At 39.6% G+C, this 144,179-nt stretch overlaps 1 protein-coding gene across 1 annotated transcript; it reads right to left on the reverse strand.

Moving 5' to 3' along the window:
* Positions 1 to 16,151: 16,151 nt before the first annotated feature.
* On the reverse strand, positions 16,152 to 111,128 carry LOC128638427 (myo-inositol 2-dehydrogenase). The gene is made up of 10 exons (XM_053690372.1): positions 111,047 to 111,128; positions 108,557 to 109,251; positions 70,820 to 71,419; positions 57,436 to 57,506; positions 37,836 to 37,944; positions 37,557 to 37,687; positions 31,087 to 31,194; positions 28,836 to 28,954; positions 25,176 to 25,332; positions 16,152 to 18,943 (listed from the first exon to the last, which is right to left on the reverse strand). Exons 2-10 carry the CDS (start codon positions 108,799 to 108,801, stop codon positions 18,795 to 18,797), a joined length of 1,689 nt encoding a protein of 562 aa, XP_053546347.1. The 5' UTR covers positions 108,802 to 109,251; positions 111,047 to 111,128; the 3' UTR covers positions 16,152 to 18,794.
* Between the last annotated feature and the right edge of the window lie 33,051 nt (positions 111,129 to 144,179).

Genomic DNA, 144,179 nt, shown 5'->3' on the forward strand with positions numbered 1-144,179 from the left:
ATTACTTGTAAATTGAGTTGAAAGGTATTTCCAAGTTTGCTAGTTTAATTGCTAGTGTGTTAAACATGTCTGACTCAGAGGAATATCTCTGTGCTATATGTGCTAAAGCCAAGGTGGAGCCCAATAGGAATTTATGTACTAATTGCATTGATGCTACTTTAAATAAAAGTCAATCTGTACAAATTTAACATCATTCACCAGACAACGAGGGGAAAGTTATGCCGACTAACTTGCCTCACGTGTCAGTACCTGCATCTCCCGCTCGGGAGGTGCGTGATATTGTAACGGCGAGTACTTCAGGGCGGCCATTACAAATCACCCTACAGGACATGGCTAATATTATGACTGAAGTTTTGTCTAAATTACCAGAACTTAGAGGTAAGCGAGATCACTCTGGGGTGAGAACAGAGTGCGCTGATAATAATAGGGCCATGTCAGATACTGCGTCACAACTTGCAGAACATGAGGACGGAGAGCTTCATTATGCAGGTGACGGTTCTGATCCAAATAGAGTGGATTCAGATATTTCAAATTTTAAGTTTAAACTAGAAAACCTCCGTGTACTGCTAGGGGAGGTATTAGCGGCTCTGAATGATTGTAACACCGTTGCAATCCCAGAGAAATTATGTAGGCTGGATAGATACTATGCGGTACCGGCGAGTACCGACGTATTTCCTATACCTAAGAGGCTTACAGAAATAATTACTAAGGAGTGGGATAGGCCCGGTGTACCCTTTCCCCCCCCCTCCTGTATTTAGAAAAATATTTCCAATAGACGCCACCACACGGGACTTATGGCAGACGGTCCCTAAGGTGGAGGGAGCGGTTTCTACTCTGGCTAAGCGTACCACTATCCCGGTGGAGGATAGCTGCGCCTTTTCAGATCCAATGGATAAAAAATTAGAGGGTTACCTTAAGAAAATGTTTGTTCAACAAGGTTTTATATTGCAACCCCTTGCATGTATTGCGTCTGTCACGGCTGCGGCCGCATTTTGGTCCGAGTCTCTGGAAGAGACTCTCGACTCAATAACTATAGATGAGATTTCAAATAAGCTTAAAACCATTAAGCTAGCTAATTCATTTATTTCAGATGCCGTAGTACATTTAACTAAACTTACGGCTAAGAATTCCGGATTCGCCATTCAGGCACGCAGAGCACTGTGGCTAAAATCCTGGTCAGCTGATGTTACTTCTAAATCTAAATTACTTAACATACCTTTCAAAGGGCAGACCTTATTCGGGCCCGGTTTGAAAGAAATTATCGCTGACATTACAGGAGGTAAAGGCCATGCCTTGCCTCAAGACAAAGCCAAACCTAGGGCTAGACAGTCTAATTTTCGTGCCTTTCGTAACTTCAAGGCAGGAGCAGCATCAACTTCCTCTGCACCAAAACAGGAAGGAGCTGTTGCTCGCTACAGACAAGGCTGGAAACCTAACCAGACCTGGAACAAGGGCAAGCAGGCCAGAAAACCTGCTGCTGCCCCTAAGACAGCATGAAGTGAGGGCCCCCAATCCGGAAACGGATCTAGTAGGGGGCAGACTTTCTCTCTTCGCCCAGGCTTGGGCAAGAGATGTCCAGGATCCCTGGGCGTTAGAGATCATATCTCAGGGATATCTTCTGGACTTCAACACTTCTCCTCCAAAAGAGAGATTTCATCTTTCAAGGTTGTCAACAAACCAGATAAAGAAAGAGGCGTTTCTACGCTGTGTACAAGATCTGTTACTAATGGGAGTGATCCACCCGGTTCCGCGGTCGGAACACGGACAGGGGTTTTACTCAAATCTGTTTGTGGTTCCCAAGAAAGAAGGAACCTTCAGACCAATCTTGGACTTAAAGATCCTAAACAAATTCCTAAGAGTTCCATCGTTCAAAATGGAAACTATTCGGACAATCCTACCCATGATCCAAGAGGGTCAGTACATGACCACAGTGGATTTAAAGGACGCTTACCTTCACATACCGATTCACAAAGATCATTACCGGTATCTAAGGTTTGCCTTCCTAGACAGGCATTACCAGTTTGTAGCTCTTCCATTCGGATTGGCTACGGCTCCAAGAATCTTCACAAAGGTTCTGGGCGCTCTTCTGGCGGTACTAAGACCGAGAGGAATTTCGGTAGCTCCGTACCTAGACGACATTCTGATACAAGCTTCAAGCTTTCAAACTGCCAAGTCTCATACAGAGTTAGTACTGGCATTTCTAAGGTCGCATGGGTGGAAGGTGAACGAAAAGAAGAGTTCTCTCTTTCCACTCACAAGAGTTCCCTTCTTGGGGACTCTTATAGATTCTGTAGAAATGAAGATCTACCTGACAGAAGACAGGTTAACAAAGCTTCAAAATGCTTGCCGTGTCCTTCATTCCATTCAACACCCGTCAGTGGCTCAATGCATGGAGGTAATCGGCTTAATGGTAGCGGACATAGTACCCTTTGCACGCCTACATCTCAGACCGCTGCAATTGTGCATGCTAAGTCAGTGGAATGGGGATTACTCAGATTTGTCCCCTACTCTGAATCTGGATCAAGAGACAAGAAATTCTCTTCTATGGTGGCTTTCTCGGCCACATCTGTCCAGGGGGATGCCATTCAGCAGGCCAGATTGGACAATTGTAACAACAGACGCCAGCCTACTAGGTTGGGGCGCTGTCTGGAATTCCCTGAAGGCTCAGGGATCATGGACTCAGGAGGAGAGTCTACTTCCAATAAACATTCTGGAATTGAGAGCAGTTCTCAATGCCCTTCTGGCTTGGCCCCAGTTAACAACTCGGGGGTTCATCAGGTTTCAGTCGGACAACATCACGACTGTAGCTTACATCAACCATCAAGGAGGGACAAGAAGCTCCCTAGCGATGATGGAAGTATCAAAGATAATTCGCTGGGCAGAGTCTCACTCTTGCCACCTGTCAGCAATCCACATCCCGGGAGTGGAGAACTGGGAGGCGGATTTCCTAAGTCGTCAGACTTTTCATCCGGGGGAGTGGGAACTTCATCCGGAGGTCTTTGCCCAAATACTTCGACGTTGGGGCAAACCAGAGATAGATCTCATGGCGTCTCGACAGAACGCCAAGCTTCCGTGTTACGGGTCCAGATCCAGGGATCCGGGAGTGGTCCTGGTAGATGCTTTGACAGCACCGTGGACCTTCGGGAGGGCTTATGTGTTTCCACCCTTCCCGATGCTTCCTCGATTGATTGCCAGGATCAAACAGGAGAGAGCATCGGTGATTCTAATAGCGCCTGCGTGGCCACGCAGGACCTGGTATGCAGATCTAGTGGACATGTCATCCTGTCCACCTTGGTCTCTGCCTCTGAGACAGGACCTTCTGATCCAGGGTCCTTTCAAACATCAAAATCTAATTTCTCTGAAGCTGACTGCTTGGAAATTGAACGCTTGATTTTATCAAAACGTGGATTTTCTGAGTCAGTAATTGATACCTTAATACAGGCTAGGAAGCCTGTTACCAGAAAGATTTACCATAAAATATGGCGTAAATACTTACATTGGTGCGAATCCAAGAGTTACTCATGGAGTAAGGTTAGGATTCCTAGGATATTGTCTTTTCTACAAGAAGGTTTAGAAAAGGGTTTATCCGCTAGTTCCTTAAAGGGACAGATTTCAGCTCTGTCCATTCTTTTACACAAACGTCTGTCAGAAGTTCCAGACGTTCAGGTTTTTTGTCAGGCTTTGGCCAGGATTAAGCCTGTGTTTAAAACTGTTGCTCCACCATGGAGTTTAAACTTAGTTCTTAACGTTTTACAGGGTGTTCCGTTTGAACCCCTTCATTCCATTGATATCAAATTGTTATCTTGGAAAGTTCTGTTTTTAATGGCTATTTCATCGGCTCGAAGAGTCTCTGAGTTATCGGCCTTACACTGTGATTCTCCTTATCTGATTTTTCATTCAGACAAGGTAGTCCGGCGTACTAAACCTGGGTTCTTACCTAAGGTGGTCACTAACAGGAATATCAATCAAGAGATTGTTGTTCCATCATTGTGTCCTAATCCTTCTTCAAAGAAGGAACGACTTCTACACAATCTAGATGTAGTCCGTGCCCTGAAATTTTATTTACAGGCAACTAAAGATTTTCGACAAACTTCTTCCCTGTTTGTCGTTTATTCTGGACAGAGGAGAGGTCAAAAAGCTTCTGCTACCTCTCTCTCCTTTTGGCTTCGTAGTATAATACGTTTAGCTTATGAGACTGCTGGACAGCAGCCTCCTGAAAGAATTACAGCTCATTCTACTAGAGCTGTGGCTTCCACTTGGGCCTTTAAGAATGAGGCCTCTGTTGAACAGATTTGCAAGGCTGCAACTTGGTCTTCGCTTCATACTTTTTCCAAATTTTACAAATTTGACACTTTTGCTTCTTCGGAGGCTGTTTTTGGGAGAAAGGTTCTTCAGGCAGTGGTTCCTTCCGTATAAAGATCCTGCCTGTCCCTCCCGTCATCCGTGTACTTTAGCTTTGGTATTGGTATCCCACAAGTAATGATGACCCGTGGACTGACCACACTAAACAGGAGAAAACAGAATTTATGCTTACCTGATAAATTCCTTTCTCCTGTAGTGTGGTCAGTCCACGGCCCGCCCTGTTTTTTATGGCAGGTCTAAATTTTTAAATTATACTCCAGTCACCACTGCACCCTTTAGCTTCTCCTTTCTCGTTGGTTCTCGGTCGAATGACTGGGTGTGACGTAGAGGGGAGGAGCTATATAGCAGCTCTGCTTGGGTGATCCTCTTGCACTTCCTGTTGGGGAGGAGTTAATATCCCAGAAGTAATGATGACCCGTGGACTGACCACACTACAGGAGAAAGGAATTTATCAGGTAAGCATAAATTATGTTTTTCTGAAGTTTTAAAATCGGTAAAAGCTAAAAAGCAAGACTCTCTACCTTCCAAGTCAGTTTGGTGCCTGATGACATAGGATAAACCTCTATTCCAGCTTCTGAACAGCCAGCACATCATTTTTTTGTTTGTTTACTTAAAAAAATCTCCTTTCAGCCACTATTACGGGAGATATTGCTTACCTGTTGCAAAACTGTAAAATCAGAGACATTCATTTGGTCAGAGACATCAAAACTGGAGAATTTCAAGGCAAATGTTTTGTGGTTATACAAGATCATTGATCTCTAAGAGGCATAAACTGTTGATGGTATCTCACTCCAGGATAGGAAGATTTGCAACAGTAAGATTAAATTAGACACATATGTTGAAGTCACTATTTACACCTCTGCAGTTTCTGTGTACTCCTGGCTATTCCTCTCTTAATAAAATGTCAAGCCTTGCAGCGCCAGGGTTTATTATTATACTTTATTTATGAAGCGCCAACATATTCCGCAGCGCTGTCCATGGATACAATTCATTTAAATAAAACAATGATCTAAAACTTGTAAGAGACAACATTTACAAACACATACAGGAGGAATTGAGGGCCCTATTCCCATGGGAACTTACAATCTAGAAGGGTAGGAGGTTGAGAAACAGGAGGCGAGGACTGCAAGAATGAGAAAGGTGTTAATGCAGAGTTAGATGAGGGAAATGTTAGGTAAGTGAAATTAATTTATTATTGAGTTGGGTGGTAGGCATCCCTGAACAGAAAAGTCTTCGGAGAGCATTTAAAGGAAGAAAGATTAGGGCAAAGCCTGACAGCATGAGAGAGAGTGTAGTCTAGCATGAGAGGAGGCGATAGTCGCGGATGCAAGGAGCAGGTCATTGTTGGATCTTAGTGGGCGGGCTGGAGTATACTTGTTTATTAGAGAGGATAGGTAGAGGGGAGCGGCGTGGGTGAGAGCTTTGTATGTAAGGGTGAGAATTTTGAATTTAATTCTGCTGTGAATTGGGAGCCAATGAAGGGACTCGCAGAGAGGTGCAGCAGATACAGAGCGACGGGTAAGGTGGATCAGCCTGGCAGAGGCATTTAGGATGGATTGAAGGGGGGAGAGGCGGAAAGAGGAAGGCCAGCATGTAGGTTATTGCAGTAGTCAAGTCGGGAAATAACAAGGGAGTGGATTATTTGCTTTGTGGTGTTAGCACTCAGTGCAAATCTTGGAAATATTGTGTAGATGGTTGCAGCAGGATGTAGAAAGTGATTGGATATGTGGGATGAAGGATAGATTTGAGTCAAGTGTAACTACGAGGCAGCAGACTTGGGGCGATGGGGAAATAGTGATGCCATCAACAGGGATAGAGAAGTCAGAAGTCGGCGTAGAGCTTGGGGGGGATAAGAATGAGCTCAGTTTTGGACATGTTAATCTTTAGGTGATAGGCCATCCAGGAAGAAATACCAGATAAGCAGTCGCTGACATGAGAAAGGATAGAGGGAGAGAGCAGGGGTGGAGAGGTAGATCTGGGTGTCATCAGCATAGAGGTGATATTTGAAGCCATAACTGTTGATAATTTTACCCAGCGAAGAAGTATAAAAATGGAGACAATTAGAGAACCCAGAACAGATTATTGAAGTACTCCAACAGACAGAGGCATTGGAGAGGAGGAGTTGCCGGTAAATGACACAGAAAAAGACTTGTGAGAAAGATAGGAGTGAATCCAGGAAAGAGCAGTGTCACAAAGGCCAAAAGAGCTAAGGGTCTGTAGGAGGAGGGGGTGGACAACTGTGTCGAAGGCAGCTGAGAGGTCAAGTAAGATGAGTATAGAGTAGTGGCCAATATTTTTAGCAGAGAGATCGTTAGCAATCTTGGTAAGGGCAGTCTCAGTTGAGTGTTTTGGGCGGAATCCAGATTGCAGGGGATCAAGCAAAAAGTTGGTGGACAGGAAGTGGTTTAGGCGATTGTAAACTAGTTTTTCAAGCAGTTTTGATGTTAGTGGAAGCAGTGATATGGGGCAGTAGCTTTCAGGAGAATTAGGGTCGAGGGAGGGTTGAGTATGGGAGTGACTTTTGTGTGTTTGAAAGAAGATGGGAATGAGCCAGTAGAGAGAGATAGATTGAAGATGTGAGTAAGAGCAGGAGTCAGGGTGGAAGACAGGGAGGATATTAAATAGGAAGAGATAGGGTCAAGCGGGCAGGTAGTGAGGCATGAAGAAGATAGTAAGGAAGAAACTTCATTCTCAGTGGCTGGATGGAAGATGCATAGGGTGTCAGAGGGAGTAACTGGGCCTGTTGTTGGAATATTGCAGGTTGGTGTTGGGATGCTGCTTCGGATAGTACGTGTTTTGTTTAAAAATGAGTGCCAAGTCTATTTTCAGTTATCAGCCTCTGCTGTGACCTGCCATCGCTCAGCCTCTGTTGTGATTTGCCATCGCTCAGCTTCTGCTATTCACCATTGCTCAGCCTCTGCTGTAACCTGCCAACGCTCAGCCTCTGCTGTGACCTGCCAATGCTCAGCCTCTGCTGTGAACTGCCAACGCTCAGCCTCTGCTGTGACCTGCCAATGCTCAGCCTCTGCTGTGACCTGCCAACGCTCAGCCTCTGATGTGACCTGCCAACGCTCAGCCTCTGCTGTGACCTGCCAATGCTCAGCCTCTGCTGTGACCTGTGTTCCAGCAACACTTCTACCTGCTCTTGTAAGTATTATGCCTTTGATACCTGTTCCTATATTTGTAATCAGTCATTATGCCTAAAAGTAAGAAAGCTACACTAGCCCCATTCAAAAGACAAGAGCCTGTAAACAAATATGCCTCTGCAAATGAGCTTCACTCTCCAGACCCGACACCAAACGTGACAAACAATCAGTACAAGATCCAGCATACCAGACTTGAAAAACCATGTAATAGTGGATATTGGTTCCCAGTGAAAGAAACTTTTTTGGGCCTTTCCATATATAACAATCAGTTAATTAATAATAACAATAATGGAACAACTATACCACAACAGGGTTGCAGTTTATTATGTATTGTCTTATTAAATCTTATTATACTTGTTTTCTGGATGAGTGAATCCCTATTTTCCATATACCTAAATTAATTTCAGACTCAGTCAATAAACCAATAGTATGTAAGAATGAGGTGAATTTAAATGAGAAATAATGATTTTGAACCAACACAAGATATTAAAAACATCCTTTAATAAAAAAGCTGCCTTTGGTATATTTTTGTTTTTACAACTATTGCCATATGAATGAAAACAAACAGAAAAATACAAAATAGAGAAAGAAACCATAAAGATAAACAAAACATTCACATGAAGCAAACAGTACCATTAATTAAAAGTGAATATGTTCAGATCACCAAGTAACCAAAGCGTTAGGATTTACCATCACTTATGATAAACTGGACTTTCATTGATCACGTAGTAAAAAAAATAAATTTATGCTTACCAGATAAATTCTTTTCTTTCCTGGCATGGAGAGTTCACAAATCCATTCAACTCCTGGCCACCATGTGGAGGCAAAGAACACCCCAGCAAAGCTTCAAGTAACCTCCCCCTTCCCACAATCCCCAGTCATTCAGCCGAGGAAAGAAGGAAAGAGAAGAGGACCCAAAGGGTATAGAGGTGCCTGAAGTTTAGAAAAACAAAACAAAAGCCGTCATAAAGAATAAGAGCGGGTCGTGGACTCTCCATGCCAGGAAAGAAAAGAATTTATTAGGTAAGCAGAAATTTTGTTTTCTTTCCAATGGCATGGAGAGTCCACAAATCCATTCAATTACTAGTGGGAACCAATACCCAAGCTAGAGGACACAAAACGGAAGGGAGGGAGAAAACAAGACAGGTGGAACTAAACCGCTTGAAGAACATTCCTCCCAAAGAAAGCCTCAGCTGAGTTAAAAAAGATAAAGTCTGCAAAATGTGAAAAAGTATGCAACGAGGACCGAGTGGCCGCCTTGCAGATCGGAGCCATAGAACAATAATTTTTAATGGCCCAGAAGAAGAAACAGCTCTAGTGGAAACAGGCAACAGACATCAAGGAAAAGCTGAGAAAACTGAGAGACCAGTATAATTGTGAGCACCACACAAGTAAAATATTAACATCTCAGTTCACCACACATTGTTAGTATGATTAAACAACATACAGGCCCCCAAAAAAGGATAATTAAATTACCCAGATCGCAAGACGCGAGGTACAGGACACATAAATACTTATGTAGAAAAACAGTCTCGCAAGGAATCAGGCAAAGTGCGGCAAAAAAAACATAAAATGGTGCTGCCTAGAATAACATAACTGCCTACACATACCCAAATGTGCTCTTACACTGCAGACTATGGGGACACCTTAAAATATGCGCATAGTTCTTTAGTCCCCTTGATCGCGCTTAAAATAACAATGAACGATTCCAGAGAACTGTGTAGAGGCACATAAAGGAGCCTCTGTTCTAATCTATAAAGGGCAATTAGAGCAACCACCACACAGCCCGCTCCAGGGCACATAAAGAGCCTAACCCCAAGAGGAGCTAAATTTAGCAGGGACCCCACAAATAATACCCTCCACTAAAAAAAGGGTGATAATCTGAGGCTAAGGTTCAAAAATACATGCCGTAAGCAGGATCCCACACTGCTCTAAGTTCTAAGATATCCTGTTTTAGGATATATAATCCCTTAAGAGGGAAATCAGGCGCCATTTGGGTCAATAACTGCTGAACTCCTGCACAGTATATATTAGAAAACCCAACATGTTCTCAATGCCCTGATCCGCTGCCTAAAATTATATCCCCAATTTAAAGGGATATTAACATTTTCCCATGACTCCACAAAAGAGGATTTTAACCCCCAAATGCCACAGCCTTCTCACCTAGAAGGAAAAGAGCACTTACCTGTGGAGCTCAGCTGCAGGGCAGGAACAGCTTCTCAGATATGACAGACTCAGCTGACCTCTGCCAGGGACCTGTAGAAAAAGAAAAACAGAGTAACCAACCCTTGTTTTCTATATAGGGGTAGCATCAATGTTAGAAGGTAAGCAAAGACTACCTCGCCGTCTTCCAACTGCTAAAAGCCACCATTACTCTTACTAAAGAGAATTACATGGACACAGCATAGCCCAAATCCTTGCTTGCAGGGAAAAGTAACATAGTAGATAAGGTTGAAAAAAGACTGAAGTCCATCGAGTTCAACCTATACAAATCTAAAATACTTTCAAAAAGCTCCAGTTAAGCTTAAATAACCCCATTAAAATGTGACCCATTTAATACTAGCAATCATATCCATGAATTTTGTTTATATACAGAAATTTATCCAGACTATTTTTAAATGTATCTATGGTATTGGCATTCACTACCTCCTTTGGTAATGAGTTCCACAATTTTATTGCTCTTACAGTGAAAAAACGTTTCCGTTGCATGAGATTAAATCTCCTTTCCTCCAACCTTAAATTATGACCTCTTGTCAGAAACAATTTTCTTGGAATAAACAGAGCTTCTGCCATCTCTGTATATGGGCCTTGAATATATTTATATAAAGTAATCATGTCACCTCTCAAGCACCTTTTTTCTAAAGAAAACAGACCCAGTTTGGCTAGCCTCTCCTCATAGGTTAATTTCTCCAATCCCCTTATTAGCTTTGTGGCCCTTCTCTGAACTTTTTCTAGTTCTGCAATATCTTTTTTAGCAATCGGTCCCCAGAACTGCACTCCAAACTCAAGGTAAGGTCTTACCAGGGCTTTATATAATGACAGAATTATGCTTTCCTCCCTTGAATCAATGCCTCTTTTAATACATGCTAGTATCTTATTAGCCTTTGAAGCCGCTGCCCTGCATTGTGCACCCATCTTTAGCTTGTTATCTATTACTACTCCCAAATCCCTTTCCTCCTGTGTTTGGCTAAGTCTTGTCCCATTTAAAAAATACGTAGCCTGCTTATTTTTACTTCCAAAATGTAGAACCTTGCATTTTTCCGTATTAAATCTCATTTTCCATTCACTTGCCCATAGTTCTAATTTTAGCAAATCCCTTTGTAAAGAGAGTTTGTCCTGCTCTGACCTAATGACCTTACTTAACTTAGTATCATCTGCAAAAATAGAGATGTCGCTATTTAATCCTTGCTCCAAGTCATTTATAAAAATATTAAAAAGAACAGGGCCCAGTACAGGAAAAGAATGACTGGGGATTGTGGGAAGGGGGAGAATACTTGAAGCTTTGCTGGGTGTACTTTGCCTCCACCTGGTGGCCAGGAGTTGAATTCCCACTAGTAATTGAATGGATTTGTGGACTCTCCATGCCATTGGAAAGAAAAGGGTGCTAAACTCACCCTCTCTGTGTTGTGGTTCCTTGCTAAAGTCAGCGCTTCCGGCCGTTCTAAAACAATAGCCGGACTAGCATGCAGAACACAGTCAGATGGCTAGCACAGCTATTGGTTTAGAGGTGGAAATGTCACTTCCTTAAAAGAAGAGCGCTGTGCCGTGGGCGACTGGAGGCTCTGACTTTAGTGAGGAGCTGCAACACAGAAAGGGTGAGTTTAGCACCCTTTTTTTTTTTACCAAGTGATCAATGAAAGTCCAGTTTATTTTCAGTGATGGTAAATCTTAATATTTTTAAACGCTCAGATTTACCATCACTTTTAACACCACTTATATTGCACAAGGAAAAATACAGCATAGAATGTCCTAATTATCAGATTATCAGCAGTGGCTTTATATCTGCTAAATAGTGCTGTGCATTGGGCATTTGTTGATCCAAATAACTACCAAATCTGGTAGCATAGCATTTGGTCCTTTGCACTATTACACAAATATATCTGGCTGTTTAGATCAACTGATACTGAATACACATTCCTACTAAATATTGTAAATATTGCTTCCCCTGGGGAGGACATCTAAGACGCAATGGTACAAAAGTACTATTCCTGCCAATACTGTAACATGTGCTCATATGTTAATAAATATGCAGATAACAGCTTTACACAAATAAAACAAAAGTGGTGAATTTAGTTTTTGTGCTGCCCTAGGAACTAGTAAATCTGCACCCCCAGCAATATTATTGGACAACTGTCAGGGATACACGAGGGGGTTATGCACCTCCACTAGACAACAATGGATCATTACTTTGTAATACATTTAAGAAATAAAAACATTTTGAGAGCCTAGTAGTGCAAATGCATCGTGCCTCAGAGCACACTTACAGGCCAGATAGACAGCATATCTCAACAACACAGGTGAAATAATCTGACGATCACTAATCATGGTTATTAAACTGCTCTCCCCCAAAGTAATCCTAAACAACTGGCATGTTAGTATGCCCCTGAGGACTGGAATTAAAAAATCCTGCATCAAGCTATACAATACCCCAAAATCTGCAGTTTCCCTAAATTTTACCGCCCTAGGCACATACCTATTTGATCTAGGACAAAATAGGCCACTTTTTGTAAGCTTTAATATTTTTTTTTATAGTATGTTTTTATCTCTGTGCTGTATAATGTGATTTCCAAAGGAAGTGTGTTACTGTTCTTAAACCAACACAATCTTTAGGCATAATTTTGCTATGCGTAGAATCTATAATTATATACAAGAACACACCACACTCATTCTTATCTCATAAACATATATTCAAAACTGTATCCAGTGTTTGTGCTGTAATTCACTCACTTACCATAAAAAAACTTTATTTAACTGAGGAAGACAAAAAGAGTGACTCACCCCCTTGGGAAAAGAAGTCTCACTGGTTGTTTACAGTTTCTCTGCAGTGGGGTGTGGCTACTGAGGAAAGATTGAGGTAAAATATCTTCTATTTTTACCTAGAGATGTTTGTGTAATATATTCTAGTCAGCTTTCTACAGATGTGCTGCATTCATTTCCAATGATTTACTGTTTGGATAACATATCGCTTTAATTAACTGTTGCTTATGTCCCAAATATAACGATGAATATATCTACTGAATAGCGGTACCTATAGTGTGTACAGAATAATTTTTTATCTTATAATAATTTGCAATTGACAAATTTTATACGGAAAGTCATGTATTTGATACTTCTATTCTGTGTATGCACATGGAATAGTATTTATGGTTAGAATTATCCACTTAAAAGTATAACAAATGGAAAAAATTGCTGATGTTTCACATACAACTTGTATTACAAGTACTTATTGTGATTGGTTAGAACTCACAAAGTAAGCTTTGAATTGGGAATGAAAGGCACATCAATAGTTTAATGGTTTAAAGGGACAGTAAAGATAAAATTAAACACTTATTATCCAGATAGAGCATGCAACTTTGAACAACTTTCCAATTTACTTTTATTATCAAATTTGTTCTGTTCTCGTTATCCTTTGTTAAAGCACAAACTTGGTAGGCTGATAGGAGCTTAGGAGCGTGCACGTGTCTTTAGCAGTCTATGGCAGCAGTATTTGCAATATTGTATAACAATGCAATAAATAAATGTTGCAAACACTGCTGTGAGATGGCTATAGACACAAGCACGCTGCTCAGCTTACCTAGGATTACTTTTTAACAAAGGATACCAAGAGAACTAAGCAAATTTGATAATAGAAGTAAATAGGAAAGTTGTTTAAAATGACAGGCGCTTCCCAGTCACTTTGACTTTACTGTCCTTAAAGGGACACTGAACTCAAATTTTTTCATTCGTGATTTAGATAGAGCATGCAAATTTAAGCAACGTTCTAATTTAGTCCTATTATTAATTTTTCTTCGTTCTCTTGCTTTCTTTATTTGAAAAAGAAGGCATCTAAGCTATTTTCTTGGTTCAGAACCATGAAAAGCACTTGTTTATTGGTGGGTGAATTTATCCACCAATCGGCAAGAAAACACAGTGTGTTCACCAAAAATGGGCCTGCATATAAACTTACATTCTTGCTTTTCAAATAAAGATACCAAGAGAATGAAGAACATTTGCTAATAGGAGTCAATTAGAAAGTAGCTTAAAATCACAAAAGAAAAAAATTTGGTTCAGTGTCCCTTTAAGTAACTCCATCGTTAAATGACAAAAGGCACTTTAGGATTCAAAGCATAAACATGAGAATTTAAAATAATCCAGTTTTACAACAAACATTTCACTTGTCTGTAATCTTGTACAATTCTTTGTTGTCTTTTATAGAGCATTGTGGTCTTTTCGCCAGACTTTGTGCTATGTCTAAGGGGCATTGCCACTGTAATTTGTTTGCTGAGAAATCCACTGGCTGCCTGGAGCGAGCCTTCTCTTAATAAATAATCTTTAAAAAAAAAAAATTAGTAGGCAGGCATAGCTACAAGGGACATACTGATGCTTGAGAAAGTTACCAATTTGTTCATAAATGTATTATACTGTGAAATAATGTGACATAAAAGGAGATCAGAAAGCAAACCAGCTTCGAGGTACAGTAAACACTTTTAGATTGCAGTAATAAATGCTTAATTGTGCATATTAAAACAACTATGCACTATATTTTCATTATTAATTTTGCCCCATTTTCTTATAATTCTTCATTTTTCCAGTTCTGTAAAACTGAAAGTGCACACGACGGGCTTCACAAGACTAACACATCTGTCTCTAATTAGCAGTTTATCTGATCATTTCCGCTGAAGCCAAATAAAGCAGATTTTGTTTATCACATTGACAGTGGCAAACTCCAGTTGTCTCCAAACTCAATTCTGGATTGGCTCTTCCAAATAAAGAAAGTGGTGAGCGGAGTTTGAAGACAGCAAACAAGGTGTTAATATTTTCTAATAACATTCAGACTCTGCTGATATGCTAAAAATCTTGTGATTAAAATGTGTTTCGTCTATTTAAAGAGACATCATTTAAAAAAAAATTAAAACAAAAAAAATTGAGGGGTTAAGTAGGTAAGAGGATAATGCGGTGTCGTATTGGCAGCTTAGAGGTTAAGTATGATAGGAGGATAATGTGGTGGGGTATTGGCGGTGTAGGGGTTAAGTAGGTTAGGGGGATGATGCGGTTCAGGGGTTAATAGTTATGTTTATTATTTTTTGTGATCTATTTAAAAGGGATAGGTTACTTTACATCACCAACGTCGGTGCAGATGCTGCTTGGAATATTTTGCCAGCATCGCGATGCTGACTTTAAACAATGACATCAGCCGCTTAGAATATTTGTCAGCTTTTTCGACATTGCGTTGGATCCCTTTTGAATATATATCACAGCACTTTCGATCATCAGGAACTAAGTATTGGGCTTTGGTTTACAGACAGATAATAAGATAAAGGAAGCATGTGTGTGTACACAAAGTTATAAACTAAAGAGATCTGATTTTAACTGCAAGCTCAACCCATTTTAATAGGTTGTAGTATCAAAGCATAAAACCAGCTATTTCAAATACATAAATAAACCTGATAATGCAATTTCTCATACATTTTTTACTCTGCAGCTAGTATAACAGTAATCTTAGGCGAGCTCAGGAGCGTGCACGTCTTTAGCCATCTGGCAACAGCATTTGCAACAGTATTTATAGAAATGTTATACATAGTTGCAAAAACTGCTAATATTAAAGGAATCGTCTAGTCAAGATTATACTTTCATGATTCAGATAAAGCAGCAATTTTAAGAAACTTTCTAGTTTTCTTCTATTTTAATTTTTTCTTAGTTCTCTTGCTATCTTTATTTGAATGTAAGCATAGGAGGCGGCCTGTTTTTGGTTCAGCACCTGGGTAGTGCTTGCTGATTGGTGGCTACATTTTGAAACCAATCAGAAAGCACTACCCATGTTCTGAACCAAAAATGGGCCGGCTCCTACGCTTACATTCCTGCTTTTTCAAATAAAGATTCCAAGAGAACCAAGATAAAATTGATAATAGGACTAAATTAGAAAGTTGCTTAAAATTGCCTGCTGAATCATGAAAGTTTAATTTTGACTAGACTATCCCTATAATGCTATAAACACTCCATGGCAGCAGTGTTTGGAACCATGTATAACATTGTTATGCATTTGATTGCAAATATTGCTGCCTAGTGGCTAAATACGCGCACGCCCACATTGGATTACTCTTTAATAGAGGATAACAAGAGAACTAAGCAAAATTGACGACATAAATAAATTGGAAAGTGGTTGAAAATGTCATGCTCTATCCAGTCCATTCACTTTACTGTCCCTTTAAGTGTATATTAAAATAACTCACAGTCAATATTTCACATCAGTGACACATTAGCTTGATTCATGTAAAAAATGTCAAAACCTTTAACTTACAAGTCACAAGGGGTATATTTGTAATGGGAGATAAGTATAGTCAAAATGGAATTCTAGTGACGTTGGTATATTTCGAAACTGGTGACATTATTGGAATAATCAGCCTATTAGATAAATATGTGACTCAGATTTATTACAGTGCTGTATAATTTATAAATGTCTATTTATTGTAGTACAAGTGTACTTAAATGATATTCTTCCTGATAATAATGGGCTAGATTACAAGTGGAGCGCTAATTTATCGTGCGTGCAATTAGTAACCAGCCATTTCAAGTGGCTAGTTATTGCTACCACAAATTTGTGGTAGCAATTAGCGCTCAGAAAATTAACCAGAGATCAAATCTTTGGTTAATTTTCTAAATGTGCCCCAAATGCCCCCAAAAGAAAAGGTTCTTTTTAGTTTATGAGAAAAAAAAAATGACTGCACTAGGCAGATTTTAGGAGTTAAAAATGGCAGGTGTGGGTTGTTAAAAACAGCACTGAAAAGTGCCATTACATTGCGGTTTATGGGAACTATGTGTTCCCTGTAAATATATATGAATATGCTTATATACATATATATTTATTCATATGTTAATATGTGTATATACACATAGATATACATGTATAAAATCATATACATATATATTTAAAATCGCTGCCCATCACTGCATGACCTACGCCCTTCGCTGCACTAGTTCTCATGCCGTGTCTGACTGCATGAGAACAAGGCAAACATTGGAGCCTATGGAAGGGCGCTCTCGTGAGCGCAATGCTTCTGTGCAATGTTCGCATTGCACCTCACTTGTAATACCAGCACACATTTGCGTGCGCTGGTATTACTCAGTTTAGCGCAAATATCGCTTTTTACGTAAGCAATATTTTGCGCTCAACTTGTAATCTGGCCCAACATATTTAAAACTAACAGAGATGCAGAAATGTATGAGCAATCACCTTGCATTTTTTCAGAACTGCACAAATCTAAATTTAAAGCAAAACTTTCAAAAAGTTCAAAATAAAGCCATTCTGACCCTAAGCAAACAAAAAAAATATTTTAAGACACAATGTTTTTTTGGTCTTTAAAATGCATAGAATAAAACATAAAGCTTATATGTACAAATATAGACATTTAAACTGTAGTACCAAATAAAATTAATCCATTCTGTAAAAATTCATTAAATTAGACATATAGGGGTCTATTTATGTAGGTGCGGACAGACCTGATCCGTTATAGTGAATCATGTCTGCCGCACATCGATAAATGCATGCTGTCGGCATTTATCATTGCACCAACAGTTCTTGTGAAGTGCTGGTGCAATACCGCCCCCTGCAGATTTGCGGCCGCTAGCAGGGGGTGTCAATCAACCCAATCGTATTCGATCAGGCTGATTGCTGTCCGCCACCTCAGAGGTGGCAGACGAGTTAAGGAGCCGCGATCTTAGGACCGCTGCTTCTTAATTTCTGCTTCAGTGAGAACTAAAGCGGAGAGGGTCGGAAGCAGCATCCGCTGCTTCATAATTAGACCCCATGTTGTTAATCAGGCAACATAAATTAATCTATATGCCTGTAGTATGCACGTTTTATCCTGCAGAAAGATGCCACTACGTTTTTAAAGGGATATTCCAACGCAAACACTAAATGTTCTAATTTATTGAAGCTTGTAAATAAATGTCTGCATTACTGACCCTACATTTGTGTTTAACCATTTTTGTAGGATTTAAGCACATAAGTAAAACGCTCTACTGGAGCTAAAAGCATTGCAGCTTTTGAGAAGAATACGGCAGTTGATTGGAAGTCACGCAACTGCAGCTTCTGATTGGCTCAACAGCCATGTTCTTCTTGGGAGGTCCAATGTTTGTAGCTACCAAACTGTACTTTATCTTGTTTTTTTTTTAACCCTTTAAAGACACAGTTATGTAGGGTAAGTAATACATAAATAAAATGCCCCTATTAAATTAGATCATGTACCTTTTGCCTTGAAATGTCCCTTTAACATCACTGTATTTCTGACACATCTCTCTGATGTACACTGGCTACCTTACATTGTATGTGCCAAAGCCTTAGATTCTTGTATATGACTCATGTACTTTTCTAGTTAAGGAAAGATTTTCCTTTCTTCATTATTGAGCAAATCTGCTGAACTGACATCTGTCAATTGATCTCCCCCCGATCTCTGTGAAAGAAATTTATGCCAAAAAGGGACGGTTGTACTTTATATTGTAAATCAGAGATGAAGTGGCAATTGGATCCCTTTTTTTTTTCTTTTCCTGAGCTGTGTCTTCAGGCAAAATGATGTATACTGATAGATCCTGTCCGGAGTTAAACATACAGGTAAACAGGGCCTTCCTGATTTATGGCTGAATATTACAATATACTGTACAAGCAGTGACGTGTAGTCCAGCATATAAACCAATAAATATCCATTTCTGGATAAACCAAAAAGATTTACTAATATTAGTAACAACAGCCAATCTGAAAGGCAAAACTTGAAGAAAAATAAATTAGAGATTAAAAAGAAAAGGACGAATGATGAGCAATCTGTTTATCCTTGAGGATGATCCAAGTTGGTTTTGGTCCTTGTGCTTTCACTCAGTCACAAATAATTCTTCATGTCCCCATCAAAAGAAAAAAATACTTGTAAGGTTGCTCATTAAGTGAAAAAAACAGGAAGAATGAGGCAAGTGCCAAACAGTTTTTGGAAGCCAGTAAAGGGAAGATCTGCAAAATGACAGCACAAAATAATAATAATAAAAAAACTCTGCAAAGGTAAAATAATTTCCTACAGAGCGTCTCTGTGATCTTTCTAGAGATCATATGATTTCAGTCTTGATAATAGAGGCCCCCAGTGCCTCATTGCGCAAGTCTACAGCTGACCCGCTTTGCCACGACTGATCAGCTGCCGCTGCTACCTGGACGGCACAAACATACTGCTCTTTAGTGACGGAGGGCTGCTCTTTTCCTACAAGACAAACAGAATATTAGTATTCTTTTTTTTTTCCCACACAGGTCTACAAATAAAGAGACATCACAACCACAATCTCTGCAGTGCTCTGTATGATGAACTAACAGACCGTATTTTAGCTGCCAAAAAAGTGAAAATGTAAATCTTGTTTTTACACTTTTAAACGGACATGAAACCCAATTTTTGTCTCTCATGGTTCAGGTATGAGCTGTTGAGCTGTTTTGGAGTTTATAGATGCTGCTCAGATGTAAACCCTACTTTAGGTCAAGTTTCAGTTTGAAACCCAAACATATATATTGTTTTGTTTATTTATTTCTCATACCATTATTTCATGTGTATATCATGACGTGAGAAATCTACAAGAAGTGTGAAAAAGTGCATATTTTTATTATAATTTTAATAAAAAGGTTGTAAACAATATTGTGAGTGTTTTTTTTTGTATTCTTAGGGACATAATACTCATATGCTAAATCACTTGAAACTGATGCAGTATAACTGCAAAAAGCTGGCAAGAAAATATCACCTGAGCATCTCTATGTAAAAAAATATATTTTACCTCACAATTTCCTCAGCTCAACAGAGTAAGTTCTGTGTAAAAAGTTATACTCAGCTGTTGCTCAGCTGCAGGTAAAAAAAAAATAAAGAAATGAACAGCAGCCAATCAGCATCAGCAGTGATGAGGTCATGAAATCTTTTACTGTAATCTCATGAGATTTCATAGTAAACTTCCTTAAACTGAATAAGGAAATTACTGAGTGTGCATGAGGCTCGCTCCCTTGCCTGTCCTGGGACAGGCATACTGATTTGCTGCTTAAAGTCCTTTACAATGGGGTTTGAATACTTAGGACATTTTTAAGTAAATGTCTTTCTTTTTTACATAGAGATGTTCAGGTGTTATTTTCTAGCCAGCTTTTTACAGCTATGCTGCATCACTTTCAAGTTTCAACATTTGTTTATCATGTCCCTTTAACTCTACAGTCAAAAGAATGGTTTATCCTCATATAAATAAGGGACTTTTAAATATTAAAATAACTTTGATCTGCTTTATTTTAAAGGGACATAAAACCTCAAATTTTTCTTTTCATGATTCAGACAGAGCATACAATTTTAAATAACTTTCCCATTTACTTCTATTATAAAACGTTTGTCGTTTTCTTGTTATCCTTTGTTGAAAAGCAGGAATGTAAGTGTCTGCTGTACTATATAGCAGAAGTTTTGAAAAAATGTTGTACATTATCAAGACCACTAGATGGCAGCACTATTTCCTGTCATGTAGAGCTCCAGGCGTGTGCACGCTACCTATCCAGATATCTCTTCAACAAAGAATAACAAAAGAATGAAGCAAATTTGATAATAGAAGTAAATTGGAAAGTTTTTAAAAATTGTATTCTCTATCTGAATTATGAAAGAAAAATGTTGGGTTTCAAGTCCCTTTAAAGAGGAGCTTCTGGACTTTAAAATAAAGGGTTTTTATGTCTTTTTGATGACGTTATAAGGGCCTAGAGACCTTCTCATTAAAAATAAAGCTTAAACTTTATACAACCAAGAAAGAGCAGGTGGTGAGTTTGGGTTTCTAGGACTTAAAGGGACATGAAACCAGCATTTTTTCTTTCATGAATTAGAAAGAGCATGCAATTTTAAACAACTTTCTAATTTACTTCTATTAGCCAATTTGCTTTATTGTCTTGATATCCTTTGCTGAAAAGCATATCTAGATAGGCTCAATTGCTGCCAATTGGTGGCTGCACATAGATGCCTCATGTGATTGGCTGACCCGTGTGCATTGCTATTTCTTCAACAAAGGATATCTAAATAATGAAGCAAATTAGCTAATAGACGTAAATTGGAATGTTTAAAATTGTATTCTCTACCTGAATCAAGAAAGAAAAATGTTGGGTTTAGTGTCCCTTTAAGGGAGCTGAGATTGAGGGGTTTGTACATTTACCCCCCATCCATCTCCTTGTAGTAGCGCGAAAACTCTGGGGGGTTTTCTGGTATTTGGTGACATCACCACCCCCGTGTAGCTTGGCCACCTTATATCTAGCAAGTAAATCCCCTGGAATGATGACACACTTAAGAGATTAATAAAAAAAATAATTTTTTTTTTAAAAATGTCCTTAAATTATTTGTTCTCATCGTATTCTTTGTTGAAGATTCTGTTTGAAATGCATGTTTTTGGTCTGAAAAGCAATGCGTTTTTATGATAATTTCTTCTTTCTGAGGGTGACCTCACTGTCCATCTGACGGCAACGTACCCAGCTATCGTCTAGGAAATTATAAAGTCTCTTTAGTTATTTATTGCTTTAAAAAGACAAACGGTCTTGGGGGGGTCTCACCTTTTTTCATTAACTTAGAAATTGTATTTTTACATTATATAAGTAGGTTCATTTTACACAGATTCTTTGTGCAACTATATCTTCTGGAACGTAACCTAGGTGTGACCTCAAGACTATCTGTATATACCATGTAACATATCAGTCAATAGGTTTATTTTGTTGTCACTGCGCTCTAAACTTACTATACGTGAAGGAATCCTCAAGCAACCTACATAGAAAAATACTTTTGAAAATAGTTATACTTTCCACTAGTAAAAAGTGGAAAATATCAACAGTGGCACTATTCTTGTAACTTAAAGGGACATGAAACCCAAATTTTTTCTTTCATGATTCAGATACAGAATACAATTTGAAACATCTTTCCAAATGACTTCTATTATTTAATTTGCTTCATTCTTTTGTTATCCTTTGCTGAAAGGTTTATCTAGGTAAGTTTAGGAGCAGCAGAGAATCTAGGTTCTAGCTGCTGATTGGTGGCTGCATATATATACCGATTGTCATTGGTTCCCCCATGTATTCAGCCAGAAACCAAGAAAAAATGATAATAGGAGTAAATTAGAAAGTTGCTTAAACTTGCATGCTCTATCTGAATCATGAAAGAAAAAAATTGGGTTTCATATCCCTTTAACCCCTTAATGACAACTGACGTACCAGGTACGTCATGCATTAACAAGCAGTTAATGACAATGGACGTACCTGGTACATCAGTTGTCTAAGAGAGTGCTGGAAGCGATCGCAATCGCTTCCAGCAGCTCTCAGGGTATTGCAGTGATGCCTCAATATGGAGGCATCCTGCAATACCTTTTTAGAAGACTCTGTGGCCCTCTCTGCACCGGTAGCGATGGTGCCGGTTCGTTGGTGGGTGGGAGCGTAACAGGGAGGCGGGTGGGCGGCCCATCGCTACCCGGCATCTGGTTCCTAGAAGTGCAATGTGCACGCCGGGTGCCGGGAGTATGCGGGGGGCGCGCGTGCGCGCGCATTATCTGGCCACTGACACCAATGAGGAGGGAAGAGGGGGGGGGGGGAAAGATTTTTTAAAAAAAATAATATAAAAGGATCTGGGAGGGGGAGGGGGATAGGGGTATTGTGGGGGGATGCTACACTACAGAAAACATAAAAAAAAGCAAAAGAGCAAAAAGTACTTTTGTTTTTGGGGCAAATTGGGTACTGGCAGACAGCTGCCAGTACCCAAGATGGCCACAATTAGATAGGGGGAGGGTTAGAGAGCTGGGGGGGGGGATCATGGAGGTTGGGGCTAAGGCAGGAGTCCATCACAGCTAAAATATTTTATTTTTTTTATAAAAAAAAAAAAAAAACTCCTTTTATTTAGTACTGGCAGACTTTCTGCCAGATATCAGGGTTCCAATGTAACTATCGCTAATTTTGAAAAAAAGTGGTTTGGAAATAGCGAAGTGCTACTTGTATTTATTGCCCCATAACTTGCAAAAAAAGCAAAGAACTTGTAAACATTGGGTATTTCTAAACTCAGGACAAAATTTAGAAACTATTTAGCATGGGTGTTTTTTGGTGATTGTAGATGTGTAACAGATTTTGGGGGTCAAAGTTAGAAAAAGTGTGTTTTTTTCCATTTTTTCCTCATATTTTATTATTTTTTTTGTAGTAAATTATAAGACATGATGAAAATAATGGTAGAAAGTCCATTTAGTGGTGAGAAAAACGGTATATAATATGTGTGGGTACAGTAAATGAGTAAGAGGAAAATTACAGCTAAACACAAACACCGCAGAAATGTAAAAATAGCCATTGTCATTAAGGGTAAGAAAATTGAAAAATGGTCCGGTCATTAAGGGGTTAATGTATAGTATCCGGCTGTATTATACCAGTATAATTAATTTATTAGACAAAGATTAAATTCATATACAGAAAACAAACCAATAAAACTAATACAAATTAGGAATAGACAATGTTCATACGCCTTATAAAGTAAAATAAAAGTTCATGTCCCTTTGGTGATACAAAACAGTTCCAATCCAGAGAGCTGCAAGACGAGGTATCTTCAAACTCAAGAAAGGCAGTATTAGCTGAAACACGTTGCTCGTGTGTCCACTCCCGGCTTCCGTAGTGTATCATACTGAGAGGAACACGGGAGTTAACTTTAAGGGAGTTGGAAGACGTTCATGTGCCGGTTGGGTGATTACAGTGACAGCTGGAGGACTACATAGACTGGGTCATGTGTAAAGAAAGGATAATACCGGTGTAGGTAAGAATATATACCTTACTGGTTTATCCACTTGCATACTGGTGACAAGGATACCTCGTCTTGCAGCTCTCTAGATTGGAACTGTTTTGTATCACCAAAGGGAGATGAACTTTTATTTTACTTTATAAAAACATATGAACTTTGTATTGCATGTGTCTATTACTAATTTGTATTAGTTTTATTGGAGTGTTTTTTTGTATATGAATTTAATCCTCGTCTAATAAATTAATTACACTGGCATAATACATCCGGATACTATACATTAAAGGGACATGAAACACAACATTTTCTTTCATTATTCAGATAGAGAATACAATTTAAAGTGAATGTCAAGTCAGTAACGCCACATAATTCCTATTTTTTATTTTATATAAAACAGTTTATTTTCGCCCAATTCTACCTTTTAATATGCTTGTTCGTAGCTCCGATCGTCCGCCCGCCATATTTGCACTTTGATTGACATATTTTTAAACCTTCATTATCCACTTAACTTTCCCCCCAGGGGGTTCAACCCTTTTTTTACAACGTCACACACGTCTAATGCACATGCGCTCAAGCCGATTTCGCTTATTCAGTTTTTATGCGCGTTCACTCGCCGCGCATGCTCTGTAGCCCCAGAATCGGAAACAGATAAATATACATTAGAAATATAGGTAGAGTTATTCTCAATGATCGCAATTACAATAATTGCCAACTATCAAAAGTCTGCTGCTGCGAACGCTGAAAGTATTCTATGAATACTATGTTGTGAGTAAACCGTGTCGGAATTTTGCACATACGCAGATCCAACGATCAACGGGCGCGCGCTTCAGAGATACGTATAGAGCGGGTGGGACCGCTCTATACGTCACTATGCTCCAAAATAGAAAGTTGCGGCTGGGAGGAGTCCTAGTGAAAACGGACTTCAGAAAGGTAATAAAAAAATTATATAAACTATAAATTAAACAAAAAAACTTGAGGATTATACTAATTCATCGTTTATCTATCAGTATTCGCATTACAGGCTGCTAAAATTGACATTCACTTTAAATAACTTTCCAATTTACTTCTATTATTTAATTTGCTTCCTTCTCTTGTTATCCTTTGCTGAAAGGTTTATCTAGGCATGCTCAAAGAAGCAGAGAACCTAGGTTCTAGCTGTTGATTGGTGGCTGCATATATATCGATCGTGATTGGCTCACCCATGTGTTCAGTTAGAAACCAAGAGTGCATTGCTGCTCCTTCAACAAATGATACCAAGAGAATGAAACAAATTAGATAATAGGAGTAAATTAGAAAGTTGTTTAAAATTGTATTCTCTAACTGAATCATGAACGAACATTTTTGGGTTTCATGTCCTTTTAAGCTACAAGAATAAAGCCATTGTTGATAGTGTTCAGTAGTGGAAAAGTATAACTATCAAAAATATATCAGTCAATACAGCGCTTTACAACAGTGGTGCACGGAATAGGATTGCCAATTCTTAACAGTAAATCAGACTAAGGACCGTGTTATGGCATGAAATGTCCTATTGTGTTTTAAGGTCCCGTTTTATTCAAGAAACTTGGAAGCTGATATATTCTTTTTATTTACATATATATACCATGTGGGTCTCTCTCTCTTCTTTCACAATTATGTAAAGGGAATTTATTTATTTTTTAAACTTTTTTTTTTTTTAAATAAAATTACCAACCTTTGATTGTTCGAAGAAAATGACGAAAAAGTTCTATATATGCATTCCGGTACCTTTCCTCATGTGTTTGTGAATATAATGGCAATGATGTACCATTCTCTACAATACCCAGACAGTTCTGATTATCAATACGTAACGAGCCTTGAGAACCATGTACCTGAAGAATTTAAAGGGAAAGCAGTTTTATTTTTATGCAAAATGCACATTTATTTAAAAAATAAAATAAAAAACGCACACACACACACACACACACACACACACAGAGGTTATGCTACTAGAACTGTAGAACATCAAAAAGATTACTATTAAAATGCAATAATATTAACCCCTTTGCTACCGGGAATTTCAGAGCAAAACTTGCTAAAAGTACTGGAGAATTGTTAGCATATTTTTTAAAAAATTAAAGGGACACTGAGCCCAATTTTTTTCTTTCATGATTCAGATAGAGGATGTAATTTTAAGCAACTTTCTAATTTACTTCCACTATCAATTTTTCTTCGTTCTCTTGCCATCTTTATTTGAAAAGGAAGGCATCTATGCTAATGAGCCAGCAAATTGTTGGTTCAGAACCATGGACAGCACTTGTTTATTGGTGTTGTCCAATCAGCAAGGACAACCCAGGCTGATCACCAAAAATTGGCCGGCATCTAAACTTACATTCTTGCTTTTCAAATAAACATACCAGGAGAATGAAGAAAATTTGACAATAGGAGTAAATTAAAAAGTTGCTTAAAATTGCATGCTCTATCTGAATCACGAAAGAAAAAAATTTGGATTCAGTGTCCCTTTAAATAGAGCCTTTGTTTTTTTTAATTTACCTATGAAAACTATATATATTTTTAAAGTAAACAACCAAAGGTATTGATCTTCATATTGGTATATTTCATGCCACTATTTGGCTTCCAAATATTGTTACTTTTTTAAAAAGTTTGGGTTTCACACAGAAATTATTTACACACAACTCCTGCAGTCATAAGAAAATTGGTTGTAAAAGCTTTTCTGGGGTCCCCTTTGTTCAGAAACAGCAGACATGCATGGATTTGCAATTAGTAGGTTGCCAATTGCAGCTGCTTCTGACATTTCTGGCAGTGAAGGGGTTAATCAATTAGCTTGCAAAGTTAATTTTTGCTGTAGTGTAAAGATTACCCTCCTATGTGACACCTCCCACACTCTGATCCCTCCCAAACACCTCTCTCTTCCCCCCACACCGGTCAACACCATCTTAAGTACCGGCAGACAGTCTACCAGTATGCATATATTTCCGTAGTGTAGGGGTCCCTCCTCACCATCTCACTTCCCTGATTCCCCCGCAACAGCTCTCTTACCCCCCCCCCACTAAATCTGCTATCCGCCATATTTGCTACAATTTTTTAACTTTTTTTTTTCTTTAATTTTTTTCTTTTATAGTTATATTTTTTTTTATGTAGTGTAGCGGCCACCCTCCAAGATCCATTTTTCTGTAGCATAGGGTCCTCCCTTCCCCCCTATTTTGTGCCATAGTTTAGGGCTCCTCCCTCCCTCTTGCCAACCTCGTAGTGTAGGGAACTCTGCTCCTCCCCCCCCCCCTCCTCTGCTGGGCACGATGAGTGCTCCCTTAACATATGAAGCCAGATGCATTCTGCCCCCAGCTGCAGTCTTCACTGACTAAGCTAACAGCGACCACAGCATGCGCCTCTGTGTTTGACGTAGATACTACAACAACATAGTACACTGAGCAAACTACTGTGTAATGTAGTACTTATGTCCAAATGGTGCCAGGGGTTAAAGAGACATGTTAGTACAATAATAAAATGCTCTAATTTGTTACAGCATTTTATTATTTGGTAGCTGTGTATAACCGCCACAAAGGGGTCAAATACATAGTTAAAGACATAATGCATTGCTACTACTTAGAGGGACACAGTCTTTGATTAGGAGTACCCTGCCCTTGATGAAGTGATAACAGTATCCCAAAACCTAGTTTCATGTCACTTAGGAGAAGACAAATTGTCTTCTGTACCAATAAACTAATTTTATAGAAAGTGTTTTCTAGTTACCAAAGTGTTATGTCGTGCACAGTACAAAGATTATTTTCGATGGCATCAGACTGCAAAACCATTGACAGGTGACTGTGTGTAAAGCCACTGAGACAAGCAAAACAGGGCTTTTCTGCGTTTTCTGCTACTACACAGTAATTCCCCGCTGTGCAGTTAATGTTAACAATACAGGTTAACGTACAGATAAAACAAAGAATGTGAGCGTCCCCTACAAGTGGATGCAAACTATTGCAAGTCAGAGAGAGTGTAAATTGCTGATTAACCCAAACTATCATAAATAAAAAGAGCTGTAGAACTTCAAATAGAGCGAAAAAGTTGTTTTGCTTTACACATCTATGTTAAAACACAGAAAAACATAAATTATGCTTACCTGATCATTTTATTTCCATTGAGGGGAGGAGAGTCCACGGCTTCATTCATTACTTGTGGGAAACAAGAACCTGGCCACCAGGAGGAGGCAAAGACATCTCAGCCAAAGGCTTAAATACCTCCCCCACTCATTCTGCAGAGGGAACAAGGAACAGTAGGAGAAATATCAGGGTATAAATGGTGCCAGAAGAACAAAAACTAAATTTAGGTCCACCCACTGGAGCAACGGGCGGGAGCCGTGGACTCTCCTCCCCTCGATGGAAATAAAATGATCAGGTAAGCATAATTTATGTTTTCCATCTAAAGGGGAGGAGAGTCCACATCTTCATTCATTACTTGTGGGAACAAATACCAAAGCTCTTGAGGACACTGAATGAAAAAACGGGAGGGCAAAAAAAAAAAAAAAAGGCAGACCCTGATCTGAGAGCACCACAGCCTGTAAAGCCTTTCTCCCAAAAACTGCTTCCGCCAAAGCAAAAACGTCAAATTTGTAAAACCTTAGGTAAGGTATGTAAGGAGGACCAGGTAGCCGCCTTACAAATCTGCTCCATAGAGGCCCCTCCTGGTGGTTGATCTAAGCCACCGAGGTAATGTTGTCTGTCTAGAATCTGATGAAGCTGAAAGACTCCAGTAGAGGCCATGCCTTCAGAGCATTGTAGATCGCTCGAAGTTCCAGAATATTGATCGGGAGGAGAGACTCGGGATGGTTTCGCAGAAAGACTCTCCCTGCATCTCCGGACTCTAACATTCACCCATACTCTCACTGAGAGGCTGACAGGATTACTTAAAACTCCAGTCCCATTTCGAAGAGTACTACCCTCCATAAGAGACTTCCCCGAATTTTCCGACACTTCTCTGCCAACCTCCTGTGACAAAAGGAAAAGAATGACTGGGGGAAGAGGGAAGTGGGGGAGGTATTTAAGCCTTTGGCTGAGGTGTCTTTGCCTCCTCCTGGTGGCCAGGTTCTTATTTCCTACAAGTAATGAATGAAGCCGTGGACTCTCCTCCCCTTTAGATGGAAATTACAAACCTCAACCTTGGAGGGCATCATTTTCAACTCCTCCCTACAGATGCACCTTATGTTAATCCCATTTGGTAATCCCAGTAAACAATTTCACATCTCATGTTTTTAGCGCCAACCCCTCCCCTTAGTAATCTTACCGCCCCCCTAGGGGTCAGTACTAGCCACTTTGGGAACCACATGTAAGTGTTTCAGAAAAGTAGATAATAAGGTTGTTATTCTTATAAAGAATACCTCTAGTCTTTGATCACAGCTTTTTGTACAGTGCTGGCTGATATCTAAATTCACAATTGCTCCACTCGGAAACTTCATACTTATGTTAACAGCATCTGCGTCTTTCATGGCACTCATATCTACACAACCAGAGAAATACACGAAGTAAAAAAACAAAAAAACACAACAACAACAACAAAAATATAAAATGTAATATTCTTATCTGGTATATAACACATTTTACATCAGTGATGGACAACTTCTTAATACATAGAGGCAAGAAATCAATATTTTAGAATGTTTTAAAGGAACATGAAAACCTAAATTTTTTCTTTCATGATTTAGAAAGAGCAGACAATTTTAAACAACTTTCTAATTTACTTCTATTATCTAATTTGCTTCATTCTCTTGATATCATTGGCTAAAAATCATATCTAGATAGGCTTAGTAGCTGCTGATTGGTGGTTGCACATAGATGCCTTGTGTGATTGGCTCACCCATGTGTATTGCTATTTCTTCAAAAAAGGATATCTAAAGAATAAAGCAAATTAGATAATAGAAGTAATGTGGAATGTTGTTTAAAATGGCATGCTCTTTCTGAATCATGAAATTTGGGGTTTAATGTCCCTTTAAGGGCCGAATATAAACTCATGGCTATTAAACACACAAATAATAATTGTATATATAATAAATAAGTGTTCAGTGACAGAGGGCAGTTTTGATTAAGGCTGCAGAGTACCCAATAGGCACAGGCAAAAATGTCAGCATTTGTTGTTCATTATTGATTATAGAAACAAAATGATAAATATGTTTGCAGACGGCTATTTTTGGCCCCGGATTTATTAGCGTAAAAGTGCAATTCCAAAAATTTGTATGTTAAACTTTTACACTAATAAATCTAGCTCCGAAAATAGCAAAATGCTGCATCCCATGGAAATATTCTGCATGTTTCTATATCGAAATAACAAATGCTAAATATTTGCCCGTGCCTAGTACCACTATCTGCTGTTTTCCCTTCCAGAGAGCTGTTTGAATTGTCGTTGTCTTGTTTTCCAACCCACAAGAAGTCCCCAAAGAACAAATTTTTAGTTTTGCCTTTCCTGGGGCCACAAAATCTATGGCGCATATTCTTAGTTTTGCCTTTTCTGGGGGCCACAAAATCTATGGCGCATATTCTTAGTTTTGCCGTGTCCCAGGGGGTGCAGAAGCTAATGCAGAGGGCCGCATATGTTATTATATTTTCAGTATTATTATTATAGCTGTAAATAGTTAAGTGTTTGCTGCCATATATAACAATGTGAATATATTCCCTATGTTTATTCTAAACAAATGTTATATTCATTATTCGGTTTAGTCTGTATGAAGATGTTATTTTTATTTAACATTTAAGATGATATTAGAATTACTTATTTAAGAAAAAAAATTTTATTAGTTGTTTAATGTACTGAAATATTTGTTAACTTATAAACTGCTGAGACATATTTTAGTATATTACAAAAAATATTACAAATTCTGAATAATCGTAGGTAATGCATAAAAATGTTTTTATTTATTAAACCCCAGTTACGATTGTGACTTATTTAAAGGGGTACTGATCACTAAATAAATGCTGGAAATAATGAAGTATATAGATATATTTTTAAAATTACATTAATATTTTTTAAGTATTGAGGAGGAAAAAAGTGTGACATTTTAGTGTCTACAAAGCTATTTGCACCACCATATTGTTACCTGGTTTCTGATCTCTGCTGAGGCCAGTTAGAGACCATTTAAAGTGAATTGCAGAATGTTAGAGTGTGAGAAACTAACAAACCTGTTGTTATAGTTAAAGGGACATTATACACTCGTTTTTTCTTTGCATAAATGCTTTGTAGCTGATCTATTTATATAGCCCATAAAGTAGTTGTTTTTTTTTTTTTAAAAAAAGGTATAGTTTTGCTTATTTTTAAATAACATTGCTCTGATTTTTAGACTCCTAACCAAGCCCCAAAGTTTTAGGAGAATACCAACATATACCTAGTCCAGCTTGTTTCTGTTTGTGTAAAGGGTCTTTTCATATGCAAAAGAAGGGGGAGGGGGAGTGTCTAATATTTCCCACTTGCAGGGGGTGTTTCAGTAACCTTTTAAACAGTGCTAAACTGGAGGCTTCTAAGTAAGTTTTTAAACAATTTTATACTGGATTTTTATATCCGTATCTGTGCATATTATTCTTTATAGTAGTGTCTATTACATGCAGTTATATAAAATTGGTGTATACTGTCCCTTTAAGTACCTTGACAGAAGGCATGTCCCAGGGAGAATATTGTATCTGGGGCACTCTCTCCTAATAACCAGCTGACAACGTCGATATCAAAAACAGCTGAGCCGTAGAAAATTCCACCTGCGTAACAAACGTGTGATTATTTTTGTGTTTCTAGTATACAAATCAAGAGAGTAAAAATGACCATATGTAAAAGACAGACGAAAGGAGAATTTTCAAAATCTGAATACATTTTGAAGCATTCCAGACTTGAGTAACAAACTAGAAAAACATAAAGGCGAAAATACTGCAGTTAAACAGGACATAAAGCTTGATAATAATGTAATTTTGTAACTAAAGTGAATCTGTTAAGTTTGGCATATTATCTGGGCCTAGACAACATGAAGAATAAACAGTTATTAGCTACAAAAGGTATAATAATGCCAGGAAAAATCAGTCTTTCATACTTTCAAAATCAATATAACGAGCACCATAAAAAACATAATTTATGCTTACCAGATAAATTCCTTTCCTTCCGGATAGGGAGAGTCCACGGCTTAATTCCTTACTGTTGGGAAATACAACACCTGGCCACCCCAGCCAAATGCTTAAATATCCCTCCCACTTCCTCATTACCACAGTCATTCTTCCGAGGGAACAAGAAAAAGTAGAAGAAACATTAGGGTATAAATGGTGCCAGAAGAATAAAATAAATAATAAGGGACCGCCCATAAACAAGAAAAAAACGTGCGGGGGCCGTGCACTCTCCCTATACGGAAGGAAAGAAATTGATCTGGTAAGCATAAATAATGTTTTCCTTCCTAAGATAGGTAGAGTCTACGGCTTCATTCCATACTGTTGGGAAAACTATACTCAAGCTCCAGAGGACACTGAATGAATAACAGGAGGGAACAAAAAGGAAGAGGCGGACCCTATTCTGAGGGCACCACAGCCTGCAAAACTTTTCTCCCGAAAGCTGCTATGTAATGAGGACCAGGTAGCCGCCTTACAAATCTGATCCATAGAGGTCTCGTTCTTAAAGGCCCAAGAGGAAGCCACTGCTCTAGTGGAATGAGCCGTTATCAGGAGGACGATGTCCCGCTATCTCATAAGCTAAGCGGATGACACTCCTTAACCAAAAAGATAGAGAAGTCGAAGTAGCCTTCTGCCTCTTACGCTTCCCCGAATACACAACTAAGAGGAAGATTGTCTAAACTCCTTAGTAGCCTGAAGATAGAACTTCAAGGCATGAACCACATCCAAATTGTGAAGTAAGCGTTCCTTCAATGAAGAAGGATTATGACACAAGTAAGGAACCATAATCTCCTGATTGATGTTGCGATCTGACACAACCTTAGGAAGAAAGCCTAATTTAGTACGTAAAATTGCCTTATCTGCATGAAAAATCTGATAAGGGGGCTCACATTGCAAAACAGAGACCTCAGAAACTCTGCACGCAGAGGCAATAGCCAATAAAAAGAGAACCTTCCAAGATAACAATTTAATGTAAACGGAATGCAGAGGCTCAAAAGGAACCTGTTGCAAAACTCGAAGAACAAGATTTAGGCTCCAAGGAGGAGCCCCAGATCTAAACACAGGTCTGATGCTAATCAGAACCTTAACAAAGGACTGTACGTCTGGAAGCTCAGCCAGTCTCTTGTGCAATAAAACCAACAGGGCCGAAATCTGTCCCCTCAGGGCACTAGCAGAAAGGCCCTTATCCAGCCCATCCTGGAGAAAAGATAAGATCCTGGCAACCTTAACTCTGTTCACCCATGGAGTTAGGAAAACAGCACACCTTTGTCTTTCTTTTTCAATGGGGCATGAAATAAAGGACTTGCCAGGTCCCAAACAATCCAAGAACAAAGTATATTCCAGCCTCCAAATTTCTTTAAAATAACCTTTATTTCCACATAGGGTCCTCAGCAACAAACAAAAAACGTTTCAAGCCTCAACAGGCTCTTAGTCATGTACATGACTAAGAGCCTGTTGAGGCTTGAAATGTTGTATGTTTGTTGCTGAGGACCCTATGTGGAAATAAAGGTTCTTTTAAAGAAATTTGGAGGCTGGAATATACTTTAACCTTAACTCTATGCCAGGAAAACCCACGCTCTTCACACCAGAATAAGTAGGTCCTCCACACCTTGTGGTAGATACGATGAGTAACTGGTTTACGAGCTTGAATAAGAGTATCAATGACACTCTCAGAGAAACCTCTCGTTCAATCTCCACACAGTCAGCCTCAGAGAATCTAGATTTTAATGAACAATCGTACCATGTATCAGCAGGTCTCTGCGACAAGGTAACTTCCACGGAGGAGATGAGGACATCCCTACTAGATCCGCGAACCAGGTCCTTCGCGGCCACGAAGGAGCAATCAGGATTACTGATACCCGCTTCTGCTTGATGCGGGCCACCACTCGAGAAAGAAGTGGTAATGGAAGACAACGATATATGAGTTTGAACCTCCAGAGCACTGCTAGTGCATCTATTAGATCCGCTTGGGGATCCCTCGACCCGTACCTGGGTAGCTTAGTATTGAGACGGGACGCCATGAGAACTATCTCCGGTGTCCCCCACTTGCTGCATATCTCTGCAAACACCACGGGATGGAGAGACCATTCCCCTGGATGGAAGGATTGCCTGCTGAGAAAATCCGCCTCCCAGTTGTCCACATCCAGAATGTGAGATACTTCCTTCATCGCCAAGAAACTTCTCGTTCCCCCCTGGTTGATGTAAGCCACCAAGGTTATATTGTCTGATTGGAATCTGATAAACTGGGACGATCCCAGAAGTGGCCAAGCCTTTAAGGCCTTGAAGATTGCCCGTAGTTCCAAAATATTGATCAGGAGGGAGGACTCCTCCTGAGTCCACACCCCCTGTGCTTTCCTGGCACCCCAAACCGCTCCCTATCCAGATCGGCTTGCGTCTGTAGTCACAAACTCCCAGAATGGTCTTAAGAAGCATGTTCCTCGGGACAGATGATCTGGACACAGCCACCATGAGAGCGATTCTCTTGACCGGCTGTCTAATACAATCTGTTGAGACAGATCTGAGTGATCGCCGTTCCACTGCCTCAGCATGCACAGTTGTAAAGGTCTGAGACGGAACCTGGCAAAAGGAATGATGTCCATACAGGCCACCATGAGACCAATCACCTCCATACACTGAGCCACAGAGGGACTCAAGGAGGTCCGGAGGGCAAGATATGCCAAAGTTAGCTTGCAACGTCTCTGGTCTGTTAGAAATATCCTCATGGATATGGAGTCTATTATAGTACCCAGGAATTCCACCCTGGTACTTGGGATAAGAGAACTCTTTTCCAAGTTTATCTTCCATCCATGTGATCGAAGAAGACTGAGAAGGGACTCACAGAATTCTTCCACAAGACGAAAAGGATGGTGCTTGCACCAGAATATCGTCCAAGTATGGGGCTACTGCAATACCCTGAGTTCTGGCAACGGCTAGAAGAGCCCCCAGGAACCTTCGTAAAGATTCTTGGAGCAGTAGCTAGGCCAAACGGAAGGGCAATGAACTGGAAGTGCTGGTCCAGGAATGTAAACCTCAGGAACTGAAAGTGTTCTCTGTGGATTGGAACATGAAGGTAAGCGTCCTTCAGATCTATAGTGGTCATAAACTAGCCTTCCTGAATTAAAGGAAGGATGGACCTTATCGTCTCCATCTTGAAGGAAGGGACACTGAGAAATTTGTTTAAGCACTTTAGGTCAGAGTTGGGCAGAAAGTTCCCTCCTTCTTTGGGACCACGAACAGGTTTGAATAAAACCCCAAAACTCTTTCTTCAATAGGCACCGAGACAACAACTCCTAAGGAGGATAGATCCCGAAAACGCACCATAGAAAGGCATCCCGCTTTTCTGGCCTGGTAGACAGATTTGAGAGAAGGAATCTGCCCCTTGGTGGATGAGATTTGATGCCTATCTTGTATCCCTGAGATACAACCTCCAGGATGTCCTTGAACCAGGCGTCTGAAAAAAGAGAAAATCTGTCCCTTACATGAACCGATCCCTGATCAGGGGCCGCCCCTTCATGCCTATTTTTTTTTGAGCGGGCTTCTTATTCTGCTTGGATTTATTCCAGGACTGAGCTGGCTTCCAAGTACTCTTGGGTTGCTCGGGCTTGGAGGAGGATTGTTTGTTTGGATTTGTCAGAACAAAAGGAATGAAAATTAGAAGATTGTCGTCCCTTAGACTTGTTCTTCTTATCTTGCGGTAGGAAGGCACCCTTGCCTCCGGTAACCGTAGAAATAATGGAGTCCTGGCCTGGACCAAATAAAATCTTTCCCTTGAAGGGAAGAGAAAGGATTCTGGACTTAGAAGTCATATCCCGCAGACCAAGAATTCAACCAGAGCGCCCGCCGGGCTAGGACTGCAAAGCCAGAGGCCTTTGCATTTAGGTAAATAATTTGCATGTTCGCATCACAGATAAAAGAATGAGCAATTCTCAGAGCTTTAATTCTGTCTTGAATATCCTCGAAGGGAGACTCCACCTCAATGAGTTTTGAGAAAGAGTCGCACCAGTGGGTAGCTGCTCTGGCAACCACGGCAACTGCAGCCGCCGGTTGAAACAAAAATCCTGTATGTTGAAACATCTTTCTCAGAAAGGTTTCCATTTTCTTATCCATCGGCTCTCTGAACAAAGAACTATCCTCAAGATGTATAGTAGTACATTTGGCAAGCGTAGAGATAGCACCATCTACCTTAAAAATGGAGCCCCCAAATCCAGTTGAGAGAACCAATTCTTTCCCATTCATTCGTAATAATGTTCGCCATCTTTACTGGCACAGGAAAAGTCAAAGGAACTTTCCTGTCTTCGTAAACTCTATCTAATTTAGGTATCATAGGTTCTTCAGGCAGCGCGGCCTTTGGAACTTCTAAAAATGCAAGTGCTCAATTTTAAATCTAAAGAAAGGTTCCTCCGCAGCAGGAGGCTTAGACGCTAAGGACTCCGACCCAGAAAGTTCCCCCTCTGAAGCTACAGAGGTTAACTCATCTTCAGATAACTGGGACATAATAGCTAAATCCGATAAATATTTAGATGACTTCGGGTCAAGAGAGCTCTGTTTAATCTATCTCTTGCATTTGTTAGAGCTAGGTAATGCACTGAGGGGCGCAGACACAGCCGTTTGTAACTGCGCAACAAAGTTCGCAGGAAGAAGGCCCCCTCCGGATGGAGGAGTTGATGTGCTACAGGGGAACTGCATGTGGAGTGGATAATGTATCAAGGGTAGTAATCTCACTGGATGCCGAGTCCTGAGAGGTAGAGGGCTCAAAGGGACTAAGAGCCTTAGCAGGCTTGTTTCCCTACTTAGACTTTATAACGGTCTTAAGGCATGTTGAACATAATTGAGTGGGCGGGAAAACCACTGCCTCCTCACAATATAAACAGGTATGATTTAGTACTGAAGAAGTACCTTCTAACATGTCAGAGTCCTTCATAGCTCAGGTTATACCCACAGAAGGACACAAATAAAAACGTTTTTGATTATAGAAAACCGCACCTTTATACTCCCAATGACTGGGGCACTCACCACCTCCTAGACACAGACAGTTAACAGAGGAAACGCTCTCCTCAGGTTCAAGTCTCAGCCGGAATGGAGGAAATGAACATAGACCTGTTATTACAAGTACAGCAAGTAATAGGAGCTGTGCAACACTTTCAAAAACGAAAGTGAAACTTAAGAGTGAAATCTGTTTGTTCAAGCCAAAAACACACAGTCTAATCAGCCCAGGAAAAAAAATCACACAAAGCAGCATGTAAATAAATAATACATTGGTCCCAACAGTTCAATAAACGCCCTTCAGAGGATATTAACCCTGGATCCTATCAAGGTATAAAGGAGCCACACTGTGACCTTGTTATAGCATTTGATGTGTAAAAATTTAAACAATATTACCTCCAGGATCCATGCTGTGGAACAGAACACAGCCTCTCAAGTATAACAGTCTAATAGCAGCACTCCTGACATGGACTTGGCAGGCAGTAAAACTCATCAACACTGATTGCTTAGGAGCTGTTAGCAGTAGTCTGGATAGTTTCGCAGAAAATCTTTCCCTGCATCTCCAGACTCTAACTTTCATCAATACTCTCACTGAGAGGTTGACATGACTACTTAAAACTCCAGTCCTATCTCAAAGGGCAGATACCCTTTTTTCAGGACTCTTTGAATATAACACTTCTCTGCCACCTCCTAATGCTACGAAAGGCAAAGAATGACTGAGGTAATGAGGAAGTGGGAGGGATATTTAAGCCTTTGGCTTGGGTGTCTTTGCCTCCTCCTGGTGGCCAGGTGTTGTATTTTCCAACAGTAAGGAATTAAGCCGTGGACTCTCCCTATCATAGGAAGGAAATAAGGACCTTAAAATTAACCATATTTATGCAAAACACACTTTTAACCCATTTAAATTGTAATCTTTCATGAAAAAAATGTTTAGAGTTGTATGTCCCTTTAATTAGGGAAGTCTTGCAGGTCTCATAATTTCCTACCTGACATTTTTAAACCTTTGAGAGAAGGTGAAGGATACATGCGATTGACTGTAGATATTCTCTGTATTCTCCCCAGTGTACGGCTCTCGCGGACCTTCTTATATAGAAACTGCAACGCTGGATCAAAACGTCTAAGTGAACATGCCAATAATTCCTAGGTTAAAAGAAATGCTCACTAATTTGCCCAACACAAACAGTTACTAAGGATGAATTTTTAATCACATATGGTAAATAAAAAGACGTCATTACACAATACCGGATTACCAATTCCAAACTTACTTGTAGAAGCCACAGACCAGTGGTTTTCCATATCGATCAGCTTCATCAAAACATGCTTCAGCCGATTGTTGGTCCAGACTTAAAAGCTTCTCAGACAACACTGCTTTACCTGAAGAAAGAAAATGCAGAGTGATAATAATCATCTTTCCAAATCACTTTTTTATGATTAGTGGATCCACAAGATATCCTAAAATATTTCCCTTTGTGGATAGGGGAAGCAATGGGGTGTTCGAGTTATTGAGCGATGGGAGGTACAAAAATGAACAAGCTTGAGATGATATAAACATATGGTGTTTGGGGACAAGTGCCATTGCATAGATGAGGTCTGTGAAAATTCCCAAAGTTACTTCCATAAATTAAATGAACAAAAACAGAATTTATGTTTACCTGATAAATTTCTTTCTCCAACGGTGTGTCCGGTCCACGGCGTCATCCTTACTTGTGGGATATTCTCTTCCCCAACAGGAAATGGCAAAGAGCCCAGCAAAGCTGGTCACATGATCCCTCCTAGGCTCCGCCTACCCCAGTCATTCGACCGACGTTAAGGAGGAATAATAGCATAGGAGAAACCATATGGTACCGTGGTGACTGTAGTTAAAGAAAATAAATTATCAGACCTGATTAAAAAACCAGGGCGGGCCGTGGACCGGACACACCGTTGGAGAAAGAAATTTATCAGGTAAACATAAATTCTGTTTTCTCCAACATAGGTGTGTCCGGTCCACGGCGTCATCCTTACTTGTGGGAACCAATACCAAAGCTTTAGGACACGGATGAAGGGAGGGAGCAAATCAGGTCACCTAAATGGAAGGCACCACGGCTTGCAAAACCTTTCTCCCAAAAATAGCCTCAGAAGAAGCAAAAGTATCAAACTTGTAAAATTTGGTAAAAGTGTGCAGTGAAGACCAAGTCGCTGCCCTACATATCTGATCAACAGAAGCCTCGTTCTTGAAGGCCCATGTGGAAGCCACAGCCCTAGTGGAATGAGCCGTGATTCTTTCGGGAGGCTGCCGTCCGGCAGTCTCGTAAGCCAATCTGATGATGCTTTTAATCCAAAAAGAGAGAGAGGTAGAAGTTGCTTTTTGACCTCTCCTTTTACCTGAATAAACAACAAACAGGGAAGATGTTTGTCTAAAATCCTTTGTAGCATCTAAATAGAATTTTAGAGCGCGAACAACATCCAAATTGTGCAACAAGCGTTCCTTCTTTGAAACTGGTTTCGGACACAGAGAAGGTACGATAATCTCCTGGTTAATGTTTTTGTTAGAAACAACTTTTGGAAGAAAACCAGGTTTAGTACGTAAAACCACCTTATCTGCATGGAACACCAGATAAGGAGGAGAACACTGCAGAGCAGATAATTCTGAAACTCTTCTAGCAGAAGAAATTGCAACTAAAAACAAAACTTTCCAAGATAATAACTTAATATCAACGGAATGTAAGGGTTCAAACGGAACCCCCTGAAGAACTGAAAGAACTAGATTGAGACTCCAAGGAGGAGTCAAAGGTTTGTAAACAGGCTTGATTCTAACCAGAGCCTGAACAAAGGCTTGAACATCTGGCACAGCTGCCAGTTTTTTGTGAAGTAACACCGACAAGGCAGAAATCTGTCCCTTCAGGGAACTTGCCGATAATCCTTTTTCCAATCCTTCTTGAAGGAAGGATAGAATCCTAGGAATCTTAACCTTGTCCCAAGGAAATCCTTTAGATTCACACCAACAGATATATTTTTTCCAAATTTTGTGGTAAATCTTTCTAGTTACAGGCTTTCTGGCCTGAACAAGAGTATCGATAACAGAATCTGAGAAACCTCGCTTCGATAAAATCAAGCGTTCAATCTCCAAGCAGTCAGCTGGAGTGAAACCAGATTCGGATGTTCGAACGGACCCTGAACAAGAAGGTCTCGTCTCAAAGGTAGCTTCCAAGGTGGAGCCGATGACATATTCACCAGATCTGCATACCAAGTCCTGCGTGGCCACGCAGGAGCTATCAAGATCACCGACGCCCTCTCCTGATTGATCCTGGCTACCAGCCTGGGGATGAGAGGAAACGGCGGGAACACATAAGCTAGTTTGAAGGTCCAAGGTGCTACTAGTGCATCCACTAGAGCCGCCTTGGGATCCCTGGATCTGGACCCGTAGCAAGGAACTTTGAAGTTCTGACGAGAGGCCATCAGATCCATGTCTGGAATGCCCCAAAGTTGAGTGACTTGGGCAAAGATTTCCGGATGGAGTTCCCACTCCCCCGGATGCAATGTCTGACGACTCAGAAAATCCGCTTCCCAATTTTCCACTCCCGGGATGTGGATAGCAGACAGGTGGCAGGAGTGAGACTCCGCCCATAGAATAATCTTGGTCACTTCTTCCATCGCTAGGGAACTCCTTGTTCCCCCCTGATGGTTGATGTACGCAACAGTCGTCATGTTGTCTGATTGAAACCGTATGAACTTGGTCCCCGCTAGCTGAGGCCAAGCCTTGAGAGCATTGAATATCGCTCTCAGTTCCAGAATATTTATCGGTAGAAGAGATTCTTCCCGAGACCAAAGACCCTGAGCTTTCAGGGATCCCCAGACCGCGCCCCAGCCCATCAGACTGGCGTCGGTCGTGACAATGACCCACTCTGGTCTGTGGAATGTCATCCCTCGTGACAGGTTGTCCAGGGACAGCCACCAACGGAGTGAGTCTCTGGTCCTCTGATTTACTTGTATCTTTGGAGACAAGTCTGTATAGTCCCCATTCCACTGACTGAGCATGCACAGTTGTAATGGTCTTAGATGAATGCGCGCAAAAGGAACTATGTCCATTGTCGCTACCATCAACCCGATCACTTCCATGCACTGAGCTACGGAAGGAAGAGGAACGGAATGAAGTATTCGACAAGAGTCCAGAAGCTTTGTCTTTCTGGCCTCTGTTAGAAAAATCCTCATTTCTGAGGAGTCTATAATTGTTCCCAAGAAGGGAACCCTTGTTGACGGGGATAGAGAACTCTTTTCCACGTTCACTTTCCAGCCGTGCGATCTGAGAAAGGCCAGGACGATGTCCGTGTGAGCCTTTGCTCGAGGGAGGGACGACGCTTGAATCAGAATGTCGTCCAGGTAAGGTACAACTGCAATGCCCCTTGGTCTTAGCACAGCTAGAAGGGACCCTAGTACCTTTGTGAAAATCCTTGGAGCAGTGGCTAATCCGAAAGGAAGCGCCACGAACTGGTAATGTTTGTCCAGGAATGCAAACCTTAGGAACCGATGATGTTCCTTGTGGATAGGAATATGTAGATACGCATCCTTTAAATCCACCGTGGTCATGAATTGACCTTCCTGGATGGAAGGAAGGATAGTTCGAATGGTTTCCATCTTGAAAGATGGGACCTTGAGAAATTTGTTTAAGATCTTGAGATCTAGGATTGGTCTGAACGTTCCCTCTTTTTTGGGAACTATGAACAGATTGGAGTAGAACCCCATCCCTTGTTCTCTCAATGGAACAGGATGAATCACTCCCATTTTTAACAGGTCTTCTACACAATGTAAGAACGCCTGTCTTTTTATGTGGTCTGAAGACAACTGAGACCTGTGGAACCTTCCCCTTGGGGGAAGTCCCTTGAATTCCAGAAGATAACCCTGGGAGACTATTTCTAGCGCCCAAGGATCCAGAACATCTCTTGCCCAAGCCTGAGCGAAGAGAGAGAGTCTGCCCCCCACCAGATCCGGTCCCGGATCGGGGGCCGATATTTCATGCTGTCTTGGTAGCAGTGGCAGGTTTCTTTGCCTGCTTTCCCTTGTTCCAGCCTTGCATTGGTCTCCAAGCTGGCTTGGCCTGAGAAGTATTACCCTCTTGCTTAGAGGACGTAGCACCTTGGGCTGGTCCGTTTTTACGAAAGGGACGAAAATTAGGTCTATTTTTTGCCTTGAAAGGCCGATCCTGAGGAAGGGCATGGCCCTTACCCCCAGTGATATCAGAGATAATCTCTTTCAAGTCAGGACCAAACAGCGTTTTCCCCTTGAAAGGAATGTTTAGTAGCTTGTTCTTGGAAGACGCATCAGCCGACCAAGATTTCAACCAAAGCGCTCTGCGCGCCACAATAGCAAACCCAGAATTCTTAGCCGCTAACTTAGCCAATTGCAAAGAGGCGTCTAGAGTGAAAGAATTAGCCAATTTGAGAGCATTGACTCTGTCCATAATCTCCTCATAAGGAGGAGAGTCACTATCGAGCACCATAATCAGTTCATCAAACCAGAAATATGCGGCTGTAGTGACAGGGACAATGCATGAAATGGGTTGTAGAAGGTAACCCTGCTGAACAAACATCTTTTTAAGCAAACCTTCTAATTTTTTATCCATAGGATCTTTGAAAGCACAACTATCCTCTATGGGAATAGTGGTGCGTTTGTTTAAAGTAGAAACCGCTCCCTCGACCTTGGGGACTGACTGCCATAAGTCCTTTCTGGGGTCGACCATAGGAAACAATTTTTTAAATATGGGGGGAGGGACGAAAGGAATACCGGGCCTTTCCCATTCTTTATTAACAATGTCCGCCACCCGCTTGGGTATGGGAAAAGCTTCTGGGAGCCCCGGCACCTCTAGGAACTTGTCCATTTTACATAGTTTCTCTGGGATGACCAAATTTTCACAATCATCCAGAGTGGATAATACCTCCTTAAGCAAAATGCGGAGATGTTCCAATTTAAATTTAAAAGTAATCACATCAGATTCAGCCTGCTGAGAAATGTTCCCTAAATCAGTAATTTCTCCCTCAGACAAAACCTCCCTGGCTCCCTCAGATTGGGTTAGGGGCCCTTCAGAGATATTAATATCAGCGTCGTCATGCTCTTCAGTAACTAAAACAGAGCATCCACGCTTACGCTGACAAGGGTTCATTTTGGCTAAAATGTTTTTGACAGAATTATCCATTACAGCCGTTAATTGTTGCATAGTAAGGAGTATTGGCGCGCTAGATGTACTAGGGGCCTCCTGAGTGGGCAAGACTCGTGTAGACGAAGGAGGGAATGATGCAGTACCATGCTTACTCCCCTCACTTGAGGAATCATCTTGGGCATCATTGTCATTATCACATAAATCACATTTATTTAAATGAATAGGAATTCTGGCTTCCCCACATTCAGAACACAGTCTATCTGGTAGTTCAGACATGTTAAACAGGCATAAACTTGATAAGAAAGTACAAAAAACGTTTTGAAATAAAACCGTTACTGTCACTTTAAATTTTAAACTGAACACACTTTATTACTGCAATTGCGAAAAAACATGAAGGAATTGTTCAAAATTCACCAAACTTTCACCACAGTGTCTTAAAGCCTTGAAAATATTGCACACCAATTTTGGAAGCTTTAACCCTTAAAATAACGGAACCGGAGCCGTTTTAAGCTTTAACCCCTTTACAGTCCCTGGTATCTGCTTTGCTGAGACCCAACCAAACCCAAGGGGAATACGATACCAAATGATGCCTTCAGAAGTCTTTTATCAGTATCAGAGCTCCTCTCACATGCGACTGCATGCCATGCCTCTCAAAAACAAGTGCGCAACACCGGCGCGAAAATGAGACTCTGCCTATGCTTTGGGAAAGCCCCTAAAGAATAAGGTGTCTAAAACAGTGCCTGCCGATATAATTATATCAAAATACCCAGAATAAATGATTCCTCAAGGCTAAATAAGTGTTAATATCAATCGATTTAGCCCAAAAAATGTCTACAGTCTAAATAAGCCCTTGTGAAGCCCTTATTTACAATCGTAATAAACATGGCTTACCGGATCCCATAGGGAAAATGACAGCTTCCAGCATTACATCGTCTTGTTAGAATGTGTCATACCTCAAGCAGCAAAGGACTGCAAACTGTTCCCCCAACTGAAGTTAATGCTCTCAACAGTCCTGTGTGGAACAGCCATGGATTTTAGTTACGGTTGCTAAAATCATTTTCCTCATACAAACAGAATTCTTCATCTCTTTTCTGTTTCTGAGTAAATAGTACGTACCAGCACTATTTGAAAATAACAAACTCTTGATTGAATAATGAAAAACTACAGTTAAACACTAAAAAACTCTAAGCCATCTCCGTGGAGATGTTGCCTGTACAACGGCAAAGAGAATGACTGGGGTAGGCGGAGCCTAGGAGGGATCATGTGACCAGCTTTGCTGGGCTCTTTGCCATTTCCTGTTGGGGAAGAGAATATCCCACAAGTAAGGATGACGCCGTGGACCGGACACACCTATGTTGGAGAAAAAAACCTCAAAATTAAAAAGCAGAAATTTCAGTTTTGAAAAAACAAAATTTATGCTTACCTGATAAATTCCTTTCTCCTGTAGTGTGGTCAGTCCACGGGTCATCATTACTTCTGGGATATTAACTCCTCCCCAACAGGAAGTGCAAGAGGATTCACCCAGCAGAGCTGCTATATAGCTCCTCCCCTCTACGTCACCTCCAGTCATTCGACCAAGGACCAACGAGAAAGGAGAAGCCAAAGGGTGTAGTGGTGACTGGAGTATAATTCAAAAATTTTTTTACCTGCCATTTTTTTACCTGCCGTGGACTGACCACACTACAGGAGAAAGGAATTTATCAGGTAAGCATAAATTTTGTTTTCTCCTGTTAAGTGTGGTCAGTCCACGGGTCATCATTACTTCTGGGATACCAATACCAAAGCTAAAGTACACAGATGACGGGAGGGACAGGCAGGCTCTTTATACGGAAGGAACCACTGCCTGAAGAACCTTTCTCCCAAAAACAGCCTCCGAAGAAGCAAAAGTGTCAAATTTGTAAAATTTGGAAAAAGTATGAAGAGAAGACCAAGTTGCAGCCTTGCAAATCTGTTCAACAGAAGCCTCATTCTTAAAGGCCCAAGTGGAAGCCACAGCTCTAGTAGAATGTGCTGTAATTCTTTCAGGAGGCTGCTGTCCAGCAGTCTCATAGGCTAACCAAATTATGCTACGAAGCCAAAAAGAGAGAGAGGTAGCCGAAGCTTTTTGACCTCTCCTCTGACCAGAATAAACGACAAACAGGGAAGACGTTTGTCGAAAATCCTTAGTTGCCTGTAGATAAAATTTCAGGGCACGGACTACATCTAGATTGTGTAGCAGACGTTCCTTCTTCGAAGAAGGATTAGGACACAAAGATGGAACCACAATCTCTTGATTGATATTCCTGTTAGTGACCACCTTAGGTAGGAACCCAGGTTTAGTACGCAGAACTACCTTGTCTGAATGAAAAATCAGATAAGGAGAATCACAATGTAAGGCGGATAACTCAGAGACTCTTCGAGCCGAGGAAATCGCCATTAAAAATAGAACTTTCCAAGATAACAGCTTGATATCAATGGAATGAAGGGGTTCAAACGGAACACCCTGTAAAACATTAAGAACTAAGTTCAAACTCCATGGTGGAGCAACAGTTTTAAACACAGGCTTGATCCTAGCTAAAGCCTGACAAAAAGCTTGAACGTCCGGAACTTCTGACAGACGTTTGTGTAAAAGAATGGACAGAGCTGAAATCTGTCCCTTTAAGGAACTAGCGGATAAACCCTTTTCTAAACCTTCTTGTAGAAAAGACAATATCCTCGGAATCCTAACCTTACTCCATGAGCAACTCTTGGATTCGCACCAATATAAGTATTTGCGCCATATCTTATGATAAATCTTTCTGGTAACAGGTTTCCTAGCCTGTATTAAGGTATCAATTACTGACTCCGAAAATCCACGCTTTGATAGAATCAAGCGTTCAATCTCCAAGCAGTCAGCTTCAGAGAAATTAGATTTTGATGTTTGAAAGGACCCTGAACTAGAAGGTCCTGTCTCGGAGGTAGAGACCAAGGTGGACAGGATGACATGTCCACTAGATCTGCATACCAAGTCCTGCGTGGCCATGCAGGCGCTATTAGAATCACTGATGCTCTCTCCTGTTTGATTCTGGCAATCAATCGAGGAAGCATCGGGAAGGGTGGAAACACATAAGCCATCCCGAAGGTCCAAGGTGCTGTCAAAGCATCTATCAGAACCGCTCCCGGATCCCTGGATCTGGACCCGTAACGAGGAAGCTTGGCATTCTGTCGAGACGCCATGAGATCTATCTCTGGTTTGCCCCAACGTCGAAGTATTTGGGCAAAGACCTCCGGATGAAGTTCCCACTCCCCCGGATGAAAAGTCTGACGACTTAAGAAATCTGCCTCCCAGTTCTCCACTCCCGGGATGTGGATTGCTGACAGGTGGCAAGAGTGAGACTCTGCCCAGCGAATTATCTTTGATACTTTCATCATTGCTAGGGAGCTTCTTGTCCCTCCCTGATGGTTGATGTAAGCTACAGTCGTGATGTTGTCCGACTGAAACCTGATGAACCCCCCGAGTTGTTAACTGGGGCCAAGCCAGAAGGGCATTGAGAACTGCTCTCAATTCCAGAATGTTTATTGGTAGGAGACTCTCCTCCTGATTCCATAGTCCCTGAGCCTTCAGAGAATTCCAGACAGCGCCCCAACCTAGTAGGCTGGCGTCTGTTGTTACAATTGTCCAGTCCGGCCTGCTGAATGGCATCCCCCTGGACAGATGTGGCCGAGAAAGCCACCATAGAAGAGAATTTCTGGTCTCTTTTTTTTTTTTTTTTTTTTTTTTTTAAATTTCTTTTTATTGAGGTTCACCATGTGATAGAGTATAATCAAACCAATAATGTGACCTTTGTGGGTATGAACAGAAAAAAAGATAATACCTCACAATATAGATATTTACATAACATGGCATATAACATACGTATATTAAATTTCTCCCACATCAAGATCAAATAAAATAAAAAGGAGAAATAACACTAAACATTTGTTCTTAACCTCAGTTTTCCAAACTACGAGCAATCCTTCCGAAAAAGAAAGAAAAATGTCTGATTGATTTACAATTAGTTTCTACTAAATTAAGGATCTAAGTACCTCGGCTTCAAAAGATACCAAAAAGGAAAAAACGAAGAAAAAACATTAACAGGAAAACGTAGCACAAAGCGCAAAAGTGGGGGAGAGAGGGAGCGGGCGAAGGGGGGAAAACAGAGAGAAAGGAGCGAAGCGGCGAAGATAGAGAAAAAAAAAAAAAAAAAAAAAGCTTTACCCTGTATCAAGTAGCCCTTTCTGTTAGCCATAGCCTGGGTAATGCACCGGATATAATCAGATTTAAGAATGGCACTGCATTTTGGAAAGGTTTCAAAAAGTGACCCTGCTGCTCTGCTGTCCATGAACTGATCAGGCTTCCCCATTTATTAAAGTAATTTTTAAATTGTCTTTCTGAATCATGCTTAAGGTTCTGCCTTTCTACCAACATCTGGGTTTTGATAGCATTAGTGACTTCCCTAATACAGGGAGTTTCTCTCTGTCTCCATTTTTTGAAAAGTAGACTGCGTGCCACCAGAATAACTAAATTCACCAGCTGCCTGTCCCCTATATTGGCCGTCTTTTTTAAAAAAAATACATGCTCTGCCTGTAACTCAATTTTATTCTGTAGATAGCAGTTCAACCAATACTGGGCCTTTGCCCAGTATTGCCTAACTTTTGGACAGCTCCAAATACAATGTAACAAATCTGCCCCTGCCCTTTTGCATTTGAAACAATTCCCTGCCCTTGATTGCGTCCACTTGGCCATTCTAGCTGGGGTCAAGTAAAAGTTATTTATGATTTTGCACTGTGACTCTCTCCAGCTAATACATGAGGTTGCCTCTGCCGCAAATTTAATGCTTTCTGATATGTCCTCACTTTGTAACCTATCAAAGTATTTATTGAATTTTTCCTTGGCTAGGTTAATATGTTCCAGTCCCTTGATTGTCAGAATTTTTTGATACCACCAGGAAATTGAACGTTTCCCTGCTTGGTACAACTTTAGGCCCGGGGCTATTTGAAGCAATCCCCATTCCGTTGCCACTTCTCTATCCGTACTTTCAATATAATGACGTATCTGCAAATATGCATAAAAGTTATTGGTTGGAAGGTGATATTGTTCTACCAGGCTCTGAAAGGTACAGATCAAGCCATCCCTATCATTTTTTAGTTGCGCAAAATAGCTCAGACCCTTCTCCCTCCAGTCAGAAAACACTTTGTAGTTAAGGCCTGGTGGGAAATCCACACACCCAATAATCGGTAGATATGGAGACACCCGGAATTCCTGTCCCACTAAGGAGCAGTATAACTGCCACCCTTTAATAATATTAGTGAATGTTAACAATCCCTCTATATTCTGGGGCAGTTTCCTATAAGGACAGTGTAATATGGCTTGAGGGCTGAAGGGCCTGATCAGCTCTGCGTCTAACGTATAGTATGTTACGTATTCTGCTTTGGTAAGCCAGTCTAATCCGAATTTGGCCAGAGCTATTAGATTATAATGTTTGATATTTGGAATGGAAAACCCTGCAAATGATTTAGAGTTGCTCATTTTATCTATCGAAATTCTTGGTCTCTTTTTCCCCCAGATAAAAGAAGAACAGGCTTTGTTATATCTGATTATGTCTTTCCTCGTGATAAGGAGGGGTAAATTTTGCAGCAGGAATAGGACTTTAGGAAATATGATTGTCTTAATTATCATACATCTGGCCGAGATTGACAGAAAAAACAGATTCCATTTATTAAGATCAGCCTGAATATTATCAAAAAATTCCTTGAAATTTAATTGATACCATTCCCTCGGATCCCTGGCAATCTTGATACCTAGATAGTTGATAGCCTTCACTTCTCTAAAAATATGATTAGAACTCTGCCTAGTTTTGTTGACCCATAGTAGCTCAGATTTTTTAGGATTGATCTTGTAACCCGAGAAAGTGCTATACTCTGTGATGATTTTAAGGACACTTGGAATCGAATTTACGGTATCTTGCAGACACAAGAGTATATCATCAGCATATAGAGATATGAGTAAATTCTCCCTACCAATCTTAACTGGTTGAATTGATTGCCGGATATATACTGCCAGGGGTTCTAGAGCAAGATCAAACAAAAGTGGGGATAATGGGCAGCCCTGTCGGGTTCCTTTCTCTAAAGTAATATGTTGTGTTACTTCACCGTTCACTAAAAGCTGTGACCTGGGTTCCTTATAGACCATTCTCACCAGATCGACCAATCGGCCAGAGAAACCGAAATTTTCCAAAGAGGTTATGAGGTGATTCCATTCAATGGAGTCAAAAGCTTTTTCAGCATCGATGGTGATTAATGCAAAGTCTTTTTTCATGATGTTATTGTACTCACTTCTGTGCCGTTGGCCGATCTGGTGAAAGTGGTCTACTACTGTCAGGACTCTTCTCATATTCCGGACTGAATTCCTGTTCGGGATGAAACCTACCTGATCTGTGTGTATCAGTTTACCTATGACTCTCTTTAATCTGTCAGCGATAATTGACATCAAGATTTTATAGTCCTGATTTAACAGGGAGATAGGACGGTAAGCTGATAACTGATCTGGCTTTTTTCCCTTCTTATGTATCAAGGTAACAATTGAATCCGAGAAGTAAGGGGATTTTAAGGCTTGTGTTAAAAAATACTCATTATATAGGTTTTTTAATGTAATGCCAAATGTACCTGATAGAATTTTGTAAAATTCGATCGGTAGGCCATCAGGGCCTGCTGCTTTTCCAGATTTTATCCTATGTATTACCTTCACTATTTCTGCTTCTGTTATAGCAGCATTAATACCGTCTAAATCCACTGCTGATAGTTTAGGCAGTTTATTTTTTTCCCAAAATTGTTTCTTTGCCGTTTCATCTATTCCACCACTGGTATAAATACTCTGAAAATACTTATAAAATGTTTCCCTGATCTCTGCCGGTTGGGTTATTACCTTGTTGCCCTCTTTTATTGCTGCTATAATGTTTTTCTTTTGTCGAAACTTTACTATTTTAACCAGATGCTTGGCAGAAAGCCCATGAAATCCTTGATACTTGGACCTTGCCTTAAGGTCCTCCCCTGCCCATTTCTCTCTAAAAAAGTCCTCCCTTTCATTCTTAGAGGAGATATAATTGCTCCATGTGGCTTGATTCGGGGATTGGAGGAATCTATTATATGTGTTTCTAAGCTGATTCGCCAATTGTAACTCTCTTGCTCTCAACTTTCGCGTTAACTTAACCATGTATCCCTTAATTTCTCCACGCATAACTGCTTTTCCTGCTTCCCAGAAAGTTTCCGTTTTGTTGATGTATTCATTATTTAAATCACAATACTCTAACCATTTTGCTTTTAACCAGTTAATAAACTGTATATTTTGACTCATATAGGCTGGGAAATGAAACGAGTTCCCGGGTCTTCTCATTCTCTTATCTGGCCAAACCCTCAGACTTATGATAGCGTGGTCAGATAGCAGAATATCTGCTATTTGGGTTTCGGCTTCAAGCCTGGCTACTTGCTGGCTTATCAAAAATAAGTCAATGCGGGAGAAGCTTCTATGCGTCTTTGATTCACATGTATATACCCGTTCATCCGGGTGTTGCAACCGCCAGATGTCATTTAATTTTAATGACTTGATATAATTCCTAAAGAATTTGGCCTCTCTATTGTTTGCTTGACCGCCTCTGACTCTGGACCTATCCATCTCAGGATATAACGTAAGATTCATATCACCCGCTATAACCAAGTTCTGCTCTACGTGTGGTATGAGTTTCTGTTGGACTTTTTGCCAGAAACTTTTCTCGAGTTTATTTGGGGCATATATGTTGCAAAAAGTCCAGCTGACATCCTCTATCTGCATCTGGAGGACTATATACCTGCCCTGCTGATCACACTCTTGTTTTAAGATTTTATAGTTAACCTTTTTATTTATAATAATGGCCACTCCGCGCTTCCGCTTATTGCAGGAAGTCGCAACAATTTCTGCCACCCAGTTCACTTTCAATTTTTCTATTTCGTGATCTTTTAGATGCAGTTCCTGCAGGAAAATGATGTCAGCCTTCTCTCCTTTCAGCATTCTCAGAACATTTTTCCGTTTAGTGGGGGAAGTTATTCCCCCCACATTCCATGACACTAGTTTTAAAGGTTCTGACATTTTAATCTTTTAACCAGGCATCTAAAGCTTGAGAGAAGAAAGAAGAGGGAAAAAAGAGAGAGAAAAAAAAAAAAAAAAAAAAAAAAAAAAGGCGTGCAAAGGGTACTATGTCCATTGCCGCTACCATTAAGCCGATCACCTCCATGCATTGAGCTACTGACGGGTGTTGAATGGAATGAAAGACACGGCATGCATTTTGAAGCTTTGTTAACCTGTCTTCTGTCAGGTAAATCTTCATTTCTACAGAATCTATCAGAGTCCCCAAGAAGGGAACTCTTGTGAGTGGAAAAAGAGAACTCTTCTTTTCGTTCACCTTCCATCCATGCGACCTTAGAAATGCCAGTACTAACTCTGTATGAGACTTGGCAGTTTGAAAGCTTGAAGCTTGTATCAGAATGTCGTCTAGGTACGGAGCTACCGAAATTCCTTGCGGTCTTAGTACCGCCAGAAGAGCACCCAGAACCTTTGTGAAGATTCTTGGAGCCGTAGCCAATCCGAATGGAAGAGCTACAAACTGGTAATGCCTGTCTAGAAAGGCAAACCTTAGATACCGGTAATGATCTTTGTGAATCGGTATGTGAAGGTAAGCATCCTTTAAATCCACTGTGGTCATGTACTGACCCTTTTGGATCATGGGTAAAATTGTCCGAATAGTTTCCATTTTGAACGATGGAACTCTTAGGAATTTGTTTAGGATCTTTAAATCCAAGATTGGCCTGAAAGTTCCCTCTTTTTTGGGAACCACAAACAGATTTGAGTAAAACCCTTGTCCTTGTTCCGACCGCGGAACCGGATGGATCACTCCCATTAATAAAAGATCTTGTACGCAGCGTAGAAACGCCTCTTTCTTTATTTGGTTTGTTGACAACCTTGACAGATGAAAACTCCCTCTTGGGGGAGAGGATTTGAAGTCCAGAAGGTATCCCTGAGATATGATCTCTAACGCCCGGGGATCCTGGACATCTCTTGCCCAAGCCTGGGTGAAGAGAGAAAGTCTGCCCCCCACTAGATCCGTTCCCGGATCGGGGGCCCTCGATTCATGCTGTCTTAGGGGCAGCAGCAGGTTTCCTGGCCTGCTTGCCCTTGTTCCAGGACTGGTTAGGTCTCCAGCCTTGTCTGTAGCGAGCAACAGCTCCTTCCTGTTTTGGTGCAGAGGAAGTTGATGCTGCTCCTGCTTTGAAATTACGAAAGGAACGAAAATTAGACTGTCTAGCCTTAGGTTTGGCTCTGTCTTGAGGCAGGGCATGGCCTTTACCCCCTGTAATGTCAGCGATAATTTCTTTCAACCCGGGCCCGAATAAGGTCTGCCCTTTGAAAGGAATATTAAGCAATTTAGATTTAGAAGTAACATCAGCTGACCAGGATTTTAGCCACAGTGCTCTGCGCGCCTGAATGGCGAATCCGGAATTTTTAGCCGTAAGTTTAGTTAAATGTACTACGGCATCCGAAATAAATGAGTTAGCTAACTTAAGGGCTTTAAGCTTGTGTGTAATCTCATCTAATGGAGCTGATTCAAGTGTCTATTCCAGAGACTCAAACCAAAATGCTGCTGCAGCCGTGACAGGCGCAATGCATGCAAGAGGTTGCAATATAAAACCTTGTTGAACAAACATTTTCTTAAGGTAACCCTCTAACTTTTTATCCATTGGATCTGAAAAGGCACAGCTATCCTCCACCGGGATAGTGGTACGCTTAGCTAAAGTAGAAACTGCTCCCTCCACCTTAGGGACCGTTTGCCATAAGTCCCGTGTGGTGGCGTCTATTGGAAACATCTTTCTAAATATTGGAGGGGGTGAGAACGGCACACCGGGTCTATCCCACTCCTTAGTAACAATTTCAGTAAGTCTCTTAGGTATAGGAAAAACGTCAGTACTCGACGGTACCGCAAAATATTTATCCAACCTACACAATTTCTCTGGTATTGCAACTGTGTTACAATCATTCAGAGCCGCTAACACCTCCCCTAGTAATACACGGAGGTTTTCCAGCTTAAATTTAAAATTTGAAATATCTGAATCCAGTCTGTTTGGATCAGAACCGTCACCCGCAGAATGAAGCTCTCCATCCTCATGTTCTGCAAATTGTGACGCAGTATCTGACATGGCCCTAATATTATCAGCGCACTCTGTTCTCACCCCAGAGTGATCACGCTTACCTCTTAGTTCTGGTAATTTAGCCAAAACTTCAGTCATAACAGTAGCCATATCCTGTAATGTGTTTGTAATGGCCGCCCAGATGTACTCGGCGCTACAATATCACGCACCTCCCGAGCGGGAGATGCAGGTACTGACACGTGAGGCGAGTTAGTCGGCATAACTCTCCCCTCGTTGTTTGGTGAAATATGTTCAATTTGTACAGATTGACTTTTATTTAAAGTAACATCAATGCAGTTAGTACATAAATTTCTATTGGGCTCCACTTTGGCTTTAGCACATATAGCACAGATATCTTCCTCTGAATCAGACATGTTTAACACACTAGCAAATAAACTAGCAACTTGGAAATACTTTTCAAGTAATTTACTATAATATGCAAAACGTACTGTGCCTATAAGAAGCACAGAAAAAGTTATGACAGTTGAAAATTGATAAACTGAACAGTTATAGCATCAAATCTTTGTAAAAAAAAAAACACACTTTTAGCAAAGGATTGCTCCCATTAGCAAAGGATAATTAACCCTGATAGCAGAAAAAAAAAAAAAAAATACAGAAATAAACGTTTTTTATCACAGTCAACTACAATCTCACAGCTCTGCTGTGAGTGATTACCTCCCTCAAAACAAGTTTTGAAGACCCCTGAGTTCTGTAGAGATGAACCGGATCATGCAGGGAAGACAATAAACTTCTGACTGAATTTTTTGATGCGTAGCAAAAGCGCCAAAAAAGGCCCCTCCCCCTCATACACAACAGTGAGAGAGATCAGTAAACTGTCATAAATTAAATAAAAACGACTGCCAAGTGGAAAAATAGTGCCCAAAACATTTTTTCACCCAGTACCTCAGAAAATTAAACGATTTTACATGCCAGCAAAAACGTTTAACATAAATAAATTAAGTGTTATTAAAAAGCCTGTTGCTAGTCCCTGCAAATTAGGCTAAAGTCTTATGCATACAGTATAATTCCAGTGAAGTGCCATTCCCCAGAATACTGAAGTGTAAAATATACATACATGACAGCCTGATACCAGTTGCTGCTACTGCATTTAAGGCTGAGTTTACATTATATCGGTATGGCAGAATTTCTCATCAATTCCATTGTCAGAAAATAATAAGCTGCTACATACCTCATGCAGATTAATCTGCCCGCTGTCCCCTGATCTGAAGTTTACCTCTCCTCAGATGGCCGAAAAACAGCAATATGATCTTAACTACTCCGGCTAAAATCATAGAAAAAAACTCAGGTAGATTCTTCTTCAAATTCTACCAGAGAAGGAATAACACACTCCGGTGCTATTATAAAATAACAAACTTTTGATTGAAGGTATAAAACTAAGAATAATCACCACAGTCCTCTCACACATCCTATCTATTCGTTGGGTGCAAGAGAATGACTGGAGGTGACGTAGAGGGGAGGAGCTATATAGCAGCTCTGCTGGGTGAATCCTCTTGCACTTCCTGTTGGGGAGGAGTTAATATCCCAGAAGTAATGATGACCCGTGGACTGACCACACTTAACAGGAGAAACAAGCATTTTTCCAGTACACATATTAACAAAAATGCTTCTAGTAAAATGTATTGTTTTCGTTATAGCTGTTACTGTACACAAAAGTGTCTCGTACACCTACATTAAAGGGATACAAAACCCAATTTTTTCCCCTAATTCAGATAGAGCAGGCAATTTTAAGCAACTTTCTAATTTACTCCTATTATCATTTTTTCTTTGTTCTCTTGCTATCTTTATTTGAAAAAGCAGGAATGTAAGCATAGGAACTGGCCCATATCTTTTTGGTTCAATAATTTTTATTGGTATTTAAGTTTCAAAACATTACATCAGAAAAAGATTAAATTCAACATTTGAAACACATTTTTAAGTGCAATAACAATTATTGTCGATCAAGAGCTTATCTATGAAATACTTCCATACGATGGCCCATATCTTTTATTTGAAAAAGCATAGGAGTCGGCCCATTTTTGGTTCAGCACCCGGGTAGTGCTAAAGGCTAAATATAACCACTAATCAGCAAGTGCTACTCAAGTGCTGAACCAAAAATGGGCCGGCTCCTATGCTTTTTCAAATAAAGATAGCCAGAGAACGAAGAAAATGTATAATAGGAGTAAATTACAAAGTTGCTTAAAATTGCATGCTCTATCTGAATTATGAAATTTGGGTTTTGTGTCCCTTTAAAGTCCCATGCCTGCTCATAGCGCCAGCAGTGTCACAACTGAAGATATTACTGAACAAGAGCTGTGTCTGAATGCAGATGCATTGCAGAATTTAATTTATTCAGAAATTAAATGCATTCATCTGCCTTTTAATTTTGATATTTATGTCCCTTTAAAGGGACAGTCAATGTTAATATGTTACATAATTCTTCAACATGCATTGAATTATCGAACATTAATTTAGCGACACCTGTAAAAAAATAAAGTATATTAAAGATTTAATATGCTTACCTTCCCTTCCTCGCCGTCTTTTTATGCTCCTCTGTTTTTCTCAAAAGCGTGTGACTGGAGCGCTGTCTAATGACAGCGTCCAAGATTGCCCCAATGAACTAAATGTAGTGCGCTCTTGTGCTACACTTAGTTCAATGACAAGATCAGGGGCACTGTGCTTTTGAAAAAAAGGAGCAGAACATAACGGCAAGGAAAGAAAGGAAAGCTTGGGGGGGTTAAATCTTTAATATACTTAGTTTTTTTACAGGTGTCGCTAAATTAATGCTACATAATTCTGCACATAGTGCAGAATTATGTAACATTAATAATAAAGCTGACTGTCCTTTTAATTAATAATTAGTAATCAAATAACTAAATGGTACTTTTTTTATCCCATTTTTTAAATTAATTTGATGATGATGTGCTTCTTACTCAGATAATACCATATGATTATAAGTTATGTAGATTAGACCACAAAGGGAAGGTAAAATTTGTAAATAAAAACATATAAAAATATTTATATACTGGCCCTGCAATTAATGTAACCCATGATTTAAATTAATTTAGAATAATTGAATCAACATAAGGTAAATATACCCTACATGGATAAATACCACCATTTGGTAAAATATGAGCATTTGTACTCTGGCATTGCGATAATAAGCATTCCTAAAAAGTATGCAGCGCAGATAATTATTTTAAGGTATATCTAGAAGTATTTTTATTAAAGGAACACTGAACCCAATTTTTTTTCTTTCATGATTCAGATAGACCATGCAATTTTAAGCAACTTTCTAATTTACTCCTATTATCAATTTTTCTTCATTCTCTTGCTATCTTTATTTGAAAAAGAAGGCATCTAAGCTAATGAGCAAGCACATTTTTGGTTCAGATCCATGGACAGCACTTGTTTATTGGTGATGTCCAATCAGCAAGGACAACCCAGGTTGCTCACCAAAAATGGGCCGGCATCTAAACTTACATTCTTGCTTTTCAAATAAACATACCAAGAGAACGAAGAAAAATTGATAATAGGAGTAAATTAGAAAGTTGCTTAAAATGTCATGCTCTATCTGAATCACGAAAGAAAAAAATTGGGTTCAGTGTCCCTTTAAACAGCAAAACTGTTTAAAAGCCCTGTTTTTTTTAGCTACAGATTTAAATCCAAAGACTGTCCAGCTGCTTGTTCTAGTTCTTCTTTTTTCTCTTGTCATCCGACTGCATGCATTTGCTGCTAACATTTATCCGTGCACGAGCAAGTGTTCCTGTAGCTGTGCTTCCTGCTCTCACACAACCAATCTCACAAGAGCAGGGTTTGTCAATTATTCCAGTTAGATCTGACTATGTCTTAACTCTCAATGTGAAAGGTTAAAGGGATACTAACCCCAATTTTTTTCTTTCATGATTCAGATAGAGCATGCAATTTTAAGCAACTTTCTAACTTACTCCTATTTTCAATTTTTCTTTGTTCTCTTGCTATCTTGATTTGAAAAAGCAGTAATGAAAGGTTAGGAACCGGCCCATTTTTAGTTCAGCACCTTGGTAGAGCTGCTGATTGGTTTGCTACATTTAGCAACAAATCAGCAAGTGCTACCCAGGTGCTGAACAAAAAATGGTCCGGCTCTAAAGCTTACAGTACTGCTTTTTCAAATCAAGATAGCATGAGAACAAAGAAAAATTGATAATAGGAGTGAATTAGAAAGGTGCTTAAAATCTCATGCTCTATCTGAATCATGAAAGAAAAAAACTTGGGTTTAATGTCCCTTTAAGAGCCACTGTTTATTAACAAGCGTTGCAGGCTCAAGGGATTTCTAAGAATAAGGAAAAGCATTACACATTACATTAGTGTTGTAATGCAGCTATATGTTTGTTTAATGTTGCCATCTGTTAATAATTATTATTTACAGAATAAAGTTAGCACAAGCTTGCTGGTTTGGTTTTTCGCTTAAAAAAAAACAAAACAAAAAAACAAAAACAAACAAACAGACAAGGATAAAATCATAGGGATAAACTGATGCTTACCGGCTCTCAGCGCATCCAAGATTATTGCAGAAGCTACTTCAGGAGGTGAACATATGACAACTCCCGCTACTCTGAATAAAGAAAAAAATAAAACATCCATTAATAAAAAAGCATTAACTTTTTTTAAACATGAGGACATCATTGATCAGAAAATTACTACATTTAGTCCTTCAATACCTCACCAAAGTTAAAATAAACAGCAAAAAGTTCCTCCTTACTGAAAACAAACAACAACGGTACACAATGCACAGAGGGCTGGCATATCAAGCGCTACTCTTGTGCAGTGTAACAGGACTGATGGTTCTCTGGCATTTTTCCAGTGGACTGTGCACCTTTATATTCATCGCTTGTGTTTTAATAATGAACTTTGTAATGCACTGATGGTATACCGGAGGACTACGGAGACATCTGTTTATACTGTTGCTATAGATGCACACTCTCTTGCAGTTTTGTTCAGGAGGGCAACTTGGAAGTGGGGCCTACAGGGACATTGTTACTTTGTGATGCTGCACTAAAAGAAGATAGCTGTCTAAATACAATCTTCCCTTTTGTTCTTAATAGTATGCATCTTGAGGAAGGTTGAGGGTTTGAAAAGACAGTGGCTTGCAAAATATATACAGTCATGGCCAAAATTATGGGCACCCCTGCATTTCAGTCAGATAATGCACCACTTTGCCCAGAAAAACAGAATTTATGCTTACCTGATAAATTACTTTCTCCAACGGTGTGTCCGGTCCACGGCATCATCCATTACTTGTGGGAAATATTCTCCCCCACAGGGAAAGGCAAGGAGAGCACACAGCAAGAGCTGTCCATATAGCTCCCCCTCTGGCTCCGCCCCCCCAGTCATTCGACCGACGGTTAGGAGAAAAAGGAGAAACTATAGGGTGCCGTGGTGACTGTAGTGTATAAAGAATTTTTTTTTTAACCTGATTAGGAAACCAGGGCGGGCCGTGGACCGGACACACCGTTGGAGAAAGTAATTTATCAGGTAAGCATAAATTCTGTTTTCTCCAACATTGGTGTGTCCGGTCCACGGCGTCATCCATTACTTGTGGGAACCAATACCAAAGCTTTAGGACACGGATGAAGGGAGGGAGCAAATCAGGTTACCTAAATGGAAGGCACCACGGCTTGCAAAACCTTTCTCCCAAAAATAGCCTCCGAAGAAGCATAAGTATCAAATTTGTAGAATTTGGCAAAAGTGTGCAGAGAGGACCAAGTCGCTGCCTTACATATCTGATCAACAGAAGCCTCGTTCTTGTAGGCCCAAGTGGAAGCCACAGCCCTAGTAGAGTGAGCTGTGATTCGGTCAGGAGGTTGCCGTCCGGCAGTCTCATAAGCCAATCGGATAATGCTTTTCAGCCAGAAAGAGAGAGAGGTAGCAGTAGCTTTTTGACCTCTCCTCTTACCAGAGTAAACGACAAACAAAGATGAGGTTTGTCTAAAATCTTTTGTTGCTTCTAAGTAGAACTTTAAAGCACGAACAACATCTAAATTGTGTAACAAACGTTCCTTCTTTGAAACTGGATTCGGACACAGAGAAGGAACAACTATTTCCTGGTTAATATTCTTGTTGGAAACAACTTTTGGAAGAAAACCAGGCTTAGTACGCAAAACAACCTTATCTGAATGGAAAACCAGATAGGGTGGATTACATTGCAAAGCAGATAATTCAGAAACTCTTCTAGCAGAAGAAATAGCAACCAAAAATAGAACTTTCCAAGATAATAACTTAATATCTATGGAATGTAAAGGTTCAAACGGAACCCCTTGAAGAACTGAAAGAACTAAATTTAGACTCCAAGGAGGAGTCATGGGTCTGTAAACAGGCTTGATTCTAACCAAAGCCTGAACAAAAGCTTGTACATCTGGCACAGCTGCCAGTCGTTTGTGTAACAAGACAGATAAAGCAGAAATCTGTCCTTTTAGAGAACTAGCTGACAACCCTTTATCCAAACCTTCTTGGAGAAAGGAGAGAATCTTTGGAATTTTAATCTTACTCCAGGAGAATCCCTTGGATTCACACTAGCAGATATATTTTTTCCATATTTTATGGTAAATCTTTCTAGTCACAGGTTTTCTGGCTTGGACCAGAGTATCTATCACAGAATTCGAAAACCCACGCTTGGATAAAATTAAGCGTTCAATTTCCAAGCAGTCAGCTGCAGAGAAACTAGATTTGGATGTTCGAATGGACCTTGTACTAGAAGATCCTGTCTCAAAGGTAGCTTCCATGGTGGAGCCGATGACATATTCACCAGGTCTGCATACCAAGTCCTGCGTGGCCACGCAGGAGCTATCAGAATCACCGAGGCCTTCTCCTGTTTGATCCTGGCTATGAGCCTGGGAAGGAGAGGAAACGGTGGAAACACATACGCTAGGTTGAACGACCAAGGCGCCACTAATGCATCCACTAGAGTCGCCTTGGGATCCCTGGATCTGGACCCGTGGCAAGGAATCTTGAAGTTCTGACGGGACGCCATTAGATCCATGTCTGGAATGCCCCATAATTGGGTTAACTGAGCAAAGACCTCCGGGTGGAGTTCCCACTCCCCCGGATGGAAAGTCTGACGACTCAAATAGTCCGCCTCCCAGTTGTCTACTCCTGGGATGTGAATAGCGGATAGATGGCAGGAGTGATTCTCTGCCCATTGGATAATCTTGGTTACTTCCTTCATCGCTAGGGAACTCTTTGTTCCCCCCTGATGATTGATGTACGCAACAGTCGTTATGTTGTCCGACTGAAATCTTATGAACCTGGCTTCCGCTAGTTGAGGCCAAGCCAGGAGCGCATTGAATATTGCTCTTAGTTCCAAAATGTTTTTCGGGAGAAGCGACTCTTCCCGAGACCATAGGCCCTGAGCTTTCAGGGAGTCCCAGACCGCGCCCCACCCCAAGAGGCTAGCGTCGGTCGTGACGATGACCCACTCCGGTCTGCGGAAACTCATTCCCTGAGACAGGTGATCCTGGGTCAACCACCAGAGAAGTGAGTCCCTGGTTACCTGGTCTACTTGAATTTGGGGAGACAAGTCTGTATAGTCCCCATTCCACTGATTGAGCATGCACAGCTGTAATGGTCTTAGATGAATTTGAGCAAAAGGAACCACGTCCATTGCTGCGACCATTAGTCCTATTACTTCCATGCACTGAGCTATGGAGGGTTGAGGAATAGAATGAAGAACTCGACAAGCGTTTAGAAGCTTTAGCTTTCTGACTTCTGTCAGGAAGATCTTCATTTCCACAGAATCTATTATTGTTCCCAGAAAAGGAACCCTTGTGGACGGTGACAGTGAACTCTTTTCTATGTTCACCTTCCACCCGTGAGATCTGAGAAAAGCCAACACAATGTCTGTGTGGGCCCTTGCTTTGGAAAGAGACTACGCTTGGATTAGGATGTCGTCTAGATAAGGTGCTACAGCGATGCCCCTCGGCCTTAGGACCGCTAGAAGGGACCCTAGCACCTTTGTGAAAATTCTGGGAGCGGTGGCTAAACCGAATGGAAGAGCCACGAACTGGTAATGTTTGTCCAGAAAGGCGAACCTCAGGAACTGATGATGAGTTTTGTGGATTGGAATATGCAGATACGCATCCTTTAGATCCACGGTAGTCAAATATTGACCCTGCTGGATTGTCGGCAAGATTGTCCGAATGGTTACCATTTTGAAGGATGGAACTCTGAGGAACTTGTTTAATATCTTTAAATCCAGAATTGGCCTGAAAGTTCCCTCTTTTTTGGGAACCACAAACAGGTTTGAGTAAAAACCTAGACCTTGTTCCCCGGAGGGGACTGGGTTTATCACTCCCATCTTTGATAGGTCTCTTACACAATGTAAGAATGCCTGTTTCTTTATCTGGTCTGAAGATAAGCGAGACAGGTGGAACCTTCCCCTTGGAGGAAGTCCCTTGAACTCTAGCAGGTATCCCTTGGAGACTATCTCTAGTGCCCAGGGATCCGGAACATCTCTTGCCCAAGCCTGAGCGAAGAGAGATAGTCTTCCCCCTACCAGATCCGGTCCCGGATCGGGGGCTACCCCTTCATGCTGTCTTGGTAGCAGCAGCAGGTTTCTTGGTCTGTTTACCCTTGTTCCAGCCTTGCATGGGCTTCCAAGCGGGTTTGGGCTGGGCCGCGTTACCTTCTTGTCTAGCGGCAGAGGAGTTATTAGCCGGTCCGTTCCTGAAATTGCGAAAGGAACGAAAATTAGACTTGTTCTTAGCCTTAAACGGCCTATCCTGTGGGAGGGCATGGCCCTTACCCCCAGTGATGTCTGAAATAATTTCCTTCAATTCCGGCCCAAAAAGGGTCTTACCCTTGAAAGGAATATTAAGTAACTTAGTCTTGGACGACACATCTGCCGACCAGGATTTTAGCCAAAGCGCCCTCCACGCTACTATAGCAAAACCTGAGTTTTTCGCCGCCAATTTCGTTATTTGAAAGGCGGCATCCAATATAATGGAATTAGCTAATTTCAATGCGTGAATTCTGTCCATGACTTCTTCATAGGAAGTCTCTTTCTGGAGCGACCTTTCTAGTTCCTCGAACCAAAAGGACGCCGCTGAAGTGACAGTAATAACACACGTAGCTGGTTGAAGGATGAACCCTTGCTGAACAAAAATCTTTTTAAGCAATCCTTCCAATTTTTTATCCATAGGATCTTTGAAAGCGCAGCTGTCCTCTATAGGAATAGTGGTGCGCTTCGCTAGTGTTGAAACAGCTCCCTCAACCTTCGGGACAGTCTGCCATGCGTCCCTTCTAGGGTCTACTATGGGAAACATTTTCTTAAATATAGGAGGTGGGGCAAAGGGTACACCTGGCTTCTCCCACTCCTTTTCCACTATGTTCGCTACCCTTTTGGGCATTGGAAAAGCGTTGTCGTGCACTGGGACCTCTAAAAATTTGTCCAATTTGCACAACTTCTCTGGTACTACCATAGAATCACAGTCATCCAGAGTAGCTAATACCTCCTTTAGCAAAGCGCGGAGATGTTCTAGCTTAAACTTAAATGCTACTATATCAGGTTCTGTCTGTTGAGAAATTTTTCCTGAGTCTGAAATTTCACCCTCAGACAGCCCTTCCCTCACAGCCAATTCCGATTGATGTGAGGGTAAAATAGATAAAGCATTGTCAGCGTCTGATTGTTCATCCCTTTTATCTGTATTTAAAGCTGAACAATCACGCTTTCTCTGAAATGCTGGCAGTTTGGATAAAAGATTTGCTATAGAATTATCCACTACTGCTGTTAATTGTTGCATAGAAATAAGCACTGGCGCGCTAGGTGTCGCCTGCGCAGGCAAAGCTGGTGTAGACACAGAAGGAGAGGATGTAGAACTATCCCCACTACCTTCATTAGATAAATCATCTTGGGCAACATTATGAAATGTAACAGAGCTGTCCCCATTTTGTTTGGACGCTATGGCACAATTATCACAAACACTCAAAGGGGGAACCACATTTGTCTCTACACACACAGAACATAGGTTATCTGATGGCACAGACATGTTAAACAGATTTAGGCAGGCAAACAATGCAATAAAAACGATTTTAAACAAAAACGTTACTGTCTCTTTAAATAATAAAATGACACACTTTATTTCTGAATGTTCAAAAAACTATGAAGGCAATATCCGATTTTTCTGAAATTTGGACCCCAGTGTCTTAATGCTTAGAAAGTATTGCACAGCAAATATGGAGAATCTAGCTCTTAAAACAAGCAAACCGGAGCTAATTGTTGGATTTAACCGTTTTTATACACCACAATCACTGCTACAGCATTGCTGCAGCTTTTACCTTCCTTAGGGGTCAACCATCCACAGAAATAAGCCTTCTGGAGTCACTTTCTGAGCCACAGGACCCTCTCACATGGAACTGCATGCACTGCCTTGGAATCAACTACGCAGCTGAAGTGCCAAAATGAGGCCTCCTCCCTCAGTACACTAGAGTGAAGGGGCCTTACTGACTAGATTTAGGTGTCTAAAGCAAGCCAGATCAATAAAAAACGTCCCCAAGTGTATATGAGCTTATAAAACATTTCAATTGCCATCATATTGTAATAAAAAACAATCGATTTGGCCCCTAACAGTGTCTACCAGCATAAAAATCAAAAGGGGGAAGCCTGTTATCTTTTTTGCTGAGGTGAAAGAAAAATGGCTTACCGTTTTCCCTGAGGGGAAAAATGACTGTCATCTAGCATTAGCCTGTGTTGTTAGAAGGAGACTAGTCATACCTGAAGCAGATGAGTCTGCAAACTGTTACCCCCAACTGAAGTTCTCTGGTTTCAACAGTCCTGCATGGTAACAGAAATGGATTTTAGTTACTTGTGCTAAAATCATAGCCCTCTTAAACAGAAATCTTCATCACTTTTCTGTTGTAGAGTAAATAGTACAAGCCAGCACTATTTTAAAATAACAAACTCTTGATAGAAGAATAAAAAACTACAACTAACACCACAAACTACTCACCATCCCCGTGGAGATGCTACTTGTTCAGAGCGGCAAGGAGAATGACTGGGGGGGCGGAGCCAGAGGGGAAGCTATATGGACAGCTCTTGCTGTGTGCTCTTCTTGCCTTTCCCTGTGGGGGAGAATATTTCCCACAAGTAATGGATGACGCCGTGGACCGGACACACCAATGTTGGAGAAATAGTTGCAATTACAAATGTTTATGCATTCTTATGTTTATTTCTTTTGTTTGTATTGGTATGACACAAAAAATGGAGGAAAAAAAATCAAAATCTGACACATTCCAAGCAAAACTCCAAAAATGGACTGGACAAAATTATTGGCACCCTCAATTTAATATTTGGTAGCACACCCCTTGGAAAAAATAACTGAAATAAATTGCTTCCTGTAACCATCAATGAGTTTCTTACACCTCTCTACTGGAATTTTGGAGCACTCTTCTTTCGCCAATTGCTCCAGGTCTCTCAGAATGGAAGGGTTCCATTTCCCAACTGCTGTTTTGAGATCTCTCCACAGGTGCTCTATGGGATTGAGATCTGGACTCATTGCGGGACAGTTCATACAAATTAGCTCAGAACGATATGAAAATATACTGCACACGGCAAGGGGTTACTGTTTACCCCAAATCCATACAATGATCTAAAAGAATCCACAGCACCATAGGTAATCTTTAAAATGTTATACCTTTATTGTTCTCTCGTTTCGGCCCTTCTGACCTTAATCATGCATATAATACAGACTTGCCCATATTCACAATATATAGGCTGGTTAATTAACACTTAATTACACACAGACTTTCCAAAAACAAGCTCATGTGGTAAGGACACACCACCTAGTGGTTCTAACATAGTATTACATATATAAAATTAACCCTTAAAAACAACCTTACTGGTAAAACCAATTTAGCAGACACCACTTATGAGTTTAAATTCCTTTATCATCTCTTACTGCACTTACATATTAGGGGGATTTTTTTTGAAAAAAAAAAAATAGAAAATAGAGCACTGCTGCAATTTTATTGAAATACTGAAAAATCTATTTCCCTATTCAGTACTTTGGGGTACATGCTGTCTAAATGGTATATCCAGTATGTCTCTCTTTGTTTTAGAACCCTCTTTCTGTCTCCTCCCCCTCTTAGCTTTCCAACATGGTCAATGATTTGCCATCTCATTTGGCTTATTGTGTGACCAGCTTTCAAAAAATGATTAGACCCTGGTGCATCAGTGTTACTGCATCTGATATTGGACTTGTGTTGGTTCATCCTTTCCCTGCCCTTTCTAGTAGACTCTCCAATATAGATTAAAGAGCATGGACACTTAATGAGATATATACAGCGCTGCGGAATCTGTTGGCGCTCTACAAATACCTGATAATAATAATAATAATATATTATAAATGTGGTTTTACAAGTATAGTATCCCTTTATATTGAATTTGCGACCAGTTCTAGGGTGTACACATTTTCTCCCCTTAAAACATAGAATGGCAATTTGTGCAACCCAGGCAGGGATAGAAACCCAATGACTTCCAGCTGGTATATCTTTGGCTAATATTTTTAGCTGAAGCCTATGTCACTCTTTACCAAGCAGTCTTTAAGGTTTCTAACCCTCCTGTATGCCATTATGGTCGTTGCTGTAATATATTAATATCCTTATTACAATCTCTCACAATATCCCAGTGCTTTTTAATCATTTTAATTACTTCCTCACTATATAAGTTGAGCTGACACATTTGTACCCTGTGCCTGAAGGTCAGCTTGAATTTGTCTGGAAGTTGATAAAGGTTCTTTTTCCACCATTCGAACAATCCTTCCATGCAATCTTTGACCAATTTTTCACTTTCATCCACATCCAGGGAGACTAGCTACAGTGACATTGGTTGTAACCTTCATGACAATGTTGCGCACAGTGGACACAGGAACATTAAGATCTCTGGAGATGGACTTGTAACCTTGAGATTGTCCATGTTTTTCCACAATTTTTGTTCTCAAGTCCTCAGACAATTCTTGGCTACTCTTTCTCTTCGCCAGGCTCAGTGTGGCACACAGAAACACACAACAGAAAGGTTGAGTGTTTTTTTCACCATTTTCACTGGTTGCCGGTCTGATTTCTATATTGTCAGCACCTGTTTATTGATACAGGTGAGTTTACAGGGAGTGCAGAATTATTAGGCAAATGAGTATTTTGATCACATCATCCTCTTTATGCATGTTGTCTTACTCCAAGCTGTATAGGCTCGAAAGCCTACTACCAATTAAGCATATTAGGTGATGTGCATCTCTGTAATGAGAAGGGGTGTGGTCTAATGACATCAACACCCTATATCAGGTGTGCATAATTATTAGGCAACTTCCTTTCCTTTGGCAAAATGGGTCAAAAGAAGGACTTGACAGGCTCAGAAAAGTCAAAAATAGTAAGATATCTTGCAGAGGGATGCAGCACTCTTAAAATTGCAAAGCTTCTGAAGCGTGATCATCGAACAATCAAGCGTTTCATTCAAAATAGTCAACAGGGTCGCAAGAAGCGTGTGGAAAAACCAAGGCGCAAAATAACTGCCCATGAACTGAGAAAAGTCAAGCGTGCAGCTGCCAAGATGCCACTTGCCACCAGTTTGGCCATATTTCAGAGCTGCAACATCACTGGAGTGCCCAAAAGCACAAGGTGTGCAATACTCAGAGACATGGCCAAGGTAAGAAAGGCTGAAAGATGACCACCACTGAACAAGACACACAAGCTGAAACGTCAAGACTGGGCCAAGAAATATCTCAAGACTGATTTTTCTAAGGTTTTATGGACTGATGAAATGAGAGTGAGTCTTGATGGGCCAGATGGATGGGCCCGTGGCTGGATTGGTAAAGGGCAGAGAGCTCCAGTCCGACTCAGACGCCAGCAAGGTGGAGGTGGAGTACTGGTTTGGGCTGGTATCATCAAAGATGAGCTTGTGGGGCCTTTTCGGGTTGAGGATGGAGTCAAGCTCAACTCCCAGTCCTACTGCCAGTTTCTGGAAGACACCTTCTTCAAGCAGTGGTACAGGAAGAAGTCTGCATCCTTCAAGAAAAACATGATTTTCATGCAGGACAATGCTCCATCACACGCGTCCAAGTACTCCACAGCGTGGCTGGCAAGAAAGGGTATAAAAGAAGAAAATCTAATGACATGGCCTCCTTGTTCACCTGATCTGAACCCCATTGAGAACCTGTGGTCCATCATCAAATGTGAGATTTACAAGGAGAGAAAACAGTACACCTCTCTGAACAGTGTCTGGGAGGCTGTGGTTGCTGCTGCACGCAATGTTGATGGTGAACAGATCAAAACACTGACAGAATCCATGGATGGCAGGCTTTTGAGTGTCCTTGCAAAGAAAGGTGGCTATATTGGTCACTGATTTGTTTTGTTTTTGAATGTCAGAAATGTATATTTGTGAATGTTGAGATGTTATATTGGTTTCACTGGTAAAAATAAATAATTGAAATGGGTATATATTTGTTTTTTGTTAAGTTGCCTAATAATTATGCACAGTAATAGTCACCTGCACACACAGATATCCCCCTAAAATAGCTATAACTAAAAACAAACTAAAAACTACTTCCAAAACTATTCAGCTTTGATATTAATGAGTTTTTTGGGTTCATTGAGAACATGGTTGTTGTTCAATAATAAAATTAATCCTCAAAAATACAACTTGCCTAATAATTCTGCACTCCCTGTATTTACAAATTACAGGAGCATCACAAACTTGGAATGCAATTTTTTTCTTACAATTTTGAAAAGATGCCAATAACTCTGTCTAGTCCATTTTTGGAGTTTTGCTTGGAATGTGTCAGATTTGGCTTTTTTTTCTCCACTTTTTTATATCATACCAATACAAACAAAATAAATAAACATGAGAATGCTTAAACATTTGTAATTGCAACAATTTTCTGGGCGAAGTAGTGCACTATCTGACAGAAATGCAGGGGTGCCAATATTTTTGACCATGACTGTATATATATCTATGTTGATTTACTAAATGTCTTATCAACTGCAACCGAAAACATACTCTGTCTACTGTGAGATATTTTAAAGACACATTAACCCCTTCGCTACCGGGAATTTCAGAGTAGAACTTGCTCAAAATGAGAGAATTTTTTTTAGCATTTTTGATATCGCTCCATTTAAACCGAAATAGCGCCTTGTTGTTGGTTTTTAATTTACCTATCAAAACTAATTGTTTTTTGGTAATTAGAAGGCCGCCAATTGCAGCTGCGCAACATTCTTCTATTATTCCCAGTAGTATCAGACAACCTATAAGGTTAATTTTAGCTGTAATGTAGAGATAACCCTCCCACCCCTAATCCCTCCCAAATAGCTCTCTTCCCCTGTCCAACCACACTGACAGTCTGCCAATATCCATTTTAGTTTTTTTCTGTTATTTTTTTTCTAGAGTGTAGTGATCCTCCTCAACCATCCCACCTCCCTGATCCCTCCCAAACAGTTCACTAACCTTCCCCCTCCCACTAATGGCAGGTATCTTTGGTACTGGCAGCTGTCTGCCAATACCTAATTTATTCACATTTTTATTATTATTTTATATTTTTAAAAACGTTTTCTGTAGTGTAGTGGTTCCCCCACCTTTCCACTCCCGGCGATCGTTACATATGGGAACTCCCACCTCCGTTCCATCCCTTTTCTGTAGTGTAGCTACCCATCCCCTCCCTCTCTATTGAATTTTTTTTCTGTAGGTAGGGTTCCTTCAAATCCCTTCCCCTCCGCCGCTGGGCCGACCACCCGCCTACCTGCCACCCGCTTTCCCTCCCACACTCCCACCAGAAAGATGATGGTTACAGACAGTGACACACAAAGTGTCACTGTCTGTAACGATCTGGCATCTGCCTTCGTATGGAAACGGAGCACCGATCACGCTCTGTTACCATATGAAGGCAGATCCCTGCAGGTCAGTAACAGCAGCTCTCGGATGTCACTTTACAGCGGAGGCGCCTGTAGATTCCTGACGTATATATACGTTATGTGGTACGATGGGCTTTGTACAACATGATGTGTATATATATATATATATATTTTGGGGGAAGGGGTTAATGTCAAAATGAAACTTGGGTAATTCAGATAGAGATCTAATTTTAAACAACTTTTCAGTTTACTTCCATTATCAAATTTGCTTGTTCTTTTGGCATCATTTGTTGAAGAGCTCATGAGCAGCAGTGCACTACTCGGAGCTAGCTGAACACATCTCGTGAGCTAATGACAAGACATTTATGTACAGCAACCAATAACCAGTTAGCTCTCAGCAGTGGATTGCTGCTTCTGCGCCTACCTAGGAGTATGTTTCAACTAAGTTTTTAAAGAAAATTTGATAACCGAAGTAAATTGGAAAGTTTAAAGTTTGACGCTCTATCTTAGTCAATAATGTTTAATTTTAACTTTACTGTCCCTTTAAGTAAGACATTTAAAAAGTCTTCTTGTATTGTATATGTTTAAGGCCACTGAGAACTTCTGACATCAGGAATCATGAGTGTTTGTGTGTATATGCACCTCTCTTTTTGATAACGCCACCACTGGACTCTGGACCAATGGAAACGTGTTATCTGGAGAGATGAATCCCACTTCACTATCTGGCAGTCTGCCAGGAAAATGCTACCTGCCTGAATACATGGTGCTTATTGTAAAGTTTGGCAGAGGAGGGATAATGGTCTGGGCTCTTTTTCAGGGTTTGGGCTAGGCTCCTTAGTAACAGTGAAGGGTCATCTTAATGCTACAGTGTACAAAGACATTTTAGACAACTATTATTATTATTTTATTATTATCAGTTATTTGTATAGCGCCGCCAAATTCCGTAGCGCTGGGTTGAATGATAGGGGCATATAATGAGAGGGATTTGTGATAAATACAAAACATAAGAAAACTAAATAAATCTAGTACAGGGGGAAGAGGGCCCTGGCTCCGGAGAGCTCACAGTCTACAGGTTTAGGTTGCAGAGACATAAGGTTGGGGTAGCTTGTCACATCAGTTGTATTTGGAGCAGTGGGTCAGGCAGCTCATGTATTAGTTTGGTTAGGATGAGAGATGGAGGAGAGATGGTGGAGAGATGGTACGCCTCTCTGAACAGGTGGGTTTTCAAGGAGCGTCTGGATAGCTATACAAGCTATCCAGTCTTATGGAGCGGGGGTAGAGAGTTCCAGAGGACAGGAGCAGCACGTGAGAAGTCTTGGAGATGGGAGTGGTATGAAGAGATAGAGTGGAGAGACGTAGGTCAGAGGTTGATCGAAGAGCACGGGATGGGGAATATTTCACGATGAGAGAGGAAGTTGGAAGTTAGACTGTTGAGTGCTTTGTAAGTTAGGGTTAATACTTTAAATAGTATTTTGGAGTGTATAGGGAGTCAGTGTAGAGACTGGCAGAGTGGAGCAGCTGATGTAGATCGTTTACTTAGGTGGATGAGTCTAGCAGAAGCATTTATAATAGATTGGAGGGAGGAGAGGCTGTGTTTTGGAATGCCATTTAGAAGTAGATTGCAATAATCAATGCGTGACAAAATGAGGGAATCAATTATTATTTTTGTAGTCTTTTGAGCAATGAAGGGACAAAATTCTGGAAATGTTGTGTAGTTGTGAACTCCAGGATTTGGTAAGCGCTTGTATATGTGGGTTGAATGCGAGTTCTGAATCAAGTGTGACCCCAAGACAATTAGGTTCTTTGTGGCAACAGTTTGGGGAAAGCCCTTTCTGTTCCAGCATGACTGTGTCCCTGTGCACAAAGCCAGGTCTATAAAGATATGGTTTGAGGAGTTTGGTGGACAGGAACTCGTAAATTAAACTATATTGCAAAGTAGTTTTACTGTGCATAATAAAGCAAAATATAATAAATTATTATTATATATATCTTAAAGTGTTTACTGTGCTGTCAAATCTTATATTATTTAATCAAGCTTACCTCTGGTCATTGAGAACGATATCTGCATCCTGCTCCCGTAAAACCCTTGTTTTTGACAGTAACTCATCATTAAAGGCTTTCTCCACTTCGGAAAACTGGTCTTCCACAACATAATAAAGACAGCATCCCCTTTCTTCTGTTAAACACTGCAGTAGAACCTTACTACCATGACCCACTCCAAACACAGCAAGGCCAATGTTACTTCCTAATGAGCTGCTACCAATAAAATGTCCAATAACCCCTCCAGTCACCCCACTGTTGGAAGCTTCTGATATAATTAGCCTTTGGTTGTTGTGCTTTGAAGGCATAGGTGGATTTCGTCTCTGGACGGAGCTGAATGAGGGTGGGAGATTAGAGGAGGTTGACGGGGTCTGATCTTCTCTGCCTGAAATGATGTTGGTGGTAGAACTAATAGTATTTAGGTGTACAGAGAGTAAAGGCTGGTGATGATACGATGGGGGTGAGGGTACAATGTTACCACTGACACTTGTATTAATGCTAGTACTGCATGTATTGGTGGGTAACATAAAAGAGGGCTGAGGAAGCAATGATGAATCTAGTCCCATGGACAGACCTCCTCCTATGTCCGCTCCTGTAGACCTATATGAACAACAAACATGAAAGATTATTATTTTTTTATGTAATTCTCATACAGATTTGTACAACAGACATGCTCATATCATGCTTAGTTCTAACTCAGTTTTCATATCCAATTTTCTTAAATATAAATATATTTTTTTTTAGCTTTACTAGGCTAAAAAATAAACCTTATGAAAAAATGCACTGTTTCTGTCGAATCACTTTGATGTATTTCTAAAATGTATTTTTTATTTTCTGTGTGTGCAGATCCTCATTTAAAGGGACAATATTTTTTTTTTATTATGCATCAGAAATTACTCACTTCATTAAAAAAGATGTGCATGCAAAACAAATGTTTTAAAAAGATTTAAAACTGTTGTTTCGTTGTTGCATTATTTGGCATCCTTTGAAAGACTCTTGAACAGTCTTTGCTTTGGCCAGTGAGAGACAGGTATAAACAAGCTCCTGTACCTATCATCCAATCATTGTGCAGCATGCAGGAGTGTGAGAGTTCTGTATTCCATGGAATGTACTCTAGACTACTTAGGAGTATATAAACACCACAGCGTAAATTACAGTAAAAGCAGGCAAAACAAATAATGATGCATTATTAAACATTTTATGTGGAATGAGATTTTGAGGTTGATGTCCCTTTAAAGTGATAGTAAACAGAGTGAGCACATTTTTGTAATTGAAATGTATAAGTCTTTCTCTGCATGTTTTGTAAACTAGCCATTAGAGCTACAATACTAATGTAACTGTATATTTACCGTGAATAATATCCCTTAAATATTAGCCATGGAGGCGGTCAATTTTACAAGCACTACTAGGGGACTTTTAACCCTATCCTTGCAATCAGAGGGCGAGCTAATAGATAATTTCTCATTGGGACCAGAGACATGCAAAAAATTGATAGGTATGCAGGGTAACATATGGCAGAAGACTCCACAGTCTTCTACTTTCCCAGCATTGGAAATACCTGCTGAGTCAGGGCTGGAGAATGAAATAAGAGCTGCGATAAAGGAAAGGAAGTCTGCCTTTTCTATGGAGACTTCACAGAGAAGTAAATTTCAGGCACCCATATTACATGTTCCTGCAGTCAACAGGTCCTCCACTGCTTAGCAACCTAAACTTACCTCTAGTTCTATCAAGCATACCATTATGGGTGCAAAATAAGTATAAGTTTAATTCACCATGATTTATAAGATATCATATATATCAAGTTATCACCTTTAGAATGGATTTTCTTACCGTTCTCTAATTAAACCTGTATATATACATTTTTTTCAGAATCAATTGAAAATTTGTCCCTTAGGCGGCTGTACCTCCGTGTCATCTGCCCCTTTACTCCTCTACGCATGCTCTGTTAAAATTTCGTAACAGATTGATTACCATGTGTGCTCCCGTTTCACGCATGCGTCTTACTTCCAAGTAAGGAATCCTTTCCTACATCATCTGCTTGTTACGGACGGCTTTGTTACAGAGAATTAATTCTTAAAGTGTTCATCAGAAATAAGTGCTGCATTCGTTCAACATTATAATGGTTTAAATTATATTTTAACATCGCCGTTTTGCGCATGCGCAGGTAGAGACTGCAGCGTGAATGCGCATTTGAGAGACAGAGAGAGCGGGTGGGACTGCTGAAGACGTCACAACGATAAGACGGAAGTAGGGCTTGGGAGGAGTCGTGAGTTAAGCGGTAGGGATTTTTAAATATAATTTTGAAGGGAAAATGTTGAAGTAATCAAAAATAAAACTTAGCGACTAGATTAGGGACATATGGATAAATGCTAGGTTGTGTTGAATGATGTCAAACTTTACCTTCACTTCAAGTAAGAGACATTATTGATCTATATAACAATTGTCTAGGCCTTGCTGTCATCCTGAACTAGGCGGCTGTGTCAGGGGGGCTGGCTTCCTGGTGAACCGTTTCGGTGACTCTTGGTTTGCGGTAGTGAGCCAACATAAGTTATTACACCAGGCTGAAATGCTGCGCTGCTCCTCATGGGCAGCGAGGAACGGCAAACTTTTTAGAACTGGAGTTGGCTAGATGAGGGTGAGATAACGTCTGGGAGCCCAACTATGTTTTTAAAGTTCTCACTTTGGTTCCTGCAACCTCAAGATACTATAAAGCTCGCTTTTATGTTTTGGGACTTCTATGAGGAGAGCTATAACTTTTTTTGGCCAACGCTAATATATAAGGATCTACCGATCTGAGATTTACTTAGAGTTCAATGGTAATTCCTTTGCACGGACACAAGCTAATAGACTGCAAAAGATGACTTAGGGGCATATGTATCAAGCTGCGATTGAAGCTTGATGCCCCGTGTTTCTGGCGAGCCTGCAGTCTCGCCAGAAACAGCAGTTATGAAGCAGCGGTCACAAAGACCGCTGCTCCATAACCTGTCCGCCTGCTCTGAGCAGGCGGACACACATCGCCGGAAATCAACCCGATTGAGTACGATCGGGTTGATTGACACCCCCCTGCTGGCGGCCGATTGGCCGCGAGTCTGCAGGGGGCGACGTTGCACCAGCAGCTCTTGTGAGCTGCTGGTGCAATGCTGAATACGGCGAGCGTATTCAGCGAGGTCCGCCAGACCTTGATAACTAGAGGCCATAGTGTGCAAGGATCTGTCACAGTTTTTTGGGCACAGTGGTCAATTACTTATAGTATTCTATAATATAATAGTCCTTCTTATATGACAATACCGCTATTTAAACTGTAATATTCCATCTTATGACAATACCGCTATTTAAACTGTAATATTCCATCTTATGACAATACCACTGTATATACGGATTTGATTCATTAGGGGGCTTTATAAGGCTGTTTATAAATAGTTGTAAAGTTGTTTTACCATTGATGGACAGATGCAACTTTGATATTCTGTAATTTTATTTATAATGTCCGGGCTGTATTTTACTTTTCATGTACAACTGATCAAGATTTGTAGTAGAATTTTATGTAATCTACTTTGCCTGTATGTACCTGTAACTTTTCTGAATTGTCTCTCAATAAAAAATAATTAAATAACACAAATGGCATTTTTCTGTACAGATCTGCTGGGTCAATAGTGATAAAATCATATGAATAATAAGTAATTCTACTAAACTAAAGTGATAAATCCCTGTGATTATTTGAAATAGAAGATTAAAAAAAACACAGAAGGCACCTCTTGTTGTGGGCAAGCTAACCAATATACAACATATGGCGTTACAGTTTTCAGGATGTCATTTGATATATTCCTTTTTGATTTGTAAAGTGACTATTAACAAATTCTTGGTGAAACTCTAGATTTAAAATACAGTAATCAACTTTTAGGAGAGTAATAGAACAACTGTATCTTATGTCATGAGGTTCCAGTAATTGTATTATTTATGAGTAAACCTAGTACAGGTTACTCATTTGCTGTCAGGGTATTAAACATACCTCTTTCACAATGGATTTGATACAAGCAAAATTAAAAGGGACAATAAATACAAAATTGCATGCCCCATAAAATATATAAGTATGTGCAGTAAACAAAAAAGTTTGTAATAGACTTTATTTATTATTAAATCTTTTCAGAGGGAATGTCACTAGACTGCAAAACACTGCAAATTGTTAACAAACGGTTAGATTACGAGTTGTGCGTTAGGACCTGTTAATGCTGCTTTTTCAGCCTAACGCTGCTTTTTCACTACCACTGCTATTACGAGTCTTGCAGGTTTAGGGGCACCGCACACTTTTTTGGCTTACCGCAAAACGACTTACGTAAACTTCGTAAAGTCTTTTTTCTATGGGACTTCCATAGCGCCGGTATTACGAGTCTGTCCTGGGAGGCCAAAAAGTGAGCGGTACACCCTACCCCGTCAAGAGTCTTAACGCATTTAAAAGTCAGTAGTTGTAGCATAAAACTCATAACTAAAGTGTTAAAAAGTACACTAACACCCATAAACTACCTATTAACCCCTAAACCGAGGCCCTCCCGCATCGCAAACACTATAATAAAATTTTTAACCCCTAATCTGCCGCTCCAGACATCGCCGCCACTAGAATAAACATATTAACCCCTAAACTGCCGCACTCCCGCCTCGCAAACACTAGTTAAATATTATTAACCCCTAATCTGCTGCCCCCAACATCGCCGCAACCTACATTATATTTATTAACCCCTAATCTGCCGCCCCAATGTTGCCGCAACCTACCTACACTTATTAACCCCTAACCTGCCGCCCCCAACGTTGCCGCAACCTACCTACACTTATTAACCCCTAATCTGACGCCCCGGACGTCGTCGCCACTATAATAAACATATTGACCCCTAAACCACCGCACTCCCGCCTCGCAAACACTATTTCAACATTATTAACCCCTAATCTGCCGTCCCTAACACCGCCACCACCTACCTACATTTATTAACTCCTAATCTGCCGCCCCCAACGTTGTCACCACTATACTAAATGTATTAACCCCTAAATCTAAGTCTAACCCTAACACCCCCTAACTTAAATATAATTACAATAAATATAAATAAATATTGATATTATTACCTAAATAATTCCTATTTAAAACTAAATACTTACCTGTAAAATAAACCCTAATCTAGCTACACTATAACTAACAGTTACATTGTAGCTAGCTTAGGGTTTATTTTAATTTTACAGGCAAGTTTGTATTTATTTTAACTAGGTAGAATAGTTACTAAATATTTATTAACTATTTAATAACTACCTAGCTAAAATAAATACAAAAGTACCTGTAAAATAAAACCTAACCTAAGTTACAATAACACCTAACACTACACTACAATTAAATAAATTAACTAAATTAAAAACTATTAAATAAATTAAATTAGCTAAATTACAAAAAAAAAAACCCACTAAATTACAGAAAATAAAAAAGAAATTACAGATCTTTAAACTAATTACACCTAATCTAATAGCCCTGTTACAGAAGCATTAGTTATTTTGTTGTGAAGAAACTTATTTCCCAGCAGCAATGCCTGAACCAGCCAAGCCAGCGCCTAAGAAGGGCTCCAAGAAAACTGTAACAAGTATCATTTCATAAAGGGTTAACTCTGTTCAGTTTTGAGAAAACTATTTTCTGAGGCAGGTTTCCTAGCATATTGTGTACTGTAATTAAGTTTGTGATAAGCATTCACTGCTAGGTGATAAGAAGGACTCAATTGTTTTCTTGTGTGTACTTGTTATCTGTGGTGGCCTGTCCAAGGGCTTTGTCTAAATGTGTGATGGGGGATTTTATGCTTCCCCCCCTGGGAGTGCCCTGTGTGCATGTAACCTAAATAAAAAGCAGGCTGGGCATCCCAGTCCTCAGTTCTTGGTTGTCCCTCAATCGCAGCGTTGACTCGTTTTTGTGGGCAGAAGGGTATCCTAGCTGTACTACAGCTAAGGGGGATTATTCTACATTTGCGAGACTCATATAGAATACTATGGAAAGCAGTTTCTCCCCTCTTCAGCAATAGGAATCCAGGCTACTAAGCGGTCCATCTCTCAGCGAGACTAAGGGTAACCGTAACATTTGGCGGCAGCGGTGGGATGGCCGAGGTACAGTACCTGGGTCACCGGGTGGGGTGTGGAAAGCAGCGACCAGAGCCGGCCAAGATAGAAGCTGTCGCCAATTGGCCCACCCCCATCACTAAGACTCAGGTCCTAGCCTTCCTGGGCACGGCAGGGTACTATAGACGGTTCGTACCAGACTACAGCACACTTGCCAAACCCCTGACTGACTTGACCAAGAAGAACTTACCTCGACAGGTCCTGTGGTCTCCCCACTGTGAAACGGCTTTCCAGGCTCTCAAAAATGCTCTAATTAACGCTCCTGTCTTGGCGGCTCCAGCCCTTAACAAACGTTTTATCGTCCACACCGATGCTTCCATGTTCGGGCTGGGAGCCGTCCTCAGCCAAGTAGGCGAAGATGGAGGGGAGCATCCAGTTGCCTACATCAGCCGGAAGCTCCTGCCCCGCGAAGTCAGCTATGCAGCAGTCGAAAAGGAGTGTTTGGCTTTGGTGTGGGCATTAAAGAAATTGACTCCCTATTTATATGGGCAGGAGTTCACTCTGGTCACCGACCATAACCCGTTGGTGTGGCTGAACCGGGTCTCTGGAGATAATGGCAGGCTATTACGTTGGAGTTTATCGTTGCAACCCTTCAATTTCACCATTACTTACAGACCTGGGAAACAGAATGGCAACGCCGACGGGTTGTCCAGACAAACCGACCTCAGCCCCGCATAACCAGCGGTCTGGACAGCCTTAGTCTGCCCCGAAAAGGGGTCAGACCGTGTCTGCCAGAGTGTTCCACAGAAAGGGAGCACTGTTACAGAAGCATTAGTTATTTTGTTGTGAAGAAACTTATTTCCCAGCAGCAATGCCTGAACCAGCCAAGCCAGCGCCTAAGAAGGGCTCCAAGAAAACTGTAACAAGTATCATTTCATAAAGGGTTAACTCTGTTCAGTTTTGAGAAAACTATTTTCTGAGGCAGGTTTCCTAGCATATTGTGTACTGTAATTAAGTTTGTGATAAGCATTCACTGCTAGGTGATAAGAAGGACTCAATTGTTTTCTTGTGTGTACTTGTTATCTGTGGTGGCCTGTCCAAGGGCTTTGTCTAAATGTGTGATGGGGGATTTTATGCTTCCCCCCCTGGGAGTGCCCTGTGTGCATGTAACCTAAATAAAAAGCAGGCTGGGCATCCCAGTCCTCAGTTCTTGGTTGTCCCTCAATCGCAGCGTTGACTCGTTTTTGTGGGCAGAAGGGTATCCTAGCTGTACTACAGCTAAGGGGGATTATTCTACATTTGCGAGACTCATATAGAATACTATGGAAAGCAGTTTCTCCCCTCTTCAGCAATAGGAATCCAGGCTACTAAGCGGTCCATCTCTCAGCGAGACTAAGGGTAACCGTAACAAGCCCTATCAAAATAAAAAAGCCCCCCAAAATAAAAAAAAACCCTAGCCTAAACTAAACTATCAATAGCCCTAAAAAGGGCCTTTTGCGCAGCATTGCCCCAAAGTAATCAGCTCTTTTACCTGTAAAAAAAAAATACAAACAACCCCCCAACAGTAAAACCCACCACCCACACAACCAACCCCCCAAATAAAATACTAACTAAAAAAACCTAAGCTCCCCATTGCCCTGAAAAGGGCGGGCATTGCCCTTAAAAGGGCATTTAGCTCTATTGCAGCCCAAATCCCTAACCTAAAAAATAAACCCACCCAATACACCTTTAAAAATACCTAACACTAACCCCCTGAAGATCGACTTAGAGTTCTGAAGACCGGACATCCATCCTTAAAGTGATATTAAACCCAATTTTTTTCTTTCATGATTCAGATAGAGCATGAGATTTTAAGAACCATTCTAATTTACTCCTATTATCAATTTTTCTTTGTTCTCATGGTATCTTGTTTTGAAAAAGCAGTACTGTAAGCTTTAGAGCCGGACCATTTTTTGTTCAGCACCTGGGTAGCACTTGCTGATTTGTGGCTAAATGTAGCAAACCAATCAGCAAGCTCTACCAAGGTGCTGAACTAAAAATGGGCCGGCTCCTAACCTTTTATTACTGCTTTTTCAAATCAAGGTAACGTGAGAACAAAGAAAAATTGATAATAGGAGTAAATTAGAAAGTTGCTTAAAATTGCATTCTCTATCTGAATCATGAAATAAAAAATGTGGGGTTAGTATCCCTTTAAGGAAGCGGCAGAAGTCTTCATCCAACCGGGCCGAAGTCCTCAACGAAGCTGGGAGAAGTCTTCATCCAAGCCAGGCGAAGCGGTCCTCCAGACGGGCAGAAGTCTTCATCCAGATAGATCTTCACCCATCCGACGCGGAGCAGCTTCATCTTCAAGACATCTGACGCGGAGCATCCTCTTAATCCAGAGTCTTCTTACTGAATGACGGTTCCTTTAAATGACGTCATCCAAGATGGCATCCTTTAGATTCCGATTGGCTGATAGAATTCTATCAGCCAATCGGAATTAAGGTAGAAAAAATCCTATTGGCTGATGCAATCAGCCAATAGGATTGAAGTTCAATCCTATTGGCTGATCCAATCAGCCAATAGGATTGAGCTTGCATTCTATTGGCTGTTCCAATCAGCCAATAGAATGCAAGCTCAATTCTATTGGCTGATTGGATTAGCCAATAGGATTGAACTTTAATCCTATTGGCTGATTACATCAGCCAATAGGATTTTTTCTACCTTAATTCCGATTGGCTGATAGAATTCTATCAGCCAATCGGAATCTAAGGGACGCCATCTTGGATTACATCATTTAAAGGAACCGCCATTCAGCCACTAAGATGAGCTACAACTGCCTAAAGACTGAATGCAGAAAAGTCCTCCTCCTCTGTCCCACCACATCCGCTTGAAATAACTCCTGGTGGCCCACAGCCCTCGGACACCCTCCAACCCCCACCGACCATGCACGAAATCTAGGCGTCATCCTGGACTCATCGCTCTCCATGGACCGGCAAATCAACGCCGTCTCTTCTGCATGCTTCCACACACTTCACCTGCTGCGAAAGATCTTCAAATGGATCCCAACCGAGACCAGGAAGACTGTCACTCACGCCCTCGTCAGCAGCCGACTGGACTATGGTAACGCATTCTACGCCGGCACCACCATCAAGCTCCAAAAGAGACTACAGCGCATCCAGAACGCCTCGGCCAGGCTAATCCTCAACATCCCTCGTCAATGCCACATCACCAAACAGCTGCGGGACCTGCACTGGCTCCCCATCAACAATAGAATAACCTTAAAGCTTCTCACTCACGCATTCAAGACTCTCCACAACATCGGTCCCGAATACTTGAACCACCGCGTTACCTTCTACACCCCTGCCAGACAACTTTGATCGGCCGACCAAGCCCTTGCAGTCATCCCCTGCATCAGGAAAACCACAGCGGGAGGCAGATTCTTCTCTCACCTGGCAGCCAAGACTTGGAACACCCTCCCGCTGCACCTCAGACAAGCTACCGCCCTAACTACGTTCAGAAAGGACCTCAAGACCTGGCTCTTCGACTGAACTGCAACCCTCAGCGCCTTGAGACCCTTACGGGTGAATAGCCGCGCTTTACAAGAACCCAATAGATAGATAAGAAGACTCCGGATGAAGAGGATGCTCCGCTTCGGATGTCTTGAAGATGGAGCCGCTCCGCGTCGGATGGCTGAAGATAGAAGATGCCGTCTGGATGAAGACTTCTGCCCGTCTGGAGGACCACTTCGCCCCGGCTTGGATGAAGACTTCTCCCGGCTTCGTTGAGGACTTCGGCCCGGTTGAATGAAGACTTCTGCCGCTTCCTTGAGGATGGATGTCCGGTCTTCAGAACTGTAAGTCGATCTTCAGGGGGTTAGTGTTAGGTATTTTTAAGGGTATATTGGGTGGGTTTATTTTTTAGGTTAGGGATTTGAGCTGCAATAGAGCTAAATGCCCTTTTAAGGGCAATGCCCATCCAAATGCCCTTTTCAGGGCAATGGGGAGCTTAGGTTTTTTTAGTTAGTATTTTATTTGGAGGGTTGGTTGTGTGGGTGGTGGGTTTTACTGTTGGGGGGGTTGTTTATATTTTTTTTTTACAGGTAAAAGAGCTGATTACTTTGGGGCAATGCCCCGCAAAAGGCCCTTTTAAGGGCTATTGATAGTTTAGTTTAAGCTAGGGTTTTTTTTTATTTGGGGGGGCTTTTTTTTATTTTGACAGGGCTATTAGATTAGGTGTAATTAGTTTAAAGATCTGTAATTTGTTTTTATTTTCTGTAATTTAGTTTTTTTTGGTAATTTAACTAATTTAATTTATTTAATTGTTTTACATTTAGTTAATTTATTTAATTGTAGTGTAGTACTAGGTGTTATTGTAACTTAGATTAGGTTTTATTTTACAGGTACCTTTGTATTTATTTTAGATAGGCAGTTATTAAATAGTTAATAACTATTTAGTAACTATTCTACCTAGTTAAAATAAATATAAACTTGCCTGTAAAATAAAAATAAACCCTAAGCTAGCTACAATGTAACTATTATTTATATTGTAGCTAGATTAGGGTTTATTTTACAGGTATTTAGTTTTAAATAGGAATTATTTAGGTAATAATATTAATATTTATTTAGATTTATTGTAATTATATTTAAGTTAGGGGGTGTAAGGGTTAGGGTTAGACTTAGGTTTAGGGGTTAATACATTTAGTATAGTGGCGGCGGCAGATTAGGGGTTAATAAATGTAGGTAGGTGGCGGCAATGTTAGGGACGGCAGATTTGGGGTTAATAAATATAATGTAGGTGTCTGCGATGTTGGGAGCAGCAGATTAGGGGTTCATAAGTATAATGTAGGTGTCGGCGATGTCCGGAGCGGCAGATTAGGGGTTAATAAGTGTAAGATTAGGGGTGTTTAGACTCGGGGTTCATGTTAGGGTGTTAGGTGTAAACATAACTTTTATTTCCCCCTAGGAATCAATGGGGCTGCGTTACTGAGTTTTACGCTGCTTTTTTGCAGGTGTTAGACTTTTTCTCAGCTGGCTCTCCCCGTTGATTCCTATGGGGAAATCGTGCACGAGCACATACGACCAGCTCACCGCTGACTTAAGCAGCGCTGGTATTGGAGTGCGGTATGGAGCTAAATTTTGCTCTACGCTCACTTCTTGCCTTTTAACGCTGGGTTTCTGAAAACCTGTAATACCAGCGCTGCATGTAAGTGAGCGGTGAGAAAAAACTGCTTGTTAGCACCGCATAGCTCCTAACGCAAAACTCGTAATCTCGACGAATGTTAATGTTTTATAAACATGTAAAACTGCGTAATTGTGCACGTAGAAAGTCTGCATTGCAGTATTTATTTAAAAGTATATAGTATGCATGCACAAATACTCCACTTTATATTTTTAGAAGCCATAGTTGCTCAGTATTTATCAAGCACTAAATGTACTTTCATCTTAAATTTCAAATAGAACCATTCATCCATTTTGGCTGTAGCAGTGTCTAACAAAAATGTGCCCTCCTGAACAACACCCTAGGGGGTGTTAGGTTAGGGGGTTTAGATGTTAATATATTAATTTGCAATGTGGGGGAATAGCAGTTTAGGGGTTAATAGTATAGTTTAGATATTGAGATGTTGGGGGATGGCTGTTTAGGGGTTAATAGTATAGTTTAGATATTGTGATGTGGGAATATGGCGGTTTAGGGGTTAATAATGTATATAGGTAGTTTGCAATGTGGCAGATGGCAGTTTAAGGGTTAACAGTGTATATAGGATTAGGTAGTTTGCAATGTGGGGGGATGGCAATTTAGGGGTTCATAGTGTATATAGGTAGCTTGCGATGTGGGGGGGTTGGCGGTTTAGGGGTTAATAGTGTGTTTAAGAGTAACTGTTTCATCTGGACAAAGGTCGCATAAAGAGTTTGAGTGGTAAATGTGATTGTGCTTGCACGATCACATTTACTTTAAGTCTGTAATACAAGCACAAATTAGAGTTTTACGCTACCTGTAGAAAATATGGGGAGTGTAAATTACTGCAAGTTCATACAAACAAATGTTCCGTATTTTGACAGCGCGCCAATTGTAATAAGGATTTGAGCATAAACAACGCGTTTATGCTCCTAGCGCTAATGATAGCGCTCCACTTGTAATCTAGGCCTGTGTGTTTAATATTAACTGGACATGAAACCCAAATATTTCTTTCATGATTCAAATAGAGCATACAAATTTAACACCTTAAAGGGACAGTCAAAGCCAACATTTTTCTTTCATGATTCAGATAGAGCATGCAATTTTAAACTTCCCAATTTACTTTTATGATCAAATTTGTTGTGTTCTCTTGGTATTCTTTGTTGAAAGCTAAACCTATGTAAGCTCATATGCTAATTTCTAAGCTCTTGAAGGTCACCTCTTATCTCAGTGCATTTTGACAGTTTTCACAGCTAGACAGTGCTAGTTCATGTGTGCCATACAAATTTTTTTTTTTTACAAAAATTCTCACTCCTGTGGAGTAACCTATGAGTCAGCACTGATTGGCTAAAATGTAAGTGTCAAAAGAACTGAAATAAGGGGCAGTCTGCAGAGGCTTAGATACAAGGTAATCACAGAGGTAAAAAAGTATTTTAATAGAACAGTGTTCGTTATTAAAAACTGGGGAATGGGTAATAAAGGGATATCTAACTTTTTAAACAATAAAAATTCTGGGGTAGACCGTCCCTTTAACAACAACTGACATAGTGAGCTATGCAGTAATAGTGCTATTTAGCCTCTAAGTGTAAAAAAATTACAGCTGACGTACAGGCTGTGTCATCTTTTGTTCTTACACTTAGGAGTTAAATAGCGCAGGTCTCAGCGACAGGACGAGACTGTGCTATTTCCAAATTCCTTAGACAGTGAGGCATGCAGTAATAGCAGGGTGGGTCAGTTTCGTTAAGCAGTTAAACAACTTTCTATTTTATATGTATTATATTTACTTCATTCTCTTGGTATCATTTGTAGAAGGAGCAGCAATACACTACTGTTTGATCACTTCAGTATATCCGCCCCTATTTGGCCTTAGCAGAGAAGATAAGATGACTGGCTTAAAAGTCTCACTTGTGGACTAATTAAAGGAACAGTAATCGCCTGGAGACAGTAATATAAAATATTTATTATGCATAGTAAAACAATTTGCAATATGCATGCATTATTTATCTTGCTCCCTGACGTATAATTAAATTCAGAACTAAAAATAAGCCTAACCCTGTTAAATATCTCTCCCCAAATGGCCTCAGCAGAGGTTATCAGATAAACTGCAAAGCAATGCAGGTTTTGCAAACATAATGACCATATAGCTATTGTCTATTCCACTGTTTTTTAACCGCAGTCCTCAAGTAGCCCCAACAGGCCAGGTTTTCATTATAGCTGAACAAGTGCACAGGTGAAATAATCAGTTGAAGGGTGAGAGCAGGCTAGTAACCATGGTTATTGATCAGCTGATTACTTCACCTGTGCACTGGTTCAGCTAAAATGAAAACCTGGCCTGTTGGGGGTACTTGAGGACCATGGTTGAGAAACACTGGTCTATTCAAATAACAAGCCCAGATTGACTCCTTTAAATAAGATAAGTACTATGTGGAGTTTGGCTATTAAAAAACAATTGCAGCAATGTTAACTTGTTTTGAAAATGTTTACACTTGACCAATATGTTAATCAATAGAAATACAACAGAAACTTCTATAAATGTTGTTTACTGTCACTTTAATACAATACTTTCATACAGGAAAATGTAAAGACCACATGAGCTTATGGAGCAACAGAAAAAAATGCATAGGTAGTGAAGTATATAGGCAATATAGAGCATGTAAGTTGCCATGGTAAAAGGTGGCTTTTAACTCTAACGTGAAAAAAAAAAGATTTTCCTATAGATCATTTACAAAGCGTACGTCAAGGATCTGTTGACAAAAATAAGGATCCTTATATCACAACCTTTGCCTTTTCCTCTAACAAGTACTGAGAAGCATCTGCAGTACTGCAATGTACATGGGGTAACAAACACAAAAACTACCTGAAAGATCATTTAAAGGGGCATGAAACCCAATTTTTTTTCTTTCATTATTTAGAAAGAGCATGCAATTTTAAACAGCTTTCTCATTTACTTCTATTGTCTAATTTGCTTTATTCTCTTGGTATTCTTTGCTGGAAAGCATATCTAGATATGCTCAGTAGCTACTGATTGGTAGATGCACATAGATGCCTTGTGTGATTGGCTCACCCATGGGCATTGCTATTTCTTCAACAAAGGATATCTAAAGAATGAAGCAAATTAGATAATATAAGTAAATTGGAATGTTATTTAAAATTGTATTCTCTTCCTGAATCATGAAAGAAAATGTTTGGGTTTAGTGTCCCTTTAATTTGTGAGCATGTGCAGATGCCCCAAGCACTTTGTCAGACTAATAAAATCTATAACAGGGAATGTAAAAAATAAATAGAAAAGTGAAAAGAAGAATTAGATTTAAATTTTTCGGTATGGTTTCACCTGTGTCTGTAATGGACTATAGTCCATACGCCTGCAAAAAAATATTGATATAACGTCTTGTTGCTGAATTTTAAAGACTTATGTCCCACTCAAGGCTGTATTTTTCAATTTTTAATTTTAAAAAGTCAAGTTTCAGATCTTAGACTCAACTTAAGACAAGTTTAAAGTCAACAACAACCATGCAGTAAACATAATATGCCCAGTTTGTAAACACATTTAACCTGTGTCTACGATGTTTGACTTTGGTCTACTGTACAAGATGTCATTATGAAATGTAAAACTAAAAAAAAAAAAAAAGGAATTGTGTCCAGATGATTCAGGTGATTTAGTATATTATTGTTGTTTTAATGTTTACTGGTTCAAATATAAATAAAAGCAATTGTCTTGAATGTGAAGTGTATTAGAACAAAATTACCTTAAAGGGACACTGAACTCAAAATTTTTCTTTCGTGATTCAGATATAGCCTGCAATTTTAAGCAACTTTCTAATTTACTCCTATTATCAAATTTTCTTCATTCTCTTGGTATGTTTATTTGAAAAGAAAGAATGTAAGTTTCAATGCCGGCCCATTTTTGGTGAACAACCTGGGTTGTCCTTGTTGATTAGACAGCACCAATAAACAAGTGCTGTCCATGGTCTGAACCAAACATTTGCTGGCTCCTTAGCTCCCTACCCAGTGTATAAATTAAATATGGAAGGTTCTGGGTTCCATTAAAAAGTTTACTGCTGGCAAATATTTCCAGTCAAACGTATTCTCTGGGTAATACCTACCAGTGAGACCCCTCCACAAAGGGGCGTGGACATAACTGCCCACTACCCTAGTTACCTGTATATAGGTAATTCCCAGAGAGTACCGCTCCTCCTGCTAGAGATGTCCAGTCTACTAGGTGGTCTAGGTAAATGGGAGAGAGCCTGGTAGGTATTATCCAGGGAATTGGGATATATTTTGGTGAAAATGTCTAATCATCTTGGCCCTGCCCGGTAGTAATACCTACCAGTGAGAAGACTAAAAAGCAGCAAAACAATAACAAGGGTAGGAAGAAAAAAAAAGACTTAAAGGAACACTGAACCCAAATTTATTTCGCGATTCAGGTAGAGCATGCAATTTTTTTTTTTTTTTTTTTAACTTTTATTTATGATCCAAGTCATTGAACAAGACAAAATCAACCATAATGAAAGCATAACATAAAAGATACAATAGATTCGACAATATAGTACTATATTCAATTATGCATATAGTTAAATTTAAATTAATCATCATGTTGGTGAAAACATGAACATTTTAATTTCCAACAATGCTTGGGATTTTAATTTTCGAACCTCCCCCCCCCCCCCCATGCGAAGAAAAAAAAAAAAAAAAAAAAAAAAAAAAAAAAAAAAAGGAGAAAAACAAAAAAAAGAAGGGGGGAAAATTTCCCTTTTCCCTTCCCACTTCCCCCCCACCCCCCCCCCCCTCTCCTCTGCCATCACCCTCCTCCTCCAGAGATTTTACCAGTTTCCTAGCAAAACAATTTCTGTGTTTCTGAAGGGAAAGATTAAATAATCTATTTCTGCAGCAGGGAATATTTTTAAAAAAGTGGCCCATTTATCAAAGAACCTTTTAATATCTTGTTCGTTATTTATATCTGCATTTTTCTGATCCAAAATATATTGCTTTTTCATGCAGTTTTTTATTTCAGTAATGCTTGGCATTGCATGACTTTTCCACTTCTTGCAAATTAAATATCTAGTCGCAAGGATAGCGGAGATTATTATTTTTTCCTCGATTTGTTTACCAGGCTCTTCCTTAAGGCATAATATTATTTGATATATTGTCAAGGAGACATGATCTATCTTAAGAACCTTTTTTAACCAATATTCAACCCTAGCCCAAAGATTTCTAATCCTTGGGCAGTGCCAAAACATGTGCGTTAAGTCAGCTGCCTGATACGAACATTTAGGACATTTGTTATACCCTGCATTTGCACATTTAAAGCCTCTCTCGGGGGTAAAATACGCCCCATGGAGGAGCTTAACATGAGCCTCTCTCCAGGTTGCAGAGAGCGTTACTTGTGCAATTTTTTTAATTGACATTTGAATGTTTTTAGGCTCAATATTACTCTGAGAAATTACTGTATTCCAGTAGGAGGCAATCCTTGCCAAAACCGGCTCACCTTTATTTGTACCCAGAAGATGATAACATGGTGCAATTGACATATGGCCATTTCTGGTTAAAACAAGCCAGTCATCGAGTTTACCTAATCCCCAATCCCAGCCTGCTTTCTTGACTAGATCTTGTGCATAATGTCTTAATTGCAAGTACGCAAAGAAATCTTTGTTAGATATATCAAAATCTCTTTTTAGTTCCTGAAATGTTTTAATATATTTTCTCTCTTTGTCAATTATTTGATATACCTTTGTTAGCCCCTGCGTATGCCATTTCCTAAAGACTTCGGAAGATATTCCTGATTGAAAATTAGGGTTACCTATTATGGGCAAAAGGCAAGTAGCGCTGTTATTAATTGAGAGAAGAGTTACTATTTTGTGCCAGGCTTTAAGTGGGTTGAGAATTGTTTTGAGTCGTTTAATTTCTAAGGGGATTTCCTTAGGTGCTAAGTGTAATAATGCAGATAAGGAGTACGGATGGCAGACACTGGCCTCAAGATGGTTGTTCAAAACATAATTATTAGATGAGATCCAATCTACTACAACACGGGCCAGGAAAGAGAGATTATATAACCTTATATCTGGTAAAGCAAGACCTCCATCTTTTTTTGATATTGAAAGTTTCAAAAGAGATATCTTTGACCTCTTATTCTGCCATAGGAACTGGATAAGTGAGGTATTAATTGAACGTATATCTTTTCCTAATAGAATTATTGGTGTGTTTTGAAGTATATATAGGAGTTTTGGGAGAAGAGCCATTTTAAAAAGGGCAATCCTTCCAGAGAGTGATATTGGAAGATTTTGCCATGTCGTAAGCTTTTCTTTGATCAATTTAACTATTGGGGGTACATTCAAAGTGTAGAGATCTGCAGATCTTATCGGGATATGAATTCCTAAATATTTGAAGGAGTCTTTTACTTGGCGAAAAGGAATGTTTAATATTGAGGTTTTATTTTTCCTAAGCCATAACATCTCTGATTTTGCCATGTTTACTTTGTATCCAGAGAATGAGCCAAATTGCTCCAAGATCTGGAAAAGTTTTGGTAAATTTAGTTTGGTATTAGCCAGATAAAGCAGCAGATCATCAGCATAGAGACCAATTTTTATTTCACAGTGGCGAATTTTTATACCATCAAGATGGTGACGAATTTTAATTGCCAGAGGTTCGATAGAGATATTAAATAAAAGTGGGGAGAGAGGACAACCCTGCCTTGTTCCTCTACCTAAGAGAATAGGAGGAGAAATATTGTTATTCACTATCAATCTTGTAGATGGTTGTTTATATAGATTCTTGATAAATTCAAGAAAATTACCTCCGATCCCAAATTGCCTTAACGATGTTTTGATATGTTCATAGAATATTGAATCGAAGGCTTTTTCAGCATCTAAGGAAATAATAGAAAGATCAGGTAAGTCCTCCCCCCCATTAGTTAAGCTAGGTAAAACCTCAAAGTATTCTGTCACCATTAGGGCTTCCCTGATTTTTGAAGCTGAATTGCGATTATTTAGAAAACCTGCTTGGTCAGTATGAATAATTTCTGAGAGCGGCCCCTGAAGTCTAGATGCAAGAATTGCAGTAAGGATTTTGTAATCTGAGTTTAGCAAAGCGATTGGTCTATAAGATTCCTTATGTTCAGGATCTTTTCCGCCTTTTAATATTAAAGTTGTATAAGAATTGGTAAACGAAGAGGGAATCAATTTACCACCAATGAAAAAACTATTGAAGAGCGTACAGAGATGTGAGGTGGCTTCGCCGGTAAGAATTTTGTAAAATTCGTTAGGGAGGCCATCTGGGCCTGCTGCTTTATTTGGGGCAAGTTTAGATATTACTTTCTCTATTTCCTCTATAGAAATAGGAGCGTTGAGGCTGTCAAGCATTTCTGATGTGACAGTAGGATATGTAATATCCCTCCAGAAGTCATCAGATGCATGTAAATTACTTGTTTTAAATGAATAAAGTTCCTGATAATATTCATTAAATGCAGCCAATATGTCTTCGGCTTTGGAGAGCTGAAGCCCTTTATTATGCAATTTGTCTATGATTGATTGTTTTTTCTCATTTTTTATTAGTTTGGCCAACATCTTACCTGATTTGTTACCATATTTATGTAGTTTAGCCTGCAATTTTAATTCCTTTTGAGTTTCTTGCGATAAAACAAAAGTGTCCCTTTCATTTTTTGCTCTAACATATTTTGCCCAGTTTAAAGGGGTCTTATCGAGCAGATAATGATTATATGCGTTAGTTAAACGTTGGCATGACTCCTTTTCTCTAGTACGAATTTTCTTATGCAGAGCTGCGCTGTATGAAATTATCTCCCCTCTCATCACTGCTTTTGCAGTATCCCAAAATATTTCAGGGCGATTTAGATAATCTCTATTAAAATGTGCGAATTCCTTGTATCTATTTATGAGCCAATTCTTGAATTTTAACTCAGTGATTAAATAATAGGGAAAAAAAAAACGTGCTGGAGTAGAATGGGAACGTGTAAGCTGAAATTCGAGTACAATCGGTGCATGATCTGAGAGAAAGATTGGTCCTATATCTGAATTTACCCCTTGCAATACCATACGTTCATCAATTAAAAATATGTCGATTCTAGAGAGTGTCTTATGCGCCTTGGAGAGGCATGTAAAGTTTTGAATGGAAGGATTTTGCTGTCTCCAAATATCCCGCAGCGCTAGATTCTGCATGATTTTTTTAAACATCTTACCCTCTAGGTTGTCTTTTTTTTGTTTTAATTGTTTAACATTGTGCCTAAGCCTATCGATCGGGCACTGTGGTGCCATGTTATAGTCTCCTCCTACAATTAAGGAACCTTCCGCATAAGATAATAATTTAGTCTGCAGAGTATTCCAGAATTTTGGATCAAACTCGTTAGGGCCATATGTATTGCAAAATGTATACATCTTCTGGGCAATCTTTATTTTCAATAAGACATATCTCCCCCCGATATCAGCCTCAAAATGTACAACTTCTGTATTAATTTTCTTTCCTATTAAAATTGCTACCCCCCTTTTCCTCTTAACACTGGGTGCGAAGTAAATTTCCTTTACCCATGTTGATTTAAGTTTTAGAGATTCTTCAGCTGATAAGTGGGTTTCTTGAATGAACCCTATATCAGTCTGAAGCTTTCGTAAATGATTAAGAATTGCCTTTCTCTTTATAGGGGTGGTTATACCACCAACATTCCACGATACTATTTTACAGTTACTATTCCGCATAATCGATTATGTATTTAGGAGGAAGGAGAGAGAGAGAGAGAAAAAGGGAAAAAAAAAAAAAAAAAAAAAAAAAAAAAAAAAAAAAAAAATTTAAAAAAAGGGGAAGAATATTTTTTGAACAATTACATATTCTCCGCATAGGTGGGGGTAGGACCCTAAGACACGTGTCTAGAAGAGACACAGTCTTCCCCATAAGCAAAAACCTGTAAATTACACTCAGTCTAACAATTGATTATTTAAAATTGTTATTATTAAACTAAGAGCCCAGTGTGTTATAGAAGCTCTCAGCCAATTGGGGTTCTTCAAAGAAATGTGTGACTTCTCCAACTTTAACCTTTAATTTGTAAGGATACATTATGGTTGCCTGGTACCCTTTTTGTATCAATTTGGAGCAAATAGGAGCAAGCTCCCTTCTCCTTGCTGCAGTGTCAGCAGAGAAATCTTGAAACATGAGGATTGTAGCGTCACCAGCCTTAACAGGCTGTTGTTTGCGATAATACTGGAATAAAGTGTGTTTATCTTGAAAATTTAATATTCTAGCGATAACCGGCCTAGGCCTAGTTCTTTCTTTGTTGCCTGATCGAGAGATACCAAGTCTGTGTGCTCTTTCCACTGGGATAGGATATAAAGTAGATGGCATTTTTAAAATTGTAGGCAAGGTTTCTGATATAAAATTAACGAGGTTGTCATATTGCTGCTCTTCCGGAAGACCTATGATTCTTATGTTATTTCTTCTAGAACGGTTTTCAAGATCTTCTAATCTATTTTGAATTTTCTGCACGCTATTGTTTATACCTTCTAGATTGGAGCTGTGTACTATTGTTAAGTCTTCCAGATCCGAAACTCTTTGTTCGGCTTCTTGTAACCTATTTGAAAATTGACGAACCTCTTGTGTAAGGGAGAGAAAATCTTGCTTAATTTCAGCTCTAAGAGCCTCAAATTTAGGGGAGAGCGCATCTGATATATTGGCAACTAAACTATGAATATTAGTTAACTCCTGTATGGCTGATAGATTAAGCATTGTTGATTGTGCTTCTGTGGTGGTCTCTTGATTGCCCTTCAATTTTCTGTCTCTCTGTCTTGCTGCCATGACTGGTGAAGGGTTCCGGGGTGAAGTGTGAAGGAATTTATCCATGTGCCAGTGAAAAGAAAAAAGAAATTAAAAAAATAAAGTGAAGCGAATTATCTCAGTGAGGGTCAATACAGGGGGTGAATTTATTCTGAATTAAGTTTGAGAGGGTAAACCGTTCTCAATTGGACAAGTGAGGATGGGTATGTGCAGTGTGGTGGCTAAGTGAGGGAAAGGGGAGGAGAGAAAGAAAAAAAAAAAAAAAAAAAAAAAAAAAAAAAAAGTGAGTTAAATCGTGCTATTTAAGTCCAGTCAAGGGTGCAATGATCAGGGATGTTATTACTATGGGCAAAATTGTGACGAATTATGGACTATAAAGAGAATAATATCTCTAGAAGCACCAATAGCAGTGCCTCAGTTAACTTTATAGCCAAAAGAGTGTTATTCCAGCGATTGTATACAATGTATCTTGCAGATTGCGAGATATATGTGCAGTGACCTATTTATAACCAGGTTCCCTCAGTTACATTTATGTATATTTTCAGTGAAAATAGAATCCTTTTTTCCCCTTTTTCCCCTTGAAAATGGGTGTTAAGTAAATTAACTAATAATCTTTGTATTTCTATGCCGGCTTTCCCCCCTGCCAAGTAGATAAAGATGATATTTTATTTTCAGGGAAAACAGGAGATTTATTCTTAATAAAGGCTAATTAAATAGTGTAGTTTAGGGATCTTTTATATTTCTATATAACCTTATCCTTTTAGCAGTAATAAGAAATGATAAATCTTGTAGTGGTTATAAAAAACTCCTTTGATTTTAAGATATTGATTCTCCAAATACACTTAATAACCTTGCATTCCCTTCCCTGAATAAACTTCGCTTCTTAGAGGAGAAAAATACAATGAACTTTTACATGTTATACACAACTTACAATTTTCTAAGCTTAACTCTTGCCTTCAATACATTGATATGGCGATATTGTAACAAAATATAGAAATTACATTTTAACTAAGCCAAAAAAAAAAGCAGAAAGAGAAAAAAAAAGAAAAAAGTTCCTTTGTATAATTAAAGAAATACAGCCAGTCTCTTTATGTGTAGAGCTCTCCACCTTACCTGGAATGTTCCTGTGTTAGTATTCAACTAATGTCAAGATAGGTAGGCGGAGAGAGCCTGCAAATATGGTAGTACCGAATTGCAATACCTGTTTGTGGGGTTTGTTTAGTGTCCAGCTATCAAGCGTTTTTACCAGCACCAGCGCAGCGTTCCCCAGGACAGGCAGACTCGGATAGTACCTCTGTGAAGAAAAAGAAAATCGAAACAGAGAAACCCTGATCCAGGAATATTCGCCTCTTATGCTGACATTTGGCCCCAGCGTCTAAGGAGACCAGGATGAAAACACTTGAAGGCGCCAAGCAAGGAGATCCTCAGCAGCTGTCCCAAGACCGGTCACACTCAGTCCCGACCTCCCACGCAGCACCGGTGGAGGAGGGGGGAAGTCTCCGGCAGACCTTCAGCTAGTCACCTGACAGAACCGCCTCGGATATCCAGCGACCCCTGCTTGAAAATGTACTTCGCCACCACACTTCGGGCCAGCTCCGCAGTTGCTCTCTATCTCCCTCACAACTTCGGTGGGGGAGGGGAAGGTATGTGAGAGGTTCGCCGGATCACTGTAGATACTCGGGGCAGGGGGGAAAAACAGCAGGTCCTCTGTAGATACAGCTATGCTGAGATGTGTGGACGGCCTTAACCTCCCACGCAGCACCGGTGGGGGAGGGAAGGGTGTGGGAAAAGACTGCTGTTTATGCTGTAGATAGGATTCAGGACAGTTTGTCAGTGTAGCAAAAGAGATGAAATGAAATCAACCTCGGCCTCCCACGCAGCACCGGTGGGGGAGGGAGGGCATATAAAGAAACTGCTGTTTATATTGCAGGTAGGACTCAGGGCAGTTTTGTCAGTATGGTAAGAAAAAGTGAATAAAGTCAGCCTCGACCTCCCACGCAGCACAGGTGGGGGAGGGGAGCACCCAGGTCCTCCTTAAATTTAGATTGAGAGTTCGGCTTGTACATAAAAAAAAAAAAGGGAAAAATAAAAAGAGTCCAATTATACAGGCTTTTGCAAGCTGACTAACAGTGTCAGCACAGTGGGATGTCTATCCACTGTCAGGTTCCAGGAGCGATGAAATAAGCTATCCAAATAGCTACCCAGTTCTCTGGGTTAGGCACGAGAGGCTCCGCCAGCAGCTGCAGGACTGGAAGGTAATCTCACACACAGGTGTGTGCAGTTAGCTCCTCCTCCGGAACCCAGGGCGTCAGAGCATGCAATTTTAAGCAACTTTCTAATTTACTCCTATTATCAAATTTTCTTCATTCTCTTGGTATCTTTATTTGAAAAGCAAGAATGTAAGTTTATATGCCAGCCCATTTTTGGTAAACAACCTAGGTTGTCTTGGCTGATTGGACAGCACCAATAAACAAGTGCTGTCCATGGTCCTGAACCAAAAATTGTCTGGCTCATGAGCTTAGCTTCTTGTTCAAATAAAGATAGCAAGAGAACAAAGACAAATTGATAATAGGAGTAAATTAGAAAGTTGCTTAAAATTGCATACTCTATCTGAATTACAAAAGAAAAAAAATTGGGTTCAGTGTCCCTTTAAGTACAAAAAAAATTATACAGCAAAAAATATATACATTATTTTTAAGTCAATACTGAAGACAGAATCTTTACAGTCTTCACTTTACAGCCAAACCCAGCAGAAGCTGACTGTCATACATCAAGCTTGAAATATGGAATGAAGATGAAATACAATCTCCAAACAGCCGCCTGACAAAAGTTCCTCTGGCTTGGCATCTGCCTCAAAACCTATAATGCCGCAAATAACCTTCTTGAGTATGCCATGAGCCCCTCTGGAACCTGCTCATGCTATTACTTGTATCATCTGAACATAACGAACAATCCAAATAGAGATGGTAGACTTTGTGAAAGCCTACCCCAAACGAGGAACTTCTAATAAAACAAAGAGATGATCAGCTACAAAGTAATTGAGCAATCTTAGCCAAAATCTGAAAACAGTTGACCACAACCAAATGGTAAAATGGTTTCCTTCAACTCTCCTGCTTATTGGGGCTGAAGGAACGCAAAATAATATCTTAACTCCAATAAAAGACAGACAACTTTGGCAACAGTTCTCAAGATTATTTCATATCTGATGAAAGAATAAGGTATGACTGCTTCACATAAAGTGCCTGAAATTTTTAACATTTCCTGCTGATGTAATAGCCACTAGAAAAAAATGGTTTTCAATGTAAAAAAACCAGACAGAAATTTTGCGAAGGATTCAAGAGAGATATCCATTAATGCCTTCAAGGCCAAAAGTAAGATCTCAGGATGAAAATTGTAGATCTCTATCTATGGAGGTTGAATTGTCAGCCTTGGCACTAGAGGAAACCATGGTCTACAAGGACAAAAAACAAAATTTATGCTTACCTGATAAATTCCTTTCTCCTGTAGTGTGGTCAGTCCACGGGTCATCATTACTTCTGGGATATTATCTCCTCCCCAACAGGAAGTGCAAGAGGATTCACCCAGCAGAGCTGCTATATAGCTCCTCCCCTCTACGTCACCTCCAGTCATTCGACCAAGGACCAACGAGAAAGGAGAAGCCAAAGGGTGTAGTGGTGACTGGAGTATAATTCAAAATTTTTTTACCTGCCATAAAAAACAGGGCGGGCCGTGGACTGACCACACTACAGGAGAAAGGAATTTATCAGGTAAGCATAAATTTTGTTTTCTCCTGTTAAGTGTGGTCAGTCCACGGGTCATCATTACTTCTGGGATACCAATACCAAAGCTAAAGTACACGGATGACGGGAGGGACAGGCAGGCTCTTTATACGGAAGGAACCACTGCCTGAAGAACCTTTCTCCCAAAAACAGCCTCCGAAGAAGCAAAAGTGTCAAATTTGTAAAATTTGGAAAAAGTATGAAGAGAAGACCAAGTTGTAGCCTTGCAAATCTGTTCAACAGAAGCCTCATTCTTAAAGGCCCAAGTGGAAGCCACAGCTCTAGTAGAATGAGCTGTAATTCTTTCAGGAGGCTGCTGTCCAGCAGTCTCATAGGCTAACCGTATTATGCTACGAAGCCAAAAAGAGAGAGAGGTAGCCGAAGCTTTTTGACCTCTCCTCTGACCAGAATAAACGACAAACAGGGAAGACGTTTGTCGAAAATCCTTAGTTGCCTGTAGATAAAATTTCAGGGCACGGACTACATCTAGATTGTGTAGCAGACGTTCCTTCTTCGAAGAAGGATTAGGACACAAAGATGGAACCACAATCTCCTGATTGATATTCCTGTTAGTGACCACCTTAGGTAGGAACCCAGGTTTAGTACGCAGAACTACCTTGTCTGAATGAAAAATCAGATAAGGAGAATCACAATGTAAGGCAGATAACTCAGAGACTCTTCGAGCCGAGGAAATCGCCATTAAAAACAGAACTTTCCAAGATAACAGCTTGATACCAATGGAATGAAGGGGTTCAAACGGAACACCCTGTAAGACATTAAGAACTAAGTTCAAACTCCATGGTGGAGCAACAGTTTTAAACACAGGCTTGATCCTAGCTAAAGCCTGACAAAAAGCTTGAACGTCCGGAACTTCTGACAGACGTTTGTGTAAAAGAATGGACAGAGCTGAAATCTGTCCCTTTAAGGAACTAGCAGATAAACCCTTTTCTAAACCCTCTTGTAGAAAAGACAATATCCTACGAATCCTAACCTTACTCCATGAGTAACTCTTGGATTCGCACCAATATAAATATTTGCGCCATATCTTGTGGTAAATCTTTCTGGTAACAGGCTTCCTAGCCTGTATTAAGGTATCAATAACTGACTCAGAAAAACCACGTTTTGATCAAATCAAGCGTTCAATTTCCAAGCAGTCAGCTTCAGAGAAATTAGATTTTGATGTTTGAAGGGACCCTGGATCAGAAGGTCCTGTTTCAGAGGTAGAGACCAAGGTGGACAGGATGACATGTCCACTAGATCTGCATACCAAGTCCTGCGTGGCCACGCAGGTGCTATTAGAATCACTGATGCTCTCTCCTGTTTGATTCTGGCAATCAATCGAGGAAGCATCGGGAAGGGTGGAAACACATAAGCCATCCCGAAGGTCCAAGGTGCTGTCAAAGCATCTATCAGAATCGCTCCCGGATCCCTGGATCTGGACCCGTAACGAGGAAGCTTGGCGTTCTGTCGAGACGCCATGAGATCTATCTCTGGTTTGCCCCAACGTCGAAGTATTTGGGCAAAGACCTCCGGATGAAGTTCCCACTCCCCCGGATGAAAAGTCTGACGACTTAAGAAATCCGCCTCCCAGTTCTCCACTCCCGGAATGTGGATTGCTGACAGGTGGCAAGAGTGAGACTCTGCCCAGCGAATTATCTTTGATACTTCCATCATTGCTAGGGAGCTTCTTGTCCCTCCCTGATGGTTGATGTAAGCTACAGTCGTGATGTTGTCCGACTGAAACCTGATGAACCCCCGAGTTGTTAACTGGGGCCAAGCCAGAAGGGCATTGAGAACTGCTCTCAATTCCAGAATGTTTATTGGTAGGAGACTCTCCTCCTGATTCCATTGTCCCTAAGCCTTCAGAGAATTCCAGACAGCGCCCCAACCTAGTAGGCTGGCGTCTGTTGTAACAATTGTCCAGTCTGGCCTGCTGAATGGCATCCCCCTGGACAGATGTGGCCGAGAAAGCCACCATAGAAGAGAATTTCTGGTCTCTTGATCCAGATTCAGAGTAGGGGACAAGTCTGAGTAATCCCCATTCCACTGACTTAGCATGCACAATTGCAGCGGTCTGAGATGTAGGCGTGCAAAGGGTACTATGTCCATTGCCGCTACCATTAAGCCGATCACCTCCATGCATTGAGCTACTGACGGGTGTTGAATGGAATGAAGGACACGGCATGCATTTTGAAGCTTTGTTAACCTGTCTTCTGTCAGGTAAATCTTCATTTCTACAGAATCTATAAGAGTCCCCAAGAAGGGAACTCTTGTGAGTGGAAAGAGAGAACTTTTCTTTTCGTTCACCTTCCATCCATGCGACCTTAGAAATGCCAGTACTAACTCTGTATGAGACTTGGCAGTTTGAAAGCTTGAAGCTTGTATCAGAATGTCGTCTAGGTACGGAGCTACCGAAATTCCTCGCGGTCTTAGTACCGCCAGAAGGGCACCCAGAACTTTTGTGAAGATTCTTGGAGCCGTAGCCAATCCGAATGGAAGAGCTACAAACTGGTAATGCCTGTCTAGAAAGGCAAACCTTAGATACCGGTAATGATCTTTGTGAATCGGTATGTGAAGGTAAGCATCCTTTAAATCCACTGTGGTCATGTACTGACCCTTTTGGATCATGGGTAAAATTGTCCGAATAGTTTCCATTTTGAACGATGGAACTCTTAGGAATTTGTTTAGGATCTTTAAATCCAAGATTGGCCTGAAAGTTCCCTCTTTTTTGGGAACCACAAACAGATTTGAGTAAAACCCTTGTCCCTGTTCCGACCGCGGAACCGGATGGATCACTCCCATTAATAAAAGATCTTGAACGCAGCGTAGAAACGCCTCTTTCTTTATTTGGTTTGTTGACAACCTTGACAGATGAAATCTCCCTCTTGGGGGAGAGGATTTGAAGTCCAGAAGGTATCCCTGAGATATGATCTCTAACGCCCAGGGATCCTGGACATCTCTTGCCCAAGCCTGGGCGAAGAGAGAAAGTCTGCCCCCCACTAGATCCGTTCCCGGATCGGGGGCCCTCAATTCATGCTGTCTTAGGGGCAGCAGCAGGTTTCCTGGCCTGCTTGCCCTTGTTCCAGGACTGGTTAGGTCTCCAGCCTTGTCTGTAGCGAGCAACAGCTCCTTCCTGTTTTGGTGCAGAGGAAGTTGATGCTGCTCCTGCTTTGAAATTACGAAAGGAACGAAAATTAGACTGTCTAGCCTTAGGTTTGGCTCTGTCTTGAGGCAGGGCATGGCCTTTACCTCCTGTAATGTCAGCGATAATTTCTTTCAACCCGGGCCCGAATAAGGTCTGCCCTTTGAAAGGTATATTAAGCAATTTAGATTTAGAAGTAACGTCAGCTGACCAGGATTTTAGCCACAGTGCTCTGCGCGCCTGAATGGCGAATCCGGAATTCTTAGCCGTAAGTTTAGTTAAATGTACTACGGCATCCGAAATAAATGAGTTAGCTAACTTAAGGGCTTTAAGCTTGTGTGTAATCTCATCTAATGGAGCTGATTCAAGTGTCTCTTCCAAAGACTCAAACCAAAATGCTGCTGCGGCCGTGACAGGCGCAATGCATGCAAGAGGTTGCAATATAAAACCTTGTTGAACAAACATTTTCTTAAGGTAACCCTCTAACTTTTTATCCATTGGATCTGAAAAAGCACAGCTATCCTCCACCGGGATAGTGGTACGCTTAGCTAAAGTAGAAACTGCTCCCTCCACCTTAGGGACCGTTTGCCATAAGTCCCGTGTGGTGGCGTCTATTGGAAACATCTTTCTAAATATCGGAGGGGGTGAGAACGGCACACCGGGTCTATCCCACTCCTTAGTAACAATTTCAGTAAGTCTCTTAGGTATAGGAAAAACGTCAGTACTCGACGGTACTGCAAAATATTTATCCAACCTACACATTTTCTCTGGTATTGCAACTGTGTTACAATCATTCAGAGCCGCTAACACCTCCCCTAGTAATACACGGAGGTTTTCCAGCTTAAATTTAACATTTGAAATATCTGAATCCAGTCTGTTTGGATCAGAACCGTCACCCGCAGAATGAAGCTCTCCGTCCTCATGTTCTGCAAATTGTGACGCAGTGTCTGACATGGCCCTAATATTATCAGCGCACTCTGTTCTCACCCCAGAGTGATCACGCTTACCTCTTAGTTCTGGTAATTTAGCCAAAACTTCAGTCATAACAGTAGCCATATCCTGTAATGTGATTTGTAATGGCCGCCCAGATGTACTCGGCGCTACAATATCACGCACCTCCCGAGCGGGAGATGCAGGTACTGACACGTGAGGTGAGTTAGTCGGCATAACTCTCCCCTCGTTGTTTGGTGAAATATGTTCAATTTGTACAGATTGACTTTTATTTAAAGTAGCATCAATGCAGTTAGTACATAAATTTCTATTGGGCTCCACTTTGGCTTTAGCACATATAGCACAGATATCTTCCTCTGAATCAGACATGTTTAACACACTAGCAAATAAACTAGCAACTTGGAAATACTTTTCAAGTAATTTACTATAATATGAAAACGTACTGTGCCTATAAGAAGCACAGAAAAAGTTATAACAGTTGAAAATTAATAACAGTTATAGCATCAAATCCTTGTAAAAAAAATAAACTACAATCTCACAGCTCTGCTGTGAGTGATTACCTCCCTCAAAACAAGTTTTGAAGACCCCTGAGTTCTGTAGAGATGAACCGGATCATGCAGGGAAGACAATAAACTTCTGACTGAAAAAAAGGCCCCTCCCCCTCACACACAACAGTGAGAGAGATCAGTAAACTGTCATAAATTAAATAAAACGACTGCCAAGTGGAAAAAAACAGTGCCCAAAACATTTTTTCACCCAGTACCTCAGAAAATTAAACGATTTTACATGCCAGCAAAAAACGTTTAACATTAAATAAATTAAGTGTTATTAAAAAGCCTGTTGCTAGTCCCTGCAAATTAGGCTAAAGTCTTATGTATACAGTATAAATCCAGTGAAGTGCCATTCCCCAGAATACTGAAGTGTAAAATATACATACATGACAGCCTGATACCAGTTGCTGCTACTGCATTTAAGGCTGAGTTTACATTATATCGGTATGGCAGAATTTTCTCATCAATTCCATTGTCAGAAAATAATAAGCTGCTACATACCTCTTTGCAGATTAATCTGCCCGCTGTCCCCTGATCTGAAGTTTACCTCTCCTCAGATGGCCGAGAAACAGCAATATGATCTTAACTACGCCGGATAAAATCATAGAAAAACTCAGGTAGATTCTTCTTCAAATTCTACCAGAGAAGGAATAACACACTCCGGTGCTATTATAAAATAACAAACTTTTGATTGAAGGTATGAAACTAAGTATAATCACCATAGTCCTCTCACACATCCTATCTATTCGTTGGGTGCAAGAGAATGACTGGAGGTGACGTAGAGGGGAGGAGCTATATAGCAGCTCTGCTGGGTGAATCCTCTTGCACTTCCTGTTGGGGAGGAGATAATATCCCAGAAGTAATGATGACCTGTGGACTGACCACACTTAACAGGAGAAAACGGAAGGATTATAAAAATGTTTAGTTTCCTTCAGGATTATCTTCAGTAGATAAGGAATGAGAGAAAACAGTGAAACACATAGATCAGAGTGAACTCCCAATTCTAGAGCTTGAACATCTGGGGGAAAAAAACATATATTGTGGAATATGACAATAGACACTAGAAGCCATAGATCCACCTCTGGAATGCTCCTGAACAAGTAGATAGGATTGTTAAACAGGAAGAGCCGAAATGGAAAACCACTTCTCTTGCCTCTAGTTTGGGTCAGAGAATCTCAATCTTGAAATTGAAAAGGAAAATAAACTTATAGAAGTGAAACCCTTGACTGTGTATCTAGGCAGGTTTAGTGTTGCAACTGAAACACAGCTTGTGTGAGACAGGTCTGTTATTACCTCAAAGTAATAATGTGACTAGAGAGAATGTCCTGTACCTTAAATTACAATAGGGAGACTAAATACATACAGAGCGAAGCACACTCACAGGAACGAACAACTGGCTAAATACTACTGTTAGCCTGTTCTATGGCGATTTACCACCTGGGTGCAGCTTCTTTTAGCCCAGTAATGCCTTTCACAGAGTAGAACTTTCCTGTAGTATATCAGTCTGATCCCGCCTATCACGGTCAGTATATCAGTCTGATCCCGCCTATCACGGTCAGTATATCAGTCTGATCCCGCCTATCACGGTCAGTATATCAGTCTGATCCCGCCTATCACGGTCAGTATATCAGTCTGATCCTGCCTATCACGGTCAGTATATCAGTCTGATCCCGCCTATCACGGTCAGTATATCAGTCTGATCCCGCCTATCACGGTCAGTATATCAGTCTGATCCCGCCTATCACGGTCAGTATATCAGTCTGATCCCGCCTATCACGGTCAGTATATCAGTCTGATCCCGCCTATTACGGTCAGTCCAGTGCCAAAATACCAGGCAATTCCTCTCTGAACAAGGAACACAGCAACCCCAGACGATCGTTTAGGCCTTCATTGGGCCTCCTCAGTGAGGTGAAGCCATATTCCTCTAAGCACTCTGAGCAAGGAGTCCAAGTCTGGTTGCCCCTTTTTCCCTTAGGGAGACTGAATACACACATAGAGAAGTGCACTCACAGGAACTCAATACCATTGTTAGCCTGTTCTATGGCAATTTAGCACCTGGGTGCAGCTTCTTTTTAGCCCAGTAATGCTTTTCACAGAGTAGAGCTTTTCTGTAGTATATCAGTCTGATTCCCCTTTAGATCAGACCACAAACTAGGCTGTTACCTTCAAAACTTACTCATAAAGTAATTCTATATAAAAAGTACCTAAATTCTGACTTTCTTGGCCTGTAAAAAAAAGCAGATTTTATTTAGCTTAAAATAAAAAATTCATTAAAAACACTAGTTTTGTAAACTAAACTATTTTTCAGTGCTGTTACAATCATTTAAAACAAATTTATGTCTTGTATTATTAATGTGAAACATTTCTTATTTTAAAGGGATAGTATAGTGAAAATTAAACTTTCATGATTCAGATAGAGTATGCAATTTTAAGCAACTTTCTAATTTACTCCTATTACCAATTTTTCTTTGTTTTCTTAGTATCTTTATTTTAAAAAGCTGGAATGTAAGCTTACAAGCCGGCCCATTTTTGGTTCAGACCTGGGTAGCGCTTGATGATTGGTGTCTAAATGTAGCCAGGTGCTGAGCCAAAAATGGGCCGGCTCTTAAGCTTACATTCCAGCTTTTTTAACTAAAGATACCAAGAGAACGAAGAAAATTTGATCATAGGAGTAAACTAGAAAGTTGCTTAAAATTACATGCTATATCTGCGCTTGCTGATTGGTGGGTGTAAATTTGGGTTTAGTATCCATTTTATTTCAAAATAGGCAGTAAATGCAATGACTCCCTGATGGAAGCAGGTACTTTTTAAAAAACAAAAAAAACAAAAGTTAAAGACTATTAAAACAAAAAAGAGAAATGCAAATAATATATCTTGTACTTAGAAATGTTAATGAAATAGCATAAAACATCTGTGAACTTCAAAAGCTTTAGTCTCAATTGTTTTTATTCAAGTGCAAAAAGAAGTAAATCAAATAGGGTGCGTCTCCTAAACGCTCCCTAGCTAATTAAAAAGGTGATTTAAAAGGAGCATGGGAGTAAAATGAAGCCAAAGATTAAAATCTGCAGCTCTTGAAATAGTTCACAGACAGCTAAAGCACACAACGGCATCGTTTTAAAAACGAAACAAGCCCATAACGACCATGTGAAAAAGGTTAAAGGAACATAAAACCCCCCAAAATTGCCTGATTTAGGTAGAACATACAATTTTAAACAACTTTCCAATTTACTTCTATTATCAAATGTGTTTCATTCTATTGGTATCATTTGTTGAAGGAGCAGCAATGCACTATTGGTTTCTAACTGAACACAAGAGTGAGCCAATGACAATCGGTATATATAAGCAGCTACCAATCAGCAGCTAGAACCTAGCTAACTGCAAGTTAAACATAACTTTTTATCTTGCCAACAGACGTTTGAACAAAGGGAACAGGTGAGCTTAGGCTGAGGCTATAGTAAAAAACAAAAACAAGCCAGCATTTAAACTAATACATTTTTGTCTCTAGTGATTCAGATACAGCAGCAATTTTAAGCAACTTTCTAGTTTACTTCCATTAACAATTTTCTTCATTCTCTTGCTATCTTTATTTAAAAAGCAGGAATGTAAAGCTTATTAGCCGGCCCATTTTTGGTTCAGAACCTGGGTTATGCTTGCTTATTGGTGGCTACCTAAAATAGGCCGTCTCCAAAGCTTTCAATTCCTGCTTTTTAAATAAAGATAGCAAGTGAATGAACAAAAATAATAATAGGAGTAAACTAGAAAGTTGCTTAAAATTGCATGCTCTGAATCATCAAAGAAAAAAAATTTGGGTTTGGCCCACTTTGAGGCTTTTAAAGATGAGCAATGCGCACACCAGATGCAGCCCTCAGACATAGCCCCCTTGACGTTGTGCCATGATGACATCATGGTAAAGATGGGGGTCCCCACAAAGCTTCCACCGCCATTCAGTGCCACAAGGGAAAAGGATTAGCCAGAGTGCTCAAAGCGGTAAGTAAATACCTCACAGAGGGAAGACTGAATTCAAAACGAATGCTTCCCGGACTGAAACAAAAACAACTTCTCCTAGTTATGTCTAACCACTTAGGTGGGACTCTGCCCACCTAAGTGGTTGGACAGAACTAGGAGGAGGTGGTACTGTCTGGGAGTAACCTATATACAGTTGACTAGGGGAGTGGACAGTTCTGTCCACGCCCCTTTGGCGAGGGGTTTTCACCGGTAGGTATTACTACCAGGGAGGACCAAGATTATATGGTTATCACTCAAACACAAAAAGCAGATACAAATCCTGGATTCTTCCTTCTTTGTAATGAAACAAAACAACTACGATCACCCAAAAAAAAAGACTGGAATTAAAGCTCCTGTATAAGGTAGTGGTCATTTTTCTATGCAATGTGATGGGGGAGTGGATACAATTTAAAGTGACAGTAAACATTCTGAAATTGCAATAAAATAAAATAATTGTGCATACTAAAAACAACTTTGCAATTAAATGTATTTATTTATTTTGCCCCCTTTTCCAGTAAATTGAAAATTGTGGATTTTGCCAGCCCTGAATACTTGAAGCGCTAATGGCAGGTTTCACAAGCCTAACCCTGACAAATGTCTCTCCCTAATTTAAAATTCATCTTATTTCTGTTGAATCCAAACAATTAAGATTTTGTTAACACAATGACAGTGAAGATCCCTGTCGCCTCCACACTCAAGTCCTGATTGCCCTTCCATATAATGAATGTGGTGGCTGGTATTTGACAACTGAAAAACAGTTCCAGCAAACAAGGTTTTAATCTGTTTTAATACAGTTTAGTCTCTGCTGTAAAGCTAATCATTTGGAATAGTGCAGAAAAATGGTGTAGTTACAAGGTGTTTCAAATCCCTTTAAAAAGGGACAATAAACACTTTGAGATGTTAATATAAAGTTATAAATTGTGTATATAAAAAAACTCTACAATATACTTTCATTATTTATTTTGTCCCCTTTTCCTGTAATTCCATTCTGAAATTGTGAGCTTTTCAGTTCCTGTTAGAAATTGAAGTGCAGAACACTGTTATATTCCACACAGCCATTGGCTGCACACTCTAGTGACCTATTTATAACTGTCTCTAATTGGCTAGAGCAGAGAAGGTAACCTAAGTTACAACATGGCAGCTCCCATTGTTTAATAGACACTACAACTTTACACTTATTTTGTTAATATTTAAACAACAAAATTAAACTTTAAAAAATACATCTACATGTTATCCTCAGACTAATCTTTTCTTTGATTGCATCATTCTATCTGGCATTTATTTAGTGTTTAATGATGTCCCTTTAGCCTTTAAACTTCCATTAAGAGACAATTAAAAGGGAGAGTACACACCTTTACATTTTTATATAAAATGTTTATGTATAATGAAACAACTTTGCAACATATGTTAATCACTTATTTTGCTCCCTTTTAATATACATTTGCTCTGAAAATTCAGACATTTCTAATTCCCAGAACTTGGAATGCACCTGCTGACTTCTCAATGATAACCGTGCTACATATCTGTCCCTAATTGACTTTATCAGATAACAACTGCAAAACAATTCACTTTATACTAAGGTTTACGACAGATGCTAGCTTTGTTGTTTGTGGACTAAAGCCCAGATTGGCTCCTCCAAATAAGGAAATTGATCGGTGCAGTTTGGCTATTGAAAAATAACCACAGTAAAAGGGATGCTAATTTTTTTTTTTTTTTGGTTTTATAAAACTATTGTATTATCAATTCATTCTATAGCAACACAACAGAGATGTCTTGTAATTACAAAGTGTTTACTGTCCCTTTAAAACCGGAACTTTTTTGCCTGTTTGAGTGTAAACTTAAACGTAGGCAAGGGCAAACTTTTAGCCTTGAGTGATTCTGAAACAAGGTTTTTTAATAAAGTCTCAGATAAACAAAACCACAGTATTGTTAAAGGGAAAAAAAAAAGTCTTAGCAGACAGTGGCAGAGACAAACACAAGCAGAATACACAAAATAACAAGCTACTGCAGTGTTCGCCACGGAAAATGTTGCCAGTCGGTGGGGGCAGGTTAATACTTTGCAAAATTATAACAGATTTTGACATTTATAAATGTTACTTAACCCTTTGAGTGCTAAGCACTTTCCCACCTGGGTGCTAATAATTTCTAAGTTTTTTTAATTTTTGAAAAAAAAATTAACTTTTTTTTTTGTTTTTTTTACAGACCCCCAATACTTACACTGTTAGAAAGGTTATGCGATTACCTTTCCAACAGTGTGTCTTGGGGGTCTGTAGCTTCTTAGATGCCTGAGATACAGGCTTCTAAGCAGCATGCCCCCTCCTCCTTAACATTGTTAAGTATAAATAAAGTTGCGCGGTGACGTCACCGTGCATCACGTGAAGCCCCGGCGATGCCCGTCACTCTACAGGCACGATCGCCGGGGTAGGAGCAGTTAGGAGCCCCCAGATCTCCCTCAAGGTGGGAGAGTGCTCATGATGGCTCTGAGCCGTCATTAGCACCAGAGTGAGAAACTCTGTGACGGCTCAGAGCCGTCATTAGCACTCAAAGGGTTAAAGGGACATGAAACCCAACATTTTTCTTTCATGACTCAGACATAGCATGAGATTTTAAACAACTTTCCAATTTACTTCTTTTATCTAATTTGCTTAGTTCTCTTTGTATCCTTGGTTGAAAAGGATACCTAGGTAGGCTCAGAAGCAGCAGTGCATTACTGGGAGCTAGCTGCTGATTGGTGCCTGCACATAAACACCTTGTCATTGGTTCCTCATATGTGTTCAGCTAGTTCCCAGTAGTGCATAGCTGCTCCTTCAACTAAGGATATCAAGAGAACAAATCAATTTTGATAATAGAAGTATATTTGAAAGTGATTCAAAAATGCATGGTCTGTCGGAATCATAAAAATGTGATTTTATTGTCCGTTTACTTTGCCCAAAGCACAAATCAATTGCACAGATTAACATAAATTGATTTCATGATAATTTGCGCAACAACAAATTAAAAAACAAATATTAGCTAAATGTTGTCATGTGCTGTGCACTGTGTATTACACTCAGGTCACATTTATGCACTCCTAGCCAGTGGTTCTGGGATTTGGGAAATTCTAGGTTATTAATTTGAATATAATTTAGGACATTTCAACAATGAGTCACATGACCCTCTGGTATGTTCAAACCTGCAATATGTGTACTGACTCACATATGGCTGTCTTAAAGGGACAGTAAAGTCATAATTACACAGTCCTGATTTAGTCAGAGCAGACAATTTTAAACAACTTCCACATTTACTTCTATTATTAAATTTGCTTCCTTCTCTTGTTATCCTTTGCTGAACGGTTTATCTAGGTAAGTTCAGGAGCAGCAAAGAACCTAGGTTCTAGCTGCTGATTGGTGGCTACATATATATATATATACCGATAGTCATTCGCTCACCTTTGTGTTCAGTTAGAAACCAGTAGTGCATTGCTGCTCTTTCAACAAATGATACCAAGAGAATGAAGCAAATTTGATACTAGAAGTAAACTGGAAAGTTGCTTAAAATTGTACGTTCTTCCTAAATCATGAAGAAGAAAAAAATTGGTGTTTCATGTTCTTTAAAAGGTATAAGAAAGTCAAAATGATACTTGTATAATTCAAGTACAGCATCCAATTTTAAAGGGACATTAAACTTACTTATTTTCTTTCATGATTCAGAGAGAACAGACATTTTTAAACAACTTTCCAATTTACTTTTATTATCAATTTTGCATCAATCTTGTGTAATCCTTTATTGAAGGAGCAGCAATCTGAACATATTGATAAGCCAATGGCAAATGGCAGCTAGTTCCCAGCTCCTGAGCCTATCTAGATAAGCTTTTCAATACAGGATACCAAGAGAACAAATTAGATAAAATAAGTAAAAAGGGAAGTTGTTTAAAATGGCATGTTCTATCTGAATCACAAACGGGAAAACCTTGGGTTTCATGTCCCTTTAAGGATACTTTTAAATGCACTTCTATGATCAAATTTACTTTGTTCTTTTTAAATCCTTTGTTGAAAAAATATGTAACTACCCTTCAATACAACTTTCCAATTTACTTCTATCATTTGCTTTATTCTCTTAGTATCCTTCATTGAAAATCATACCTAACAAGGATCAGGAGCAGCAATGCTCAACTAGTAGCTAGCCGGTGTCTACACACATTTGGCTCATCATTGGCTCACCAGATGTGTTCAGCTAGCTCCCAGTAATGCAATGCTGCTCCTGGGCAGGCTTTAACTATGTGTTTAATCCCTTTGCAGGAGTAACTACATACACTATAAAAAGTACTTACAGGAGAAGAGAGGGTCTGCTACCATGTTGCTTAATCAGACGCTGATTTCTATAGTGCCTTCCTGAAGACAGGTGCTCCATAATACGATCCCTTCTCACCCGCATTGGCAGTTCACAAGATTTACAATACAGAGTTTCAATCACAGATGTCTCTCCTGAATCCTTATGCTCCAATAAATGTCTTTTAACTGCCAGATCAGTGAATTCCGCAGCGTAGTCGTGCAGCGTTTTCTTTTTTCTTCCCATCTTTATAAACTTATACAAAATAAAGTTACAATTAAACCCGCTGTGCTGTGTATATTTAGGAAATGTGGAAGGGGAAGTCCAAATTGCTACTGATGTCTCTTTATTTTTGTGTCAGCCGTCTCTATTTCTCACTACAGCGTCATCTGGAGCACAAGTAATACAACGCCCACAAACGAATCCCATTTTATGTTTGAAAATAAAACTTTATTTATAGCAGCAAGAATTCCTTTATGTAACAAAAATAACTATTTATAAAGTTTGTTGGTTTCTGGTAAAAATAGATTATTTATAAATACAGGGTTTTGTAACAGTAGATTATTTTCTTCAGATCTTCCTTTTTTTTTAAAGTTTATTTATACTTCCACATTGTATCTGCAACTTCTGTAGTTTTTTCTTCATTTTTCTCACGGTTCTGTTACTTTTTCACATACAACTTGAAGTGTCCATTTTCTTTAAAGAACAGGAAATTCAATATTAGACTCATTATTTGGACAGAGCATATTATTTTAACACACTTTTAGTTTCAGTTTTAATATAAATTTGATTTTCTTTGTTGAAAAGCACATTAATATATTAGTGGCTACACAATGTATAGCTTGTCATTGGCTCACCAGATGTATTCAGCTACCTCCCAGTAGTGCATTGCTGCTCTGGTGCCGACTTTAAAGGGCTAGTGTACTGTAAAATTGTTTCCCCTTAATGTGTTACCAATAACTTGTTACAGCAGCTGTAGAATATAAAATGTATGGGAACTTATTTCTTTAGGTTTTGTATATTAAATATCTAGTTATGCAATTTTAAACCACAACCCATTAAAATGGACTGAGTTAAAGGGAGATCCTTATCTTATCACTCTCTATACACAAATTGAGTGAACAACTGAAACTGAGCTGTTTAGTATCTCACCCTCCCTTCCACACACACAAGTAGTAGTGTATTTTTTTGCTTACTCTTGTTTACATAGCGCTCTATAGCCAATATTTACATATTAAACTTTTTAGTATAGATGGTGAATTCAACAGGCAAAAATAAAATTTCAAATGAGAAAACAAAAAAGTAAATGAGCTATTTGTAAACAACTTATTACACTCTAGCAAGTAAAATGGATATTTGGGAACATATAAAAGAGAAGATAAAATAATAGTACACTGTCCCTTTAACAATGTGCTTAAAGGGACACTGTACCCAAATTTTTTCTTTTGTAATTCAGAAAGAGCATGCAATTTTAAGCAACTTTCTAATTTACTCCTATTATCAATTGTTCTTCGTTCTCTTGCTATCATTATTTGAAAAAAAAGGCATCTAAGCTTTTTTTTTGGGTTCAGTACTCTGGACAGCACTTTTTTTTATTGGTGGATGGATTTATCCACCAATCATCAAGGACAACCCAGGTTGTTCACCAAAAATGGGCCGGCATCTAAACTTACATTCTTGCATTTCAAATAAAGATACCAAGAGAATGAAGAAAATGTGATAATAGGAGTAAATTAGAAAGTTGCTTAAATTTTCATGCTCAATCTGAATCACAAAAGCAAAATTTTGGGTACAGTGTCCCTTTAACACCTTTGTAGAGGTTAAAGGGACACAAAACCCACAATTTTTCTTTCATGATTCAGCTAGAGAATACAATTTTAAACAACATTCCAATTTACTTCTATTAGCTAATTTGCTTCATTCTTTAGATATCCTCTGTTGAAGAAATAACAATGAACATGGATGGAGGCATCTATCTGCAGCCACTGAGCCTATGCTTTTCAAGAAATGATATCAATAGAATGAAGCAAATTAAATAATAGAAGTTGGAAAGTTGTTTAAAATTATATGCTCTCAAAATTATGAAAGAAAACAAATTGGGTTTCATGTCCCTTTAAACACAGTTATATACAAGCAATAGTGCAATAAAAAAGTGATAATATATTAGAAGAGTTTCTTTTTGCACTTTTATATCCCTGTGTTTCCCTGGTAACAGGATATAGGTGTTACAACTATAGAGTATAAAACACAGGTCATTGCTACCCCCTCCTATTTACACAATAAATAAACAGCTCAGTGAGAACTTATGCTTTACCAGCTGCTGTCCCTGCAGTATTAGCTCATTATATACTGATTCCTGGTGTATTTGTGACACTTCAGTATTAGTATTTACTAATAAGCACTCACAAATCCCCATTCAGTACAACAGTATGCTGATTGCACTTTTATTTTTCTATCTCAGAGCATTATCCAGCTGAACTGTATAACTTACCTCACTCCATCCTCCGCTCTCCTCGAGTTTGTTTATAGCTCTCAGAACTGCATCAGCACTGACCTGCACCCGGAAAGAATAACAGGAACTGAGGAGTTGCCATAGAGACGATACATCGGGAACAGCTCAAGTCATTATTAAGGACACTGCCATCTAGTGTCTGGGAACAAGTTTTAATGGGACATTATAGATCTTTTTTTAAATAAATATGTACTGGTATCAGGAATGAAGTACTGAATTGAAAATGGCAGGCATACAAAATAAAGGTGTAAAATAATTTAATATTGTCACTTTGTTGATGATTTGCATGGCATATTTATAATTTATGTGACAGTTGTTTTGGGACCTCTTTATGAATCTTCCATCACTCCTTGGCACCTTTGACATGCTTTTTAGCCAGTCAGAATAAAGATATATATATATATATATATATATATATATATATATATATATATATATATATATATATATATATATATATATATATATATATATATAGGCTTACCATAATTTTTAGAGGTGAAACTGGGACCACCTGGTGCGGTGCCAGTGGGGGTGTGGTCAGGAGCGTGGTCAAGGGGGCGTGGCAATTACCGGTCCTTTTAAAGTTGTAGCTTTTATGTGTGTAATATTTTGTGGATACTCTACCCTTCCTCAGACAAACAAGTGAATCACACAGTTTAAATAGACCATAACACCACCCCCTAGTAAAAAAGGCACCATTACATTGTCATGGCAAATAAATCATTAATCTAAATCTCAGATGCTAAATAATGCCAAACATCAAGCATAATTATCACTTTCATAATGATCAATTTCACAATTTAATATCTGCAGTGTTTTATGTGTCTAATTAAGGAACAGAGCCAAATACTGATAAGGCATAAATACAACATTGAATGAAAGTAAAAAAGAAACACGTACCTGCTAAAGCTGTTTACGAGGCTACACTATACCATAATGCAAGAAGATTATAGCCAAAATGTTATCCTGCATGAAGTAAAGCAAGATCCAGGCCAAAAATCCGGCCTGTCTGTACTTCCTAGTCATACCCATATGATTCCCCTAAAGGTGTATTACTGGCAATGTCCCCAGGGGTCGGGGGGGTGTTAAATTCTTAGAAAAATAAATCAAGTAGTACTACAAAATTAAAAAAAACTCTATGCTGCTCACTCAGCCTGTATTACTAAATGTAAACTTTGAAGGACACGAACGTTAAGCTAAGCAGGGCTGTATGTAACAAAGTACCAGCATCCAACTATGCTGGAGGGTCACAGTCCAGTCATTTTGAATAATGTGTCCGGGTTTCAGGTGGGCTGAAACCCGGACACATGATTTGAAACGTGGAGGTGGCAACCCTACTGGGACATAATGAACAACTGGGTGGGACACTGGGACAGCGCCTCCAAACCGGGACAATCCCAGTAAAAGTGGGACTTCTGGTAAGCCTATATATATATATATATATATATATATATATATATATAATAAAGTAGAAGAAAAGTTGCTAGCAGCGGTCTTAAAAGCAAACAGTCTTTATTAGAACATCAATAGTAAAAACACTCCAGGAAAAGCCACAAATGCATACACAACATTTAGTCCGCTAACATGTTTCGGCCAGGGGCCGTAATCATAGCTACTGGACTTTGCACCTGCGTACCTTAAAAAGCACCAGGATCGCCCTGATTGGGTAAAAACAAAATTACACATTGTGATGCTGTTTTAACTCTTTGAGTACTTTAACAGAGAAATACTATATTTCAATTAGAAATTTTCTATTACAAAGAACCTGTCACCATTCCATATCTAGTAAAAATATATACAAACATATATGACAGTAAAATAATCTAATGAAAGCTAGTCAGAAGGTCTTGAATGTTAAATCGAAGTATGAAAGAATCGCATATGTGCATACTATGTAGAATAACTACCTACCGGCCAAATTGTATAACCTTTAGAATACAATACAATTTGAAACAATACATATATAAAGTTACTGAAATAGTTTACATAACATTATAGTGGGCTGTAAATAACAGTTGTATTGTATAGATTTAAATGGTGGCCAAAAGCGTTATAAAATCATCAAAGATTTAATATGTAATAAATGAATATATAAATATTTCCTATTCTGCCTCCTGATCATAATCTGTCAAATACTAGATAGGGAACATAGTAATATACTAAACTAGAAAGAGAGGGAGCCTAATATTTACAGAACTTACTATAGTAGTTTTGTGGTGTATTGTGTGTTACATAGGCACTGCATAAATTCTTATGGCATATATATTTTAGTAAAGTAATGAGAATGGAATTCATATGACACAAAACATCCAATGCATTGGCATCTCTAATGTTTTACTCCTTGTGGAAATTGCGGTGATATGGCTAATAAATGCCTAGCCCACAAAGGAAAATGAAGACTAGGGAAAGCTCTATATTATGTAAAAAGGAATAGATAAGGGCACAAAATGACAAAATTGCAGAATTGCAAAATTACTGGATTGTAGGGGATTGAGTCAGGCGCCGCAGAAGGGGGAATAGAGACCTATGGCAAAGAATCATTGCCAATAATTAATTAGATCATACTCAGAATTCAGGCCAGTAGGTACACGTGTCTGGAGTCTGAAGATCCAAAACATTTCCCTCTTCTGCAGCAACCTATCCCTATCTCCTCCCCTAGGGGGACAGGTAACTCTTTCAATAGCCTGCCATTTCAGTGTATTAACACTGCTACGATGATGTTTAGCAAAATGCTGCACCAAAGGTGTAGATGCCGTTCCTGCCTGTATAGTCGACAAATGATTTCGTATGCGGACCTTCACCTCTGTTGTGGTGAGCCCCACGTACTGTAAGTGACAGTGGGTACAACTGAGGACATAGACCACATATGTGGAGGTGCACTTTAGACATGTTTGTATGGGGAACCTTTCACCTGTCACCTCAGACTTGATGTTGTCTGCAGGGAGAACAAATTCACATACCCTACATTTATTGTGACATTTAAAGATTCCCCTATGTGTAAGCCAGGAGCTCTGTCGTGTATCGGTCTTGGGCAAGACTGATGGTGACAACACATTACCTAGAGTACTTGTTTTTCTATAGGAACACCGCAGTCCTTGGGAGACACAATTCTCTAATTTGTCATCCGCAGCAAGAAAAGAAAAATGTTTTTTCACTATTCTGCAAATGTCCTGGTATTCCTGACTGTATTCTGTAACAAAGGTTACTCCTTTGTGTTGTCCCTCAGATGCATTATGAACATTCCTAGTTGTGTCCAAAGTTTGCATCCTATCAAGCGCATCAACCTGATTTCTTGCTTTTTTGATGACATGGGAGCTATACCCCCTACTCTTGAGTCTGTTTGTCAGATCCTCTGATTGTTCTGCATATTTATAGGGTAGTGTGCAATTGCGTTTAACCCTAGTAAATTGTCCCTTGGCTACCGCATAAGGTACATGCCTTGGGTGGCAACTACTCGCATGGAGGAGAGTGTTCCCTGCTATGGGTTTCCTAAAAATCTCAGTAAGCACTTTTCCATCATCTGTACCTTTGATAGTGATGTCTAAAAAGTTTATTTCGCTTTCACTTAGTTCATGGGTAAACTTAATTCCAATATTATTGGAGTTCAGATACGCCACGAAGGATGTAAACTGCAGTGTGCTCCCTTTCCATACAAGTAATAGATCGTCTATGAAACGAACATAAAAACAAATCAGATGTCTGTAGGGATTTCCATCTCTAAAGACGTGGGACAGCTCCCACCAACCCATAAAGAGGTTGGCATAGGAGGGGGCAAACTTGGCCCCCATAGCTGTCCCACGTCTCTGGAGATAGAATCTGTCCTCAAATGAAAAATAGTTGTGAGTGAGCAAAAACTTTAGTACTCTAAGTATAAAGCACCGAAAATCCATAGAAAAGTCAGAATAGCGCTCCAGAAAAAAACCAACTGCTGTAAGACCCTCCTCATGAGGAATCGAGGAGTACAATGCTACTACATCAATAGTTGCCCATTTATAACAAGCACTGTTCCACTTTAATTTGTCTAGAATCGTTATTACATCTTTTGTGTCCCGGATGTAACTATGTAGATTCTGTACAAGTGGTTGTAGAATACTATCAACCCATTGTGACACATGTTCCAACAGAGAGTTTATGCCACTAACTATTGGACGACCCCTGACTTCTGTCAGGGATTTGTGGACTTTGGGCAAATGATGGAAAATGGGCACAACTGGGTGATCAACTACTAAGAACTCAAAGGTTTTTTGGTCGTAGTGCCCATCCTCCAACCCATCGTCCAAAATGTCCAATAGTTCCTTCTTAAATATGGTGGTAGGATCCCTATCAAGAGGGATATAGTCCTCAATGTTGGTAAGCTGGCGTAGTGCCTCATTTACATAGTCAGTCTTGTCCAAAACCACGACAGAGCCCCCCTTATCGGCTGTGCGTATAACAATGTCTTTGTTCTCTTGGAGCTCCTTAAGGGCCGCTCTCTCAGACCTAGACAAGTTGGGAGTCTGGTAGACAACTGAATCTTTGAGTTTAATCAAGTCACGTTCCACCCGTTTAAAGAAAGTCTCTAGGGTGGAACCCCTGTTATGAATGGGGTAAAACTCTGATTTATTTTGAAAACCACTAACTGCATTAATACTCTGTTTATTGGTCAGTGATAATGAATCATGTGATAAACTCTCCAAATTAATTAAATCACATGTTTCACCAAAATTAAGTCTACTTAGTTTAGGGGCATATGTAAGCTGAGCTGGCTGTGGATTAAGACTATCCCCTTGTCTAGACTGTTGGGATTCTGTGAAAAAATGTCTCTGAAGAGTCATATTGCGTATAAGTTTATTTACATCGAGGATAGTGTTGAATACATTGAAATGATTAGTTGGAGCAAAATTCAAGCCATGACTGAGTAGAGAGATTTGTGGGTCTGTTAAAGTAAATCCTGATAAATTTATCACATTATTTACATTAGTTATTTGTATTTCTTCCTTCCTCTCTGGCCTCTCAACTGGTAGTGGTCCTGACCTGTTTGTCCTATCCCTGTACGCTGTGGGGGAAGACGAAAAACCTGTTCTATCTGGCGCTGATCATCATCAGATATACCTGTTTGTGAGACTGTTGCGCTATTATCAACATACTTGGTAGAAGAACCCTTGGGTTCAACGTGTTTATTCTTAGGTATCACTGCTTGTAACTGATGCTGATCAGAACCAGATGCCTCACAAACTACTTGTAGCGATGAATTCTGTTGGGCATTTTTAAGTATGCTTCTTGGTGGTTCGTCACCACTTGAAGCCCCATTATCATCCCCTGACTCGAAGTCAGTGTCTGAATATGTCACTCTCTTAACTTCTGTATTATGTGTAGCCCCTTGATCATTATTTGTATTCCTATTCCTGCTACCATTTTGTCTATTTCTAGATCTGCCTCTAGATTGCCTTCTTGATTTATTATCTGCCCTTTTCCATGTATATACAGAGTTACTATTGTAGTCTGTCTGGTCCCTTATAAATTTAGTTTGTTTTGTTTCAAGGACTGCTTTTTTCACCTGTGCAACTGTTATTTTAAGGATACCATCAAATTTGGCAAAGCTAGTCTCTAACTGTCTTGAATTCATTTCTGTCTGTAAAAGCCCTATCTCTCCTCTAATGGCTTTCAGAAGATTTGACTTATATGAAATTAATAACAGCATTAGGCGTGCAGAACAGTCAGACAAAATATCATTCCATGTACTAATAAAATCTGCATCAGTAACATCAAACGTGGGAAATTTGTTCAATCTCAAACCACGTGGTATAATCTTAAGTTTGATATATGTTTCCAAAGTCCAAATGTCCCACTGTAATTTGTGTTCCCTTATCAAAAGCTTTTCCATGTCTTCAAACAAAGTGGACAATGAATAATTAGACTTATCGGTAGAAAAGATCCTCTCAATTTCTAGTGTTGGGTAGTCCCTTTCAGTGACAGGTAACAATGAATAAAAATTAGTGACCTCCATGGAGAAAGAAAGGACAGCTCTATGAGTCGGACTGAAACAGTAGGGTGCAACCAGGCAAAGCACCTGAATAAACAAACCAAAAGTAAAAGTCACTGTTACTGTCCTATTAAAGGTTAGTTGTCTTGTAGAAATAAACAAAGTCCGGTAAATGTGCTTGCTCCGTATCAAAGCAATAAGCTGTAGAAAATATGTATAAATCGCTTTGAGCCACTTGAAACAACTCGGCAAACCCCCTGTACACGCCTGTGATGGTTATCAGTGAACGTACCAGAGACTGAGTGTGCTTCAGAAAACCGGAGGCTTAGGAGTACAACAAGCGGTTACAAACAGAGTGTGCGGTACCTTCAAATCTCAAACATAAAGAGAGAAGACCAGGACCAGTGATCCCAGACGGCGTAAACGCCTTTACTCACCGCTCCTCTGGACCGCTGACCCCAAATAGCTCAGTCTCTATTTAGATCAAAGACCTCCGGAATTCACATGTGTGCACTCAATGGTCTCCTCAGCGAAACTTCGGAAAGGCGTCCTACTGTGCAGGAGGGGGCGTGACGTACGTGCTTCAGCGTGTTGAATCCATACGCTGATCCTTATTAATGTTGAAAACAGAGTTCCCATAAACCGGCTTTGGAGCTGTGAGTCCCAGACCTGCTGCTGCTGCCCGGAATATTTGAAATAAAGTAGAAGAAAAGTTGCTAGCAGCTGTCTTAAAAGCAAACAGTCTTTATTAGAACATCAATAGTAAAAACACTCCAGGAAAAGCCACAAATGCATACACAACATTTAGACCGCTAACATGTTTCGGCCAGGGGCCGTAATCATAGCTACTGGACTTTGCACCTGCGTACCTTAAAAAGCACCAGGATCGCCCTGATTGGGTAAAAACAAAATTACACATTGTGATGCTGTTTTAACTCTTTGAGTACTTTAACAGAGAAATACTATATTTCAATTAGAAATTTTCTATTACAAAGAACCTGTCACCATTCCATATCTAGTAAAAATATATACAAACATATATGACAGTAAAATAATCTAATGAAAGCTAGTCAGAAGGTCTTGAATGTTAAATCGAAGTATGCAAAGAATCGCATATGTGCATACTATGTAGAATAACTACCTACCGGCCAAATTGTATAACCTTTAGAATACAATACAATTTGAAACAATACATATATATAAAGTTACTGAAATAGTTTACATAACATTATAGTGGGCTGTAAATAACAGTTGTTTTTACCCAATCAGGGCGATCCTGGTGCTTTTTAAGGTACGCAGGTGCAAAGTCCAGTAGCTATGATTACGGCCACTGGCCGAAACATGTTAGCGGTCTAAATGTTGTGTATGCATTTGTGGCTTTTCCTGGAGTGTTTTTACTATTGATGTTCTAATAAAGACTGTTTGCTTTTAAGACCGCTGCTAGCAACTTTTCTTCTACTTTATTTCAAATATTCCGGGCAGCAGCAGCAGGTCTGGGACTCACAGCTCCAAAGCCGGTTTATGGGAACTCTGTTTTCAACATTAATAAGGATCAGCGTATGGATTCAACACGCTGAAGCACGTACGTCACGCCCCCTCCTGCACAGTAGGACGCCTTTCCGAAGTTTCGCTGAGGAGACCATTGAGTGCACACATGTGAATTCCGGAGGTCTTTGATCTAAATAGAGACTGAGCTATTTGGGGTCAGCGGTCCAGAGGAGCGGTGAGTAAAGGCGTTTACGCCGTCTGGGATCACTGGTCCTGGTCTTCTCTCTTTATGTTTGAGATTTGAAGGTACCGCACACTCTGTTTGTAACCGCTTGTTGTACTCCTAAGCCTCCGGTTTTCTGAAGCACACTCAGTCTCTGGTACGTTCACTGATAACCATCACAGGCGTGTACAGGGGGTTTGCCGAGTTGTTTCAAGTGGCTCAAAGCGATTTATACATATTTTCTACAGCTTATTGCTTTGATACGGAGCACGCACATTTACCGGACTTTGTTTATGTCTACAAGACAACTAACCTTTAATAGGACAGTAACAGTGTCTTTTACTTTTGGTTTGTTTATTCAGGTGCTTTGCCTGGTTGCACCCTACTGTTTCAGTCCGACTCATAGAGCTGTCCTTTCTTTCTCCATGGAGGTCACTAATTTTTATTCATTGTTGCCTGTCACTGAAAGGGACTACCCAACACTAGAAATTGAGAGGATCTTTTCTACCGATAAGTCTAATTATTCATTGTCCACTTTATTTGAAGACATGGAAAAGCTTTTGATAAGGGAACACAAATTACAGTGGGACATTTGGACTTTGGAAACATATATCAAACTTAAGATTATACCACGTGGTTTGAGATTGAACAAATTTCCCAAGTTTGATGTTACTGATGCAGATTTTATTAGTACATGGAATGATATTTTGTCTGACTGTTCTGCACGCCTAATGCTGTTATTAATTTCATATAAGTCAAATCTTCTGAAAGCCATTAGAGGAGAGATAGGGCTTTTACAGACAGAAATGAATTCAAGACAGTTAGAGACTAGCTTTGCCAAATTTGATGGTATCCTTAAAATAACAGTTGCACAGGTGAAAAAAGCAGTCCTTGAAACAAAACAAACTAAATTTATAAGGGACCAGACAGACTACAATAGTAACTCTGTATATACATGGAAAAGGGCAGATAATAAATCAAGAAGGCAATCTAGAGGCAGATCTAGAAATAGACAAAATGGTAGCAGGAATAGGAATACAAATAATGATCAAGGGGCTACACATAATACAGAAGTTAAGAGAGTGACATATTCAGACACTGACTTCGAGTCAGGGGATGATAATGGGGCTTCAAGTGGTGACGAACCACCAAGAAGCATACTTAAAAATGCCCAACAGAATTCATCGCTACAAGTAGTTTGTGAGGCATCTGGTTCTGATCAGCATCAGTTACAAGCAGTGATACCTAAGAATAAACACGTTGAACCCAAGGGTTCTTCTACCAAGTATGTTGATAATAGCGCAACAGTCTCACAAACAGGTATATCTGATGATGATCAGCGCCAGATAGAACAGGTTTTTCGTCTTCCCCCACAGCGTACAGGGATAGGACAAACAGGTCAGGACCACTACCAGTTGAGAGGCCAGAGAGGAAGGAAGAAATACAAATAACTAATGTAAATAATGTGATAAATTTATCAGGATTTACTTTAACAGACCCACAAATCTCTCTACTCAGTCATGGCTTGAATTTTGCTCCAACTAATCATTTCAATGTATTCAACACTATCCTCGATGTAAATAAACTTATACGCAATATGACTCTTCAGAGACATTTTTTCACAGAATCCCAACAGTCTAGACAAGGGGATAGTCTTAATCCACAGCCAGCTCAGCTTACATATGCCCCTAAACTAAGTAGACTTAATTTTGGTGAAACATGTGATTTAATTAATTTGGAGAGTTTATCACATGATTCATTATCACTGACCAATAAACAGAGTATTAATGCAGTTAGTGGTTTTCAAAATAAATCAGAGTTTTACCCCATTCATAACAGGGGTTCCACCCTAGAGACTTTCTTTAAACGGGTGGAACGTGACTTGATTAAACTCAAAGATTCAGTTGTCTACCAGACTCCCAACTTGTCTAGGTCTGAGAGAGCGGCCCTTAAGGAGCTCCAAGAGAACAAAGACATTGTTATACGCACAGCCGATAAGGGGGGCTCTGTCGTGGTTTTGGACAAGACTGACTATGTAAATGAGGCACTACGCCAGCTTACCAACATTGAGGACTATATCCCTCTTGATAGGGATCCTACCACCATATTTAAGAAGGAACTATTGGACATTTTGGACGATGGGTTGGAGGATGGGCACTACGACCAAAAAACCTTTGAGTTCTTAGTAGTTGATCACCCAGTTGTGCCCATTTTCCATCATTTGCCCAAAGTCCACAAATCCCTGACAGAAGTCAGGGGTCGTCCAATAGTTAGTGGCATAAACTCTCTGTTGGAACATGTGTCACAATGGGTTGATAGTATTCTACAACCACTTGTACAGAATCTACATAGTTACATCCGGGACACAAAAGATGTAATAACGATTCTAGACAAATTAAAGTGGAACAGTGCTTGTTATAAATGGGCAACTATTGATGTAGTAGCATTGTACTCCTCGATTCCTCATGAGGAGGGTCTTACAGCAGTTGGTTTTTTTCTGGAGCGCTATTCTGACTTTTCTATGGATTTTCGGTGCTTTATACTTAGAGTACTAAAGTTTTTGCTCACTCACAACTATTTTTCATTTGAGGACAGATTCTATCTCCAGAGACGTGGGACAGCTATGGGGGCCAAGTTTGCCCCCTCCTATGCCAATCATTTATGGGTTGGTGGGAGCTGTCCCACGTCTTTGGAGATGGAAATCCCTACAGACATCTGATTTGTTTTTATGTTCGTTTCATAGACGATCTATTACTTGTATGGAAAGGGAGCACACTGCAGTTTACATCCTTCGTGGCGTATCTGAACTCCAATAATATTGGAATTAAGTTTACCCATGAACTAAGTGAAAGCGAAATAAACTTTTTAGACATCACTATCAAAGGTACAGATGATGGAAAAGTGCTTACTGAGATTTTTAGGAAACCCATAGCAGGGAACACTCTCCTCCATGCGAGTAGTTGCCACCCAAGGCATGTACCTTATGTGGTAGCCAAGGGACAATTTACTAGGGTTAAACGCAATTGCACACTACCCTATAAATATGCAGAACAATCAAAGGATCTGACAAACAGACTGAAGAGTAGGGGGTATAGCTCCCATGTCATCAAAAAAGCAAGAAATCAGGTTGATGCGCTTGATAGGATGCAAACTTTGGACACAACTAGGAATGTTCATAATGCATCTGAGGGACAACACAAAGGAGTAACCTTTGTTACAGAATACAGTCAGGAATACCAGGACATTTGCAGAATAGTGAAAAAACATTTTTCTTTTCTTGCTGCGGATGACAAATTAGAGAATTGTGTCTCCCAAGGACTGCGGTGTTCCTATAGAAAAACAAGTACTCTAGGTAATGTGTTGTCACCATCAGTCTTGCCCAAGACCGATACACGACAGAGCTCCTGGCTTACACATAGGGGAATCTTTAAATGTCACAATAAATGTAGGGTATGTGAATTTGTTCTCCCTGCAGACAACATCAAGTCTGAGGTGACAGGTGAAAGGTTCCCCATACAAACATGTCTAAAGTGCACCTCCACATATGTGGTCTATGTACTCAGTTATACCAACTGTCACTTACAGTACGCGGGGCTCACCACAACAGAGGTGAAGGTCCGCATACGAAATCATTTGTCGACTATACAGGCAGGAACGGCATCTACACCTTTGGTGCAGCATTTTGCTAAACATCATCGTAGCAGTGTTAATACACTGAAATGGCAGGCTATTGAAAGAGTTACCTGTCCCCCTAGGGGAGGAGATAGGGATAGGTTGCTGCAGAAGAGGGAAATGTTTTGGATCTTCAGACTCCAGACACGTGTACCTACTGGCCTGAATTCTGAGTATGATCTAATTAATTATTGGCAATGATTCTTTGCCATAGGTCTCTATTCCCCCTTCTGCGGCGCCTGACTCAATCCCCTACAATCCAGTAATTTTGCAATTCTGCAATTTTGTCATTTTGTGCCCTTATCTATTCCTTTTTACATAATATAGAGCTTTCCCTAGTCTTCATTTTCCTTTGTGGGCTAGGCATTTATTAGCCATATCACCGCAATTTCCACAAGGAGTAAAACATTAGAGATGCCAATGCATTGGATGTTTTGTGTCATATGAATTCCATTCTCATTACTTTACTAAAATATATATGCCATAAGAATTTATGCAGTGCCTATGTAACACACAATACACCACAAAACTACTATAGTAAGTTCTGTAAATATTAGGCTCCCTCTCTTTCTAGTTTAGTATATTACTATGTTCCCTATCTAGTATTTGACAGATTATGATCAGGAGGCAGAATAGGAAATATTTATATATTCATTTATTACATATTAAATCTTTGATGATTTTATAACGCTTTTGGCCACCATTTAAATCTATACAATACAACTGTTATTTACAGCCCACTATAATGTTATGTAAACTATTTCAGTAACTTTATATATGTATTGTTTCAAATTGTATTGTATTCTAAAGGTTATACAATTTGGCCGGTAGGTAGTTATTCTACATAGTATGCACATATGCGATTCTTTGCATACTTCGATTTAACATTCAAGACCTTCTGACTAGCTTTCATTAGATTATTTTACTGTCATATATGTTTGTATATATTTTTACTAGATATGGAATGGTGACAGGTTCTTTGTAATAGAAAATTTCTAATTGAAATATAGTATTTCTCTGTTAAAGTACTCAAAGAGTTAAAACAGCATCACAATGTGTAATTTTGTTTTTACCCAATCAGGGCGATCCTGGTGCTTTTTAAGGTACGCAGGTGCAAAGTCCAGTAGCTATGATTACGGCCCCTGGCCGAAACATGTTAGCGGACTAAATGTTGTGTATGCATTTGTGGCTTTTCCTGGAGTGTTTTTACTATTGATGTTCTAATAAAGACTGTTTGCTTTTAAGACCGCTGCTAGTAACTTTTCTTCTACTTTATTTCAAATATTCCGGGCAGCAGCAGCAGGTCTGGGACTCACAGCTCCAAAGCCGGTTTATGGGAACTCTGTTTTCAACATTAATAAGGATCAGCGTATGGATTCAACACGCTGAAGCACGTACGTCACGCCCCCTCCTGCACAGTAGGACGCCTTTCCGAAGTTTCGCTGAGGAGACCATTGAGTGCACACATGTGAATTCCGGAGGTCTTTGATCTAAATAGAGACTGAGCTATTTGGGGTCAGCGGTCCAGAGGAGCGGTGAGTAAAGGCGTTTACGCCGTCTGGGATCACTGGTCCTGGTCTTCTCTCTTTATGTTTGAGATTTGAAGGTACCGCACACTCTGTTTGTAACCGCTTGTTGTACTCCTAAGCCTCCGGTTTTCTGAAGCACACTCAGTCTCTGGTACGTTCACTGATAACCATCACAGGCGTGTACAGGGGGTTTGCCGAGTTGTTTCAAGTGGCTCAAAGCGATTTATACATATTTTCTACAGCTTATTGCTTTGATACGGAGCACGCACATTTACCGGACTTTGTTTATGTCTACAAGACAACTAACCTTTAATAGGACAGTAACAGTGACTTTTACTTTTGGTTTATATATATATATATATATATATATATATATATATATATATATATATATATATATATATATATATATTAATAAAGAGTCACACTTTAGGGGAGCTATTATATGTATATATATATACACACACAGTGGTAGTTTAGTCTATCACCACCATTTTTTCTACATATATACACATGAATGTATATACACACACACTCACACCACCCACCAGCAACAATATTATGACTCACTAAAGACTCAGATTATAGTTAGCAATTTTTAGCAATAAAGTATTTTTTAATTAAGGTATGTCCATTGATTTTTTTAGACATAATGCTATTGCACACTTAATAGACTAGAGTATAGTGTAAATATAAATTTAATATGCACTGGGAAACCAAAGAATTAGTGTGACTTGCTTTATTAGCCTTATTGCGGTGGTCTGGAATCGAGCCCACAATATTTGTACGGTGAACTCATTGTCATGTTCAAGAAACCAGTTTGATATGATTTGAGCTTTGTGACATGTTGCATTAACCTGCTGGAAGTAGCCATCAGAAGATGGGTACACAGTAGTCATAAAGGGATGGACATAGTCAGCAACAATATTCAGGTAGAACGTGGCATTTAAACAATGCTCAATTGGTACTAAGGGGGCCAAAATGTGCCAAGAAAATATCCCAGACGCCATTACACCACCACCACCAGCCTGAACCATTGATACAAGATAGGATGGATCCATGCTTTCATGTTGTTTATGCCAAATTCTGACCCTACCATCTGAATGTCGCAGCTGAAATCGAGACTCGTCAGACCAGGCAACGTTTTTCCAATCTTCTATTGTCCAATTTTGGTGAGCCTGTTCTCATCAGGTTTTGTTTTTTATTTCTCAATTGCTATCTCAAATTATTATATTATACCACCAGTGTATTTCAAAATCCCTTGTATATATATATATTTTCTATATATTCAGTATTAATCTATGCATTTATTGCTTTATATTTATTTTGCCCCCTTTTCATTCCCCATTTTTCATCATGTATACTTAGTTCTGTGAGGCATATAGGGTTAACTTTCTGTTCTGCCTTTTGCTCTGTAATATAGGCCTGTTTTGCTTTTATGTTTTAAACCAATCAGCATGTAGTGTACCGTTTTTAAACTATCTCACAACTGTGACACCTTAGGCTATGATTACGGCTGAGTGCCGAAACATGTAAGCCATTTGGTGTCTCGCCTGTCTTACTCTTTGCACTGTTGCCCCTGAACGCAACTTTTAAACCTTTTTGTTTTAATAAAGAATATTTTTATCTATCTTCATTGGGATCCGCTGCCTCTTCTATTTTCCTGTGCGAATTGTAGCCTTAGTTTCTCAGTTTGTTCTTAGCTGACAAGAGTGCCACCCGGTGTGGTCTTCTGCTGCTGTAGCCCATTTGCTTCAAGGTTCGACGTGTTGTGCATTCAGAGATGGTATTCTGCATACCTTGGTTGTAACGAGTGGTTATTTGAGTTAGTGTTGCTTTTCTATTATCTCAAACCAGTCTGCCCATTCTCCTCTGACATCAACAAGGCATTGTCGTCCACACTACTGCCGCTCACTGGATATTTTCTCTTTTTCGGACCATTCTCTGTAAACCCTAGAGATAGTTGTGTGTGAAAATCCCAGTAGATCAGCAGTTTTTGAAATACTCAGACACCCGTCTGACACCAACAACCATGCCACGTTAAAAGTCACTTAAATCCCCTTTCTTCCCCATTCTGATGCTCGGTTTGAACTTCAGCAAGTCCTCTTCACCACGTCTAGATGCCTAATGCATTGAGTTGCTGCCATGTGATTGGCCGATTAGCAATTTGTGCTACCAAGCAATTGAACATGTTTACCTAATAAAGTGGCCGGTGAGTGTATTTTTTCACACTCTCTATCTCACACACACTAATACACACACACACATACACTCTTTCTCGCACACACACAAAGACACACGCACATACACAAAGACTCTAACACACACACTCTCTCACACACACACACACACACTATTTCACACAGACTCTCACATACAGAAAGACACTGACAAGCACAGACACACCCTCTCACACACAAAAACACTTACACACACAGACACATTCTCTCACACACAAAAACACTTACACACACAGACACACTCTCTCACACACAAAAACAATTACACACACAGCACTCCAATACTCAGGCACACTCCCACACAGAAACACACACACAAATAACTGTAGGTATGTGCAGTATGCTGCAAACGCCGCAATGTCACCTTTTTGTTTGTGGCTATTTCCCACCAAACCCAGACATTTGTATGTCTGGGCCTGACTCAACTTCAAGCCTGGACACACAAATGGAAACCCGAACTGTCCAGGTCATTCCCGAACAGGTGGCAACCCCAATATATTTGTACCAGCTATTTGATTTTCAGCATTTCCAGGTTACAGAATTTGCTTTTTTTTTTGTCCAACAGGGAGTGTGGAGCAAGCACAATTTGTACACAAAAGCTAAATTTACTTAATGTCCTTTTATGCTGAAAGTGGTTAGAAAGAGAATATTACTAGACGTCTAAACCGTCCTCTGATCCTGTGAGATTGGGGTTTTGGGAGACCAGCTTTCTGGCCCATAGTGTCTCTGGCCAAGGCAAGTGTTTTATGGGAATGTCCTTTCTCCACTCAGGACAAGTAATGACTAAACTGGCCCCGCCCACAAAGTTCCCAACCTTGTCTGCTTCAAGTCTGTGATCTCACCCCTTCCATCATGGTCCCGCCCACAAGAACCCTCCCTGTCCCAGAAAGCTGCTGTGAGGAATATAGTGTTCAAAAAATTGCAAGATCTTTAACCACATTGGAAAATGTAATCACAAATATAAAGGGCAATAAAAGGCAAAATTTAAATACCCATTATGCATTTTAAATGTGTATAGAGGCATTATTGCAAATACATTAATTTGCAATAATGTTTCTACTAAGAATTTTTAATGTGCACACAACCTGCTAAACATAACGTGGTAGGTACCATTTAGACATTCTCATTTTGCCCATACATAGAGTATACCACCCAGAACATACACAATATTTTCTCGCTGGGACAGGGAGATCAAGGGGTCAAGTTGTGGCAAACAGGGTAGAAAACCAAAGTTCCCAGCAGCCCAATGTATTGTCATGGCTTGGGAGCTCTATCCTTTCCCTCCCTCAGTTCCTTTAGGACAAATGTACCTGATTGTGTGCACAGTTTAACTTAACACAAAATATCTGTATTTAAATTGTCTTTTTATGTCTCTTTAAAGTGAAGTGAGATCAGTGTGGGTAAATTAAGAGAACTAAATTTCTTGCTTAGCTGAAAGGAAAGGCAGTTTAAGCTACCAACTATATCAATATTATGGTATAGTTAATTTTTGTTTTGTTCTTGGCACTGTGGAATCTAGCACCCTTGCATAATGGCTGCCCCCCACATGCTAGCCCAACTTTCATTGGACCACATTTGTCCACCATTAGTTTGTACAGGTTCCCAATAGCTCTGCCAGACCCTGCTCACAGTATGTACAGACCCACCCACAACATGCCCAACTTGGCCAACAGACTACCTGCTTCCCCCATAGGGAAATCCTATAGACGCCAATAACTGTATTGTAAACCACCCACCACTAACAATTTTAACTCATATTTGCCTCATATTTCTTACAACTGGAGGCCAAGGACTGTTAAAAAGACTATTTAAGAAAAGATGAAACAAACAAATATAACGCCTAGATTTAGAGTTTTGCGTTAGAAGGGGTGCGTTAGCTACGCGTGTTTCCCCCCCCCCCCGCACCTTTTAAACAACGCTGGTATTTAGAGTTCTCCAAAAAGTGAGCGTACAGGCATATTTACCGCCACTTCAACTCTAAATACCAGCGTTGCTTACGGACGTGGCCAGCTTCAAAAATGTGCTCTTGCACGATTCCCCCATAGGAAACAATGGGGCAGTTGAGCTGGAAAAAAAACCTAACACCTGCAAAAAAGCAGTGTTCAGCTCCTAACGCAGCCCCATTGTTTCCTATGGGGAAACACTTTCTAAGTCTGCACCTAACACCCTAACATGTACCCCGAGTCTAAACACCCCTAACCTTACACTTATTAACCCCTAATCTGCCGCCCCCGCTATCGCTAACCCCTGCATTATACTATTAACCTCTAAGCTGCCGCTCCGGACACCGCCGCCACCTACATTATAGCTATGTACCCCTAATCTGCTGCCCCTAACATCGCCAACCCCTATATTATATTTATTAACCCTTAATCTGCCCCCCCAACGTCGCCGCTACCTACCTACATTTATTAACCCCTAATCTGCCGACTGGACCTCGCCGCCACTATAATAAATGTATTAACCCCTAAACCGCCGCACTCTCGCCTCGCAAACACTATAATAAATAGTATTAACCCCTAATCTGCCCTCACTAACATCGCTGACACCTAAGGGCTGGTAAGGTAAAAGAGCTGTAAACTTTTTATTTTAGAATAGGGTAGGGCATTTTTTTATTTTGGGGGGCTTTGTTATTTTTTTAGGGGGCTTAGAGTAGGTGTAATTAGTTTAACATTCTTGTAATCTTTTTTTATTTTTTGTAATTTAGTGTTTGGGTTTTTTTGTAATTTAGTTTAGTTGATTTAATTGTAGATAATTGTAGGTAGTTTATTTAATTAATTTATTGATAGTGTAGTGTTAGGTTTAATTGTAACTTAGGTTAGAATTTATTTTACTGGTAATTTTGTAATTATTTTAACTAGGTAGCTATTAAATAGTTATTAACTATTTAATAGCTATTGTACCTGGTTATAATAAATACAAAGTTGCCTGTAAAATAAATATTAATCCTAAAATAGCTACAATGTGATTATTAATTATATTGTAGCTATATTAGGGTTTATTTTACAGGTAAGTATTTAGCTTTAAATAGGAATAATTTATTTAATAAGATTTATTTTATTTCGTTAGATTTAAATTATATTTAACTTAGGGGGATGTTAGTGTTAGGGTTAGACTTAGCTTTAGGGGTTAATACATTTATTATAGTAGCGGTGAGGTCCGGTCGGCAGATTAGGGGTTAATACTTGAAGTTAAATGTCAGCGATGTTAGGGAGGGCAGATTAGGGGTTAATACTATTTATTATAGGGTTTTTGAGGCGGGAGTGAGGCAGTTTAGGGGTTAATACATTTATTATAGTGGCGGCAAGGTCCGGTCAGCAGATTAGGGGTTAATAAGTGTAGGTAGGTAGCGGCGACGTTGGGGGGGCAGATTAGGAGTTAATAAATATTATGTAGGTGTCGGCGATGTTAGGGGCAGCAGATTAGGGGTACATAGGGATAATGTAGGTTGCGGCGGTGTGCGGTCGGCAGATTAGGGGTTAAAAAATTTAATTATAGTGGCGGCGATGTGGGGGGACCTCGGTTTAGGGGTACATAGGTAGTTTATGGGTGTACTTTAGAGCACAGTAGTTAAGAGCTTTATGAACCGGCGTTAGCCCATAAAGCTCTTAACTCCTGACTTTTTTCTGCGGCTGGAGTTTTGTCGTTAGAGTTCTAACGCTCACTTCAGCCAAGACTCTAAATACCAGCGTTAGAAAGATCCCATTGAAAAATAGGATACGCAATTGACGTAAGGGGATCTGCGGTATGGAAAAGTCGTGGCTGGAAAGTGAGAGTTAGACCCTTTCCTGACTGACTCTAAACACCAGCGGTCGCCAAAACCAGCGTTAGGACCCCCTAACGCTGGTTTGTACGACTAACGCAGAACTCTAAATCTAGGCGTAAGTATTTTCAAAATGTTTTCTATGTCCTTCTAAAATTTAAATAATTAACAAATACTCTTATTCTGCAAGAATGGGCACTAATATAGTATATCATATTATATTGTATACATAGATAAAGGTTTGTAGGAGAGTTGTATATAATACAACTGCCATTTCAAGCAAAAGACAGACCTAAGCTGATTTACTACAGTGTAATATCATGGGATCTCGCTCTGGGAGCCTGATGATATAAAGCTCTCAGCACAGACGAGATGATATAAAATAATCATCCATCATTGCGAAATCCCCCACAAGATTCTAAAAAGGCAGATTTTGCTATACTTCTTAAAGGGGTGTTCCCTGCATTTCTGTATGTGAATGAAAAAGAAGCCCAGTGCAATATAGAAGTGCGTGACATGAGAGTTTTATTACATTTACACATTGTGCTTTTTATTTTATATTACTTTAGACTTCAGATTATGTTTTATTACATTTAAACATTTATTAACCCCTTAATGACCACAGCACTTTTCCATTTTCTGTCCGTTTGGGACCAAGGCTATTTTTACATTTTTGCGGTGTTTGTGTTTAGCTGTAATTTTCCTCTTGCTCATTTACTGTACCCACACATATTATATACCGTTTTTCTCGCCATTAAATGGACTTTCCAAAGATACCATTATTTTCATCATATCTTATAATTTATTGTAAAAAAAATTATAAAATATGAGAAAAAAATGGAAAAAACACACTTTTTCTAACTTTGACCCCCAAAATCTGTTACACATCTACAACCACCAAAAAACACCCATGCTAAATATTTTCTAAATTTTGTCCTGAGTTTAGAAATAACCAATGTTTACATGTTCTTTGCTTTTTTTGCAAGCTATAGGGCCATAAATACAAGTAGCACTTTGCTATTTCCAAACCATTTTATTCAAGATTAGCGCTAGTTACATTGGGACACTGATATCTTTCAGGAATCCCTGAATATGCCTTGACATGTATATATTTTTTTTTAGAAGACATCCCAAAGTATTGATCTAGGCCAATTTTGGTATATTTCATGCCACCATTTCACCGCCAAATGCGATCAAATACAAAAAATCGTTCACTTTTTCACAAACTTTCGGTTTCTCACTGAAATTATTTACAAACAGCTTGTGCAATTATGGCATAAATGGTTGTAAATTTTTCTCTGGGATCCCCTTTGTTCAGAAATAGCAGACATATATGGCTTTGGCATTGCTTTTTGGTAATTAGAAGGCCGCTAAATGCCGCTGAGCACCACACATGTATTATGCCCAGCAGTGCAGGGGTTAATTAGGGAGCTTGTAGGGAGCTTGTAGGGTTAATTTTAGCTTTATTCTAGTGTAGCAGACAACCCAAAGTATTGATCTAGGCCCATTTTGGTATATTTCATGCCACCATTTCACCGCCAAATGCGATCAAATAAAAAAAAAAGTTCCCTTTTTCACAAACTTTTTGTTTCTCACTGAAATTATTTACAAACAGCTTGTGCAATTATGACATAAATGGTTGTAAATTTTTCTCTGTGATCCCCTTTGTTCAGAAATAGCAGACACATATGGCTTTGGCGTTGCTTTTTGGTACTTAGGCCGCTAAATGCGCATCACACGTATTATGGCTAGCAGTGAAGGGGTTAATTAGGTAGCTTGTAGGGAGCTTGCAGGGTTAATTTTAGCTTTAGTGTAGAGCTTAGCCTCCCACCTGAAACATCAGACCCCCTGATCCCTCCCAAACAGCTCTCTTCCCTCCCCCACCCCACAATTGTCCCCGCCATCTTAAGTACTGGCAGAAACTGCCAGTACTAAAATAAAAGCTATATTTGGGCTTTTTTTTTTAAAAAGAAAAGGCATATTTACATATGCTGCTCTGTAGGACCCCCCTTTAGCCCCCAAACTGACTGATCCCCCACCAAACAGCTCTCTAACTCTCCCCCTCTGTCTTAATGGCCGCCATCTTGGGTACTGGCAGCTGTCTGCCAGTACCCAGTTTAGAATAAAATTGGTGATTTTTAAATTTTTCCCCTTTTCTGTAGTGTAGCACCCTGCCCCACCAAAGACCAACCCCCCACCCCCTCCTAGATACCTTCGATTTATATTTTTTTTCCCATTAAAATACCCCTTTCTCAAACTTTTATACACTTATATTTTCTGTAGTGTAGCGTTCCCACCCGCTCCCGCCCCGTGCACGCGTCCGCCCGCCGCGCCCGTGCGCGCCCCCATCGGCTCTGCCCCCGATCCCGCCCCCCTCTACATTACCCGGCCCATCGATGGCCGCCCACCCGCCTCCCAAGTCGGCTCCCACCCACCAACGATACCGGCCATCGATGTCCGGTGCAGAGAGGGCCACAGAGTGGCTCTCTCTGCATCGGATGGCCATCTAGCGTTATTGCAGGATGCCTCCATATCGAGGCATCACTGCAATAACCGGAAAGCAGCTGGAAGTGAGCAGGATCGCTTCCAGCTGCTTTCCACACCGAGGACGTGCAGGGTACGTCCTCAGGCGTTAACTGCCTTTTTTTTGAGGACGTACCCTGCACGTCCTCGGTCATTAAGGGGTTAAATAAAAAATTACATTAGAAATTTCGAATGTGGATATTCAATCTAATTATGAACATTCGAAATTGAAAGTAACATTCGAAAACCAGAAAAAAAGTTTGATTACAAAATTGTAATGGATTTTAATTCTTATCAATATTCGATTGTCCAAGCAATTGTCCAGAGGACTATTCGTTCTACCAAACGAATTACACTTTTAGCACATTAGCCCATCCCTAGCTGGGATGCCGTGTTTTCATCTCACTTCCTAATCAAAGGGTCCTTTCCTGAATGGACATTACTTCTCTAGGCCTGGATACCACTAAATCTAAAAGCTGGATACAATTAGAACATTTATTAACAGGACACCCTCAATTAGATGGGGCTTGTTGACTTCCATAGGCATTAAACTATGAAAATAATAAATCCAAGATGCTTTTTGATTGGATAGATGAATACCAGGGACTATCTATAAGAAATTTCCCAATCATGCCCATTTTACATAATCCCTGACTTTATGATGGGTTATAATTATCTTTCCTCTCCTGTGAATGACATTAAACGTTTGATCCCAATCAAGTCCTTAGTAGTAGAAGGTCACATAAAGTAAAAAAAACTACTTATGCAACAAGATACTGAACTATTTAAGGATTGGCTTAGGTACGGTCAAGTGAGACATTATATTCTAAAACATAGGGAGAAAAATAACTTTTTTCATCCTTTGACTAACTTTAAAAACGGTGTTACTCAGAGTTACCCCATAAACACTTTCTTTCTATCCTATACAATGAATTACTTATAGCGTTTACCCCATATCCCACATACACAAAAGCTTGGAGTAAAGAATTGCAAATGGATATTAATGTATCTCAATGGAATATAATCTTCAAACATACGGCCTCCTTAGCTCACTCCTCAAATGTGTTGGGAACTAACATTAAAATATAAACAAGGTTGTACCTTACTCCACAAATAATTAAACACCCCTTTGCAGGAGCCAATGATGTTTGAAGAGAATGTCAAGAAAAAAGAGACATGCTATATGTTACATATTTTGTAATATTGTTACTGAAAATATTTTAAAAACATTTTGGGAACCAGGATTGAGCCCAATCCAATGCATGTTTTCTTAATTCTCCGCTTGGCCTCAAATGCATTGGCTGATTGGAACAGCCAATAGAATGCAAGCTCAATCCTATTGGCTGATTGGATAAGCCAATAGGATTGAAGCTCAATCCTATTGGCTGATTGCATCAGCCAATAGGATTTTTGTCACCTTTAATTCCGAATGGCTGATAGAATTCTGGATGACGTCATTTAAAGGAACCTTCATTCGTTGTTAGTCGTTGGAAGAAGAGGATGCTCCGTGCCAGATGTCTTGAAGATGGAGCCACTCCGCGCCGGATGGATGAAGATAGAAGATGCCGTCTGGATGAAGACTTCTGCCCGTCTGGAGGACCACTTCTGCCGGCTTGGATGAAGACTTCTCCCGGCTTCGTTTAGGATTTCTTGCCGCTTGGATGAAGACTTCTCCCGGCTTCGTTTAGGACTTCTTGCCGCTTGGATGAAGACTTCTCCCGGCTTCGTTGAGGATGGATGTCCTGTCTTCAAAACTGTAATTGGATCTTCGGGGGTTAGTGTTAGGTTTTTTTTAAGTGTTTTTTGGGTGGGTTTTATTTTTAGATTAGGGCTTTTGGGCTGAAAAAGAGCTAAATGCCCTTTTAAGGGCAATGACCATACAAATGCCCTTTTCAGGGCAATGGGGAGCTTAGGTTATTTTAGTTAGGATTTTATTTGGGGCGTTGGTTGTGTGGGTTGTGGGTTTTACTGTTGGGGGGTTGTTTGTATTTTTTTACAGGTAAAAGAGCTGATTTCTTTGGGGCAAAAGGCCCTTTTTAGGGCTATTGGTAGTTTAGTTTAGGCTAGGGTTTTTTTATTTTTTTGGGGGGGCTTTTTATTTTGATAGGGCTAATAGATTAGGTGTAATAAGTTTAAATATCTGATAATTATTTTTATTTGTTTTGTGTAATTTAGTGTTTGTTTTTGTAATTTAGGTAATTGTATTTAATTAAATTAATTTATTTAATTGTAGTGTTATGTTAGGTGTTAGTGTGTAAGACAGGTAAGGTTTTATTTTACAGGTAAATTTGTATTTATTTTAACTAGGTAGTTGGTAAATAGTTAATAACTATTTAGTAACTATTCTACCTAGTTAAAATAAATACAAACTTGCCTGTAAAATAAAAATAAACCCTAAGCTAGCTGCAATGTAACCATTAGTTATATTGTAGCTAGCTTAGGGTTTATTTTACAGGTAAGTATTTAGTTTTAAATGGGAATTATTTAGGTAATGATAGTAGGTTTTATTTAGATTTATTTTAATTATATTAAAATTAGGGGGTGTTAGGGTTAGGGTTAGACTTAGGTTTAGGGGTTAATAAATTTAGTATAGTGGCGGTGACATTGGGGGCGGCAGATTAGGGGTTAATAAATGTAGGTAGGTGGCGGCGATGTTAGGGGCGGCAGATTAGGGGTTAATAATATTTAACTAGTGTTTGCGAGGTGGGAGTGCGGCAGTTTAGGGGTTAATATGTTTATTATAGTGGCGGCGATGTCCGGAGCGGCAGATTAGGGGTTAATAAGTGTAAGATTAGGGGTGTTTAGACTCGGAGTTCATGTTAGGGTGTTAGGTGTAAACATAAAATTTGTTTCCCCATAGGAATCAATGGGGCTGCGTTACGGAGCTTTACGCTGCTTTTTTTGCAGGTGTTAGACTTTTTTTCAGCCGGCTCTCCCCATTGATGTCTATGGGGAAATCACGCACGAACACGTAAAATCAGCTCACCGCTACTTTCAGCAACGCTGGTATTGGAGTGCGGTATGGAGCTCAATTTTGCTCTACGCTCACTTCTTGCCTGTTAACGCCGGGTTTATGAAAACCTGTAATACCAGCGCTGTAGGAAAGTGAGCAGTGACAATAATGTGCAAGTTATTACCGCACCCATCATACCGCAAAACTCGTAATCTAGCCGAAATAAACTAATAACAAAAAAACGATTAAAGTCTTATAGAAGTTTGGTCAGGCCGCACTCCTCAAGTGTTTTGCCGTCCACTTCAAAGTTTTATTTGTAAAATTAGAAGAACATGAAAGATGTACACAGAACTGCCTAAAACTATCCAGCTATGTCTGTCTCCCACCTGCTCCGGTAAAACTGTGCAGCTTCTTACTCCCTCACCAAACTAAACTTCTCTCACACACTTCTCTGAGAAGCAATCTCCTTGTAGCCAGGATCATATTTCCCTGAGAAGCGTGTCAGAAGTTTAGCTCTGTGTGTCTTGGTCCTTAGATGCCAAGAAGGCCTTTGTTCGAAAAAGTTGTCCTTATATGCAAAAAACCTTAGCTGCATTCTGATTCCCAACATACTATCTTAGAGCAGTTTGAGCATTATACCATTATACCCTTGCCCCTCAGTGTCAGTAAGTCTTTTTGTCCTCTATTGAGCGATTGGCAGAAGTCATTTCCAGTTCACCAGACATTCAAGAATTGTATCTTCACTCGACACACTACAAAGCTGCCCTATTCACAGATGATCTCACAGTAAGTTTCTCCAAACTTAGCCATCCCCTTCTAGTTCTAGTTAGTCTCCTTCACAACTTTAACACTTTAGTGCTTAACATATCAGATTCTGACCTATCATCTCACTCTGAGACAGTTACACACCTTCAAGTGGTCCACAACTTCTTTGAAAAACCTAGTTCTGGTCCTTCCCAGCGATCAAAAGATGATCATCAATCAGAATTATCTTCCACTACTGGCAGAGATGCACGCCTCCCTGCCAGAGTAAGGGAGAGGGAGACACATATCTTTTCCCTGCAAACACAACCAGAGAGTGTGAAATACACTCTGTGACAGGAGGACAGGATAAAGGGCGAAGGAATCTGCAGTTACCTCTGTCACCCCCCAAAGGTGGCCCAGGCAGCACATCATCTTCCCCAAATCAGTCGCCCTAGGCATGGGTCTTGTTGGCCTAAGCCAAAATACCACCCTGGTTCTAGCTGCTGCATGCCCACATCTAGGGCCCCTCTTTTCTCTTGGCACACACAGAACTTGACATACACCAGAACAACAACAACATATTGGCAGTAGTTTAAATATACTGAAAAAATATATTCAACAAGCAGTGACATATCCATTACTCCTGACAATGAATGATAAATATTTGTTTATTAGTCATAATACAAGTTAGTTTCCCATGGTGCTAACCTTAAATTTTGTCAACTAGCCTGGAAACACGAGTTGTTTTTTTTCTGAAAGCAAATAAAAATATTAGCTTTAATAACCTGCCAATATTTCAACTGTTTGATTATTTATACATGGAATCATAAAATGTTTCCAATCCTTTACAGAAAAGTATAATGCAAAGTAATTTTTTTATTTTTAGTATGTAATTAAATATTTTATATATATATTTAGCTTATTGCAATCACAAACTGTTTCATAGCCCTTTAACAATAAATTATTGCTTTAATAAGATCACCCTATTGCAAATATATTTTTAACATTTAAAGCACATTTTATTTTGAACACTTCAACTCTTAGACTCAGCGTCATAAATTTAAAAATGATTTTGGTAATCTTGACGTCAGAAGCCGAATAATAAATTCCACCTGGATATCATTGATTTGACAGATGTAGCCAAAGGACAAAATTGTTAGTAAACATTCTATTTTGTGTTGATGTGTACAGCATTAAATACATGGTATATATTACATTTATAGCAAAATATTAAATTTCATCCTACAATTAAATGGTATCTTTGGTTATTAAAATGATTTAAAGTGGGAGTTATGAATTAATGTTTTATCTTGCATACAAATGTTACTTTTTGAACAGATTTCATTAACCTGACCGCAAATCTGAACTAGAACATTGTGCTAATATATTGGATATGACTAAGCTGTTCAAAGTCACTTTGCTTAATACTCAGACATTTAAATCAAGTTTTGCTTATCATTGTAGAGGTTGACATCTGATGTTCGGATCATTATTTTATAATTGATTGTAAGAAATGGCCTACTGGTCGTGTAAAAATACTCCCCAAGTAGGATCTGAATAGGCAATGACCTGTGACTAACTTTGTGTGTCATAAAACAAACTACAGTTTATTTAGGGCTAGATTATTAGCTGAGCGCTAATTTATTGTGGGCCTTTAAATAAGAGTTTTAATTTGAAAAATATCTCATGTGACATAGGAGCTAAACTCTTTTGTCCTGTCCAGGTATTCACATGGTCTACACTTCCTGTGACCACATCCGTACATACCTCTGCTGTCTAACCATGAGCCACTGTTCGATTTCTTTTCTCTCAATTGAGTTGGTGATAATATAGATCCCAAAGTTGGGCATTTTCTGCAGCTACATTTCACTCCTTTTTGTACTACGTCTATTAGCTTATTGTCTGCAGCGAGGATGGGGAAATGTTTTTTAACAATTTTAACAATTTGTGGGAACTGTTCACAGTAATCTGTTACAAAGTTTATTCCTTCAAATTTGTGTTTATCACCTTTACAACTCTTTAGTAAGGATCCTCTCTGTTTGGCCTCAATCTGTTTCTTGGTTGTTGTAATTACTTTCTTAGAGTAACCTCTCTCTTTTAATCTACATTCTAGATCTTTTGCCTGTAAATCACAGTCACCTTGTTCCGAACAATTTCTCTTGAGTCTTGTGAATTCCCCTTTGGCCACTGTAGCTGCAGTATGCTTGGGGTGACAACTTTTCCTGTGTAGGAGGGAATTGCCCGCAATGGGCTTCCTATACATTTTAATGGTTATTCTGCCATCTGTTGAACTGGTTAAGGACACATCCAAATAATGTATAGTTAAAGAATTAGCTTCAAAAGTAAATTTAAGTCCAACCTGGTTATCGTTAAGATAGTCTACAAAAATTGGAATGTTTGTCATCTGACCGTTCCATATAAATAGGAGATCATCAATGTATCTCCGACACATGACTATATTTTCTTCTGAATGGGTTTCTATCTCCAAAAATGTGGAGAAATTCCCACCAACCTAAAAATAGATTGGCATATGATGGGGCAAATTTTGCTCCCATCGCAGTTCCACATCTCTGAAAATAGAAAACCCCTTGGAATTGAAAAACATTATGGGTCAGTAGAAACTTACCTACCCTCAAAATACATTTTTGAAAATCGGGGGTATAATCTGTAAAGAATTGTAGAAAGAAGCCCAGTGCTTTTATTCCCTCCTCGTGGGGTATACAGGAATATAGCGATACTGCATCTGCAGTCACACAGCAATAGGATTCTTTCCAGTTTTGTGTCTCTGTTATGTTGAGGATATGTTTAGTATCCCTAACATATGATTGAAGTGAAACTACCATTGGTTGCAAAATGGAGTTGAGCCACTGTGATAGGTGTTCTGTCAAGGATCCTATCCCACTGACTATTGGGCGTCCCTGTACATTTTGTAGGGATTTATGCATTTTTATATAAAAGCATATACATATATATTTTAAATGTGCTGCCCATCGCTATGTGACTTACCATCTTCGCTGCGCTAGATTCTGTGCCATGTATAATGGCATCAGAACAAGGCTCCCATTGGAGCATATGGACAGCTTTGCGGCAAAGCGAACGCAAGGCCCCGTTCACATTTTGCTCAACTTGTAATACCAGCGCACATTTGTAGGCACTGATATTACTGAGTGGAGTGCAAATATCGCTCTCACGTAAGCAATATTTTGCGCTCCACTCGTAATCTGGCCCTTAAAGAGACATTATTCTAATTATTTGTTGCTGAAAAGGAGGACTTTATAAAAAAATGTATTACTGTTTTTGCTTTTTTTTTTATTAATGCTTCTGTTCTGAGTAAAACTTTTTATCTTGTCATACGTGTGGAGGCTTGTCTCTTTCCACCAATAGAGATTAGTCAGTAAAAATTATTACAGCTGTAATGTATTTCCAATTAGTATGAAAAAAATGAAACAGATTTAAAGTAAAACGTTTTTTATTCAAAACATATTTTAAGCAAATTGAAATTGCTGCTTTTCCAAATGCATGATATAAATTGTTTTGTGAACTGTCATCAATGACTTTTGCACCACTTTGTCTTGTACATTTATGCACTATTTTTTATGTTTTCAATATTAAATCTCACTTATGAAATAGGATGATCAACAATTAAAGGGACAATTAATGATTCAGATAGAGTTTGCAATTTTGAAGGGACATGAAACACTAAATACATGCTAGATAGAATGATGCATTCAAAGTAAAGTCTGAGGATAACATGTAGATATATTTTTTAAAGTTTCATTAGCTGTTTAAATATTGTCAAAATAAGTGTAAAGTTTTAGTGTCTATAAAACATAGATATGGAGCTGCCATATTGTAACTTAGATTGCTTATCTCCTGTGGCCAATAAGGGACAGTTATAAATAGGTCACTAGATTGTGCAGCCAATAAAGGTTTGGACAGAGGCGTAACTAGAAACCACAGGGCCCAGGTGCAAGAATCTAAGAAGTGCCCCCCCCCCCACCCCCCAAAAAAGAAGTGCATTTGATAAATATCTTTTTTTTTTTTTTTACATTTAACACAGAAAAAAATGTGAATCAGATTACGTCTGCAAAAGGAGGTACCCTGTGCCCACAGTCCGTGAGATGGTCTGACCCCTATTACTGTGTATAGTGACACTGTTTAACCCACCAGTACTGTATATAGTGAGTCAGTGACACAGTCTGTAATCTGCCGGTGAGATGGCTGGCCTGACCCTACCCGCCCCAGCACTTTATAAAGTGACCACAGTAGTTTGTGACATAGTTGAGCCCCCCCGTACTGTATATAGTGGTACTCTATAGACTGACACTGTTTACCCTGCCCCCCCCATGCTGTAGTAACAAGGTCTGTAATTTGCTGGTTCCACAAACATACACACACACACACATACATGCATAAATACACACACAGTCACATACACATATACACACACACACACACACATAAACACCAATGGGTAAAACAGAAACACTAACCCTTGTAGTCAGAGACACTAGTGAAGCACATGATATCAGTGCAGGCAGTGGCAGGTCAAATTTTTTTTCTTTTTAAGCTGAACCCCCACCCTTGGGGGCCCAGTCTCAATTGCGACCTCTGCACCCCCTGTAGTTTTGCCCCTGGGTTTGGAATATAACAGTGTTCTGCACTTCCATTTCTAACAAGAACTAAAAAGCTCACAATTTCAGAATGGAATTACAAGAATAGGAACATTTTTGACTTGACTGTCCATTTAATGAATTAAAAATAAGGTTCTAATTGGAACACTACCATATAATAATGCACTTTTGATCTCCAGCGTTTGAAGGACAGTAAAGAATTTGTTTTTTTCCCATTACAACAGGTGAGGGACAATTCATTGACAATTTGCAACATACTCAGAATAAAAAGCATTAATTATTAGACTAGGTTTTGGCTGTGGCATTGCAAACTATTTATTTTCAATTAAATAATATGTGAAAATGAATTAAAATCAGTCACTGTTATTAAACCTCACATCAAAAATTGCTGAACACATACAGATAACAATAAACACCAGACATAATCAACTGAGTCTGTAATTAGAAACTGGTGATTTTGTAAATTGGTTAAGTTGAAGACTCCATCTATATGACCCTTTTTATTTTATTTATAGTAAGGTTTTCTTCTACCTCTCACACACCCTAACACACTTGGTGATATAAATATAACATTTACAACTGATATCACTTTAAGGGATAGTCTACTGTTATTGTTCAAAAAGATAGATAATCCCTTTATTACCTCTCAGCTCTCATTCTTAATTGCTGATTTGAATGCAACGGTACCCCAATATAAAAGGGGTACTTTGCATTAAATCCTCAGTGTGCGGCGGACAATTAAACAAAGAGGACCTCCACGTCGGACCGATGGACCTCCGCCTGGACCTCTGCCTCCGCCACCGCAGGGATGAAGAAAATGCCAGCCCCGCGATGGATCAATATGGAGCTGCCTGGATGAAGATGCTTTGCCGCTGAAGATCATTTGCACTTCAGCAAAGCAACTGTGAGTACCGATTTTGGGGTTAGTGTTAGTTGTTTTTTTTTTTTTTGGGGGTGTTTTTTTTTAGATTAGTGCTTTTTTATTTTAGTTGGCCAAAAAAGAGCTGAATGCCCTTTTAAGGGCAATGCCCATACAAATGCCCTTTTCAGGGCAATGGGTAGATTATTTTTTTTTAGTAAGGTATTTTTTATTTTGTGGGGGTGGGGGTTTGTAATGTTAGGGGGTGTTTGTTGTAAAAAATCTTTAGCAAAAGTGCTGTTAACTTTAGGGCAATGCCCTACAAAAGGCCCTTTTAAGGGCCATTGTTAGTTTATTATAGAATTTTTTCATTTAATTTTAGGGTGTTTTTTTTTTTTTTTAAACGGGGTATTAGAATAGGAATAATTTTTATTATTTTGGATAATTTCTTTTGTTATTTTTTGTAATGGGATTTTTTTGGGGGTGTTTTTTTTTTAGATTAGGAATTTTTTATTTTTAATGGGCCAAAAAAGAGCTGAATGCCCTCATAAGGGCAATGCCCATACAAATCCCATTTTCGAGGCAATGGGTAGATTAGGTTTATTTTTATTTTGTTGGTTTGGGGGTGGGGGGTTGTAATATTTTTTGCAAAAGAGCTGGTAACTTTAGGGCAATGCCCTACAAAAGGCCCTTTTAAGGCCCTTTGGTAGTTTATTATAGATTAGATTTTTTTTATTTTGGGGTGTTTTTTTTTTTTTTTAAACTGGGTATTAGAATAGGAATAATGTTTATTTTTTTTTATAATTTCGTATGTTATTTTTTTGTAATGGTAGTTGTTTTATTTTTTGTAATTTTAGTGTTTATTATTTTTTGTAATTGTAGTTTTAATTTTTTAGTAATCTTAGTTTTTTTTTATTTTTTCAAATTCTTTTTATTAAGAAAGAAGATTTTCACATTCAAGTAAATATCCTTTGTGAAGACATACAGTATGATAAGGTAATGAGAAATGTGACATAACAATACATACAATTGTTGTCTTGCAGAGTGAAAACAAATAGTAATAAAGAATTCTTACACTGACTCTCTCTTTTCCATTTTTATTTTAAACCCTTTAAACAAATATAACTCCTCTAACAACTAAAACCCTTACTTATTCTTAAACTTAATTCAAACTCGGCATATATTCAAATGTATTATGATGATTATTGTATTTTCTGGTCTCTTATATACCGAGACAACTTTCTCGACGGGACTCAGGCAGAAGAGTGGAGAGAGAAAAAAAAAGGGGGGGGGGGAGAAAGGTAAAACCAAGGTGAGAGTGATGGAATAGAATCATGGATCACAAAGGTATTAGTTTATTATATTGATATAACTTCAACAAAGTCTCAAAGAGATCTGTGGTGAGAAAATATGTGTGACCACTCTCCCCTGAGGGAGTCTTCTAAGAATAAGGTTGTGTCTTTTAATAGTCTTAATATTTGCCTTTGGATTTCTAATTCAAATGCCAAAATGAATCTGCGCCATTTTCTTAAAAAGAGGTTCAACCTGTAATTTTGTATATCTACTCTCACATCTAATTGTTCAGTGTATATTTGTAGTTTTAACATATTCGTAAAACATATAATAGAGGGAGGTGAACTTTTAATCCAAAATTTCAATATGCATTTCCTAGCCAGCAGTATCACGAGACTCAGTACAAAGTCATATGGTCTAAATTGTGCGTCCCATTTTAGAAATAGAATGGCATCTGGCTGTAGTGTGATTGGAATGTTCAGTTTTATTCTAATCCAGTATTGAATCTTACCCCAAAACTGGAGTATCTTAGGACATAGCCACATGTAGTGTAATAAGTTTGGGGACTCAAGAGAGCATTTTCTGCATTTATTGGCACAATTAGGGTCCCATTTAGATAATTTCCTGGGTGTCAGGTATGCTCTGTGAACAATCTGTGTCTGTGATTCCCTAAGCATTGCAGATGAGGTAGCTTTTCTTGTGTTTGCTACACCATCTCTCCGTTTTTTTTATTTTTATTAATGTTAGGTCTTTTATTTTTAGTAATGTTAGGTTTTATTAGTGTAAGCTTAGGTTTCATTTGTATTTCACAAGTAAGTTTGTATTTATTTTTAAATAGGTAGTTAGTTAATAATTGTAACTTTAATTTGTCTATTTTAATTATGTATAAGTTAGGGGGTGTTAGGTTTAGGGGTTAATATAGATTCATTTAGGATGTTGCGATGTGGGGGCCGGCGTTTTAGGGGTTAATAGGTTTATTTAGTGTTTCAGTTAGTGTCAGTGATGTCGGGAAACTGTGGTTTAGGGGTTAATAGGTTTAGTTAGTGTTGGCGATGTTTGGGAACTGCGGTTTAGGGGTTAATAGGTTTAGTTAGTGTCGGCGATGTTTGGGAATGGCGGTTTAGGGGTTAATAGGTTTAGTTAGTGTTGGCGATGTTTGGGGATGGCAGTTTAGGGGTTTATAAGTTTATTTAGTCTTTCAGTTAGTGTCGGCGATGTCGGGGGAA

Source organism: Bombina bombina, chromosome 8 (assembly GCF_027579735.1).
Source record: "Bombina bombina isolate aBomBom1 chromosome 8, aBomBom1.pri, whole genome shotgun sequence".
Lineage (NCBI taxonomy): Eukaryota > Metazoa > Chordata > Amphibia > Anura > Bombinatoridae > Bombina > Bombina bombina.

Coding starts and splice junctions, on each gene's coding strand:
- LOC128638427 (XM_053690372.1), bottom strand. CDS start 108,801: ATGGGAAGAAAAAAGAAAACGCTGCACGACTACGCTGCGGAATTCACT. Junction 28,955..31,086: donor GGGACATGCCTTCTGTCAAG/GTACTTAAAGGG, acceptor CTGGTTGTGTAG/ATATGAGTGCCATGAAAGAC. Junction 25,333..28,835: donor GCTGTGATCAAAGACTAGAG/GTATTCTTTATA, acceptor TAAATTCTTCAG/GTACATGGTTCTCAAGGCTC.